Here is a 144179-nt window from a genome sequence, read left to right as displayed (position 1 = left end):
TACATTTAATGAGGGGCCCACATCAACTATGCAAGTACACAAACCACTCTCAGGGATTCTTCTGTGGACCAGGTCAAAAACTAGTGCAGGGGCTAGTGTGACTGGTCATAAGTCACGTTAGTTCCTGCTAAAATATACTTGCCTCCAAGTCAGCCTTTATACACTTATAAATAAGCCTCATCTCTGGTGGATAATGTGCACCCAGTATTTTTGTATATAGTAGCTTGTACCCTGTGGGCATGGTTGAGTACCTTACACAGATTTATTGATCTCAGGTTACAGTACATAAATTGAGTGTAGCAGATTGAATGTCTGTTTTTTCCTTTATGGTGCTGATACTGTAGATATTACATTACTAAAATGTAAACACTGGTTGTGCAAACTGTTAATTGAAACTAGTATTAATATTTTTGTAATGGAACCTGCCAACATAATTCCCGGAAATAAAGTACTGCAGTATAGTGTAGCCATAAAACACATTTAAGGGGTTTACAAAATATTAAACTTAAAACATTTCAACTCTCTTTATAACATCACAGGTATTTGACTATAAGTTGGGCCAATGCATCACAGTAGTATGAAGTACAATTTGGTTTTACTACATGGAGGAAAATGTAAGTATGGCACTGTGACGGGGTGCCCTCCCCTTGTGCCTAGTTATTTATTTATGTATATATTATTTGTTGTATTATTATTAGTATTATTATTTTGATTGTGTCTATCGTGTGTGTGCGGACGGACTAAAGTTGTCCGACAATATTAATTATTATTTAAAAAAAAGCCGGTCTCATAAAGGATAGCTGGCATGGATGGGGTTAAATCCCCATCCCGATAAAGCCCGTGGGAATGTGGCTGGAGCCTTAATAAGGTAATTGCTTAATGGGTAATTAAGTCTTCAGCCACAGTATAAAAGACCCACTACCGGGCTCAGACAAGGAGAGAATTGAGAGGAGAGTTAAGGAGAGTAAGAAAGAATGCTACCAGCCAGTGAACAAGGTACTCGTTATAAAATAGAATTATAGTTTTGTGTTTGTTTTACTGTGGCCCATGTGCCCTTTTGTTTCTTGTGTGTTTTTGTTTAAACTGTTTATTTTTGTTATTTAATAAAGAAATAGCTGGGGCCATTTTAGCCCTGTATCATTGCTGTTTACTACTGCTTCCTGAACCTGACGTTGTCACCCACACACACCACTCTAGCCATCTGTGACAGGCCCCAATTAAGCAACAGGACCCAAAGAAGAGGGCTCTACTGTCTGTGACAGAAAGCGAATGGATCCTAGTCAACAATCTCCCTCCCAAACTGTGAGGGCTCTGTATAACAGGAACATGTGTCAGTCATGGATTGGAAGAGACATGACTGAAGTAGTTATCAGAGGGGGCGTGAGTAAGGGTATTTTAGGGGATGTGACGATTCAATCTGTTCCTTTGTTTTGGTTATTATTATTTCTTTATTTAGCAGACACCTTTATCCAAGGCGACTTACAGAGACTAGGGTGTGTGAACTATGCATCAGCTGCAGAGTCACTTACAATTACGTCTCACCCGAAAGACGGAGCACAAGGAGGTTAAGTGACTTGCTCAGGGTCACACAATGAGTCAGTGGCTGAGGTGGGATTTGAACCGGGGACCTTCTGGTTACAAGCTCTTTTCTTTAACCACTGGACCACACAGCCTCCTTGGACCTGTAAAGGAAGGACATGTAAAGGAAACCATGTAAAACGAAACCGTGAGTGTTTGTATTTGTTTTGTTAACCACTGTTTATTTGTATTTAGTAGATGGCTAACAACCGGGAAATGTCGCTGTTCCAGCCAGCATTAAACCTGGATTCCAAATACTGCACTAGTCACTAATAACTGTGTATTCACCACCAGCACTGGAGCACTGCGAGAAAGGACACAGAGCCGTGCTTGTATTATTGTATTATTATTTTGGGACTGAACCCCTGTTTTGCTTAGCTGTGTAATTACACATTGCTGTGTAGTTGCCAGCATTATGTGATGGGCCAAACCGTGACAAGAACTGTGTGGACCGTGAACACTGTGTTATTGTCGTTGTTTGAGCACTGCATCACCGCTACACCTGCGCACTACTAACCACTTTGCCACACTGAGACATTATAATTATAGGACGCTAAGGTTGAAGTCTTTACATATTTTAAAAGACAACATATAAAAGGCTTGTAGCAGAATAAACATTCATATTTGTTGGTCCTCTATTAGCCAACAGCGACCTGCTGCTAACCAATCAGTTTATTCCTATTTGATTGAACATACTGAATAGAAAGTATAGAAATGTTTGGTATAATATCCGGAATATATGGCAAAGGATGCTTCTAAAAAGTTTAGAAATTGTATTCGTCATACCAATTCAGCACAACCAGTATCCATAATACACAAGTGAACTGGTGAATGTAGTAAATGTAAAGTAAACTATAGTGTGGCACCCACTATAGGCCAAAGACTATGACACCTCTAAATATTACCAGGAGCAAGAGGAGCCCCAAATACACAATTGGAATTCTCCCCAATTATAATTACTTACTCCCCAGGCACAAATCTTTATCAATTGAAAGATAAACCAAAGGAAACAGGTATAGTGTAAAAACAAATATTTTAAGTGCTCAAGCTCCAACCCTGGGCACCAACAGAAGAAAGAAAAAGAGTTTACAAATAGACTAAAACAGGTCGGCTGGGAGTCCTTGCTGTTAGAACAATTGGCCTATTTACAATTAATTAAGCACAAGATTGAATTGCAGGGTCTGAATTGTTCTGGCCAGCCCACTACAGTAGTATAATAGACATTTAGGGGTAGATGTAACTGTGCTCTATGTAAGCTTAAGGGCAATGCAAATTAGTCAACATGCACAAATAATGATCCGCAATTATGATAATGAGGGTCTCAATAAGCGCATCGGTCTATTTAGAGGCCACACTTGCAGAGTTAGGAGTACAGAGAGCAGTAGTTGCTGTATGACATTTGTGGAGCACGAAAATACAAACCAAAAAAAAAATGTCAGAGAATGGGCAGCAAAGTCCTCTTGGCGCACAGAAAAGAAAAGTTTTCTGAGAAGGAGCTGAGAGTCCTTATGGCTGATGTCACTCAGCATGAAACAGAGTTGTTTAGAAAAGCCTCAGCCAACATCAGTTATGCTAGTATCCTTAGGAAATTATATGTATTGGCCTGCCCTTTTCAGCATGAAATCCAGAAATTTGCCTAGCACGGGAAAATGTGGATTGGGCTATCCCTGCAGACATTCCAACTGTGGTCTGAAAGGAACCAGAGGCTAAGTAGTGCAGAGAACACAGCACTTTCACATGTGCAGAGATAGCACTCCCTAGATTGACGCTGGGGTCTAGCTCATCTGTCAATTCAGCTATTAGGTCTAGGATGACCTGCGGAGTGAGACGATAACGCTTTAGCACCGCATCCTAAACAAAGTTACCCTGGGACTGAATATAGTCTTCTTTGTCTTGCCCTCCTCCTCCGAATGTGTTCCTGCCTCTCCTCAACAAGAGCCGCATCAGGAAGTGTAGCACAGCAGTCATCCTGAAGCCAATGACAGGTCTCTGCAGGTGTGTGCTTTTATACAGCTCTTAATTACTCACTTCTACAATGGTTTGCACCTTGTAAGAAGAGGTGTAAAGATTTTGGAGGGTCAGCAATTGCCTAAGTGCAAGGCAAAATCCTTACATCAGATTATAATGTTTGCACCTGCTTAGTATCCAGCTCCTGTTCAATTCCATGCTCTTTTCTTCATTTGAATGCATTCCAATATAATTTTAATGGATTCATTTTTTAGCGGGTGCAGAACGCCAGGTGAACACCATTCTTTACATACGCTGCATTTTTAGCACCCGCTAAACTTTACGGCTACTAAACACAATTTACGGCCGCATTAAGGGGGTTTTGGATCCGCAAATCATTTTATGCGTATCCTTACATCTACCCCATAATTTCAGTTTGACTGCACTATAACCCCAATAAAGTTTTACCACAATAAATTTGAATAGCAATTTTGCAGTTTATCCATGTTTTTGCCATGGTTATAGAATGTATTTACCATAGTTTACCATGGTTTGCCATTTATTGAAATATGCGTTACCATGCCTTTCTGGGCTTTACAATGCTTACCTATGCTTTACTATGCTTTATTATACTTTGATATAGTTTTACTATACTACTGTATCCTTTTACACTATTCTGCTATTGTCTTCCACTTATTGCTGCGGTTCTCTATTGCATATCTGGCTCACAGTAGTTTCTCTTGTTTTAACTCACTGGATATGATACACAATTTAAATGTTACACTCCAGATACACATGCTGCAAATTTTATCAGAAAGCACCTTGAAGCTTCAGCAAAATAGCAGGATGGTTACATTAACGCTTTCTTAATCTCTGATCTGATGTCATGACCTTTATAGACCTTTAAAATGAAACCTTTATAGACCTTCAAAACTGAACAAGATGAATAAACCTCACACTTAATCACGAAGAAAGCCGTGAGAAAAATTTCTTTTCATATTAAAATAAATAATTTTGCCTAAACAAGTCAATATTTGGCCAAACAAATACAAACACATATTTAAAATGTTTTAAGAGGTTTAAACATATTTGAGCTGTATATATATATATATATATATATATATATATATATATATATATATATATATATATATATATATATACTGCTGTGCAAAAGTCTTAGACATGTTGCATTTTTCTACGCTGATGTATTATGAGCATCAACAATTTACTCAAAGCCTCCACTAGTGTTTTCTACTATTATAACAATCTTGACAGCTTTTTGGGTCTTCCAGTCCTGGGTTTGTCAATTGATGATGTTTATCTGTACTTGTTGATTATGCTTTGGATACCACACCTTGAAAATCAAGTGATGCAAGCTATTATGGGTAATCGGGATATGCAAATGTAAGCATTACGAGAGCCAATCAAATTGCGTGAAAGTCACCAAAAGGCTTCTGCATTCACAGTGTTTTAAAAGTCAAAGCACAGTATCTGCAGACATGTCTTACACTGGTTAAGACTCAGTAGTACAGTGTAGGGGAATGCCCTGTGTAAGCCTCTGTGTAAGCTTGTCATGTATGACCAGGATTCAAACCAGCATCAGTGCTTTTATTAGATGAGTCACTCTTTTATTGTTAGATTTTTAAAAAATAAATAATTAGTCATTTTTTGTTATCCCTTTGTGCAAACGTGTTATGATTGTGGATTGTGAATATCACATGGGGGGGGGGAGTTGTCATGCAAACCTCAAAAGACATATCATTACTTGTCATAACAATTAGCCATTTTTAAATAGACTTGATAGAGGTTTAAAAATGACTGTCTTGTAAAAGGATCACTGAACGTGAACAAATTAAATTTAGACTTATTACAACATCCTGAATATAATTGAACTTGCTTTTGAAAAGAGAATTCTTGCAACTGACCATGAAATTGAAAGCTTTGAAATGGAAATCTATTCCTTTAACTAGACCTTTGAGTGATCTGTAAGAATGTGCTTGTCTGAGTTTCATAATGAAAGCAGTCTGCAGAGAAAATATTGATTTTTGCTTTAGTTTTAGTACTGTGAATATACTGTTTTGCATTAAACATTATCAGAAAGATGAAGCCCAGGGTAATGTAGGGAATTAACAATTCATTCTATTGATTCTTTGCATTTGTAAAGCTGCTCAGGTATTGTAAATCTGTGTCTCTTTCACAGGTAATTCTTTGTAAAACACAGTTGTCAGCAAAGTTTTCTGCTGGATGAATAGCTGGGCCAGTTATTTTTCTGCTTTTTAATGGCTTTACTTATTATGGAAATGATTTGCCACTTTTTTACCAAAGGTAAAAAAAAAAGAATTATAGCTTCTCGTAATTACTAATTCAATTTTCAGCATAATTTGTCTTCAGTGGCTGATTTCTGCAGACTCCATTGCTATTATGTGCTGTATTGGTAAATGAAGAAAAAAATAATTTGACATAAATGACTTGGAAACATTTATAATACAATCTTAATTTTTATTGGGACATTTTAAGAAGCTTGCTCCAGCATTCTATTAATGTTTTATGCTTCCATTTAATCATACTCTAATGTCTCCAGGTAGCAATAAACATTAATTGAACATGTCTTTGCTGACAAATCACTAGTTATTTAATTGGCCAAGTTCCATCTCTACCTTAAGGGTTACATTCTCTGGTATCCTGCAATAACTGTACAAGAGATAATTGTATTTTTTCTACTACAATATACTCATTTTTTTTACTTTTCCAAATCATTTTCCTTTCACTGTTTGTTAAAAAAGAAGAATGTATGTCGTGAGATTGGTCTGCAAAGGCAATGCATTGGAATTACAATGACAAACCAATGGTCAGCCACAAAGTGTGCTGTGGGCGTGGGACACATAACACACATCTGACTAAAATACAAAATAAAATAACTCCCTCTCTATAATGCACATATAGTGAAGCAAAAATGTAATTTTCCATGAATTAACCATGCATAAAGCACCATGTAATCAACGCTAAATTTTTTACATAAAAAAGGTAACATTCCGTGACAGCGACAGATTGATTTTTGGTGATAAATCTCACTCCCAACCTGTGAGGGCGCTGTGTAAAGGGAACAGAGTGCCCAGGACTGGATGGCCAGACAATTTATTCCCAGGGTTAGGCAGAAGTCGGCCATCTAGAAAGGGGGTGGAGCTATGGTACACTAAATCACCGTCCCGGAAGGGAAACGGTGTGGCAGCCGCGGATTGGAGGACCGGTAGCAATCATTAAACATGGGGTCATGATTGACGGTATATAAGGGGATGCAGCAAAGTGATCTGTTCCTTTGTTTAACACTAACCAGAAGTAGAACTGTATTGTGAACCGTGAGTGTTTTGTTTGTTTTTGTTGTGTCTAATCATACTTGTTTGTTATTTAGACGGCTAACATAATCCGGAGCTAGCCAGCACAAAACCCGGACAACACTGCACTTGGTTCACGATAAATTGTATTTGCACCACGAGCACTACAGCACTCACTTTGGACTGGTGACCAAGTTTGTATATTGTGGGTGTATTAAAAACTGTGTTTATTGTTTCGGGACTGAACCCCTGGGTTAAACTGTGTAGTACACAGCCTTATGTACTACCATTCATTATTATTTACCGTTTGTCATCAGACTTTGGATTATAAATAAAAGACCATTGCACCTGGATTATCGTTGTCTGTCTGTTATTGATCACCGCATCACTCCTGCACCTGCACACTGTTAACACCTTGCCACATATTCCCACACGTGGATCATTTTAATTAAAGGGTTGTCGGGAGTTCAGTTCGAAGTGACAGATAAGCAAACCAAGTGTGAGAAGGAGAGTGGGTCGGGAGAGGGGAAGAGGGAATGAGCTCACCCTAGGTTCGGCTGCTGGAGCAGGGCTGAAGCATCTTGTCTCCCGGAGAAAGCCACAGCTCCTCTCGCAGCAAAAAAGTAAATACATTAGAAAAGATAACCACGTAATAGGCTTAATATTTATTTAGTTATAAAACGAATGCTGAATAAGATGTTTGTGTTATAAAGTGCGAGCGCAGTTTTTCTTCAGTTCAGATACTGTATCAAAAAGGAGAGACAGAAACAGAAGTTAGACTGAGAAGTTGTTTACAGTTTGAACACCGGTACTGAATTTACTGTAGAAATATTGCATGAATCACTAGTTTAGGGAATTGGGGGACATGCCGTAGGAGCGTTATATCCAAGGCGCGTTATAACCGCTGATATTTATTCAGCAGTTCTGTAGGAAAATGTGTATATATTGTGTATGCTGGTTAACGGCTTATTTTTCCACCTGAGATTGCCACCACTAACCTTCGACCAGATATTGTCTTGTGGTCTGGATCAGCATGCCTTGTTCACCTGGTAGAGTTAACAGTGCCATGGGAGAATGCTGTAGATGAAGCGTATGAGAGGAAGAAACTGCGGTATGCTCAACTAGCCACTGAAGCGGAACAGCGAGGATGGAGAGTCCGGGTTTACCCAGTGGAGGTGGGTTGTCGAGGATTTGTGGCACACTCTACAACCCGGTTTCTCAAAGATGTCGGATTCAGTGGCTAAGAGTTGCGTCACAGAGTGAAGAACTTATCTGAAGCAGCAGAAAGGAGCAGCAACTGCCTGTGGTTGAGACGGAAATATTCTGGCTGGGGATCTCAAGCACAATAGAAAGAAAGCAACGCTGATGTACAGGTAAGTAAGCTGGGCTGAGTTGAGTGGGGGACAGAGGGGGGTGATGCTGGGACGCCAGAATCACCGTTGAGCCCTCTTGAGGTGTCGTGGGCTATTCGACGAAACACAGAGGATGGAAGGTGCCCACTTGAAGACCCCAGAGATGTACCCTACTTAGCTCAATCCAGACGGTTGTCATGCTGATGCGCTGGGGAGACCGCACTGTGGTTGATCCCCGGAGCCAGCATCGCAGCCGTTGTGTGTGCTGATGCACTAGGGAGGCAAAATAAGAATGATCCCTGGAGCCAGCATTACACTTCAGCCATCAACACCTGACAGAAGGATATCTACATCATAATATGGAAGGAAGCGCAAATGGATGGAGACACCTATGGATCACATTAGTTTACTGTAAAGCCTTAGTTGGTGCTTATCTTGGCGAGAGCCGAGTTCAAATCAGCATGAAGTTTTAACATCTACTCTCGTGTAATGGAAATCGTACGTGTATATGTTACAGGCAAAGCCCAAATTGCGGGCAACTCGTTAATTGCCTGCTGACTTTGGGCAAAGCCCAAAAAAAAATGCAAATAAATATTTAGTTTGGCAATAGTCATCCAGATAACAAAGACTAAATCGGAGATAAATTAGTATGAATGCTATTTTTAGCTTTTTATTATTACTACACAGACATATTTGTAATGTTTAATGTAAAATGGTAAATTTGTTTATGTTATTGATTGATGGCACTGGTGAGCTCATAACTTCCTTAGATTTGAGAAGTGAGGGGGAGGTGCAGCTTGTCTTTTGCGTGAATGAGGAATGATAGAATGACTTACTGGTTGAAGGAAGAAGAAGGTACCTAATTTTGCTTGCAGACGATAGTGAAGGAGGACCAGCCAGTTGCACAAGAAAAGCAGGTTCCAACAGTAAATGCATAGAGAATCCAAGGAGCCATTTGTGGTGGAGAAGCATGTCCGAATAGACAACAGGGAGTAAAGAGCGAATAGGCGTTGCATATGTGAAGAAAACGGCATAGTTTGGTTTAGCGGAATGAAGAATTTAAGTTATTGCATAATTGTTTGACATCAGAGAATCAAATGCATCTGCTGAATGAATGTCTGACAACTGAAGTTGGCAAGACAGAACGGACAGGTATAACTGCAGGGAGACGGTTCCTAAAGGGAAGAGAAAATGGTCGATGATTTGGAAGAATTTGAGTGAGTGAGTGAGAGGGATAGATAGAGAGTGAGTGAGAGGGATAGATAGAGAGTGAGTGAGTGACTTGAGTAATAATGTAGATCCACGGCAAAAGCACAAAGTGACAAGGTGTAGCAGAGCATCAAATCAAATTACCCCCCCCCCCCCCCCAAAAAAAAAATATATATATATTGTATACACTGCTCTGCAAAAGTCTTAGACATGTTGCATTTTTCTACTCTGATGCATTATGAGCATCAATGTAGCGTCAGGATGGGTCATACTATCATTCTGTTTATGAAATCAACAGAAATGGAATATACAGGGGGGTCCTAAGCCTTTCTCTGTGTCTGCTTGGTTTCTTGTCACAAACTCCCTCACTGACAAATAATGATTTTAAAAGGAGTCTAACTAAATACTGAACAAGGGGTTTATCTTTACCATCGCTGAATAAATCCTTTAGTGCCAAGGGTGTCTTCCAAGAGGGTACAAACCAGACAGTTTTGAATGTTTTGACACCTCCGACAGGAAACAGTCTACCTCATAAATACAGCCGACAGGGGCAAAACAGCAGACCAATTGAGAACACTGGGCCATCTCGGAACGAGAACAGCCAATGGGAAAACACTCCACATGGACTCGGGCACTGCCCCAAATAAACAAACTATCCAATCACCAGGGTGAAGAGAGGAGTAAAAAGACAGCTCGACTTCCAGTTGGGGCTCCCTAACACACAGAACAAAGCTCTGAACTTTGACAATCTGAATACCTGCAGCCTGCAATCGGCTTGAACAGAGATGCTGTTTTCAGAAACTCTGATATGGGATAACGACCCCAGTGTTTGCCTTTGTGTGGGAGTACTTGGAATCAAATCTCTAACTTAGCCCCGATTGATCACCAAAGGAATAGTTGGACATATCACCAAAGGATACCAAAGGAATAGTTGGAATAGTTGGACATATCATTTGAAGTTGACAGAGATTGAAATATATTATTATTTGTTTAATTAGCAAACGCCTTTATCCAGTCTTTTATTACGCTAGCAGTGCCGGAGTTTGCGGTGGAATATCCCAGACATAACCGGATGAAGAGTGTACATATTGGTGGAGGAATTGCTGTTTCAGTGGAATACCTAAATAGTTAATGACTCTTTGTGGCAAAGTGGGTAAGTGTGTGCAGGTGAAGGCAATACAGCAGTGCAGAAGAAACAGACAGACAACGATATCCAGGTGCAATAGTGTTTATTGATTGTATTTTTCCAAAGCCTGACGGCAAATAAACAGTAAACAATAATGATGTAAAGTGATACAGTGGTGCGTATCACTTTATTTATAATCCCCGGGTTTGACCCGTAACCAATAGTCCCATTCTTTTTACACCCACGCGTAACACGTAACACAAAACACATACACAGGTTCTTTAGTGAGTGAATTAGTGCTTGTGGTGCAAATACAGTTCTCCGTGAAACAAGGGAAGTGCTGGTGTCCGGTTTGGTGTTGGCCTTTGACTACAGCTCCGGATCGAGTTAGTAGTCTAAACAACAAACAGTTTTTAAGAAGACAGTATGAAACAAACATAACACTCACATTTTTCACCTTTTTTCTTTTAGGTTTTCTCTAACCATTTACAAAGGAACAGATCACTTTACTACGCCCCCTTTTTATATGCTCACTCATGACCCCTTGGTTAACGAGCGCATCCGCTCCTCCAATCTGCGGCTGCCACGCCGTTTCCCATCCGGGTCATTGAGTTTGTGTACCGTAGCTCCGCCCCGTTTGTAGATGGCCGACTTCTAAGGCAAGCCATCAGGGTCATAAACGTATTGACACAACGCATAAGAAAGTTTGGCAACGCGTTGTGAAAGTGCCAATGAAATGGTAGCATTCTCATCACATGACTGTGTCACAACACGTATTTTAAAATGCAACATGTAGTGGATTTCTTAATAACGTGTAACCAATTTTACATTTTATGCCAAGAGGGCCATAACGCTTTGATTCAACGAGCTGGCATATAGCCAGTGTACTGTTTTTAAATCACGTGGTACTTTGCAACCCTGCCCACAATGCATTGTGGAATTTCAGCCACAGCCAATTCTGACTGCCCTTATAGGGCTGCATAATAAATGCTGAAAACACTTACCTGCTCAGAGTAAGAAGATTGACTTTATAAGCAGAAAATATATAATGTGCGTGTGCGTGTGTGTATATGCATCTTAACCGTTCGTATTTATAATTCTCATTCAATCAAGTCAGGTTAAGATTTTTTTAATGTATTTTTTTAATAATACAACAAAAATGTTTACATTACTGTGTCTTGCATGGTTTTTATTATAACTATAATTTTTAATAACATTGAACATAAGAAGAACATAAGAACATAAGAACGTTTACAAATGAGAGGAGGCCATTCGTGCTTGTATGTTTGTTAGTAGCTTATTGATCCCAGAATCTCATCAAGCAGCTTCTTGAAGGATCCCAGGGTGTCAGCTTCAACAACATTACTGGGGAGTTGGTTCCAGACCCTCACAATTCTCTGTGTAAAAAGTGCCTCCTATTTCAGCAGTGTGGAGTAGTGGTTAGGGCTCGGGACTCTTGACCGGAGGGTCGTGGGTTTAATCCCAGGTGTGGGACACTGCTGCTGTACCCTTGAGCAAGGTACTTTACCTTGATTTCTCCAGTAAAAACCCAACTGTATAAATGGGTAATTGTATGTAAAAATAATGTGTAAAAAATAATGTAATTGTACAGTATGTAAAAATAATGTAATATCTTGTAACAATTGTAAGCCGCCCTGGATAAGGGCGTCTGCTAAGAAATAAATAATAATAATAGTTTCTGTTCGGAATGCCCCTTTATCTAATCTCCATTTGTGACCCCTGGTCCTTGTTTCTTTTTTCAGGTCGAAAAAGTCCCCTGGGTCGACATTGTCAATGCCTTTTGGAATTTTGAATGCTTGAATCATATCACCGCGTAGTCTTCTTTGTTCAAGACTGTCTTTTAGCCTGTCTGCATACGACATGCCTTTTAAACCCATGATAATTCTGGTCACTCTTCTTTGCACTCTTTCTGGAGCAGCAATATCCTTTTTGTAACAAGGTGACCAGAACTGAACACAATATTCTAGATGAGGTCTTACTAATGGATTGTAGAGTTTTAACATTACTTTCCTTGATTTAAATTCAACACTTTTCACAATATATCCAAGCATCTTGTTGGCCTTTTTTATAGCTTCTCCACATTGTCTAGATGAAGACATTTCTGAGTCAACATAAACTCCTAGGGCTTTTTCATAGATTCATAGATTGGGACTTTATGCTATCTTATTTAATGTTTGCCGTACGTGAGGTACCACAAACATCACTTGGTTTTTCACCTATTGAATTACTGTATGGTAGGCACCCCTGGGGAATTCTTGACATTGTACACTGGAATCCTGGGAACATGAAGCCACCCCCTTCAAAAGCGTAATTGAACATATCACCCAGATGCATGCTAGGATAGCGGCAGTAATTCCCATAGTGACGGAGCACCTAAGAAAGAAGACCTAAGGTTCACGTATAACAGGTCAGCCACTCTATGAATCTTCCAGCCAGGGGATAGGGTGTTAGTGTTAGTACCCACGGTGGAATGTAAACTACTAGCTACGTGGAAAGGCCTGTACGAGGTAATAGAAAGGGTTGGTGAAGTGAATTACAGAATAAGACAACCAGGTCACAGAAGGTTGGAACAAATATATCATGTCAATTTATTGAAAGCATGGCGAGATAGAGAAGTCTTAATATCAATTGTGGCAAGGACTGGGTGTCTCGTCACCGTGCGGGACCTTCTCAGATAAGAAAAATATTTTAAAAAAATGGTCAGGTGAAACAGGGCAGTGCCTGTGTGTTTATTTTCATTTACAAAAACAAACAAAACAAATGAACAAACAAAAACCTAACTCCTTCTAGGTGTACGAACTAAACTTTTCAATCCTTAACTGAGCTGGACAGCTAAGCTGTTTTCCAGGGTTTTTAAACAAATTTGTTTTATTAAATACCTTTTTGTCCTACAGGCTTCATCCTCTCTGATCCACAGCCACCAGAACAACCCTTTTCACCTGCTTATATTCCTGCCTACTAATTTCAACCAGGTGTACCTAATTAAATTGAGCCAGGTGATCCTAATCCTGGCTCCATAAAACACTGATACAATTAAACACAAACCAATTAAACTTTTTTATAGGGATTCTTAACCCCATATCATCATCTTGTCAACCTTCACAGGATACAAACTACGTGTGATTCTCGGACCCACACTAAAAAAGGCAGGAGCCTATGTCAATTCCTTCAGACATCCCACCTATCAATCCACCAGAATACCAATAACAAATTTAGTGAAAGCCTACTTTGGAGATTTGCAATTTAGTTTTTCAACTTCAGAATTTAGCACTACATGGCAATGCCTAGAAGTTGGAATAATGGTAGGATGCACCATTTCTCCACTGGCTTTTACCATGGCAATGGAAGTGATCATCCCGGCTCAGCCACTGACTCATTGTGTGACCCTGATCAAGTCACTTAACCTCCTTGTGCTCCGTCTTTCGGGTGAGACGCTGTTGTAAGTGACTACAGCTGATGCGTAGTTCACACACCCTAGTCTCTGTAAGCCACCTTGGATAAAGGCGTCTGCTAAATAAACAAATAATAATAATTAAAATGGGTAGTGGGAGGAGAGCTCTTGGCTTCTGGAATGCGACTACCACCAATTCGAGCATACTTCGAGCTGACTTTTAACCAACAGGATTCCAACATGCTATTTACACCAATGACAAACATCTTTCTTTTCTTTTAAATACAAGGGCAAGACCTAGTATCCCCATGTTAAGATAATGTATTACCAAAATTGCAGAGGGAACTATTGCAAGCCAGAATTAGAAGATGTTGTGAATTCATGCTGCCATAATTAATGAAGACAGAACAAACTGAGTCACGAGTAAGGGGCATGGCGGTAATGAAATATTTCAGTAAGCATGAATGTGTTGCTACTAATTGTGGAGCCTGAATGGGTCAGCGGGGCCGAGGTGGCAGGCTCGGGATTGCACAAACAAATAAGAGCACAACGAAACACACAGCAGGGCAGCGCATAAGCTGCAACGTGAAGCTGAGAGAGGTGTGGCAGAGACCCCCAAACAAAATGCATATAAAACAAACTAAGGCGAACGCTCCTATAAAAGTTTCTCACAACCAAAACACAGAAACATTTTATAATGTAAGTAAAAAGCCTGGCGACGCATAGGGAAGCACAGACGACAGAAGTGAAACCGACAAGTGGGCCTGCAGCACTGCGTGACAATACACAAGTGCAAAAAAGCAAGACAGAGAATGAGTGTTCGACCTAGGACTTAAATAGGGAGGTTAAGTGATAGATTGGCTGGATGAACTAGGGAGGAGCAAAGTGGTTACAATTAATCCCTCAATGCAGTTGAGTTCACTGCCATTGATTAATACTCAATTATATAAATAAGGGCAAATGATAAAAAGACAGCTTAACTTTTTCGTTAAATGAAACATTTTTAGAAGCCTTTTTTTCAGTTTAATTTTAGACAATCATACTTTTGTTGGTGCACTGCTGAACTGCGCATGATCTGGAGTTTTGCACTGACGTAATTTGATTGACTGTTGAAACGGGAGGAGTTATTTTATTATTCTAATAATGCTGCTTAAAAGGTTAAATACCCCTGTGACAAGCAGGCTGTAGTGGATGACGTCAGGCCAGAAAGAATCATAGACAGACAGTACGTGTGTAACTGAGTTGCGGCAGTGCTCAGTGTTTTAATAAACAAATAAATAAAAGGTTGAAACAGAAAACAGGACACGGCACTTGAGGCCAAAATAAATAGACAAACAAAACAGATTAACACTAAACAAACAGTGGACGGACAGACAAACAAAACACGGTGAGTCAAACAAACTTATATTTACTTTTTCCTTAGTTTTACTTTTTATTTTCTCCTTCTCCACACCCGTTCTCCACTCACCGAACACACAACCCCGAATGAGCAAAACGTGCATCTATATATACTGTTGTGCCAGGATTCATTTACTAATTAATTATTCACTTGAATCCCAGCACGTGAATTAATTATGTGCAACCCGGTGCTCACATATTAAATACTTTAAATGCACGTGAAGTGAAGTGCAATCCCCGTGCCTAAATACAATTATACATTTTAAACACTTGTGCTCATTACCCACATTATATCCCATGTACCAACTACAATACACCAACATTAACACATGCAACATACAACACAAGAATATACACAGGGGCGGGGCACATTGCCACAACCCCACAAATTAAAATGTAACACTCATATAACAAAATGTAATTATGCCTATGGTAGATGATCAATCCAGCAACAAGGTAAAATGACCTGCACCATCTTAGAATTTATTAATAAAATCTCCCATTGGAATGCATTGAAATTTTGACTTTTGGTCGTAATTATTGAAACACCATAGCACAAAAATAAGCAGTACAACCCTACTTTTTTTCATAGGCAAACCCAAAAGATCTTTCCCTGAAACTTAAAAAAATTCTGAATGTTAGAACTATAACTGACCAACTGCTCTTAATACCTACTGACACTGCAATAAAATCTAATCTTGGACTACCTTAACTAAAGTAACATTAGGTAATCCAAGATTATTGCTAATCTGGGTCTGTGAAAACTACCTCTATGCTATACATTGCAACTGCAATTTGACATCATTAGACCCATTTAAAACTGCAGTTATGGTGTGTAGCAGGGTAAAGGTGGGGTAAAACCTGGCCTCCCAACAGGTGGTGATGCTAGAGCAATCGACCAGCGTGTCCTCACCAAGATGGGACAAACCTTAAGTATAGAGTCGGCTTGCAGCAGCCATCTTGGGAAGGTCCATGGTATTTTTCCATGGATACAATCGGCTACCGATTGGTCATGGAGAATTGCTGGAGGTGTGGCTTGGAGCATAAAAGGGAACTGTGTTGATCAGTGGGGTAGTTGTGTTTGGGGAGACAGACGGGGGAAGGAATGCTGCCTGGAAGGACCTGCTGTGCTGTTTGTTTACACCAGACTTGCATTTCAACCCAGGGTTCCAGGGAGTAGGGGAGCGTGGACACTGGGGATGGATCTCCGAGGACGGAGTGGAGAACAGTGCCACGATGAGCCTGCCAGGGAATGGAGCACTAGCACCTAGCTGAGACAGCAGCAGGAGGCGGACGTTTCCTTCCTGCCAGGAGCAAACGTTGTGTGTGGGGGTGAGCGGGACTGTGGGGTACCTTGTGTTGTGTTGTCATGGATGCCAAGTAAAACTTTGTTGCACCAAATATAGTGACTTTGTATATTTGTATATGCACCACACCACACCCAGACACACAGTGTTATCAGCAGTTAAACTGCAGACAGCCTACAGTGTACTGTTCTTTAATGCCAAAATGCAAATTGTTATGCCATTGAGTTACTTTAAAAGCCTTCAGTGCAATAAACTACAAGCAAAATCCTGTTCTGTCCTATATAAAACAATGAAAGTAATTGGTTCAGAATATAATCCTGGCAAAGACATGTTTTTCTTTTTCTTTTAATTCCTTCTATTCTGCATGCAAACGGCATCAACTCTTATACAATCCTGCCAGACTCAAAATTAAATCAACTGAATTTTCATCAACACATTTGGTTTTCATTTCCAACGTCCCCATCTTGATGGAAATGTTCTGCCACAAGCAGCTCAAATGACTTTCTGTATCAGTTGTGATTGTACTTTAACAGAAAGAGAAGCAGGTAAGTCAGTCCACAATTTAATGATGCCCTTTGTTTGTTGTCATGAAATTCTCTTTCTAATCTTTTGTTGCTCTGAAGACTTGCCAAGGTGGATGTGTAAATCCCTGATTTCTTATTTTATCTTTACACAACTAAATCGATCCTTGGCGCCTTTGCACCTGCTCCCTCGCTTCAGCAGAAATAATGGTGCTATCCAACCTCTGTCTAATCAGACCATTTAAACCAAGCTATTTCAAAGGAAAATAAGTGCCTCTGCTGAGTGCTATTCTATGTGTAAAAGAAAAAAGCTAATACATTTCACAAACATGACACATTTAATTGAGAGTTCATGCCCTATTCCAAACAGAACCAACTGTTTTCTCTTCATTCTTGCTGAAGTTTGATTTCCCTGAGGATCCACATGAAAGAGTTGTTGTTTTTTTCATCCCCAACAAACAGCTAAACAAAATACTTTCACTCCATTGAACTTATGGGAAGACTGGCAAATGCCTTGAGAGGTCATCAGCTGCATGAAAAAAAATATTTTTACCTGCTGTCATATGAAATAATTTCAGGATTTTCAACATGCGATTAAACAAGGCAGAATAACCACTCTATTATTATTTTAAAAAATAGTATAATTTTAAATAATACAAAAATAACATTTTAAAATAAGCTGCACAGCCATCAGTCTTGTGGTCTGAAACACCTCACATTGTACTATTCTTACAATGGACTCCCAGACAGCTATGATCCTATTTTAATTATCTGTATTGAAATGGCTAAAGTGTCAACTCAGGACAAGAACATTATCAATAAAAATATTTTCAGCTGTAATAAAGCAAAATACCTCGTGCCTGGTTGGTTAATAATGTGTTTTACTGCTCTTGACCAAATTGTTTTTCAAATGTCAGGTGGGTTGGCTTGTCGTTAGTATTGAATCAGTTTTCAACTAATTGATGACTGATTCATTAAAAATTAAATCGGAGGTATAAAATGAATCTTACCAACACAGGTATTGCAGATGGCTGAAAACCGGTGGAGACGTATGATTCTAAAGCTCTGTGACACACATCTTCTACGTATGCTCCCAAGGCAGTCTGGATTGGGAACAGTGGATGTTTTCCCTTTGTTTCGGGGAGCTTGAACCTCCAAACATCCTCTACCAGCAAATCCTTATGCCTTGTTATTTAATGCCAATGGCTAGCGAAAGGACGGTTTGGACACATACTCGCCCATCTTGTTGATGGGAAGAGGTGGTGCTGCATCACTCTTTCACAGATCTGCAGTGGATAGAGCCCTTTCGTGTCACCAGGGCAACATTCAGCATTTTAGTGGAACTGGTAAAGGAATATATACAGCCAAAAAGGAATTACGTACAGTCTCCTGTGCCAGTGGAAAAAAGAGTGCCGATTGCTCCGTATAGGCTGGCATCCTCAGCTGAGTACAAGGTAGTTGGCAATGTGTTTGGGTGCATAAAACCACAGTTCATCGCTGTATTTACTCCCTTGTTCAGAGGCACTGCAACATGTACATAGCTATGCCAGATGTAACTGAAGCAAAAAGCATTGTTCTGTAGGACCGTCCTGCTTCTCCCGAACGGCACCTCCTTGCTCATTCCTGCAGGTAGGACTGTTTCACATTTTTTTAATTTGTCCCTAGCTTGTGGGACTGTGCACTCTATTCCTCTTTCTGAGAGGACATCAACCACTTGTTGGTAAACATGCTTCTTACGCTGTTTTGGGCGATCGAGGTGGCTCAACAGATCCAAGTCACTCGGGTTTCCTCCTCGCTCCAGCGATTTTGAGTAGAGAGCGGACATGCGTTATCTTTGGACATAACTGGGATCAAAAGCAAAGGAATTCAGTTACAGACATTTAGTAAGTAGCTCACTTGCTCTTCATGTTTAACTTTAGCGTAGTTTTTACAGCAAGAGTATTCTCAAACAGCTGCTTTAATGCTATAACAAGTGTACACAGCAGCTCATGGTAAGTGGTTTTATACAGAACTGTAAACCCACAAGAGGTATACAACATGACAGGTCAGACACAGCAAAAAACAATAATTAAAAAAAAGTCGCCTGCATTATGCTAACCATAAAACCCCCCATCAGACACTACTTTCTGCCATCTTGGAATCCACAGTAACAACTGACCTGCTCCCTTGCAATATTTATAGTGATGTCACTTAAGGATAAACACACTCATTAACATTTACATGTGAAATGCGGGTTTCCATGCGAAACTGGGCGTGGATTTTCCCTTGTGTTTCGTCATTTACACAAGTAAACATGATTTTAGTGTAGGGTATGTTGCCGTGTCTCCATGGATACAGGAGATCACCACCTGGCCTTGTGGCTGCCATGACACACCGCCCAAGAAAGCTGTCCAATATAAGGTCTGCGCACTTATGCATGGGTACTCACTTTACCGACAACCACCCCAACCACCCAATCTCTTACCCGCTTCCGATGCCAGATAACATGCCGCCATGATACACTTTATTGCTGAGGAACACAGCCGGGCGATATGTCCTGTGTGATGGCACCTGGAACAGATAGGAGGGGCAGAAGGCACTGGGGTTACATATCTGTCCTGTTGCTGATAAGGCAGCAGGTCAGGGGCATTGAATCTACCCCAGCTGGGGGCCATACGTCGCCTCCATGGTAGGGAGGTTAGGCAGCACATTGGGGTCGGGGATCTGGGAGGTCTGGATCCCAACGCGATGAGGGGTGGTGGTGGAGGTGGAGCCAGTCCCCTGCTGCTCGGTGGTGAAGGAGAGGTCAGTCGGCTGATCTGGGTGGATATCAGACAGTCCTTGACGTCCTCCGCCAGTTTGACCGTGGCTTCCAGGGTGGCCGGATTATGGCACCGTATCCACGCCTGGGTCTTGGTGCCGACCACATGGCAGAACTGTTCCAATGCTAAGGCTTCACCCATTTGTACCCCCGTTTTCCTGAGGGGGCAAAGCAGCAATCACTGGGCAACCACCCTGGGGCGGGTCTCTGGTGTCCGCTGGTACTTCCTGAAGCGCCCAATCTGTTTCCCCCGTGATGTTGAGTCACCGGAGGATGGCCTGCTTGACTAGGTCGTACTGGCTGGCTTCATCATCGGTCATGGCCTGGCAGGCTGCTTGGGCCACCTCAATTAAACAGGAGCCAGCTTGCTAGCCCAGTATTCCCGAGGCAATAACGTGGTGGTAGCCAACCGCTCGAAGGCGACCAGGTATCCCTCCGGGTCAACCTCTGTCATCATTTTCTGTGCCCTCACAATCCTCTCAATCAGAGCTGTGTACCTCTGATTTCACACAATAAAATAAACAAACAAAACAAAAACCTAACTCCAACTGGGAGTGCTAAACTAAACTGTTTTTTTTTTTCTTTCTGATGAATCCTAATCTAACACTACTTGGCAGCTAAGCGGTTTCCCATTCACACAGAATCCAATACAGGTCTCCACAGTACCTTTGCTGATTCTGACCAGACAGGTCTCCTCATGGCTGTACACAGCCTTCACCATAGCAGCCCTCACTACTGGGTTTCCCCTGCCTTTATGCAGGGCACCATTAAAACAAATTGGAGCCATGTGCTTTGTCTGACTCATCCCCCTATTCTGCCACACCAGTCTCAAAAAGCATTGCAGTTACAACAAACTCAAACTTTATACATTTTCTTGGCTTTCTAACCAATAGCTGTTTGCTACAGATCCCAGGGGCAGGTTTAGTCTGAATGTTTACAAATCAATGGCTCAGTAGGGTTGGAATAAGGAAATTCATAGAGATTGACAGCTAGTGTTAACAGAGAAGCAGTATATGTGTGACGTTTTTAGTCTGAAAGACGCTTACGTTTACATTCAAAGTGACTTAAATGTATTGAAAGTAACAAATTAAAACTTTTAATTAGAACAGTGGTTTTGTGTTAGATCCTGAAAAAATAATCAGGATGTTGACAGTTAAGTTTGTGTGAGCCATAATAACTGTGGCTGTAGTAATCCCATTGTGGCACTGGTACAGTAGTTTAATATTAGACATACCAGATACATCGCACCGGCGTATTAGTCACTCCCCCCTCAAAAATGCCTAGAAAATCGACTTACACAACGTTTTACACAACGTTTTTTACGGTATATATAATATGTGTATATGTTTCGTTCTTATCTTCTGATGCCAATGTAGCATTTCAGCCGGAGCAGTCAGAAAACAAACAGGAGAGACACTGGTTTCTTTTCAAGGCTTTATTCAGCACGGTTTTCTCTTCTCTCACAAACATAGAGTCCACAGCTCTGTCAACCATGGGAACCAGAACACAACAACAACCACAAGGTGTCGCAGCACCTCTTATAACCCCAGATCTGCCCTTTATTCCAATCTTACACATCCCATTGGCCCAAAGTTTATATCTGAGGGACCAATCACAGGGAAGACACAGACCATGCGCAGCAGGACTGACACAGACAGACAAAGGACCAATCACAACAAAGACACAGAACATGTTCACGTACAGCCCAGGATTACACAGACACAGACAAGAGGTAAACAGAACAAACGACAGGAAATACAGAGCGGGGAGGGAACACAATTACAATGGTATTTTACAGTACAACAACGGGAATTACAGTACAACACAAATGCACAGATCGTTACACTGTCTCTTTTTGTCCTCAAAAAGTCTGCAGGGTGCAATGCAACTCTTAGCTGCAATAGGCCACCTCCCACCTTAAAACACAGTCCCTCTCATATCTGTTTTTTCACCCCCGGATCCCTGTAGTTGGGTTAGCGGGCGGCGCTGTGATGGAGGCATCTTCTCTACTTCTGCCAGGCTGGTCCTGGGTCTTCAGTCCGGGGCGCCTGTTTAACCCCTGGGCTTTTGTAATCCCCAGGGTGGGGATAAGCTGGCAGTGCCCGTTTAACCCCCTTCCTACTCCCTAAACCTGAGTGATTTTTACCCTGTCAGGGCTCCTTTAGAAAGGGTAGCAATGCCGTGCTCTCCAACGGAAGCAATGCTCACAGTGGCGCGGTGCACTCCAGCAGGGACAATGCCGACAGTAGCAATGCTGGCGATGGCACGGGACCCTCCGGCACTTGCAGCGGGCAGCTCGGCAGCGGTGCTGGGCATACTGGCAGCATTGCTGGGCATTCTGGAGCTGCTGGCAGTAGCAACGCTGGTGGTGGTTTGGGACCCTCCGGCGCTTGTAGAGGTGCTGGGCACTCTGGTGCTGGCGATGGTGGCAGTACCAACGCTGGTGGTGGCGCGGGGACCTCTAGGTGGTTGGGCGGTGGCTCTGGGTGGTCAGGCAGCGGCTCTGGGCTGTCAGGCGGTGGCTCCAGGCAGTCAGGCTGTGGCAGGGCCGCTGGCGCTTGCTGGGATTCCAGGTGTGGGACCGACAGTAGTCGTTGCTCCCTTTCCCAACTGGCGCCCAGCCCCTGGTTTGCGCCCTTTGCAGGAGCCCTAGAAAGGGCTGGCGCTTACAGGGGGATGGGGTTGCACGGATCCACTAGTCCATCTCTCCTAACTCCTCCTGCTTGATGCTGTAGGTTTCGTTCTTATCCTGCTTCTGAACACACAGTGACTCACAGACTGGACCAATCAGAGGGAAGACACAGACCACGTGCAGCACGACTGACACGGACAGACAAAGGACCAATCACAGTGAAGACACAGAACATGTTCACGCACAGTCCAGGATTACACAGACACAAACATAGACAAGAGGTAAACAGAACATTAGGTTATGGATGTAACCTTGGTTCCCCGAAACAGAAGACGACCACCAACCAATACTTTTGGGATATGCCTGGCACAGGTCAGGTATTCACTGAGGATTTTATATCAAAGCTGCCAATAGGCCCCTCTGGGGAGTGACGTCCTCAGCCCCGCCTACTGAGGGAATACGTAGTCACTCCGTGGAGCTCAAATCCTCTTTTGCATCAAGCCCGCGAATGCGAGTGATGTGACCTGGCAAGGTTTAGTGGTTGTCTTCTCTTTCAGGGAACGAGGGTTACATTCGTAACCTAACATTCCCTTTCAATTCGAAGACGACCAACAACCAATACTTTTGGGAAAGTACACCAAAGACGTTGCAAGGGAGTGTGAGTGGACAAGGGATGTCTTGCTACTGCCAAACTAATGTTTGTGGTGCAAGCGTGCAACCTCAGGGACCCTTGTGCCTAATAAAGGCATAGAGGGATCTACCATGTTAAGTTGGTAGAACCTGGTGAATGTATGCGGAGTAGCCCAGCTAGCCGCAGTACAAATATCATTCAATGAGGCTCCTCTAAAGAGGGCATTATTATATGCCGTCGAGACTGTATCCACAATCCATTTTGCAGTTTCTTAGCCAAGCTACAAAAGATGACATGTCGTATGATAAGATAATACAATAAATAATTGTCAATTTGTGAATGTGTGGTGGAGTGTCCCGCCCCTATATTTATATGTGCACTGTTTATTATTATTTGTATTATTGTTTGTGGCGCGGATAAAAGCGCCGCGTATTTGTTATTGTTTTTATATTTTAAAAATCTTGTGATGATGCGTGGCTGATCAGCTTCTGATTTATTTAACTAGCTGTCAGTCACGCATCCTTACTAAACTTGTGCACACTGTGGCCGAGGGGTAATAAGATAATTAACAGCTAGTTAACCCCTCGGCCAGAGTATAAGAACCTGCAGATGTCCGTGCTGCGGAGAGTGTAAAAAGGAGAGTATGGGGAGCGGAGAGAGCAAGGAGAGAGAAAACAAATATTCCATCCATTGCCTTTTGTTTACTGTTACTTCCTGGTCCGTGACATCACTACCCACACGTCAGTGCAACAGTTGCTCGGTCACATATGGTGTCCTGCGTGGGATAAACAACGCCTCCAAGAGCCGGACCCGGAAAAAGGACGTTTTTTTTTGTTTTTTTCAAAAAGTGTTTTTTGGGGAAAAAAAAGAAATAATATGAATAAAAATGGAAGGCTGGAGCTGGAGAAGCGGCTGCGGGGAACTGGAGGACCTCCTCGGTGGTCTGGAGGACAAAGGCTGGTGCCTTGCTTGCGGGGTGTACGGGCACACCGTAGCGATCTGTCCCTTCCAGAATGAGGAGAAGGAACCGGCCCAGGAGAGGAAGGCAGGTAGAACGAGCAGGAAGAAAAGGGAGAGAGGTAAGCTGCAGCAACAGCAACCGCAGCAACAGCAGGAGGAGATTGGGGAGGATGGCTGGGAGGTTTATATTTTGAACCTCGTGGCAGAGTTGTGCCCTAGCTGTGGGGCATATGGGCACACGTTGGCCATATGCCCCACGCAGAACGAAGAGAGGGAGAAGTGGAGCTCCCGCTGCCGCCTCCATGGCCAGGGGCTCCCCTCCCGAATTCACCTCTGGAGGGTCCGCTGCTGCTGCCGTCGCCTCCCGAGGGTCTGCTGCTGCTGCCGTCGCCTCCCGAGGGTCCGCTGCTGCTGCCGTCGCCTCCCGAGGGTCCTGCTTCGCCTGGGGTCGCTACGGCTGTTTTGGTGGGAGGAGGACATCCCACCGTGGCCGCCACCTTTGGCCAGTTGCTGCCCCTGTTCCTGGGCCGGGACTGCTAGCCAGGACTTTGGGGACCAAGGGGGGAGGTGGCCGAAAAGGCCATGTGTGCTGCGCATAAGGGGGTCCGTGACATCACTACCCACACGTCACTGCAACAGCTGCTCGATCACAGAATGTTTTCCAGATTTTATTTTCATTAGCCAGTTTATCCTGTCTCCACACTATAAACTGCAATTCTAGAAAACTAAACGATAAATGCTTAGTGCAACATAAGAAAATATTTATGAATGCGTTTAGTGCAGCAAAGAGAAATGGCAGCAGGCACAGCTGGATAAACAGGGATTGAAGCAGCAGCATTGTCAGATGGAGGAGAAGCAGGACAGGCAGATTTCTTTGAATGGTTTTTCGGTGGATTATTTTTTGAAGGAAGACAGCCAGAAGGAGAGAGAATTTCTTCATCTGAGTCAGATGAAAACAAAAGCTGCCTTGGGTGAGTAGTCATTTTATACCGATTGAAAATAAAGGTTTTGTTTTAAGATTGGGTCTGCAAGTCTGTATGGTAACCGCAAACTGAAAAGCAAGACGAGAATGAGGAAGCTGGCTACGGTAATTAAAGGTTGACTGACAGATATTTTAGCGGGATGACTCATGGTTCTACTAAAGTTAGGCTACAGTTCCTGTTAAAATTGCATGCTTAGCGCTGAGCTCAGAGAATCCCCTCCTGGTTTTTTTAGGCCATGTCTTATACTTGCTCAGTGGGTAACTGGTTGCTAAGCAATGTAAAACATCAACTGAAGTTAAACATGGTCAATTCGTGATTAGTACAGGGTGCACACCAGCCTTTGATGTTATAGCTTATGATTAATGTCATTCATTTCTATTTGTCCAGAGCAAATAAAAGTCACCAATGTTACATATTAGCTGCAGAGATGTATGCATTTAGAAATTTTGAAGAAGCAGGCTCAAAATGTGTATGCTATTTTATGAGATTATGTGTTGTCACAACGGCTACTAATGACAGTGAATATACCAACCATAGATAATACATGGATGTTTTTTATGAGTCAAAGCTAATAAATCTAAATTGTCCTCAGTCAATCAAAAAGCAACATTTGAGGTCATTACTGTATCTACCAGTAAATGCACAGGGCTGTAAACAAAAAGCCGTATTACTTACAGCATGAGTCCACCTCATCTGTAAATGTATTTGAATCTCAAAGCAAGGATATTGGATGAGAAAATGAAACAGAGACATGGTGAAGTGTTTATTGTATTTAAACAAGACTTGATGATGTTGGCGATACCAGCCAGTTAAATCCACTCTATTAACATCATAGTTTAAATAATCAGTTAACCAGTTGGTCCCCAACATTCTATTTCAAAGCATGGAAGATTACACAGCATATAAAAAAAATGATTGTGATGTCACACAGTTGCTGCCTATAGAAATTGTTTGGCCCAACCCTAAGCTATTTAACCCATTATTGAGACAAAACACAAATAGTAAAGCTTGAAAAATAATTCTATAAAACATGAACAAATGTAAAAGTGACATTTGCCTCCTATGGCAGTCAATAAAATAAATCACCAGCATTACAAATATGTTTAGTTGCTTAATATTTTTGCTTACAAATAAACGAAATACAATATGTGACTTCTAACTCCTGCTCATTTTCTTTCTTTTTTTTGTTAAGAATGCACTGTTAATCTGATCTTTCAGTGTGGAATTCATAAAAACTCATTGCCAATGAAAATGTACAATTCATATGAGCTGACAGCAAATCATTCAAGCTCCCCCATCTCTTTTAATAACCGTAGCCCTGCTGGATAAATTGACTGTAGGAACAGAAGGTTTGAAGTGGATGATTTTCTTGAAGGCAAGCATAAGTAAATCTGTTGAAATAGATATGAAAACTAGCAATGTATCTATTCCCCTTTAAACATGTTAACTTGTCCACAGATAAACAAAGCAGAACAAGCTGTGGCATTTCCAAGAAGACTTAAAAATGTATTTCATTCAAAGAACATCACCTGTGACTTATCTTGCAATAGAAAAAAAAAAACATTGAAAGAGTGAAGATGTGTTACAGTTTCAAAATACGTGTACAATACTGTTGCTTTGCCAGATTTTGTGCTATGTGGTATCCTAATGGGATCTAATTTATTTCCATTAGTAATAAAATTACACTGTAAAGTAGCAGACACCAGGGTGGTTTACAATTGTTACACACATTATTTTTTTTTACACATTATTTTTACATACAATTACCCATTTATGAGTTGGACTTTTACTGGAACAATCTAGATAAAGTACCTTGCTCAAGGACACAGCAGCAGTGTCCCCCATCTAGGATTGAACCCACGACCCTCCGGTCAAGAGTCCAGAGCCCTAACCACTACTCCACACTGCTGCCCTAAGGAGGCTGTGTGGTCCAGTGGTTAAAGAAAAGGACTTGTAATCAGGCGCTCCCCGGTTCAAATCCTACCTCAGCCACTGACTCACTGTGTGACCCTGAGCAAGTCACTTAACCTCCTTGTGCTTCGTCTTTCGGGTGAGATGTAATTGTAAGTGACTCTGCAGCTGATGCATTGTTCACACACCCTAGTCTCTGTAAGTCGTCTTGGATAAAGGCGTCTGCTAAATAAACAAATAATAATAATAAAATAATGTAAAGTAGGGGTGGAATTCAATGCCGAATGATGCTGATGTAGATTTTTTACTACCAAAATAAATCTACATATATAAACTGTGCTTTTTGTCATTTTTATGGAATTTAAAGTATTAGAATGTAATATGACAAATTAACTCTCAAATGAAATGCCTAGTAACTAATTTTTGTTGGATCCTCTGACATATGTGCATGTGCTCCCAATCTGAAAAAATAGAAAAACAGTGCTGGTTTGAAAGCTATTTAAAATTCTCTAAAAGCATTGATTTTAAATTGAATGTTTACATTTTTATTATTAATATACCTGGGGATGGGGGGGAGGCTGCCTGATAACTTCACTCAGACTTGTTACTAAATACCTTGATATCCCTGAATAGATAATTGTCACCACCCTGTAATCTGGGGATATTTTGGACGTCGTTGAACATTGGACAGAAATGAAATACAACACTATGTTTTACTTTTTAAATATAAACAAAATATACATTGTTTTAAAGCCCTGGTTCTTGGCTTTCTAATGAACAGTTTAGTTTTATTCTATTCTTGGGTATATTAATAATAAAAATTATTGGGTTTACCTTCCGTTTTTGTATTATTTGTGAGAGGAGTGAAAATGAATATACAAATGTCGTGGTCAAACTTTCATCTGTACAACCCAGCCTGAAGCTCGCAGGCAGATCTGCTCTGTATTGTCAGAATCTGCACAAATCACTGATTTGGGGACATATTGTTTCTAATCTGTAGCCCTTTCCATGGCCAAGAAAATGACCTGTCCAGTGTTATCTCCAAGTAGTGTGACTTCTTTGGAGTAACTCTGGACAGAAATAGTTCTGCATATGATATATACTACGTTACTATACCGCATACTACTTTACCGCATATCAGGTGATTTTCATCTCATCACTGATCATGTGAGGGTGTTAACATTAAATCTCTCAATAAGAATTTCAGACTAGGAAATCCTCATCGCTGAAGGGCATTAGATTGCAGAGAGGGTAGAAATGGTTCAAACATGTAAAAGAAAACTTGGTGCTCGAAGCTACCATGATTATAGGGAACTCGCCGAAGAGGCGCTGGCCGGTTTGAAGAAGGCCTGTTGATGGACTCTGTGTTCAGTGAAACTTAAAAAAAAGAAAAAAAAGGACCCAAATAGTTGTTTGCAGGTTAACATTACTTAGTTTATATTTGTTCTCTACAGCTTTTTGAGTAATGAAAGCAAAAAAAAAAAAAAAAAAGTAGTTCAGGGGTTTAAAGTTCTGCCTGCACAGCAAAATTGTTTTGATTTTTTGGCCAGAAAGCACCATTTATTTTCTCCTGTGGACAAACTACACTATTTTTGTTTATTTCTTTTTTTAAAATAAAAAAAAAAAACATTCTCAGGTGTCCAATGTTGAAATGAAGAAGGTTTAAAGTGGTTAAGTCACAGTTTTGAAGGGGTGTTCAAAGACTCCACAAAGCCCTGGAACATTGGACACATTTTAAATAAAAAAAGGGTCTTTAAGTCACATGTTACAAAAATGTTTTGGTTCTATTATATAGCCCTAAAGTATACCTGTAAATATATCACAAACTGAGTTCTAAAAAATGAATTATAAAAAAAAATACTACAAAAAATGTGTCAAAACTGTCCAAAATAGCCCCAGATTACGGCACTTTAAAAGTATGCTAATGACTTAAACGAGCAATCCATCTCACAAATGCTGTGGTATCTTAAACATGCTTCATATGCTAACAATGCTGAATGACTGAGTGGAGCAGTTGTTCTCTATTTTACACAAGAAAATGAGTTTCATGAATGGTGACTACCATGACTGGTACAATATTAAATGTAGTGCAGTGCTTGGCAGGCCTTATAATGAGGCAAAACTGTCCTTTTGCATTGCTCGTAATTGGGTCATATTTGAAGGGTACCCCTGTATTTGTGGGACACACTGCTCATTCCAATCTTTTGCATATTTTTAAAGAGGAGATGATTAGCTATTTGGGGATACCAAGATTTTTAGTGAGCAAATACAGAACTGTGAGTCAGTTTATCAGGTAGCAAACTCCCCATCCCCAGTTCTACTACTTTCCAAGAAAAAGAAGAACATTATACTTGTGAGATGGCTTGTTCAATAAAATATTATGCTTTTTTTTTATTATTATTATTAAAGAGGTGACGATTATTCAGGTATATCTATAAATCTTTTGTTGTTTTCATAATTAGCGTTGGTACTGTATCTAGAACTCAGAAATACTAAAATAAACTACAAATAAATTGTATATATAAGTAGAAATGTTTTATATTACATTTATTAATTTAGCTATTTTCATGTTTATTTGCAAAATGATGTCAGTTATAGACTAAAAGTTAAAGAATTCAGAACGTGTGCACAATTCCCAGTACCACTCAAGGAAGCTATATTTTTTTTTTCTCATAAGATTTTAAAAATGTAATGTAAATTGTATTTTAACGTTCCACAGATACTCAAGTGATTGTAATTGTTGCTCTTTAAAAGCCAAATAGCTTATAATTTCAGCTTCCTGAATATACCAAAATGAGACAGGCTTTGATTAAAGCTACTCCTTGCTTATTTAATGACTTTCTATTTTCATCTCACTGTTTCACACTTAAAGTAAACATAACTTTTTCAGATCAAAAAATTAAAAAATATGTGTTCCTTTTAAGAACTTTGTGATATATGCCTAACATATCAGTTTAAGATGTTTTGGTAGAATTTATATTATAAGGTTAAATACTGCAAATAATTTCTTAATTGCTCTCCCATTGTTTTCCATGGACGCCAGCTGTTGTGTTATTACTCAATAACAGAACTGAAAATAAAGCACAGTTCAGATGACACTAACTAATGACACCTGTTGCCACAGACGCTCAAATGCTCTCCAAAAGTTAACTCTTTCAGTGGTCTACAATGATTATTTCAGACAAACAAAGCCTGGAGAGACAGCTGACAGGAGGAAAGAGACCCCATTGGGGCTGGCAAGGCTTAGCTACTCTTGTCGGCAGTATCCAGCTCTGTGTTTACAGGATGCTGGAGACACCCGCACAAGACTTCTAAGAAATTAAAGAGAAAAATACCCCTAGAGTCTGCGAGAGCAGGAGCGGAAGATGACTCAATGTTGTACAACACGGTTAATGACTTAGGAACGGAAACGGATATGAGTATGGAGAGTACTTCACAAAAGACTAGTTCAAGATCTGCAGTTAGCAAAGACATGGAACTCCAGGTTTGTGTCTGCGGCTGGAGCAAGGCAACAACGGTCGGGGTTTGAAGATTCATCAAGGGAGAATTAAATGCTTGAGGGAGAAGGGACAAGGGCCTCGCATTGATCAGTACTTCTTACAAAGTCAGTCAAGTCAGTCGAATGAAATCCAGCCACAGGAAGCAAACCACAGTTCGCAGGATATCAGCACCCCTGTCATAGACGTGAGGAGGACTTGCATGGATACAGTTAGTGATGAACCTAATGATCCTTGTGAACCCAGTCAGACAAACCAGCATAAGAGAGAAAAGAATCTCAACGGGCACAAGCCTGGAGTTAAATGGCCAAGAGCTTGTGAGAAAACTGCGTGGGACACAGTAAACACAGATCTCTGTGGGACATCATCTACGCATGGGGAAGCGAGAGGTTTGGAGTTGAAAAAAGGAAGGAAAAAGTACAAACTATTCCTGGAAAGTCTAGACGGCAGCAGGAGATTGAACGCTTAGTTAGAGAAAGGAGACAGCTGAGGAAGCAATGGAGAAGAGCAGAACAAAGTCAGAAGGAGGGACTCAATCTCTTACAAAGGGTCACAAAAGATAAGCTTGCAACATTGCACAGAGCTGAGCGCCTATGTAAACGCTACAAAAAGAAGGTGCATGCGAGAACTAACTTTTATAAAGACCCATTCAAATTTGTAAAGAAGTTATTCACCAGTGAGAAGAATGGCACACTAAAAGCATCTAAGTTTGAGCAGGAGAGATATTTGGAGGAAACACATAAAGATTAAAAAGGCAGGAGCCTATGTCAATTCCTTCAGATATCCCACCTAAATCCACCAGAATACCAAATGGAGGACTGTGCACCTAATTGGAAAGAAGTAGAGCAAGCTGTGAAGAAAGCAAGGGCTTCATCATCTCCAGGGCCTAATGGAGTTCCGTACAGAGTGTACAAGAGTGCTTCAGGACTTCTACAAATCCTGTGGAAATTGATGAAAGTGGCATGAGAAAAACCAAGAGCATGGCGCCGAGCAGGTGGAGTCTTTATACCTAAAGAAAAAGATTCTACAAGCATCAGTCAGTTTCGCCCTATTTCTCTATTAAACATAGAAGGCAAGATTTTCTTCAGCATTATTGCTCAGAGATTGTCAACTTACCTATTAAAGAACTGCTTCATTGACACTTCAGTACAAAAAGCAGGCATTCCAGGTTTCCCAGGATGCTTAGAACACATCAATGTGATTTGGCAACAAATTCAATAGGCTAAAAAGGAGAGGAAGGAGCTCAATGTGACATTCCTGGATTTGTCTAATGTATATGGTTCAGTGACACATGAACTTCTTTGGGCGGCATTTGATTTTTTCAGTGTACCGATGACAATAACAAATATAGTGAAAGCCTACTTTGGAGATTTGCAATTTAGTTTTTCAACTTTAGAATTCAGCACTACATGGCAATGCCTAGAGGTTGGAATAATGGCAGGATGCACCATTTCTCCACTGGCTTTTACCATGGCAATGGAAGTAATCATTAGGGCATCAAAATGGGTAGTGGGAGGAGAGCGCTTGGCTTCAGGAGTGCGACTACCACCAATTCGAGCATACATGGATGACATGACAACCATGACTACAACAGTAGCCTGCACTAATCGGTTATTGGGCAAATTAACCAATAACATTGAATGGGCACAAATGCAATTCAAGCCCACTAAATCAAGGAGCGTCTCTATAATTAAAGGTAAAGTAGTAGATAAAATGTTCTACATTAATGGTGAGGCAATACCAACAGTGTCTGAGAAGCCAGTGAAAAGTCTTGGGAGATGGTACGACGGGGATCTAAAGGACACTGTTTGTGTGGGAGAAGTTAGACAACAAGCAGTGGAAGGGTTGAAGAGCATAGACAGCAGCGCTTTACCAGGCAACTAAAACTCTGGTGCTTTCAGTTTGGTCTACTGCCGAGGCTGCTGTGGCCATTGACTGTGTACAAGTTTTCTTTGACAACAGTAGAGAAGCTGGAAACTTTAATCAGTTCATACATCAGGAAATGGTTGGGAGTTCCATGCTGCCTCAGCAGAGTGGGACTTTATGGTATAGGTATACTGCAGCTACCTGTCTCCGCTCTAACTAAGGAGTTTAAGTGTGCCAAGGTCCGACTCGAAATGACATTAGTAGAGTCACGTGACAAATGCGTAAGGGAGGCAGCACCTGTGTTGAAAACTGGAAGAAAGTGGGCGGCAAAGAAAGCTGTGGAAGATGCAAAGGCTGCCCTTCGAATTGGTGATATCATGGGGAAAGTTCAGCATGGAAGAGGGGGTCTTGGTCTCAGTTCAGCTCATTCTAAATGGCACAAGGCAGCTCCATCTCAAAGGAGGAAGCTGGTAGTCAAAGCAGGAGGAGAGGATGAGGTGCATAAAGGCAATTTCCCAGGCCAAGAAGGGAGAATGGATGAGATGGGAAAGTGTGCTCAACTGGCCGTTGAAGCGGAACAGCGAGGATGGAGAGTCCGGGTTTACCCAGTGGAGGTGGGTTGTCGAGGATTTGTGGCACAATCTACAACCCGGTTTCTCAGAGATGTTGGATTCAGTGGCCAAGAGTTGAGTCGCACAGTGAAGAACTTATCTGAAGCAGCAGAGAGGAGCAGCAACTAGCTGTGTTTGAGACAGAAAGATTCTGGTTGGGGATCTCAAGCACAATAGAAATAAAGAAACACTGATGTACAGGTAAGTAAGCTAGGCTGAGTTGAGTGGGGAACAGAGGGGGGTGATGCTGGGACGCAGTATCTTTTTCTACGCGATTCATTTCTCATGCAAAGTCATTTGCCACTGGTTAGTGAATATAGGAGGAGTACAAAGCATGCATTAACGGGGTTACTACGTGGTAAACTGGTTACCACTGTTTAGTGCATGAGGTCTAATGTTGCCCAATTTTGAAGCACGTGCTAAGAAAAAAAAATCAGAGAGGAACACAACTGTATAAAACTAGAAACAAACAATTTAAGTTAAGTTTCTTTTTATATTTATTATTTTCCTGCCATTTCATACCAAATTGTTTTATTCCTCTCTGAACATTTACTTTCCCTTTTGCTTCAAAATACATGCCACAACGTGCCAATAAATGAGGCAGTCTGACTGTGGGAGTACTACAATTATGATTTCCATTACGAGAGTAGATGCTAGAACTTTGACCCAGAAGGTTAATGGTGTGGCAACTGCGGATTGGAGGAGCGGGTGCGCTCGTTAACCAAGGGGTCATGGTTGACAGTATATAAAGGGGATGTAGTGAGGTGATCTGTTCCTTTGTGAATGGTTAAATCGAACAACCAAAAGAAGAACCTGTGTTGTGAAACGTGAGTGTTTTGCTTGTTTATTGTTTGTCGTTAATAATACTGTTTGTAATTATTTGGACGGCTAACACGATCCGGAGCTTTCGCCAAAGGCCAGCACTAAACCTGGATCAACAACACTGCACTTTTGTTTGCACTAAAGAACTGTATTCACCACGAGAACTGGAGCACGCACTGTGGACTGGTGTTTGTGTATGTGTTACGTGTGGGTGAACTAAAAACGGGACTGTTATTATTTCGGGGCCAACCAGCGGATTACAAATAAGCGATACACGCCGCTGTATTGCTTCATTACCATTGTTATTATATACTGTTGTTTTGCCATCAGGCCATTGGATTTAAAAAACATTAAACAACATTGCACCTGGATTATAATTGTCTGTCTGTTTATTGATCACCTGCACACTGCTAACCACTTTGCCACAGTAATTCATTTCAGTTTGGTTTATTTGGACTAGGGATAAATCTTTTATAAGCTTTCCAGGTGGATTGTTGTAGCATAGGCAAGCCTGATGTCCTGTTTTTTAGGACTGAGACACATTTGTGGAAGTTCCCAACATAATTAAAATAAATAAATAAGTACAAATAGGACCCTATTTAACGACAAATACAATAATGTTAACAGTATAAAACTGTCAAGGAATTACTCAGAACAACTGCTCTAGCTGCAACTTAGTTGTTTCTTACAGGTTTTATTCCTTTCAGAAAAATTGTGTTTGCCATTGCACTTGTTGCTAAACAGGGCCCCTAGCAACTAACTAGTTATATGTCAGAGATTATTATTTCCCATCAGTTTTTCTAACAAAATACACCGTGGATTGAAACCTACAATAGGTAGATAATAGTGAGCCTATGTAAAAAAAGTAACACTATCAAAAGAAGTCAGAAGAAGTTCCAGTTTAATGCTGCATGAAGAAGGAAATACAGAGATTGCTGATTTGGGTGATTAAGTCTAGAAAATCTAGCGGCCTTATGAAAAGGAACATCAAGTCTTTTCAAGGAGGTATAGTAAATCACTTCAGCATAGTCAAAGAATGTCATAATCATAGCACTGTAGTTACTTGCTGGAAATAATCTTTAAACCCTAGACAGAAATGAGCTATCCATAAAGCAGTGTTCCTGCTTCTGATTTTGTTTGCACACAGACTATGATTACAATAGTGAATCAAGTCTTAACCATGAATATTTAAAGCTAATGAACACTTCAACAGCTCTACCATATAGCGAAAAGGAGAATTATAGATTAGCTTCAGATTTTGATGAAAATAAAATACAGAATCTTTTATTCTCTTTCATTTTTGTCTAAGGCACATATTATCAAAATCTGAATATGCTTTTTAGAATAGGCAATCAGTAGATTAATAACATGATAAATTCACATTTTGGGGAATTTAAAATACAAAATTCACATAGATTAATGTGTGGACGAAATAAGATATCCCAGTGTCTTAGTATTAGATAGATAACATTACTTACTGGTACATCAAAACAAATTCCCTTGCTGCCTTGCTATCAGAATAAAGTTTGCTTTATTTTCAGAAACGTATCACTGCCAGTTGCGTTTGTAGTGTGAGCCTACAAAACTTCTGATAACAAGATATTGTAACACTAGGTTTCTGTAACACCTTTTATTGGTCTCTTGTGCCCGCTGCTAGATATTGACTGAATTACATACAATAAACCATCACAAAAATGTCAGCGATGTCTGTAAACTGGCGAAGATTGCTCAGTGAGAAAGAAGTATTAGAAATAATACTGAATTCAGATTCCGATTTAAATTCAAATACATACAATTCTTCCACTGAATCGGATGTCAGCGAGTGTGTCAGTGAAGACGTAAGTGAAGAATATTTGCCATCGACATCAAGTGACAGACGTCCAGCGAAGAGGCGGCGCCAAGCTCTGTGCGTTGCTCCATGCTTCAAGGAGTATCATGTGCTGAAGCATTAGATACTCTAACTCCCTCCACCTCCACCACCTGTTTACCCAGATATGTTTTATTCATGTCTCTCTCTCTGTCTCTCTCTCCCTCTCTCCCTCTAGTTCCGCCCTTTTTTTTGTTAGGACGTGTTGTTGTGGTTATTCCAACCCGTAGTTTATTGTCTACCTGTTATTTTTTAGTCAAAACCTTTCACTATGACAAAATAAAACATTATATTTATTTGTTTTTATTTACTGTAAAAAATATTTGTCTGTATTTTGTCAGTGTTCATTACATACGTACAAACATATATCTTTCATCTTGTTTGTACACTGTACACGTAATAATCAAGCGCATGCAGTAGACAGAAAAAAAAACTCACTCCCGTAGGACCGCAGTGCATTTTAGAACTCACTACTCAAAGAGTTAAATTGCACAGTTTAAAATAAATAATTAATGCTCTGAAGTTTTCTCCTCGAGGATTTTTACTAAAATGTAGTATTTTTTATTTGATTTTAACTGTATACCATTTCATGTACCTAGACAATCAATTATAATTTCTGGACTTTTTTCGTTCAAACACATTTTCATAACCAAGTAATTCGGCAAGATGTATTTGTTTTGCGTTAGTGAATCAGTGAATCAAACAAACAAATCTGTTGAAATGATTCACTACACTGACTTAATTAAACTAATTGAGTCAGTAAAAATAATCGAACTGCACATCACTAGTTTTCAGCCAGAAAAAGAGTTTTAAATAGTGCACCGATCAGTGGTTAAAGCCTGGTTTCCATACGCACTAATAAATGATCACTCATTTAAATACATCAGCATGCATTACCATACCAAAGTATCACATGCAATAATGAATAGAATTGCAATAGTAAAGAACATCATTAACGTGCCCACTAATTGCAATTATGGTGCACCATAATGTTTAGTGCCCTTTCGTAAATGAGACGCTTTGCTTCATAAAGTTGAATAAAACCTGCTGAATAATGTTACAGTAGCATATTGAATTACATACCGCTTTGCAGTTTCCTATATACTTAACGAACAAACAAAAATTGAAAAATGTGACAATTTGAAATCTAACATGAAATACTGTGCTACTATTATGGCTTCCTGTAGACTTTTGCGATATCATTTTGTACTTTCCTTGATTGCATGATGTTAAATAAAATATCTAAATTATGTTCATATTTCTTTTATTTATTTATTTATTTATATTTATATAGCGCCTTTGACCAAGGCGCTTTACAATTATTAGACTAAGCGGTACAATCACAAGAAATGGCGGAAGGAAAAAGGTACGTTTATTGGGCAAGGGTAAGGAAATAAAAAGTGGTGCTACTGTGAGAACAGAGGCTAGGGCAGGGTTGGGCAAACAAGCAGGGTCCTGACCGGGGGTTAGGGGCTAGGGCACGCAGTGGGATAGGCTAGGGTGAAAATATGTGTTTTAAGGGAGGAGCGAAAACTGCGTAGTGTAGGTGACTGTTTTATATGGAGTGGGAGTTTATTCCAATGAAGGCGAGCCAGGAGGGAGAAGGAACGGAAACGGGATTGGGCACAGGGCGAGGGTGGGACAGAGAGGGACAACAGAGTTTGAGAGCGTAAGGGACAGGGGGAGCATAGTAAGAGATAAGTGCAGCCAGGTAGGGTGGGGAGAGACCGTTGAGGGATTTATAGACTAAGGAATTTGAATAAGCAGCGATAGTAAACAGGGAGCCAGTGTAGCTGAAGGAGAAGATGGGAGGTATGAGAGGAGAGGGGGAGGTTGAAAATGATGCGGGCAGAGGCATTTTGAATTTGCTGTAGTTACTTATAGTTTTAAGTATGTCTCAATCATAAATTCTAATGATGCAAAACTTTTGGCCATAGCTGTATATAATGGAACATGTTTACTGTATGATTCAAACAGGTTTACTGTATTTAAACCAAGCTGAACCTATATCTTCTTCAGCTGATGTTTCCTTAGCATGGAAAACAAACTAGAAGGATGTTTACAGGGCAAATTCTGTCAATGTGCACTCGCTGGATTAAGAGGGGGCTCTTTTCAAAGGACTTGTCCCGGGCCCCCTCCTCCATCCTTCTCACTCATAACCCTTGCTGGAAACAGTATTTACTTTGTAAGCAGTAAAAGCTTATTTAATTGTATTTTTCATGGAAAGATCCCAGGAGATATTTTTATTATATTCTGTTACTGTGCACAATGTTTGCAATACACCAACTGTTACCAACGTGTGCCAGTTAGAGTTCATATACCACCAGTATGTTGCCTCATTACTCCTACATCCCGGAGGCAGCTGCTGCATATTGCAGGTTTGAGTGAAGGAGCCTGATTTTGTACTAGAATTATGTTTATTTTCTATTTTTAGGGCCTACACTTTGGTGACTAATAGCAGATTATCTTCTCAGTGTGCTTTTTATTGATGTATTTCTACACTAGTTTATGACCAGTTGATTCTACTATACACCTGGAGGACAAATCTGTGCTTAAAATAAATATGAGCGAATTCATCCCAAAATAACAAGCTATATTTCAAGTCCTTGAATTCAATATCCGGGGACTTGAAAAATAAGCAAAGTATTGCCTGGGTGCTTGAAAAAACAATCACATTTTTTGGTATCACATTCCTTATGCCAGAAGCCTTTCGGATATAGTCTCTCCCTTGACATTGATTACAATGGGTTTTCTTTTGCAAGAAAAGAAGAACATTGAGGATATCCTGCCAAGAGAACTGGCAGCAGGCCCTGAAACTCTGAAGTTACATCAGGTTGTTAGCTTTTTTTTATGCAAAGTTAAAGTGTAACGTGTGAAAATATGTATGCATCATGGGCCATATCCATAGAGGCAAACATACAACATATGGTTATTTATATGTATAATGAAGATGACTGGACATTATTCGTTTGTTAGTAAAATTCACTACATCCACCGCTATAGCTGTAAATATAACATTACAGCAAGCAGTATCAAGAACTAACAGATCATCCATTGGTAAAGACCTATAGGTACTCTCAGGAACTTGTGGTAAAGGTAGTTGTAAGTTTTATCGGTTCTGTAGATAGAAGAAAACATCAAGATGTGACATACAGTACCTATGTACTCACAAACTCAGAGACAAGCATCTTCTTTCAGATACTGATGTTCTAACCATATTTCATTTACATACATACAGTATACAGTTCACGGGTGCCTCCACTACATTAGACTGAACACAAGGCAACTGTGGGTCAGTTGTTCAATTGAAGTACATGGTGCTTCACAAAATAATTGCAGTAAATCTTACCTAATATATGTTGCCATAATTCTGTAAATCTCAGATACATGAAGGTATTATTATTATTATTATTATTATTATTATTATTATTTATTATTATTTATTTCTTAGGTGACGCCCTTATCCAGGGCGACTTACAAGCGTAAGCAAATACATTTCAAGTGTTACAATACAAGTAATACAATAAGAGCAAGAATACAATAACTTTTGTTCAAGCAAAGTACAAGTGTGACAAACCACAATTCAATAATACAGCAGATAATAGTGATAGTGACATCAGGATATGATTAAATAGTGATAGTTACATCAGGATATGATTAAATACAAAGTACTACAGGTTAAACACTTGGCAGATTACAGTATTCTGAAGTACAGGATTAAATGCAGTAAAATAGGGGGCAGATAAGAGCAAAATAAAGCACATTTACATGAAGGGTGATAGTGTCCCAGGATACAAACAGAGGAGTTCTACAGGTGCTGTTTGAAGAGGTGAGTCTTAAGGAGGCCCCGGAATGTGGTCAGGGACTGGGCAGTGTATTATACATACATGTTTCTCAACATGTATTTTAATAATAGTTAATTATGAAATCAAAGCATTCAGTGTAGATTATTCTTAACATTAGTTTAATTTTATTTTCAGAATTCAAACAACGTGCTAATAGTGTGTGCAGAAAAGTAATTTGACTTCATAGTTAAGAGCATTCCAACTGGCTGTAATAGCAGCAATAACAGTATCTAGCCACACAGGGTAGTATGCTCCCTGGTAAAATTCCATTACAATTCAAAGGGTACTCATTACACCAACACAATAAAGGGGAATTAATTTAAACATATTTTTGTACAAAACTTTAAAATGATATAAAAAATATTTGAGGAGTTTGCAGGTGGTTTGAAATTCAATGTTTTGAACAATAGGTTGTAATTGACAGTTGCAGAAACTAAACTTAAACTTACAAAATAATAATAATAATAATAATAATAATAATAATAATAATAATAATAATAATAATAATAATAATAATAACATGGCCTTCAAGCCAGTAGTCTGTGACACCTGCATGATGACATGGTTTATTTAGATTTCCAGAAAGCTTTCGACAAAGTCCTGCATAAAAGATTCATTCTCAAACTGAACGCAGTAGGGATTCAAGGAAATGCATGCACATGGATTAGGGAGTGGTTAACATGTAGAAAACAGAAAGTACTGATTAGAAACCTCAAAATGGAGCAAGGTAACCAGTGGTGTACCACAGGGATCAGTATTAGGTCCTCTGCTATTCCTAATCATTAATGATTTAGATTCTGGTATAGTAAGCAAACTTGTTAAATTTGCAGACGACACAAAATCGGAGGAGTGGCAAACACCGTTGCAGCAGCAAAGGTCATTCAAAATGAACCAGACAGCATTCAGAACTGGACAGACACATGGCAAATGAAAAAAGTGTAAGGTACTGCACGCAGGCAATAAAAATGTGCATTATAAATATCATATGGGAGATACTGAAATTATGAATCTATGAAAAAGACCTAGGAGTTTATGTTGACTCAGAAATGACTCAGACCAGGGCTTCTCAATCTCGGTCCTGGGGAGCCCCAGTGCCTGCTGGTTTTTATTCCAACTGAGCTCTCAATCAACTATACCCTTAATTGAACTGATAATTCAGTTAATTAGACATTTTTACTTGTTTTCAGCGCTTAAACAGTTGCAAATTTCAAGTTAGCTATAACATTGTATCTGCAGCTGTTGAAGAGCTGAAAATAATCCAAAAAGACCTAATTAAGCAAATTATTAGTTCAATTAAGGGTTTAGTTAAGTGATTGAGAGCTCAGTTGGAATAAAAACCAGAAAACACAGGGGGTCGCCAGGACCAGGTTTGAGAACCCCTGATCTAGACAATGTGGGGAAGCTATAAAAAAGGCCAACAAAATGCTCAGATATATAGTGAAAAGTGTTGAATTTAAATCAAGGGAATGTTAAAAATACAATGCATTAGTAAGACCTCATCTAGAATATTGTGTTCAGTTCTGGTCACCTCGCTACAAAAAGGATATTGCTGCTCTAGAAAGAGTGCAAAGAAGAGCAGCCAGAATTATTCTGGGTTTAAAAGGCATGTCATATGCAAACAGGGTTAAAGAATTGAATCTATTCAGAACAAAAAAGACTACGCAGCGATCTGATTCAAGCATTCCAAATTTTAAAAGATATTGACAGTGTTGACCCAAGGGACTTTTTCTACCTGAAAAAAGAAACAAGGACCAGGGGTCACAAATGAAGATTAGATAAAGGGGCATTCAGAACAGAAAATAGGAGGCACTTTTTTACACAGAGAATTGTGAGGGTCTGGAACCATCTCCCCAGTAATGTTGTTGAAGCTGACACCCAGGGATCCTTCAAGAAGCTGCTTGATGAGATTCTGGGATCAATAAGCTACTAACAACCAAACGAGCAAGATGGGCCGAATGGCCTCCTCTCGTTTGTAAACTTTCTTATGTTCTTATGTTCTTCCTTTTAGTGTCTAACTTTCTACTGTGATATTTATGGAATGGGATTATTCAAAGGTTTATGTACTGCAATAAAAATGTACATGTATTATTACAAATTAGCTGTCAAGAAACACAGTACTTATTCCTGAAAATAATTAGTAGTTTAAAGACTTTTCTGAACTTGATTTAGACAAAGATGTGCAGATTTTTTTTTTTTACTCGATCCTTAATGGTGTGACATTTTCAAATAGAATGTGACAACATAAAAATTACAACATGAAATGAACCCCTGATTCATATTTATGTTACAGCCATTCTTGTTACTAGAACACACACACACACAAAATGTTATACACTTGTGTGACTGTGTCCATAAATAATCACTGTACACAACCTGAATTAGTAAAGTCTGTAAAATCAAGTAAGCATTATTATTTGTTTATTTAGCAGACGCATTTATCCAAGGCGACTTACAGAGACTAGGGTGTGTGAACTATGCATCAGCTGCAGAGTCACTTACAATTACGTCTCACCCGAAAGACGGAGCACAAGGAGGTTAAGTGACTTGCTCAGGGTCACACAATGAGTCAGTGGCTGAGGTGGGATTTGAACCAGGGATCTCCTGGTTACAAGCCCTTTTCTTTAACCACTGGACCACACAGCCTCCATGAGTCATGACTTATCCACTGAAATGGTGCAGCATATCTGATAGTGAATAATGTGTTGCACCTGGGGCATGATGATATTAGAGTATATCACACACACTGTCATGCCTTATTGCTTACATAATCAACTTGTTATTCAGTTTCTGTGCCATTCAAGAAAATGTGGTGTCTATTTTCACGCTAAGTGAAACCATAACAAGATCTTGGATGCAGGAAAGGCAAAGTTAGTTTGATAGTCAATATAGGAGGCAGTGTGGTCCAGTGGTTAAAGTCCAGGGCTTGTAACCAGAAGATCACTGGTTCAAAATCCCACCTCTGCCACTGACTGACTCACTGTGTGACCCTGAACAAGTCACTTAACCTCCTTGTGCTCCATCCTGCGGATGAGATGTTAAATCAATGTATGTGACTCTGCATATAATGCACAGTTCACCGCCTACCTCTGTAAAGTGCTTTGTGATGGTGGTCCAATATGAAAGGCTCTATATAAAGATGTTATTATTATAATTATTCTGTAAATAAGTGCTTTACCTGGAATATTAATGACGAGATGGACCAATATGAGGAAATGTGTTGCCCATTTTTCCTTCTCTTTGATACAAATTGGGTATTGAACTGATTTAAACTATAGTTGCTGAGTTTTTTTTTGTTGTTTTGTTTTGTTTTTGTTTGTTTTTTTGTTTTTGTTTTTGTTTTTTTGAGGGGGTGGGCGGTGAATACAACATATGCATTTGCATACATACCAACTGTCCCTATATGGTCGGGACAGTCCCGATTTCCAAGCAAATGTCCCGCATCCTGATGCATAGGAAGAAAGTCCCGATATTTACCCATTGAAAAAAATAATAATTTATTCTGCCCAGTTGATTTAGTGAAAACCACACGCTGTGCTCTTTGTGCAGCTGACACATATGCTGCTCACGAACTTTTACAAAGGTAAGAACACTTCATTATGTCTATTTTTACTGTCATGATGGTCGTGTCCTGTGAGTTAGGGGATGGGGGATGTTACGTCTATTATATGATAATGAGTGTTTTTTGCGTATGACTCCTCCCATGTGTATGATGCGTATGACCCCCACCTCCCGGAGACAAGCGTCCAGCTGAACAGTTTCCAAATGTTGACAAGTATGCATTTGGTATAAAGTGGTGTAAAAACTGTAGAAACTGAATCCATATGTAACATTTCGGTATATTAATAAAAACACATTTTAGCTAAATATTTTAATTTTTTATGGAAAGGCATAACAGAGTGGAGCTGAATTGAAATCTGAACCAGGTGTAATGGGGTGACCCACGCCACTTTATTTAGGCACGTTTGATTTTGTTATTGTAGTATATTCACATTTGATTTAATGTTAGTTCGTTTTATTTTAACACGTTTATAAAGCACGTTTATTTTTTAACGTTACTTTGTTGTAGATTTGCACAGATCTCGCTGGCACGTTGATGCGCTCCTGTTCTCAGCCCCCATAGGTGCTAGATAACTGATTAATTTGAAGAAGCTGGGCACCTGGTATAAGAGTTCCTGATTTCTTTCGTTCGAGAGACTGGGTTTGGTCGTTGTGATGTGAACTCGGTTTTGTCTGGAGTGGCGGTTGGACGCACAGCCAGCAGGAGCAAAGAAGGAATTTGACTTGTTTGTGTTCGCCGGTGGGTTGGGTGAAAAATGAAACAGCCGCCGACATTTAAGAGTGGCACCTGCTGTGCTTCCTGTCTCCCTCCGTGTGTGTGTGTGTTTTTAACTGTTTTAGAAATGAGTATTTTAAAGGCATTGGGGATTTTGGAGGAGTGCTGGAGACAGGGAGTTTTTAAAGTATTGGTTTTATTATTGTTTTTAGTAAGCCCTGTCTCCGCGATTGTCTCGAGCAGCACTGCACTTTGTTTTTAATTATAATTAACCATGTCTTGTTTTTATTGAACAGTGCAAACCCCATGTCATGACTGTGTATTCTAGACTTGTCCTATTTGTTAAATATAGTTAACCACCTGTATTTAATAAAAACAATGTTCATGCCCTGCATTGTTGTGGTCTTTATTTTTTTCTGGTGTTTTGCTTGACTGATCCCATCCCGATCAAAAAGAACGAGTGGCCCTCCCGGGTACTACATAAGCACCCTGTAATGTATTTTACTCAAATCAATTACCAGTATTTTCTTTTACTATAATCAAACGCTTTTATGAAAAGAAGCCCAAACTCACACACACGTTTATAAGCATACCTTAATTTGTTGCCCTTAAAATATCCAAGCTAATGCTTTGGTTAAAGAACCTTGCATCCCCCCCAGGCAAGTAGGCCCTATACCAGTTCAGATGTATTATATTGCTTTCATTTGGAAAGTGAAACGCCTTTTGTTTTTTGGTTACGTTTTAGAGAAATGTATCAATCTTTATTGGACTATTTAGCCATATCAGTGATACTAAAGCAATAGCCAATACACAATATAGGTAACAGGAGTCAGTCATTTCCCCTTAGTCTGTGAATATGAAACCTATAATGCTGAAAATAAATCAATGTGCTTACATTAGGAATGGTACGGTTACAAACCTGTCTGTGGTTGCATTTATTTGTTTAATTTGTTTCATGTTCACGTTTGTTTCAGGGTTTATTGCAATAATTGATCTTCATATTGATTACCATGTATGATGTGTAACTGCATTTGTCAATGTCAAAGGAATATAGACACTTTATAAATGGTATGTACAATCAATATTTGACCATTGTGAACATCAAAAGATGTTTAAAAACAGTATATAGACATATATTTTCAAGTCTGATCAACTCTTTGGGAACACTGAATATTTATGTGGTGGTTTAGTCTTTTTTTTTTTTTTTTTTTTTTTTTTTTTTTTTACATTTGGCTCCATCTCATTAACATCCATAGTGTCTAAACTAGAATAGCAGTTCTGTGTGTGCAGTGACTATCAAGAAGATCTTGAATACCTTCAAAGATCTGACCTCTCAAACATGTCCACTTTTCAGTGCTCAATTTCATCCGTCACAAGTATGCCCCTATAATAGGTCCATAACTTAAAAAAAATAATCAGAGGTGAGAGCTAATATTTCAGGATTCTTCCAAAAACACTTGCAGGTACATCTGTTTATGATATTGAAACAATCTAAGATGACCTGAAAGCATCCTGTTTTGTTTAGAATTGGCTGTAAAATAGTCAGATTAATAAAGAAAAATCTGTAAACAAATTTTACCAGAGATCAAACATAATTTATATTGGAATAATTAGGCAGGTAAGAGAGTGCAAAAACATACCAGCAAATCATATTTAATTGTTCTGGGATCCAAACATGCCTTGATTAATTATATTATGAAGTATGTCTAAAATGTATAAAGAAAAGTTATTTAGGGTGAAATATATTCAAGTTGCACACAATGAGAAGTAGGCAAGCACTGCTAGAAGGCAAAATAAATATATTTGTTTGCATCCATAAAGCAACAATGGAGGCTTGCAGAAGTCCGTGTATTGTATGCAAAGCTGAATAGTATCTCGTTAATACGTTCGTATTCGTAATTCCAGACCAAGCATATCGTACAAAAAAACTTGACTTTTAACATATAGATAGATAGATAGATAGATAGATAGATAGATAGATAGATAGATAGATAGATAGAGAACTATATGTATCTTCGACCGGGCTATGTTCATGCATTCGCTACCTGAATTTTAATGTCCCAATTTATAGCGAAGATAAAGTAGGCTCGCGTTAGATCTGTGCTGTTCTCGCCAGCGGGTTGGTTCTTATCAAGCGTGAAGTTTGGTGCATTGCAAACCTATTCAAGTGATAATCTGAGAAGGACCTCTTGAGCCATCTCCTTCTCTGCAGTCTGCTGATAAGACAGCTGTTCCTATGGCTGCCGTCTCTCTGCGGACCACATTCTGCTTTTGATACAAACTGAAGCTTTGTTATTATGCCACTTTCGAATTTTTTTAAAACGTCAGAAAAAAATAACGATTTCTGACTGTTAGCAAAAATAATAAAGTGTGTGCAAAACAAGAACCGAGAAAAATAAATATCCATTATGAAAACGGCCTGTAACGTTTCCTTTCTAGGTGAAGGATAATCTAGCCGTGTTGCTGCCTTCGACTCATTTGAATCTGTAAATTATTACTTAAGCAAAAATAAATAAAAAAATTAAAAAAGCAAACTAATTGGATTGACTGGTGTCCTGCAGTAGGCTAATGTAACAGAACCTTCATTGTAGCAAAAGTTCGCTGTATCGCATTTAATTTATAAATCTTGTTTCAATATGTTTAGTGGCATCTGGTCTTTAAAAAATGTATATTAGTAACTGTTTACGTTTATTAATAAACACATTTGTTTTCTAAATGTAGTAAATCAGTTTATACAGTTAGCACCCCAACCATAGCCCCAACTTCTAAATTATCATTACTGCAAATACATCAAAATACTTTTAATAACATAACATTTTAATTCACTGTAATGTTTTATAACCTGAATTGTATTACAACAAAACAAATGTGTATGCTATTCAGTATTACTGTTCACCTAATATATGTTACTGTTATTGAGCATTGTTTGATATGAAGTGTTTGAAATATTTGTACGTATAATATTAACAGGTGTGATGTATGCATGTTGGCTGCTTGACCTGTTGGATGTTATCAATTAGTACATTTTTTCGAGAGGAAGGGTTCATGTTTGAAAACGTTTACCGAAAAGAATAAATCAGTGATCAAATATCTAAATTCCCTCGGTGTATTGTTGAAAAGCAATAACTAATGCCCAATGCAACACTGTATGTAGCTGTCTGTGGTCCTGAATGTTGATGGAACTGTTCGGCTCACATGCAGCTCGTTTCTGTCGAGGCTGAAAAGGTTTTTGAATATGTGCCTCACTTTTAGTTAGATGGCACTCATGGTATCGTATAACTAATACATGTAAAATGGTCTATAACTATATACATACAATATCTAAACTTGGAGGCATTTATATTTAATTATGTGATCTCCAGGACCTGCATCTACACCGGGTGACTGTAAAGGAGGTTATTGATGAGACAACTTAATTAATGGACTAGACTTATATTTTGACATCAGAAGGGAGTCCTTTGTGGTGACGATCTACTTCTCGTGTGAAATGCAAGTCTGTCAAATGTTCATCCAAGCTTTTAGATGTCCACCAATGGCGCTGGCTGGGTAAAAATACCTGTACTCCCAGCATCACAACGTTCAATTTTACATGTAATCGGTATGCATGTTACTGCTAGATATTTGATTATGACATTATTTTGCTTTTCTAATATTCATTCTAGTAAATTAAGATTACTGCTTACGTTGTCAAAAAAAAAATCTTATAATAAACTCGAACATTACTATGTAGTTGATTTATTAACAGTGTTGCAGTTCCATACAGAAATGCATTTTCGTCGGTGGTCATCAGCTATTTATATATTAAAACAATTTAGCGAAGACAGTTGGGCAAACAAGTTCCCTTCAATGAAATCTTATTTTCAGCAACCCGCGCACTGAATAATTGATACACATCATCAGTCAAGGACACTTTCAAGATACCCGATTTGAATCCCTGAGTATTTTTAAATCATTCATTTGCTTCATTTTCTACCAGAGGTGGGCAAGGCAGTATCAAATAACCATCTACTATATGCTGTAGAATTCCCTAAATGACCCAGCTGCCTTTATTCTTAGATGACCTTTGGAGAAAAAAAAAAATGTTCATTGTTAAAATGACTATAGCCCACTGCAAACATCTCATAGACTCAGCAATGTTAACTTGGTTAATTTAAACCGAAACTCATAGTTAAGAATTAAAAACATATTATTTCGATTATCCTTATTTAAACGAGCAAGCACATTTACAACGCGAATTGCAGAGGTTTCTAGTGTCTAGCTTCTCACTCGGATAAGGACACGCCCTTCAGTAGCTCCTGACAGATCACTTAGTTACATTAAGACAATCACTTTATTTTCATGGAAATAATTTCCTCAGCGTTGTTTTGGTGATATGTCTTTCTTCCTTTTTTTTTAGTGCAGATGCAGAAAAAAAACCAATATTCAATCTTATAGGTGCTGATAATCTTGCCCTTCTGTCTTAGAACCCACTGACCGCATCACCATATTATTGTTTATCCTTTCTGTATCAGCTGAGAAACAACGATATCTCCTGACTTCAACCTCGCTCTCACAGATCCTCTCTTCACTTGGAAAGCTTTGTTTCACACTTCAGCCTAGTTGGACGTGATTCTCAAGATCTATGTGATTGACAAAACAACCAAACCAATCGCATTTCGGGACTGTTGGAGAAAGACGAATCCAGAAGTCACCATACAACCAATCGAAGAGTCCCTCATATCAGCATGCTAGATAAATCGATCCCTAGGCGTATACTTCCGCGTACATGTGTGTTCTCAACATTTGTAATAGACTGAAAGGATGCTGCACCGTTAGTGCGGAGAGGTATAGCTCTGCTGTGATACGGCCCTATAAATCTACCGGCAGGACCACCTTCCATTTAAAGACAACCTCCTCCTTACTTCAGTTCTCACTAGTGATGTCGCCTGTTTGTGTTGTGAACCTGTAAAGAGAGAGGCAGAAGCCGGCTCTTTTTTTTACCTTCTTTGATTCTTCTTTTGTTTCTTCAGTTGTTACCTTTCCCTTTTTATTTTAGTATTGTTGTTATTAAGACACACTAGTGTTTTATTATTACTGAACCTTTTTTTTTCTTATACTTTTTATTTATTTTTTTTGTTTGCGACAATAATATCAAGTTTACGGGGTTGATCTTGCAAAGGCTGGCTGCAAGTAGTATTTTTCAGTTGTGTAAGAGATATAGTGACAATTTTGGCTTTAGCTCTCCTAGTAAGGACGTCTTTAACTTTATATATAAACGGTAAGGACATCTCATTAATTGTTTCTTTGCTTTTATTGCTAGTTAGACATCTACTTTATAATAAGTTGACAATGACTTAAATCTGTATATGTATTATATATTTGGCATGTTTAAATTAAACAATGATTACATATATGTGTTTTGTTGTAATGCTGTCTAATACTTCTAGATGAAATAGTTACTCTTAATATGGTATGTAGAAATGCCACACCAAAGTACAGTATGCATGCATTAACACTGGTTAGTATAATTTTCACTGCGTGAAAAGTACCCATATAACAATAGAAACGAGTTTAGGATGCTATAGGTAGTTTTTAGTGATGTTGCATGTGCTGGGAATTGAACTAGTAAGATCAACGGATGGCTTTATTTGAGGCTTAGCTTCATACACACTATATTGGGGATTATTACAGCGATAGCTTTAAAGAGATAGCATTATTGGACATGATTAGATTAATATAATTCTACATAGAGACTGCAGTAATTGTATTAGCTTGGTAATATTCTTAGTGACCGGCAACTTTCTCTGCTGTTTCAGAGCAGTAGCTATTGAAGGAATGGAATGGACATTAGAATAGGTGCATGTGTTTGTGCGATACCTTGCAGAAAACAATACGTGCGTTCTTAACTGAATGCAAACACAATGGAAGGACTAAGGTGCGGAGCCAGTATCAACATATAGTAACATTGTATGAAACGTCATTTTATGGTTTACTATAGGAATTAGGTTTGAATTCCAGCCAAACAAAAATCTGAGAAAAAATAAGATGCACTTGTGTTATTAAAGCGCTATTGGTGTGGTTACAGATATATATATATATATATATATATATATATATATATATATATATATATATATATATATATATATATATAGTGCGAATTAGGCAGTGGATAAGATTATTAAAGTAACTGCCATGGTTTGTCTTTCTATTAACCACAGTTTAAATAAGTAAGTACATAAATAAATCTGGCCTGGTGCACGAATGTTTTTGCTAGTACAGTTACCTCAGTGACACGTCAGTTTTGTGAAAGGTGCAGCACCATTACTAGAGCTACTGTACCCACCTACAGCAGGACAATAAATCAAAGTTGCAAATAATAACATTAAATCAAGTAATATGTATATACATTGTATGCCCTTTACTGTAATAAATAAATAAATAAATAAATATCGGTGTTAATCTGTGTATGGAGGGTGTACCTTTGTAGTGACAAGTGTGTGTGTGTGTGTGTTTGTGTGTGCATGCACTGCGTGAACAGGGACTGTGGGTCATTCATTTCTAAACAACCATCGACTAGATAAAAAGTCCAGAGACTTTAAAAGTTGTTTTTGTACATTGGTCGTTTTGTGACGAGTTTCAATTTGCAACTTAATTTAAACTCCAAGAAAACAATTAGAACGACATTAATTATTTTAGCAATCCATGCATTGTTAGGACAAAATTCAACAAAGCGCCTCTGAATCGCCTCTGAATCGTCTAGAAATATATTTTCTTTTTTATATACCGGTAGACGGCAACCCATGCACTTAAAAAAATTTACCAGGACTATTTGAAAGCGGATTTAAAGCTTGAAGATGTTTGAAAAAATTGTAACTATTTTGAGACAGCATTACTACAATACATTTACTTATCTTCAAGTTAGCAGAAACGTTCGGATCATTTCCTTACCTCTCGTAATATGTGTATGGGTGTGGGTGTGTTTTAAAACGCCAACACATGCATATTGTTAAGTTCAACGATTGGTGTGTTAGAAATTGCAAATTTCCATTTGGAATGCTCTCGATTCTAGCTGATGATTGGCTGGCGAGAATGTCAATTAATACAGCTAATTTCCCGCTCGTGGGCTCCCAGGTTCAGTGTAGCTTTAGGGTTCGCGTTAGATTTGGAAGAACAGAGCTGGTTCACAGGTAGTTTTAAGAAACTACAGTAACTAAATGAAAGCACTACAAAGCTGCATTTATCAGTTAAGGTATGTAACGTTATTAGTTGTAATAATGGACGACGTGTATAGCATACGCCAGACTTACATAGGTTTGCTTAGCTGTTGCGTATAATTGAAACGCATTTTTTGTAAATGTAAAACGAACTTAACGTTAAAACTTGTCTAAATGTATGCGGAAATACGATGTAATAATGTACAGCGTGAAACGTAATTCGTTAGTGTGCAAGTGGTGCATGCGGTTAAAAAAAGGGGGACCTATATTTCATCATTCAGCCATTTTTGGAAAGGACTGGCCAGTAAGTGAAACAGAGTAAGTCTTACTTTTGAAAGGCATGCTACCGACGTAAAATATTGAATTGCCTGTTTACTGTAGTTAATAATAAAATGCCTTGTGCGTAGTTTGAATTTTACCGCTTGTTTCGGCAAACCACATTAATCAAGAACGTGTTTTAAATAAGTGTAGGATATTCCATATGCATTTAGATAAGTATTTATACCATTAGCCATCATAATTGGTCTGGTGTTTTTGTTCAGCAAAGTTCTTTCAATTCTTTATTCAGTATGACGCTTCAATTTTATTTTTCTTACCAGTGTGAATGCGTGGCTTGCTTGTTTAGCACGTGTGTGTTCTGAATGTGTGCGTCAGTACTGATTGATTTGATACTGTGATTAATACTACTCTCTACTGGGTGTTCTACAGGGTGCATGTGCAGTAAAAGCCCGTTATATACACGTTTAAAATAAATACTACAAAACTCTACATTTAAACGCAAGTGTCTAGTTCAGAGGTACTGTACCTGTACTTGGGGTAGCCATTAGAGAGTTTAACAATCGCGTAATTAGGGTGTGTGCGTTTACTTTCTCTCTTGTTATATGCCGATACTTGACTTTGTGCTTATGACTTGCCCTCAATAACAAATTAAGCCACCCACGACTATAGTTTCTAAGTAGTGGTACATTAGTCTTCCCTAACGTTGTGCTTGACTGCAAAACAGTGTCGTTATCATTAGTTCTTTGAAAACAGGTGGGGACTGTCGTGCCGAATTCTGGCATTTGCTGAATTATGCGCATGCGTCAGTGGTTATTTAACTTTTGTCCGTGTGCTTTATTTAAGTAGCTATTACTTAAGGTATAACAAATTAAATGTATATTTTAGATATCATATATACAGTTGTCAATTATCCAACCCAATTGGGACTGATACTAATTAGCATAATCGATTTGTATGGATAATCGAACAGAATTACTGTACCTTTATTGTATAGAATAGTTAACGTACACAAGTACCTACTGATGATGATATAGCTAGATAGATAGATAGAGAGATAGTAACTTCTACCACATTAAGCGTACAAAATTACAAAGCTTAACAAATGTTAAATGAAATATTGTAATTAAACATACCATATACCGAACTTTGAAAATAAGAATACAATTCTGTACCACTTTGACACATTACAGAATTTAAGGAATCATTACACTTCAAAAAATCAGTAAACTGTTTCTATAATTTGATACTTGCTGTTAGGCATTGTAGTAACATTCAGTTGAATTTAATAAAAGTTCTCGATAAGACTTGATCTCCAGCTCTTACTAATGAAATAGAAGAAAAATCAAGAACGAGGTGACTTTTTTTTTTTTTTAATCTGCTTAACTGCAACAATTTAAAGCCTGGCATTCTAATGTGTCTGAAAAAATAAAATAAAAATAAGGTTGCGGACTGAGATCCTGGTAACTTTTGAAATTTACAAAAACAGTTTTTCTTTAAAACGCTTCCCTTAACACCTGAATTTAAATATTTTTTACCCTGTTAGTCACCATCACACAACAAGGGGATTAAGCAGGCAAAGTGAAAACAGAAACGAGTGCAGGTTTTTATTTTATTTGACGTTTAATCAAGAAACCGCATTTGTTCAAATACAGTCAAATGAACAAAAATAACTGAAAACGATGGTTAATTCTGTGCAGTTTTCATAAAACAAATAACAAGCACATTCCAGTTAAGTGTAGAACTGAAGGTATATACTCTCCTTTGTCACAGTCAATTTTATTTTTTTCCATTTCTATGCCGTGTTGAGCTGAGTAGCTGCAGACGGGTTGTATCGTTCAAGCGAATTTCAAATCTCATCGTTTTAATTAAAGACGGGTTGGTTGCCTAGTTAGTAAGTACGGGATTGCAACCACTAAGTACACCACACGTAATTCATCACGTGATTACAGGTCGTTCGGTTGATTAGATCAGGGGTTCCCGAACTTTTTTTTTTACCCGACGCCCACCTGTTCAGCTGCATTAGGCACTGCCGTCCACTATTGGCACTCCTTGAGTGTCAAATTTAAAAAACATTTTATATGTTTAAACCTGTAACATTAAATAAACCTAATTTAAACTGTCCTTTATTCATTTAAATAAATATTGTGAAAGATGGAAATCGCATAGAATATGCACGTCCCGTCCCTGCCTATTGGCTGAGCGTCGCAGAGAAAGCAGGGGCGGCACATTCAAATTTCAAACTACACAGACAGACACGGAGCATTTAGCGTATTTGTTTTTAAGTTACTAACTGTCTCTGTTGAACCGAATTCTGTTTTGTTTTTAGCCATATTTTTATTTTCATCGGCAGACGCGCGCTTTGGATCCAAGTATAGTGCTGACATGTAATTTCCTATAATTAAGCAAGGTTTTGGGTAAATATATAAATATTTAAATATTTTTTTTAATTGATCTATTAAACCATTTTGGCCATTTTGTTTTAGATTTTTGTCTACTTTTGGGATGTAATTGTTTTGCGCCTAGTACTACATTTTTAAAAAACAGCCATCCTTTTTCTGTGGATGTTTTCTCTATTTTACTCCAATCTACTTCTGTTAGTCTGTTTCATACCTTCATAGTTTGCTTTTCTAAAATTGAAAACCTTAGCTTTAGTCATTACTTTTGGGGTTTTAAAAAATACTTCAAATGAGACCATGTTGTGGTCTGAGTTTGCTAATGGCTCTCTGACCTCTGTTTTAGTTATTCTGTCTTCGTTATTTGAAAAGACTAAATCAAGGCATGCCTCCCGTCTAGTCGGTGCCTTGACAAATTGCGTTAGGAAGCAGTCATTTGTCATTTCCACCATTTCAATTTCGTCTGTCGTGCTCCCCACCGGGTTTCTCGTTTTATATGGGGGAAGTTGAAATCCCCCATTAGTATGGCGTCTCCTTTTCTACACGCATTTTGAATGTCATTGTATAACAGATTATTTTGCTCAGCGTCTGAATTTGGCGGTCTATAGCGTGCTATATAGGGCAGCAGTGTGGAGTAGTTGTTAGGGCTCTGGACTCTTGACCGGAGGGTCGTGGGTTCAATCCCAGGTGAGGGACACTGCTGCTGTACCCTTGAGCAAGGTACTTTACCTAGATTGCTCCAGTAAAAAAAAACAACTGTATAAATGGGTAATTATATGTAAAAATAATGTAATATCTGGTAACAATTGTAAGTCGCCCTGGATAAGGGCGTCGGCTAATAAATAAATAATAATAATAATAATGCTCCTATTATGCCCTTTTGAATTTTTGTCCATTATTCTGACCCATATTGATTTGGCGTTGTTTTCTTTGTCCAGATTTAACACCTGGGCTTCAAGACTATTTCTTATGTATAGTGCTACCCCTCCGCCTCTTCTGTCCTGCCTGTCTTTCCTATACAGTGTGTACCCACTAATATTATATTAGTCTCCATCACTCTCAGACAACAGTTTCTGTAACACCTATCACATCGTAGTTACTTGTTAGTGCAGTAGCTTCAAGTTCTAACCTTTTGTTTCTGAGACTTGTAGCATTAAGATAAATACATTTAATAGTGGTCTTACCTGAGTTGTTGCCCTTGTTTTGATGTGGTCTCCCTTCTGTTTTTTTGTTTCCTCCCCCCTTCGTTTCTAGTTTAAATGCTTCTGGACCTCCTCAAGGATCCTTTCTCTGAGTAGACTGGTTCCCTTTCTGTTTAAGTGCAGTTCGTCCCACAGTCAGTAAACCTCCAGGCTGTGTTTTTAACACTCACGTCTTTGATATTTAACAAGTTTTGGTTTGCCTTCCATTGACACTTCAACACACAAATCTTAATTCATGCAAGCAAACTGAGAATTGATAATTGCAGGAAGTGTCAAAATAAGTGGAAGTACTCTCCCATATGGATTATTAACAGCATTATACTACTTCATTGGTAATTTACGCTATTCACATTGTATAATCGTTAGTAATCGTTAGTTACACAAATCAATCAACCTATTTATTTTTTAGGTTGTAATATACCATGGTCAGTGTTGTACAGCCAGGGCCTGTACCTCAGGTCCTTTACCCATTCCAGGGCTCTACGTTTAGATTTTTAACTACTGTCACCTTGGGCCACTGAGCTAGTGTTTCTACTGGCTGGCCTGGATGCAATTTTATCTGGCCCAATATATTTATATATTTTTTTCATGATGATTTTTATTTTCAGTATGTTTCTAACTGTGTATGGTAACCAAGAAAGTGGCTAAACGAAGCCTTTCAATATATGTTACTTCAGCCATTTAACATGCACACGTGTGTGCTTGTCAGAAAATGAAAATACAGTGTTCAAGATTTGAAAATGTATGTTTACAAATGATAGTCAATCATTTTTTCACACGCAAAGCCGCAACCAAGCTGTTACCATATGGTCACAGCAACGCTGAAACTGAATTATAATAATCCTAATTAGAGATGGGTCAGTGTAGTCAAATACACGATTACACACAAAAAAAAACTTTTCGAATAGCATATTACATATTGGAGTACACAAAAAAACTTTATACATTAGCTACTATTAGACGCAAACGCATCTTTATAATTTTTTTAATGCTGACGCTTAACATGTTATGTCAGTCTTAAACCCGTTATTTGCATATTAAACGTAAGGACCCTAATTAATTATGCAGTGCTTGTAATGGCAACATTCTACAGTAATCGTATTCTGTTTGAAAATGTTGCCAATTTTATTGCCTTGTTTTTAGCTGATGTTAACAGATCCCTGCATGTGTTCTGCTGTAATGACTGTACGCAGCAGCTTCTGCAGCTGTTGCTAGCCAGTCGTGAAACGGCTTCTGGGAGCATGGCACTGGTGAACTGAAATAATAATGTATATAGCAAGTGCTAAAAGAAGTAATCCAAATTTGGGTAACATTGAAATTTATTATTTATTTCTTAGCAGACGCCCTTGGGCGACTTACAATTGTTACAAGATGTCACATTATTTTTTACGTACAATTACGTTCTTTTTTACATACAATTACCCATTTATACAGTTGGGTTTTTACTGGTGAAGTACCTTGCTCAAGGGTAGAGCAGTGTCCCCCACCTGGGATTGAACACATGACCCTCCGGTCAAGAGTCCACAGCCCTAACCACTACTCCACACTGCTAGAAAGGTAATTTAACGTTCTGATGAATATAAAGACACATTAAATGTTAAGCAGAACGCAGTGACTAATATGAAAAGGCAAGATACTTGGAGTTGGAAAGGAGTTCTTAACTCTGGACTGCAGTTCAATGTAAAACATCTGCTGTTGACTTTCTGTAAATGGATGGAGTAACGTCAACATTTGCACTGACCATTAAAAGTACAACCAGGTATCCTTGTTTTGAATTATTTACAGGTTATTAAATAAACAAAGTAACTTGACTTGGCTTCATCTGATGTCAGTACTTGATGGCTAGTTGTGTTGGTAATGTTAAATTATTGTAATGTTGGAATGTGTTTTCTATTTTGGCCAGGTTACAATATTTACACTTAAGATTATTTTATAAATATTTGTTAGAATTAAACAGATGTAGAATATTTAGGTTGCTATATGATGGTGGTTGTTTTATTCTGAATACACCACAGCAAAAATTATTTGGTGGTTTGTGCAATATTATGCTACTGTTGCTTTTAATTGGAAGAGCTGTGATGTTGCTGCTCATTGAATTCTGTATTTTAATTCAGTAAACAAAAGTAAAAACTTGTGCCTAAGGAAATAGGGTATTGAATGAAGAAATCTCGTCTTGGACATTGTTTGTACACCTTTGCGAACCTGGCTAAACTTTACTGGCTTACACTGTTATGCTGTCTGCTTGTACACACGCATTTGCCTTCTATTCTTGGGAGCGTAAGGGACCAGAGTTCGGGTAATCGAATACACAAAAATAGTGCACCCTGTGTATTCAAATAGGAAACTATTAGAAATTCCCATCCCTAATTCTAATAAACACTATTAAAACAATATTCATAATACAAAATAACAACAATCCTTCTCAGAGCGTTGTCGCTTGTGTAGCGCCTCTCAAGTCAGGGCCTAAACACATCGGATCCCAGATCCGAGTGTTAGGCAGTTCGATCATATCTGGGTATCCATCGGGACATCTTACTGTGACACTGGATATGATGTAAACAATATTGAATTCACAACAAATAAAGCTGCTGTTTTATCTGCAAGTCCGGTAAACTGACGCCAAACAAGTCAGAACCTTACTTTTTTTTTTTTCCCCACTGTCATGAAATGTCCACTCTAAATGTTCGTCTTTATTTTCTTTTTATTTTCTTTTTTTTCTTTCCATAGTTTCTTTGATTTATTGATTTCAGCGCTTTCCTTTTGACTTATTGGTTGCTTAGTTCTAGAAAACCAGATTTGTGAAAGATGTGCCATGTCGCGGAAACGAGTATACAGCACTAAGGTATGCAGTCTCAGATTCTGACTGTACAACAAATATGATATGTGGTGGGAAAGTTAGGATTAGTTTGTAATTTATGTTTTTAAAAAAATGGTTTGTAAGTTTAATTCAGCTTTTTGGCACACTGGCCCATTTTCATGAAACAGAAGCCATGTGCACTATATATACAGTACTGTGTAGATTTTTCTTCTGTTCACTCACTTTGCATTTAGTTAATTGATAAATATAATCTATTAGCATGTCTATTTTTGAAAGCATTCTTACTTTACAGCATTTTTTCACACCTGCCTAAAACGTTTGCACAGTACTGTATATTATACTAGCTAAATGTAACCGGCCCTGAATGCGAAGGGTATGAAAGCAAGACGAGCATGAATTACTTTCAGACCGTCGGGCCTAATTCCGATTAAATGTCAACATGTAATAATTTCGATAACAATCATTTCTCTGTGTATGTGATGTAGCTTCAACATTTCCCCAAATATTAGTAACTTAGCTAGCTAGCTACCTATTGGTGATGATAGTAATAACATTTTATACTAATTCGCTCACGATAACTAACTTAACACGTGCAATTTATTTATTTATTTTTGTTCCAATTTTGTAAGCCTAGTGGCTGCCTTTTTTGACCAGCTGGGCGCTCTATAACTGGGGAAGACATGTCTTCAGAATACCATTTCAGTGCAGTATGTGTTTTTATTTATTTATTTTTTTTACATCTTCGCTCCATTTTTGGGCCACAAAATTGGGGGCAAGTGCCACTCGCGCTTGCACTCACTTTTGCGCTGTGATCAGAACACAATAATACAAAAATTTTTTTTTCTGTTAACAGAAATCGTTTGACAAGGTGTTAATACTATAAATCGCACATTAAATGTCACTTGCATGCAAAATTCGATCTTTTGATTTGTATAATGCATATTACTCGAATTGATACTACTACTAGCGAGCTCAATTGTGTTGTGGGGATTTGGGTTTTATGTATTAAAAAATGAATACAATATTGTTCCCATTTAAAAAATACGTAGCCCGGTGATTGACACCTCCGAGGCAGAGCAGCATTTTTATCCCGAAAAATAAGAGAAATGCTGTGCCCGGCAAGGTGTGGAACCTCAAAATTGAGGAAAGGATAGTGGAGATATGGCAGGAACACCCGTGTGTCTTTGACATAAGTGACATTTCCTATCGTGATCACTCATTGAAAGAGCAAAGATGGAGGGAAATTCCTTTGGAACTTCAGGTACCCAAGTAAATAATTGTTATAACTTGTTAACGCCGAAGCAGATAGGCCTACTGTGTGTGGTAGTGTGTGCTCTCATTAGAATCAATTTCTACAGTCACTCGTATTCGATATCCCTTTCAAACCCCTACTGTATGCTTGTATGTCTAATTTAATCAAATACGAGGAGGAGGGGTGCGCTTCTGTGTGTGACATATAGAATGTAGGTGACGTTGTTGCATATTTAAACCTATAACAAACTTGTAGTAGCTATTAAAGTTTTATTTTAGTCTGTTCAAAAGTGCAGCACTCGCTCATAGTACAAAATATTTATAAAAGTCTTCAAATTATTCATCTGACGACCGCTTGACGGCCAATCTCCCACGCCAATCTTTTAATCTAATAAATATTTTGTACTAGTAGGAGCGAGTGTTGCGCTTTTTTGAACAGATTTGATTTTATTATTTTGGATGCACCTCGAGTTGGTTCAGAGCACAGACGTCAATGAAATAAATATTGACATTGCTATAGACTAATGTTATAAACTTTTTTTTTATCGCAATATTGAACATTTGTGCAGTCTATGTCCCTGAAGTATAAGTTCTCATGCTGGAATTTGCAGAGTATGACATTAGCAATATCCACGGTCCTATTATACACACATAGTACTTACATATTCAAAATGCATTACTTCATGCTTCAATTACATAGATACTAATAATGATACTGTAATATGTATTTATAATTGTTTGGTCAGTGGTAGAAGTCCAAACACAGAAAGCTGCTGAAACCTCGTCACAGTGGGAGTGGGGCAAAAGACCTCACTTCCAGGCAGAAATTGATTTTAAAGAAAGTTTGGAAGCAAGTTTAAAAAAAAAAAAAAAAAAAAAAAAAAAAAAAAAAAAAAAATTTGAGTATTTTTCTAGTATTTAATATTTTTCATATCAGAGAAATATTAATAGCAAAATCTACATAAGCCAATTGCGCACCCAAATGGATCTTCTCTGCGTTTTATTTTTATCTTTGCAAAACAACGCACAGACAACAGCGATCGCATCCTCGCTTGAGTCCATGATTCTCCCGAATGATGTCTACGATTCTGCAATGAAAATAGGCGCGGTCTGCGACGAGATATCTCGTATAGTGTGTGTAGCCGATCTACAGTGAGAAGTCGTAGCTTAATCGGTACGTGTGCGTGGCGCTGCGTCTCCCGATTGAAAACCATGTGTATTGTAAACCTGGATGGGAATTGGATCAGAGTCCCCATTGAATCAGTTCTTTTGATTCACCCTATGAACAAACTGCGTGGCGCACAGGAGTCGAGTTACCAGCCTATCGCGTGGCTGATTTGTTCGTTGTAACAAGGAAACCGGGTTGTCTCTCAACTCGTTGAGTGTTATGAAACTGAAGACCGTATGTGACATGTTGGATCCAAATTCCCGCTTACTTAGTGCATGATAAGAACTCTGTGAGCCAAAATGGCGTCAGTTACATCCTCCAGACCATAGCTATATATCGCCGATACAGACGGTGTGTACTTTCTAGAGAGCTGCTTCACGCTGTCAGAAAATCAGTTTGTGCACCATAATTTTTTTTTTTACAGTTCTTAGTTTACTATGTACGTAACCTTGTGTAAGTCTGCCAAACAAAATAAATAAATAAAATGAATCGCTACTAGTTGTAGCCTATGTGTGTTGCTGAATAAACAACGGATTAGTTCCACAAATACCACTCGTTCGAGCCTCTCTTTGTTGTAAAAAACAATGAGTGATTCCAAATGTATAGAAAACAAACAAGAAATGCAATGGACTATTTATTTATTTATTTATTTATTTTTTTAAAGATTAAATTTGATACTGATGGCTAAACAATGCTAATGGTTCAAACAGTTATCTCCAGGATTCTAAATATATATTAGTCAAACTATATTTAATTTTTATAACGTGTCAGAACGTAGGTCAAGTGAGTGCTGTTTTTTTCAGCTTTGACAGCTCTTAATGTCATTTAAGATTTCATACATATATAATTGAGTTGTTTGTTGATCAGCTGGAATGAACTGGTGCTCTATTGATTAAAGAAAGATTGAACAATAACCCTTGTCATCAACTGTTTTCATTGCATTGGTACTGTATGTATTGTACTAGCATCAACATGTTTGATTATTTTACAATTCATACAACTTGAATAAATAATTGTTAGATGGTATTTGAACAAGTCACAATTTTAGTGTTTACGTTTGGTATACTTGATGTGAAAATGGTCTTAAAGTCTTAAAGGTTTTAAATTTGCTCAGCTAAGAGCTGCAGGAACCATGTCACTCCATGTCTGCTGAAACTCAATATGGCGGCTGCACCAATGAAGAAAAAAAAAAGCAATGTTGCAGTAAGACAGAGCTAAAAGAAATCAGATTATCTAATGAGGATGGTGCAATCGTATTAAAGTTGTGCTGTAATTCGCGTGATCATGTACGAGTAAATATCATAATGCCAGTTGTAAACACAGAGAATAAGAAAGCAAGTAAGGCGGCAGCAATGGCAAAGCAATGCATTCTTCTATGCTGCAAACGAAGAGCTAAGATACCGCGCTCAAGACTGAGCTTTCCCGAAGTAAGCTAAATTAATTGCGTATTTCATTATTGTTTGTTTTATTTCTTTCCACACTACCTGCCTTTTAATGAAGTTATAATTAGCAATTTTAAACCGTGGCTGTTTCTTAATTTGAATTTTCCGATGACAACGAAATGAGCTTGACTATTTTTCTAGCTAGTCAATCCTTAAAGGAAATGGATCACTTTACTGTGTAAAGGATGTAGTCCCTACACTACACACCGTTGGTTTCATAAAGACACCCTGTATGGAGACACGACTCTTTTTAAATCTTGCAAATAACACTGCAGAATTAGGAAAAAAACAATTGAGGATTAATTATGCATTTACATAAGGGGGTGCTATTTAAATTACAATCGGGTAATAGCAGTGAACCTGTTTTAGAGCAATGAGTCAATCAACATGCCTTTCAGTGTTTCATATTTTATCCTGGTTATTATAATGCCAGTAAAACACTAAACTTGATTACTCTCGCATGACATTTCTGGACTGTTACTAAACTGTTTCATATTTTTTTATTATTGTAAATGCCAGCAATAAGCTAAACAGGTCTTTTCAAACACCTTTATTTGTAGACTGAACTACTGTGTTAGTGGAAGATTGTAAATATGATTCTCACAACCGTGCGGGACATTTGGTTTTCTGAACCGTTGTAATATAATTCTTGGGGGGTTGTGGTAATATTTATTAACTTTACTACTTTTAACTAGCAACATTATATTTATATTCAAATGCTGTATTTAATTAACACGTTGATAAAGTGGGAACAAATGGAATTGGCCATTTTTTGAAAAATGGAATTTGGTATTTCCAAAAATGGAGCAATTGGTAGTCCTAAAGATGGTTACAATTGAAGGCAGTGCAGACACCAGTGTTATGCAGTAGTATAGCAATTTTATGTAGGCCACCAGTTAAGCATGCAGTCTATATCTATGATAACTGACAGGGCTGCATAGGATCAGGGGGTGATTCAAAATCTGAGACAGAGCCACAATAAGTATCTTGTTTAAATTTAAAGTAAATTGTAAAATTGAGATACTTGTGTTGGAATATTGTTTCAAAATTGTACAATGCAACAAAAATATATTAAAAGGGTTAATGCGTGGCCAAAGGTTTCTCACTGAATTTTATTCTGTGAAAATGGCAAGTTTCTCAGTATCTAAAAAGCTTAGAGGGAACACTGGTGGTGATATGATTGTGGAACAGAAGACAAACAACAAAGTTCACAGTCCAAAGTGGTTTTATTTCCCTTTATAATCCTGGTCTTGTGACCACAAAGAATAACCCAGGAACTACACACCTATGTGTCTTGCGCTGGCAAAACAACGGGTAGCAGTCCCGAAAATAATACACAGGTTGTAGTGATGAAGACAGTAAGACACACAAAGACACACGATCACAAGTTCTAAGTGATTGCTATAGTGCTTGTGGTGAAATACAATTTATTGTGAACAAAATTGCAGTGTTGTCCGGATTTAGTGCTGGCCTATATCGATCGCTCCGGATCGTGTTAGCCGTCTAATAATAGCAAACAAGTAGAATTTAGACACTATAAAACAAACACTCACGATACGTTCACAACACTCCTTTCCGGTGTCTGTGTTAACCATAACAAAAGGAACAGATCACCTCGCTATGTCCCCTTATGTACCGTCAATCACGCCCCCTTGGTAAACTCCTCCAATCTGCGACTGCCATATTGCTTCCTTCCGGGTTGATGATTTCTAGATGTCCGACTTGTGTAACCTTGGGAAAGAATTGTCAGGCCATCCGGTCCAGGGCACTCTGTTCCCTTTACACAGCGCCCTCACAGGTCGGGAGGGAGATTTATAACCAAGATTCATTCTTTGTCACACATGGTTAAAGTGTTTGTTTTAGCTGTGCCATACTATGACCTTGTTTTTCCTTTTCTACAAATTAATATTTGCAATAGTTTAACTGCACACGTTGGTTGTCTCACAAATTCAGTGCCCTTTCTCTATTTGGACACTGGGAGGCTCGGATTTTGTAGTGTTTGTTGTCAAGATGCAGATTAGTGAACTGTTAACCAGCATGAAGCTTTGATAAATCGGCTGGTGACATATACCCAACAGAAAGATTTTTATTCAGGAGTTAGGGCTGCTCTTAAGTGATTAAGTTAAATTGTTGTGTGTGTGTTTTATGGACCCAGTGAAAACAGATTTTAAAAGTTCTTATGCTGATTTCAGTTTTATCAGACTTCAATCTATCATCTGTATCTGTTACTGAGAGGTTCATGGCTGTGCAGTCTTTAAGGTTATTTGCGTTTTTGGAATGGATTGAAATCCATGAGGCAAAACCCCTGATGGGGTAATTCTTTTAGTTTTGTAAGAATTTTCTTGCGTGTAGAAATTGTGCTGATTTTTTAATTTCTGACAGCGTCATTCAGTATTGTAGTAGGAGAAAGGCCTAGTGTTTACAATAACTGAACGTTGGTGTGATTTGCCGTGTTAGTCAATCATCCTTACAGTGAATCGTAAAAGTTCTGGCAACAGAAAATATCTAAATAGTATACAGTATTTCAGCAACTACTGAAATTATAGAGACTATCTATTTGTCCCTTTTTTATTTTTACTTTAGTAATAAAACAATGGCATGAAGTATGCTTGTATGTGATGTTTTTGCTTAATTGCAAGATTTGATCCAAAGCACTTAATAGGGATGTAATTCGGTTAACCATTTTAACCTTAAATAAATGTATACCGTTTTTACATAACAGTGAACGTATAATCCAAATTGATAAAATGTGTCTGGCATTTTGTACTTTTAAAGTAAATATCCAACAACATGTGCTCTTTACGCACTGCCTCCTGAACTCTGCAACTTGACTGAAAACTCATCTATCAAACCAGTCTCAAGCTGCTGATTTCTGCAGTATTGTTACCCTTGTGAAAGGGGCTCTAGTTTTGCAGAATATAAAAATAATCGGGATGGACTTTTAGAAAAAACTTCAGTATATTAACCCTTTTAGACGGCAGAATAATTCTAGAACCCTTCTATAGATTCCTTGGAGTTTTGGCAAACAATTTAGATATTCACGCACAAATGATAAATTGATGCTGTTTGCAATACTCCTACATATGCGGTAGTGTTGGGTGATAATGCAATTGTCTTATCGATTTTACCGGCTGTAAATTATCACAATAATCAGGATTTATTGGCTGAATAAATAACATGGATAACATGTCTTGTTGCTAACTCGCCAAAAAAATAGAGAACTTTCCAGTTCTAAATTGCTATTAAATATCAGCTGTCTGTTTCACAGTCCAAGCATAGATCGTATGTTACTGTAACCCCCGCTTGGGATCTTCATACACAGCTCTTGCTAATTTATTTTGAACCCAAAGTAGTGTTGCAACCTTTTATAAAAATGACTGATTTAATACTTGCAGGTTGTTTTATTTATTTTTTGCACTATGAAGGGTACCCCAGTATACCTTTCTAACATTAATTCCCCTGGTACTACCCTAGTATGTTCAAAATAAATGCTCTTTCTCCAAAACTAAACATAGCTCAATGAAATACTTCAAACTGGGTGAACATATTCTTACGAACTGTAGATAAATGAGGTTTCTCTCGTCTTTTGCTTCTTCTGAAACCCGTTTCTTGGACAATGTAGATGTGCCTGCCTCTGTGCTGTGACCTTTCAACTGTGTGGGCCTTTTTTTAAGGTGCAGTCCTGTAGCCTACTCGAACAACTATTCACAAGCTGAATGGCTTAATTGCCACATTGTATATTTTTCATACATATATCGGACAAAATTTACACCAGACGCCTACAGAGAAATAAATACAGTATTTGATTCCGCCCTTTCTTCGCAATATGATCGATGTGAAAGCATCCACCAAATATTAAGCTCGCTTTGATGAGAAGCGCTTGCTGTGAAATGACATTTACGCCTCACGCAGACAGTTCAGTGCCGTTTACTGCTTCAATGAAGAGCTACTGTGTTACCAACACTTCTATGTTGATAAGTCGCATACTTCTTGTTCAAATGCGCGTAAGCATGGTTCAGAAGGGAATACTTGCACATACACGAATGATAAATATAGGCCCTGGTCTTTTTCGTGAAGTAGTATTGAATTTAAATGAACTAGACATGTTTGTCTGACAAACAATACAATAAAATCACACTATATTGTGAGAAGTGTTGAATTTAAATCAAGGGAAGTACGGTTTAAACTTTACAATGCATTAGTAAGACCTCACCTAGAATATTGTGTTCAGTTCTCGTCACCTCGTTACAAAAAGGATATTGCTGCTCTAGAAGAAGAGCAACCAGAATCATCCTGGGTTTAAAAGGCATGTTGTATGCAGACAGGCTAAAAGAATTGAATCTATTAAGTCTTGAACAAAGAAGACTACGCGGTGATCTGATTCAAACATTCAAAATCCTAAAAGGTACAGACAATGTTGACCCAGGGGACTTTTTTGACCTGAAAAAAGAAACAAGGACCAGGGGTCACAAATGGAGATTAGATAAAGGGGCATTCGGAACAGGAAATAAGAGGCACTTTTTTACACAGAGAATTGTGAGGGTCTGGAACCAACTCCCCAGTAATGTTGTTGAAGCTGACACCCTGGGATCCTTCAAGAAGCTGCTTGATGAGATTCTGGGATCAATAAGCTACTAACAACCAAACGAGCAAGATGGGCTGAATGGCCTCCTCTCGTTTTGTAAACTTTGTTCAATTGGAAACCCTTTTGAAAAACCTTGATCAAGAGAAAGCCACTTCACTATCTGCAGTAAAAAGTTAAGTGGGTATCTGAATTTTTAAAGGGCTGGTCACATGTATGACTTATCAACTTATCGATGGCAACCTGGTCAACACCCTGGCGATGTGTCTCCTATTTTAGGACGATGGTCTATTTCAGGCAACGTGAGCAACATTTAATAACTAGCATATTAGATGGTAGCGTCACGTGATGAACGCATGATATGGAAATGAAGCTAATAGATTATTTTGCTTTTTTTGAACATTTTTTGTATTGATTTTGAGAGAATTGCATAAGAAAATTAGGTTCCCGTGGAGGCCATCTGCGTTTCCTTCATTTTTCAATTTTTTTATTTTTTATGTATTGTGTTGTGGAAGGTGGCCCAATGGTTTCTTGAAACTTTGGCTTGTTTTAGATATCTCCACTTTAAATGGTTGGGCATTTTTGATTAACTTGATGATTTTGTTTTGTTTGGATAATAACACGCACACATTACGGAAATAGCTAAATTGTTCAACCTATATTGAGGCAATGTATTGCCGTTTGGATAGGATAAATGTAAATAGTAGCCTAGTCTGTTGAAAGGGTTAAGATGTGAATCTGTGTAGCGTAGCTGGAGTGAAAGTATGACTAGTTAGGGTATAAAATAAATACCAGTACTGAGCTATATTGTAATTTTCCAACACGTGGAATATATTTGACTTTATTAATGATTCAGTGGCATCAACCAAAATTACACATTTCTCAAATTATAAATTTATTATAAATTATTGGCACCTTTGTTTTCAGTACTTTGTGCACCCTCCCCTTGCAAGGATAACGACACTGAGTATTTTTCTATAATGTTTAATGAGATTGGAGAACACATTGAGAGGGATCTTGGACCATTCCTCCATACAGAATCTTTCCAGATCCTTGATATCCTTTGGCCTGCGCTTATGGACTGCCCTCTTCAATTGAAACCACGGGTTTTCAATGGGGTTTAAGTCCGGAGACTGAGGTGGCCATTGCAAAATGTTGATTTTGTGGTCAATTAACCATTTCTTTGTGGATTCTGAATTACAAATGGTACATTGAAATTTTGTTCTGTTTGATATTTTATTTTAAAACACGAAAACTCAAAATCAATTAGGCCTATTGTAAGGTGACATTGGTTTTATGTTGGGAAATATTTTTAAGAAATAAACTGAAATATCTTGCTTGCATAAGTATTCAACCCCCACACATTAATATTTGGTAGAACCACCTTTCGCTGCAATAACAGCTTTGTCTTTTGGAGTAAGTATGTACCAGCTTTGCACACAGTTGGCCCATTCTTGGCAGATTTGCTCCAGGTTGTTCAGGTTGGTTGGACGACGCTTGTGGACTGCAATTTTCAAATAGTGCCACAGATTCTCAATGGGATTGAGATCAGGACTTTGACTGGGCCACTGCAAGACATTCACCTTTTTGTTCTTGAGCCACTCCAATGTTGCTTTGGCCTTGTGCTTGGGATCATTGTCCTGCTGAAAGGTGAATTTCCTCCCAAGCTTCAGTTTTTTAGCGGACTGAAGCAGGTTCTCTTGCAGTATTTCCCTGTATTTTTCTCCACGCATTCTATCTTCAATTTTAACAAGATGCCCAGTCCCTGCTGATGAGAAGCATCCCCACAGCATGATGCTGCCACCACCATACTTCACTGTAGGGATGGTGTGTCTTGAGGCATGGGCAGTGTTAGGTTTGCGCCACACATAGCGCTTTGAGTTTTGGCCAAAAAGCTCTATCTTGGTCTCATCTGACCACAAAACCTTTTCCCACATGGCAGCTGGGTCACTCTCATGCTTTCTGGCAAACTGGTACTTTTTGAGTAACGGCTTCTTTCTTGCCATTCTCCCATACAGGCCAGTGTTATTCAGAGCTCTTGATATGGTTGACTGGTGCACCATTACTCCACTCCCAGCCACTGAACTCTAACTCCTACAAAGTGATTGTTGGCCTCTCTGTGGCTTCTCTCACAAGTCTCCTTCTTGTTTGAGCGCTGAGTTTTGAGGGACGGCATTTTCTTGGCAGTGCCTGGGTGGTGTGATGCAGCTTCCACTTCCTGATTATTGATCCAACTGTGCTCACTGGGATATCCAAACACTTGGATATTATTTTGTACCCTTTCCCTAATCTATGCATTTGTATTACTTTATCTATAACTTCTGTAGAATGCTCTTTGGTCTTCATTTTCCTTCAGATTCACAGCCTGACCAATGATCCTTCAACAGTGGGGGTTTTTATCCAGAAAATGTGACGGCAACTTTAATGGTTCACAGGTGGAGGCCAATGGTAAGGTAATTGTGTCCTCGTTAGGGCAATTTCTTTCATCGGTGTAAACTGGGAGCTTCCACAGCACAGGGGTTGAATAATTATGCAAGCAAGATATTTCAATTTATTTCTTAAATATTTCCCAACATAAAACCAATGTCACCTTACAATAATTGATTTTGAGTTTCAGTGTTTTAAAATAAAATATCAAACAGAACGAAATTTCAGTGTACCATTTGTAATTCAGTAATATGAGAGAATTGGTCAGGGCTCAATACTTTTGCAAGGAACTGTATTCACCACTGCTACACCCCGTTACAGGGGTAGAAACTAACAATATTGTGCTACTAGTCCAAAGGACTAGTACCTTTTTGAAACTTGGTAGTCCCGATTGCACCTTGTTACTGAGTGTTTAATTGTACTGTGTGCTGAGAAACTGACGCTGACAGCACCAGACGGGATGATGGAGGAAAAACTTCTCAGCTGTGTCACCTTGCCGACCCCATGAAGTTCCGCCTGAAATTAACACATAAATAAAATGTTTATTTTGTTGTACGTTATATGTGTTGCTATTTACAAAAATGCTGATTAGTTGTAAATTACTATCTACTAATGCACTCGCGTACACATGCAGTCTTCACTAAAGTCCCAATTTAAAGACCGTACGTTTCACTGTAGCCCCCGGGATGAAATTGTTAGGTGGCTTTTTTTTTTTTTTTTTTTTTTAAATTAGCAGTGGGAGAACCGCTTCAGCAAGTACAGTAGAATCTTCCAGAACGGACTGATGCTGAATCTACTATAGATACTAATGAGAGCATAACAACTACAAAAGAAAAATGAGGGAAACTGATCTTTTCAAGAAAACTAGGAGACTCTGTATAAATGGATTTTATATTTTTAAACGCTGCAATAAGAGTTCTGCTTGTGAAGCATCCACACTATATATTGACAGAACAGGTGATTTATTTGCAGTATGCGGGACCTTTGTTTCCCCCATTGGTGCATGAGCCCCAGAGCGCTCACAGAATCCCCACCTGTGCACCTATTTTCAGTGATTTTTAAAGCCTGGTTTTCAAACGAACTGATTATTGCTCACCAGTACTAATATTGGTATAAGAAGTGTGTTTTTAAAAAGTAATTTCCTCTTCCAATCACATACAATATGCTGACGATAATGTAAACACCAAGCTACAGACAGCCAGTCCCAAGCTTTAAACTTGTTACTGTTTTATAGATAAGAACTCAACTTTTATGAATATATTATGTTTTAAGCAACATACTAGGATAATGTTCATTATGGTAATTGTTTTATTCGTTTTAAAATGTTTAGTAAAACGTGACCTATTTGACCTCGTTAGTACAACCGGCCCCCTTCGCTAATGACATCTTCAGTCCGGGTCGCAACCCAGTATAAATCTCCATTTTTGTAAAATTATTTTACATTTCCTTCAAAAGATGCAACATGTTTCAGTAAATTCAAACAATAAACTTCGCATCCCAGAGGGAGAACAGAAAAGTAAAATGTCTAAGTGGGGTTGGCATTGCAGGGGAGATGAAGGGAGTTTCAGTTGCGAGTGACTGTTTTTCTAAGCATTATTTGTGAATGCTTATTCACCACTGCTACACCCCGCTAGAAAATTGACTTCCCTGCATTTTAATGCAAGAATATGTGTACATTTTTAAGTACTCGCCCAGAGGACTACGGAGACACAGACATCAACTAGTTCTCATGAGATTTAATTCACCTCGGGCGAGCATGAGTTTCTAAACCTGATAAAATACCATGACCCCTGACTGGAATTCAGCTGTGGTCACATACTTATGAATTAAACTGTTAGTGACTAGTTTCAAAGTAATACAGTATTTTGTGTGGTGTGTGTGTTTTTTTTTTTTTTTTTTTTTTTTATAAATTTAGTCGTCGCCAATTATTTTACCCCGATTTTCACCCCAATTTAGCATGCCCAATTATTATCTGTATCCCCGGCTCACCGCTCACAACCCCCGCGCCGACGTCGGGAAACGGAGGCTGGAACACGCGTCCTCCGAAACGTGCTCCTGCCAAGCCGTCATTTTTCGCACTGAGTAATACAGTATTTTGAATAGACTGTATGCTACAGAAAAAATGTGTCTACCTTGAAATATCAAAATTAAAATAAATCTTGAGTTCAGTTGCGAAATCAACTTGCAATTGCATTAACTTCTCAAAACATTTAAATCTTGAATTGTAGAGAATTCATATTTTGTTGAGTTATGTTTTACATTTCTAAATTTCCTACATTTAATATTTAGGGTCTGCGCCTCTGTTGGTTTCATTTAAATTACTCAAAACCATGTACAGAATTTAATAAAGCATCTTGTATGATGCTCCATTTTATGAGTACCACATGGCCTTGCAGTTTAAATACCTACAGCTTCCCGCAGATGGCAGTAGCAGTTCATACTGAAACTGGGATGCATTAACTGTTGAAAATTAGCACTTAAAACTGTTGGCTTCACAGACCGTCATTATCATGAAGCTTCGTCTACCTGATATTGGGCAAGATGTTCCAAGGTAAGTGGTAATTGGGGTCTGAACTAGTCGTGGTTTTTTTTTTGTTTTTGTTTTAATTTAGTCGTTGCCATTAGTTTTTATTATTTTCTCCCCAATTTGAAATGCCCAATTATTTTTAGGCTCAGCTCACCGCTACCACCCCTGCACTGACTTGGGAGGGGCGAAGATGAACACACGCTGTCCTCCGAAGCGTGTGCCGTCAGCCGCCCGCTGCTTTACACTCTGCAGGCTCACCGTGCAGCCGCCTTAGAGCTACAGCGTCGGAGGACAACGCAGCTCTGGGCAGCTTACAGGCAAGCCCGCAGGCGCCCAGCCAGACTACAGGGGTCGCTGGTGCGCGGTGAGCCGAGGACACCCTGGCCGACCTAACCGTCCCTCCCCCGGACGACGCTCGGCCAATTGAGCTCCCGTCCACAGTCGGCTGTGGAATAGCCTGGACTCGAACCGGCGACGTCCAGGCTATAGAGTGCATCCTGCACTCTAGCGAGTGCTTTTACTGGATGCTCCACTCGGGAGCCCTGAACTAGTCTTAAGTTACATTTTTCAACATACCGAAACCGGAAATATCACCCACTACACTTAGGGAGGGGAAAGGCGAAGGTTGCAATCGTACTTCATTGAGTACAGCATGGTATAAACTGTCTCATACTGCAGTATAACTAGCGTTCCGCGTTTCCTGTTTATTCTGAATTGTACCGAAAAATTACAGGATTTTCGGTTTTTACTGATTTTATACCCTTTTTAAAAAATATATATTTTCCTGGTAATAATTTTCTAGACAATACACAATTTTGATTTAAAATGCTGTTTTATTTGAACTCTTACATTGTAATAAGTAGCCCTACACTGTATCCTAGGATACAGCAGATGTTTCAGCATCTGAGGATCATAACGTTCAAACATGGTCCTCTGTCAGTTCACAACCACATTATCACCTGATTGTTGTCCAATCAAAGTCTGATTTATTGTGGCAATTGCTGGGCGTGAATTACTAGCTTGATCAAAAACTAAATTTGAAAAACAAATACAATATTTTGAGTGGATGAGGAATGGGGAGAAAACATAAATCAGTTTGAATGCTTTCGAAGTAAACAAAAAGCAACAATAACAGAAGTGGGTCAGATGAGGCAGAGGATGCACAGCACTGCAAATACTGCTGCATTGAGGTACATGTTCGTGCTGACAATAAATCAACATACTGAAATACGCGACGCATAAACTAAAACAAAGTTAACTGAGACACGCAATCAGTTTATGAAACTTTTACACGTTCTTTATTAAAGAGCGCAGAATGACACTGAGTTTCAGAACGCTGTGCTTTGCTAGACAGCCACTGGACAGTTTATTGCAGAGAGGTATGAATTGGTCGCTTTGTGCTAACACTGCCAATCTTAATCGTAAATATTTGACATAAAATGGTAATGCTTTGGTAAACTTACGGAACGCATTGATGGAAATGTTGAGTGATTTGACGCATCTCCCGATGGCTTGAACCACCTACACGAGTAGCTTCATTCACTCATCTCATTCATAAAAACTACACGAGTCCTGTTTCAGAAAATGGGCATATATTTAAATGTATTTTTATTGACGACTTGATTATATAAAATATTTAATGATGTACAAGACTAATTTATTTTAAACAAGTGAGCTCTACAACTCTTCTTGGATCGCTTGTCATAAACTGTCAAACGTGAATCGACTAATCATCCCTCTCTGATTGGACAGTTCAGTACAACTTATTGGTTGTTATTACGTTCTTAATACTGTCGTTTTTTTTTTTTAAATGCACGTCAATAGGGTTTCTCGTATTCCATCTTCCGAAGGTCTGCCTGTCACTTGGAACAGGAATGAAAGAACAGGGAGTGATTCAGACTCTGCCCAAGAAGCAGTGGGCAGACCGTGGTTCGCCCACAGGCGAAGCCTGAAAAATAAGTAATTTTAAATTTATTTTGGGCTTTGCCCATGACACGCATGGTATGTGTGTGTAATACTGTATTGAAAAACCAGAACCTAATTTTAAATACATTGACTCATTTTGACACTTGACACACAACCGATTTAATATTCTTATTGGGGGAGCAACATACAGAAATGCACAGAATGCGCTTGACGTGCACTCTGGTGTGTGTTGCGCGTTCACGGGAAACGCGCCCAATTTGGGAAATAAATCATAAATATCACTCTGATGCATTCCGCGCACCCCTCTTGATGATCCTCTATGTAAGTAGGTGTGTGTTTTATACTACGGGACTTTCTACACTGTATATCTGGATGTAGTAAAGGTAGTGTGTACAGAACTGGAATGCCACTTAAGCAGCAGAAATAGCTAGGGGAGGGAATGAAGAAGTTCACAGCTTTTCAAACATTCTGATATCGCAGTTATATGTAGTTCATTTGTTTTAATGTAGGCAAGGTGCAAAATTGGCTTTGCTAAAAGCTTGCTTCAAAGCCCAATCTCATACATCTCCCCAGGCTCCCTGTCTGGCAGAATGCTAGATTTATTTATTTTATTTATTTTTTGTTGTGCAAGTCAGCTTACTGACTCCATATAACCACTGGGAATGTGCAAAGTAAGGATCACTGAACATTTGGTAAGCTACCAACTCTTACGTGAACAAAAAAACATGCGAATGCCATGCATGATTTTCTTAGGTCAATAATTTGAGACTTTTTGTACAAGTTGCTCTGATAGTGTTGTTGACCCAGGCTTTTTTTTTTGGGGGGGGGGGGGGTTCAGGTATTGTAGCTTAAATGTGTAACTACTTAGTTTTACAATGACATTTAAGGGTGTTGTGATATATATATATTCTAAAGATTTATTCTATCACCAATATTTATATCTGTAATTTATTTTTATGTATGATTTTGCCCACTGAGAGACGCATGAACTGGAAAGAATGCAGAAAAACTACAATAGGAATGTCCAGTAGATGATAACCCTTTCACCTTTTGATATAGCCACAAAAAACAGATAATCAAATATCTGGGATCATTTTGGTTTTAGTCCGGTTATTGAAGAGGGAGGGGCAATTTTGCAAATTGTGCCACGCTGTTGTATTTTCAAAGAGCAGCAACATGACATATGTTGACGCATTTAAGAGATCACCACAAAGCACTTTTATAAAGAAGCAACATCGGTAAAGAAAGTATTTATTAAAAACAGTGTTAAGTAAGATATAATTACATGTAGTAATAATCCTAATGCGTTAAGTATTCCCTTTTAATTAGAAACAAAAAATATATATTTAGCTACATAGCTTAAGGAGGATAAACATTTTAACACAAGGATATATACAGTTATTTGTGGTGTGGACTCGAACAGGAACTTCAGTATATTTAAAGGCAGCTCCCTAAACTCTCGGCGCACCCCACACTCGCTATATTCTTATGTCTGTTTTATAATTTAACTTAATTTTAGTGTTCAAACATTTAATTTAATTCAACGTTTTAACGTTTTGTTGATGTACAGTCACCACAAACAGTTTGCATTTTAAAACCCCCTGGTTCCTGACTCCTAGCGCTGTTATGGTCCTAAAATCTGTCAACGCAGTTAAATTGCAATATACGAGAAACATTTTAAAAAGCTGTAAGTAGAGGCTCACCATAGCTAGTCTGTTCATTTATTTATTCATTTTCATGTGCTCAATTACTGATACTGGAGTAAAATTTAGGGCAGGCTGACGTAACCAGCTACATTTAGAAATGTTTAAACCAATAAGTGTAGCTATTTGATTTGGGAATAAGAAATTTAATATTCTTAAATCACTGTTATGAGAAACACCCAAACTAATCTGGTATAAAACAAAACCTTAGGTATGTATTTTAAATAAGGACTAATCTTGATTTTATGTTTTAGAAACTGTTATGTATTAGTGTTTTGTAAATCTGTTATTGGGCATCTTATTTTTTCAAAGGTTTACAATGTTGTAAAACACATTTTAGCTTATTAAATAGTTAACATTTTAAATCTAGGAATTTTTTTGTAGTTCTTTGTAAAATATCGTGCTGTATCGCAATTGTCTTGAGAATACCCCACCAAATCTTGATAATTTCAGATCTCGACATCCCTAAATGTCTTCCTTCGGTAATGTGTTCCGAACCTTTGAAGGTCAAAATGTACACTTCATTACAGCCCTATGATAGACAAATGCTTAAGTGCATAGAGGTGTTGTATTAACACTAGCAGAATACGGTAACCCCAGTTTAGTTTATAAATAGGATGCATCTCTAGTAGTGTTACAAAATTTTAAAGGAGTGCTAACCAAGGTCTTAATCGATTCTGTAACTACTAATTAAAACTAGCTATATCTTTTCTTACTAGCTTTGGTTCTCTGTTTGTATATTATGCTTCAGTTAGGAAATATGCAGATATTTCAATGAAAATGAAGTTACGGATTCCTGATACCTAACTACTTTGTATAGTAGTTTTAGCTCGCCAGTAGGGTTCAAGCACATGTGACGGGCAGACCTTATTCAAAGGTACCAGGATGCAGTTTCTTTAGGGTTGAACTGTATTAAATATTTAGATAGCCTGAATTTATTTATTTTTTTTAAATCTGTGGCTAAGTTTAGGAAAGTGAACAATAAATTCTGTCTGCAGTGTAACTCGATTACTCTTTGAAATGTAAACCATTTCAAAGATTAATATTAAATAGTGAATTATTGGCATGCATAAACAATGTACCTCCTTAATATTTTTTATGTTAGCTGGTTCTATAAAACCTTCTCTAAGAAGATTGCTTTTAACTTTTTTTTTATGTGTTATTTTACATGCTGTATTTAATGTGGAAGTACTGAATTGGAATTGCCTTGTATTGAGTTAGCCAAACTGCATGGACGTGCTGTGAATATAATTACTGTAAATTTGATTGTTGCATTATTTTGTCAATCTAACATACGGTACTTTTTGTGTCCATATTGCAGACAGCAACTCCAAACTAACATGGCAGTCAGACTGTGTGATGTGGCCTCTCTGCTTAGAAGTGGTTCGTGGGCAGCAGAGCCTTGGACTGGGGTCTGTGGGATTTTTCTTAAATTCTCCTAGGCTCATTTTAGATCATAACTGAATAAGAATTCAGGCCATACTGAACATTTTTTATATTTAAGTGTGTGATTTGAATCAAAACAATAAACAAAATGACTGCATCATTGCCATTACCAGCATATACATGAACACTTACTCATCTTACATTTGATATGTAAATGAAGAGTTTGTTTAAACTAATGATGGGGCAACAAATCAATATGGCGTCCAATAAAGAAATTGCATCGGGGTGCCAAAATGGTGCCTTATTAATATTAATGCATTATATTTTTTATTGGTGTAGTGTTGGTATTCTATACAGTTATGTATAGCTTTCAATGTTTGAGAAGGTTGTTACTAGGGAAGGGGCACCAATAGCGATATTTTGATATCGTTCGATATAGATAATTTCCCTATTGTGGGATTAAAAGAATTCATGTACGCTTGCAGACATATTTTTATATTGATATACAGCAGACCCTATACATACCAGTCATGGTCAGTCTCGTAGCGAAACTCCAAACGCTAAAGTATTTAACCATTTTATATGCTGCTTGCACCAAGTGATGTCACATTTCAGGATACCGGTATCCTCAATTTCCAGCGAATGAGCAGTTTATTTGAAGTCCTGTTATACATCTTTTCCTTTGCTGTATTGAACGGTTTTAAAATAGTTGGTTTTTATTTATTTTCTTTAATTGAGAGAAGATGAATTGTAGTCCAGGCACAACTACAAAGTCATTTAAACTTTGACAAGAAGGAAAATGCAGTGATCACTGCTATGTCCCTTATGCTCGGCTTCAGCACGCTACAATTTAATAAGTTTTCATTTCCCGTGCATGAGCTGAGAAATTTGGCTGAAATATTCGAAGACATAATAAATTCACGGAAACGAAACTGTGTGTGTGATTTTATAATTATATATATATATATATATATATATATATATATATATATATATAAAATTAAATAAAATAAATAAATACATTTATTTAGTGGTTCAATCGGCACCCTTATCGTATTGGATAATTGTACAGGCATTTATCAGTGATAATCGATGCATTGACGTTTCTTTTTTCAAAAAAATAACACATTTGTGTTTAAGATCCAATAAGTAAAAACACTGTTGTTCATAATAGGTAAATAAAAAGGGACAACTTGTATTCAAATTCGAGCCCTTCAGATTATATAAAAAAAGAAATACAAAGGATTTGTGTTTAACAACTGAAAAGAATATGCATGCGTTCACATCTGATGTCCCTGCAACATTGCAATAATACAAATACATATTTTAACAGAAATAATTTTTATCTGAACTATGGTTGTTCATTACTGTTAACATTTTATGTCCAAAAGTAACATTTGAATTAATAGCACAGATCCTGACTGACTAATCTGTAGATTTAAGATTTAAAAAAAAAAAAAATACACATTGCCTTAATTTAAATCAAGAAAATGAATATAATAGGCCCACTTCTGATTTGGTTTGTCCAACGCATATGTAGAGGCCTGAAGTGTGTATCCTAGCAACACGCTAATCTACCGACCTAGCACTAAAAGAAGCACACAAGGTTTTAATGCAAACTGGCAACAGGAGACTTCAATCTGGGTTCTAATTTAATACATTGATTCACCAATATGTATCGAAGCTCTGGAGATTAAGGACAGATGATCAAATATCGATGCATTGAGTTAATTGTTGCACCCATAGTGTGTATGTACACACAATTATGATGACTTATTATGAAACAATTGTCACAAATCAATTGCGTATAACAGTTAGTGCTTAAACAGTTTTGTGATAAGAAAATGGTTTATTGCATATTACATGTATTAGTAGAAACATTAGACCTAATACTTAACTAACGATAACGATAACAAAAACAGAACTGGAACTCTGAACTTTACATCCTACTCTTAAACTATGCGGCTTTTCATTCTTCAAAGATCTGAAACAGCAGGCCCTTGTGCTGATTTCTGCTGTCACCTTATCTTTTTGACACTACAAACACATAGCAGGACAAATAATTGCACTAATGTAATTGTAATTTATAATGACACACAAAGAGTATATGCTAACTGAATGTTTAATGGAGCAATGCAAAAGTAAAATGGGTCCATCGTAATACTTTGTGCTGGGATGAACACAGGATTTTCATATTCAGATATTTGCTTATAATTTTAAATATTCGTTTGTATATTCGTTAGATTTTCAAAAAGCCCTTGCAGGCGTGTGACCCCCGTGTGCCTTTATTTTGCAGCAAGACCTTACAATACACAACACGTTTTTTAAAATAGAAAATTCCCAGGAGTAAAGAATAAGTTGTGTAGGACTTACTTTACCCCAGTGAATTAACTACAAAACAAAGGATGCCCAATAGCAGTTCAAGGTAAACATTGTTTTATTTATTCCCAAAATAAATAGTACATAAAGTTGGCACTATTTTATGTTTCTTTTGTTTCATTCCTTGCCGTTGCTGTTTCTTCACAGTAAACAGTGGCCATAGACATGTTTTCATAAAGTAACATGAGGTTTACTTGTGCCTTTTTGTAGCTGAACAAGCAAGCAAACAAACTGAAATTTAACTTTTAAACACTTCAAATAAAACAAACGTGGAAATGGCATTGTAAAGTTAAGGGGGGGGGGGGGGGGAGAAACAGTCACAACAAATATATATACAATCCTATATAAAAATCACTATCACTAATCAAACACACTACACAGGAAGTTGGGTACTATTTAAGCAAGGCATTTCAGAATGACATAGTTGCCTTTTTCTGTCCCATGAGATTCTGACTTGCTGTAAAGCAGCACAAAGTCTTTTCGTGATGGTTAATAAATGCAAATATTCGTCCGGATATTTTGTCCCAGCACTAAATGCTTTTGCATAAAATTTAACTCAAGTAGGGATGAAACAATTTTACGATAGTTTGATATATATATATATGAATATTCGTGAATCGTATCGTGAACATTTTTAAATTGTTCGATAAATCATATAAAACGAGTTACATACTCAACATGGCTGGAAGCAGAACAGATGCTTTTCTCTCCAAATAAGAGTAAAATCATCGGTGTGTACTAGGGCTGCTACGATTTAAATCAAATACATTTTTTCCATTGATTCCACTCCTCATTTCATATACATAGATTATAAACACTGGATAATCGATTCAATAATTAAATATTTGTAACGAGCATAATTAATGACGTTCTTTAAGTTAATCTGCGAAACTGCACCGAACGCCCTGCCCTGCTAGGTACAAGCAGTGGGGTTGCTTTTTTTTTTTTCCTTCTGCTCGGGTTAACTAGCAGCTGATTTGCTGGTCCCATCCTACCAGCAAATCGGATTTGAAAATGCTTTAAGTACGCCCCTCTATTCACTGTGTAAACAAAACAAAAAAGTGCACCACCTTGTATCCAGAGCTGGGCGACAGGCTTGTATTCCTGACAAACAGCCTGTAAGTAAATTGTGCACATTGAAGAAAGCTGACTGTATATAGTTTGCTCTGCTTTTTTTCCTCTTTCTCTTGATGCTACCAAGGCGTAATTACCCCTCGCATTCAATTGTTGTGCTCAAGCTTTTACTGAACTGCAATGATATTAAAATAACGCCACCCATCGATATTAAAACAATTTATATTTTATGTAACCAATTAATCGATTGCTATTTTGAGGCTTAACTGACAGCCCTATTGTGTACTTTCACTACAAAAATATATACCGGGGAAATACCATACAAATACATCCAATCCGCAGAATGTGGCAAAGGCATGCCCTTGAGTACCACCTGGTGGAGTTAAGATGTCCGCAGTCAACAAGCAAGTTCTCTTTTAATAGCGTACTTTTTTTTTTTCCCCAGTGCGGCGCCTTCCCTGTACTGTCCTGCATTCCACCCTCAATTATATATAATTTCAATACGTTCATTAAAATATACACTTTATGGCTATTATGCCACCAGAAAAACAGGCTACCTCTGGTAAAGTTGACAACAGTAATGAAATGTGTTTTCTTAAATTTATAAATGAAATAACACAAAAAGGAGTATGCATAACATCCTGCCCATACTGCTCAATTCCATATTCCCAAGCTGTATAGTACAAAATTTGTTTTGCAGACTATTTGAAAAATAGATAATAGTTAGCAGTATATGTGTATAAAGCAAGTACTTTAAATGTATTGAAAGAAATACAGATGCTTCATATTTTGTAATTATGTACTGTTTCTAAGTACTTTTAAATAAATATGTAAATAAAGCATAAGGAGAAAAGGTTGCAATCCCATTTTGACAGATGTAAAGGTATAATTTTTTTGCAGCTATTAATGATGAAAATATAAGGACAATTTCATTAAGTATTCCACCTGTGTGCTAGTATTTTTTTCATTCTTGCTAGAATCTTGCTCTTTAAAGTCTGTAGCTTTCTTGTGTTGACCCTATCCCACAGAGAAAAAAGACAGAACTTACTTTTAACTGAATAAAAAGAAAAAAAACAATTGGAAAAATAACCAGTACTATCATGATAATCGGTGCATCGTGAAATAGTGGGCTCAACTATTCATATCGTGGCACTGTACTATCGTTTCATCCCTACTCTCAAGGCAAAAAAATAAGACAAATACCAGTGGTAGTAACAACAAACACAGAACTTGCACTCACTGGAAATTGCTTATTCTATTAGTAACTTATTCCAAGCACTGTTAGCATGCTGTATAAGCACCATTAGCCATGCGTTTCGCATTATTTTGAGATGTACATGCGTCAGCGGTTCATTACTTGCGCTATTAATGTGTTTAAAATATGAACTTTTGGTATTTAGAAATTATGTACTTTTTTTTTTAAAGCATCAAATCACATCTCAAAATAATGCAAACTGCAGCATGACGCTGAACTTAATACTTTGATATGTTGAGGCACCATTTATATGAAGAGAAGCTGAAGTTTCAATTAAGTTTCAATTGGCTAGAAAGTCTGTGCACCGTGAAGTATAGAAATATTTCGGTTTTGAAGTGGCTGATTAAATAGTAAAACGATATACCAAGACCTTGTTTTTCTCCATGGATATGGTGAAGCAAAGCACCAGTTATTGCTTATCCTATGTAAATATCAGTTGATGTCTATTTTTTATATTGCAATTGCATTATTATAGTTCTATGTTTTTGGAAGATTTCAATATTGTAGCTCGAAATACGTGCACAATATCAATACACTATATTGATAATTTTCATATCATTGCCCACCCCTAGTTATTAAATGTTTGAAACATCAGCACTTTTTTTTTTGAAGGGGGAGGCAAAGAAATGGGAACATTGGTGCCTATTCACTGATTCGTCTACAATGTAGTATATTCACATTAGGAATCTATTCAGAACAGATGGTTCTCGAGATCGGAAATGCTGTAATTTACCAGCACATAGGCTACCACAGCTGTTCACTTGAATGTTGGCTGAGTATCATTTCTGCCACCTGGACTAGAAAGTAAATGTGCAATTAAGTTTTTTGATTGTTCTCTTTCCCTGATCCTGCTAATTTCCAAAAAAGAACAGTTTGTTAAACAGTTTTTGATGTCTGCTTTACTATGCTATCTAAACGGCACCCCTGCCAGCATTTAACATTTGGTGCTTTTCTATCCTTAAACTGCAGAGTACATACTTTTAATTTTGGTTATTGTGCTGTTTGCTGGAATTGTCTGACATACTAATGTAGGGCTGCAACAAAAGGTAATTTGACCTTTTCGAAGGTTTGGAACACATTACCGAAGGAAGGTTCGAACCTTTGATGGTACTAATTTGCATAGTTTACTGGTGATGTCACAATTGCTACTTGTTTATTTTAAAATCCTATTTTACAGGTAAGCCATATAAATGGAATAAAACATATTCATATGTAGTTTAAAAATGTTAGAACAGTAACAGTGCTCAGTTTTTTCAAAATTTAAATTTGTCGGTGTAATATTTTGTATGTTTCAACCATTCTACCACAGCACTTCTCTTACAATGTATTGTACACTAGGTATTCAGTACATATTTTACTGAAGCACTACAACCGCTATAGGTACCTCTCAGTGCTTTTGGCATAATATAACCTGCTTCATACATGACAGCGGTGCCATATAGAGTTGCTACATATAACGATTTGGTAGTGGATTTTAATACAACTTTTGTTCAAGTAATATGCATTATATTATTATTATTATTATTATTATTATTATTATTATTATTATTATTATTATTAATTATTTCTTAGCAGACACCCTTATCCAGGGCGACTTACCACTACTCCACACTGCTGCCCACACTTATACAAATCAAAAGATTGAATTTTGCATGCAAGTGACATTTTAATGTGTGATTTTTATAGTATTCACACAAAGGATTTCTGTTAACAGAAAAAAAAGTGCGTGAATGGCGTCAACTTTTGAAGGTTTAAAACAATCTTCGAATCCCTGGCTAGCGAACGAACCTTCTAATACAGCCCTATACTAATGTCTTTGTTTAATGTGCCACTGTTGTAAACACCTCTTAATGTTAACCCTTTTATATGAGAAGTGCAGCATATATTACATTTGCGTCAATGTATGTAAGCTACAGTGGAACAATAGTCTATACATGTATGCGTAGGGGTTTTTTAATATGAGTTGTTCCAGGACAGTTCTGTAAAATGTACGTGGTAGATCGAAAAGACATAAAAGAAAATAGTTGACACTAATTGCATGTTTTCAAACTGTAGTTCTGATCACTTTAGGGAAGATTTAATACTGTTGTGTAAACATTTAGCTTGAAATTAAGTAGGGCTGCAATGAAGGGTACATTTTGACCTTTGAAGGTTTGAACCTTCGATGGTACTAATTTGCATAATTTATTGGTGATGTCACCATAGCTATTTGTTTATTTGATTGAAAATCCTATTTTACATCCATGGAATACAACTCGCATGCAGTTTTAAAAACCCGTTATACAGAACAGTAATCCATGTTTTTATGATTAATACATGTTTATTTACACATAATTGAGCCTGCTTGTGATCTATCAAGTCAAGTGACCCCAGAGATTGGTTATGACTCCATGATACGAGTCGCTTGCACAGGTTTGCATTCAACTTTTTTTTGGTTGTCTGGGCATTTAACAAAAATCCCAAACGGCAGAGGGCTTTCTAGACATTTCTTTCAATACAGCTTACGCTTTGCTGTTGATGGCGAATTTAAGAAATTAAAGGTTTGGCTCTGGATAACACGAGCTGGAGTGGGGTGGGGCGGACGGTGCTCAGTTTTCGAAATTTAAAATTTAGTGTCAGCCTTTGATGGTACTAATTTGCATAGTTTACTGGTGATGTCACAATTGCTACTTGTTTATTTTAAAATCCTATTTTACAGGTAAGCCATATAAATGGAATAAAACATTCATATGTAGTTTAAAAATGTTAGAACAGTAATCATGGCTTTATTTAAAATACATGTTTATTTACACGTAATTTGATGCTGCTTGCGAGTAAGCTTGCATTGCAGCAGCACGAACTGCTGCGGACTTAGGCAAAACATACTGCGTTTAACGGTCACCATTCCTAGCAGGTTATCTGTCAGTCACATTTTACGACTATGACGACAACAATGAAGATGATGAACTTACGACTGTAAAGTGACCCCAGAGATTGGATGTGCCTCTAATATATCAGTCGCTTGCACAGTTTGTATTCAACTTTTTTTTTTGGTTCTATTACAGCTTTGTAAGTACAATCTACGCAGAAAACATGCTTTTCAGCTGTACCAGTGCATTTGCCACAGACTTGCCTTTTCACAATGGGCGCAGACATCAAATTCTGCTTTTATTGCATTTAGCAACCTGGCATGTCTTTTATTTCATGTGCCAGTGGGCGCAGTGCTGGCTGAAGGTTGAGGGGCATTTGCCAGCCGGCTTGTGTCTCTTATCAAAATGTTTGCTGTAGCTCCAGGGCTAGGTGCAAAATGATGTCCCTCCGAATGATTTAAAATGCAATAGTCTCTGCCTTTTGTTTAGCATCAGTCCCGATGGTCACTGATCTGTGCAGAGCTTAGAATACGCACATTTTATTTTTTGCACCATCACTCAGGGTGGCAGTTGTTCTACCTGAGAAATGTAGTGTAAATAATATGTGATGTGTAGAATGATTTTCTTTCACAATGACTTTGATTTTATTACAAAGCCCAGACTAAATTGTCGGCTATATTGTATTGATTTCAATATGCCACATAAACTGTGGGTCTGATGGTTGAAGAAGCAAGTGCTTATAACTTATTCATTTTTATGATTCTGCAGCTGAAACACCGTATGGGTATTTAATTCAAATATTTAGTAACACTTAAGAATTGACATGCACGAGATATTCACATACACAGAGATATTTAAATCTGAATTGCAAAAGCCGTTCAAAAACCGGCTATGGCGGTGCTAGTCTTTAAAGAAAATAATTGATTGGCTGTAATGCAGCAAAAAGCTTAATAATAATAATAATAATAATAATAATAATAATAATAATTATTATTTAGCAGACGCCCTTATCCAGGGCGACTTAGTCGTAAACAAATACATTTCAAGAATCAGAGTACAAATATTAATACAATTTAAGAGCAAGATCAAATACAATGAGAACAAAATTAAACAAAAAAAAAAAAGTGAAAAGGTGAACGTATCAAGCTTAAAGTTTTCTTTGAACTCCAATAAACCAACTTTGTCTTGCCAGTGAAATCGTAGTGTGCCTAAAATCGTAGTGTGCCTAGTTTTATCAACAGGAACTTTTATTTATTTTTTTGGTCTGTTGCATGTTTAGCAGCTGCAACTAACCCGGATGTAATGGATTTGGTTACATTGTTTACCGTTGGGAGTTTAAGGATGATTTAATTGCGCAGTAGATTCCTTAGAGCCATTGGCTGCTAAGGCAAAACATTTGTCTAGAGCCCCGAGAAGGTTGCTGGCAGCAGATTCATTAGTTATCTGGCAGACGGGGCTAGTTTATTTGGCCTGGTGCCTGCGCTCTTGAGTTTTCAATGAGCTTGTGTGTATTGCCACATCTTTGGCCCTGGCAGCCTGCATATTAGTACCCTAAACTGTCTCCATGACTCGCTTGAACACTGCATTTTAATAAGGATTTCCTTAAATGTTTCAAACAGGGAAATATTACTAACCCGACTTAAAACTTTAACCATAAGATCTAAAGGTATATTTTGACCAACTGCTGCAATATCCCTTTACCTGATTGTGCATGTTTTACGAGTGAGAACCAGTGCTTTATTTTAATTAGGCCTAGTAGGAGTTACACTTTTTATCAATACATTTGGTCCAGATCTTTCTGAACTACTGTTTTTCCTGATATTCTAGCAATATGTTACTGGGGAGATATTTTAATTGTAGCTTTTAATGTAGTGTAGAGCACCAACATCTTTATTGTAGGAATTACAAGACATCTGGCATTACACTGTAAGTCTGACTAATTATTTTTTTTGTTTTTAGCAGGTGATTGCTGCCATGGAAACACAGCTGTCCAATGGACCCAGCTGCAACACAACCAATGGTCCCAGTGCCATCACAAATAACTGCTCATCACCAGTGGAATCGGGAAGCATAGAGGACAGTAAAACTAACTTGATAGTCAACTACCTGCCTCAAAACATGACACAGGAGGAACTGAAGAGCTTGTTTGGGAGCATTGGTGAAATCGAGTCATGTAAACTAGTACGAGACAAAATAACAGGTACTTTTTCATTTGGGTTTATCTTTGTGTGGCTTTCATCTTGTATTTCTTAGCTTTCTGGCACATTTGTAATCCTTAACACTGTTTCTCTACTTTGTAAATGTATTTACACATGTGTTCTAAATACAAGGGGGATGTGGTCTTTTGACAGATTTGTCTAGGGATACCTTTTTGCCTGCTATGTATTTAACCCCACTTCGGCGGCAATAATTGAGCTTGCTCAGAAGGTACCCTACAAACACACAACTGGGATGGTTAAACTATTTATTGAAAAAGTCCTAAGCATGTTTTTAAATGGTTATTTAAAATAAATACTGTGCTCTCCACAGTAAATGGCCTTATAGTGAAAACAGGTGGTAATAAGTAGAGCTGTAAAGAATGCAATAATCCAAATAGTGCTGCAAACTTATGTATTATACATAGGACTTCCTGTTTTATTTTCATTGTATGCTTATTTTTAGGTATTTGAGTTTTTTATGCAACTTTTTTTTTTTCTGGGGCTTTTGCTTTTTGTATACTGTGTGAAATTTATTTGATTACTTTTTTTTTCCTGTCACTATGTATAGTAACTTGACAGTACCTTTTTCTTTGCTGTCTACCACAACAAAATCCTTGTGGTTACAGGCAATACCTGTTTTTGTGTGTAGGTATTTTTGTACATTTTTGACAATTTTTTGCAATTCTGTTACATTCCACAAGCGTGTGTATAGTACCTATAGTACTGTAATAAGCGTTCAATCTTGCGAGCAAGAACATCTTGTGTTAAATCTCACAAGCTTGTTACAATCCTTCAATAGAAATGTAGTTTGGGTGGGTTTTAAGTATTCAGAACGAATCAATGCGAGATACAAGTCAGGAAGGAGGGACATTTGCCCAACTGCATTGGGCAATTACTGTTTTTATGTTCATTTTATTTAATGGGGAAAGGGGTGAAGTCAACGTGGATTGAGTAACCACTTTTAAATGTTTTTCTGGTGTAAATTGGAGATGTACAGATTTCATTTTTTTTATCAGGATTATCGGTTAAAACCGAAAATCTGAAGCCCTAATTATACATATTGGAAAGATTGGAAATTGACTACATAGGTCTAAACAAAATGAATCTGTTGGCCTGAATCAATTTTTGAAATGGTACAGCTTTTATACATATACAGTGGTTTGCAGAATTATTCATCACCCCCCTGCAAAGTTTTCACATTTTGTTGGCACCTGAGCGTAGTCCACGAAACTTTCAAATTAGACTTTACATGTAGAATCTACACAAACTACTCCACGTTTTGATAGTTTTAAAAAAAATGCCTATAGAATATAAATACGTAAGATTTACAGAGAAACACAGATTAATCTCAGTTGCATAAGTATTCAACCGCTTTGCTACTGCAGCCCTAAATCCGCTCCAGTGCAAATGATTTGTTTGAAAGGTCACAATTAGTGAAATGGTTTTAGCCTGTGTGTAGTCAAAGTGGTTTAACTTGTAGATAATTTCCCTCAGGTATATAAAGACTTTCAAGCTGCAACTCGCATAGTGATCCAACAAAGCAACCATGAAGACCAAGGAGCTTTTGAAACAAGTCAGGGATAAAGTGGTAGAGAGGCACAGAGCAGGAGAAGGGTACAAGAAAATTTCAAAGGTGCTGATTATCCATCTCAGCACAGTGAAGTCCTTCATTAACCCTCTGCAGTCCATTTAAGTGCGTGTCAGGCGCGTCAGGTCCAATTTATTTTCACACGCGCAGTTAATTTTAGATGCGCTGTTTAAAAGTATTTTTTTCCAGTGTCAAACAGGTTTAAAAGGCCCTGCATCTCAACAAAGCACTCACTAGGCATCTCCAGCCCCGCCCCACCCTTTCGTTCGCTATAGCTTTCACATATGCTAATAAATAAATAAGTCGTACATACCGATCAATCATCTCCTGATCACTTGTTTTATCACCAAACGCCTCTAATGAGATCCAAGTCATTATTTTAATACTATAACATCTGAAAAAAGCTCTGCAAATGTCCGTGATATTCTCTGAGCGCTGATGCAGTCACAGGCAGCTTGTTTCCTTATGGCTGCCCCTATCTGATCCCAGGGGCAAGTATGACTATATTCATGTTACGCCCTTGTTGTTTTTTTTTTTTGTTTGTTTTTTCTCGGCTTGTTTCGGCTCCTGTCGCTCCCACTCGGCCATTGAATGGTTTTCTCTGCTTTTTCCGGAGGAAAAAAAAACTAGAAACACGTTTTTTGCGTCTTTTTTGATGATGACATTGGACCGGATAGGAATAATTACAATGTCGGACCAGGGCCGACATAGGACCGCTAAGGGTTAAGAAGTGGAAGATGCACCTTACCACCCAGACACTACCCAGATCAGGTTGCCCTCCCAAACTGAGCAGCCGGGCAAGCAGGAAACAGGTTTGGGATGTGAAGCCAACAATGACCTTGAGAGATCTGCTAAGTTCTGTGTCTGAGATGGGAGTCAGTGTTCACACATCAACAGTAAGCCGGTCCCTACACAAAGCTGCCTGTATGGACGGGTGGCAAGAAAGAAGCCATTACTCAAAAAGCCTAATCTTTAAAGCATGTATGGAGTTTGCAAAAAAGCACGTAGATGATACAAAAAAGGTTTTGTGGTCAGATGAGACAAAAATTGAACTTTTCGGTCTAAATTCCAAGCGTTGTGTCTAGCGCAAGCCCAACACTGCACATCACCCAGTCACAGTGACCTGAAGCACAAAGCCAAAGCCACACTGGAGTGTTTGAACAAGAAGAGAATTAATGTTCTTGAGTGGCCCAGTCAAAGTGCCGACTTGAATCCAATCGAAAATTTATGCCGAGACTTGAAGATTGCAGTCCATCGACAATCCCCAACAAACTTATCATAACTGGAGCAATTTTCCTGTGAAGAATGGGCAAAAACGTCACCATCCTACTTTTGCAGAGCTAGTAGAGACCTCTCCAAAACGACTCACAGCAGTAATTGCTGCCAAAGGTGCTTCTACTAAGTGCTGACTTAAGGGGCTGAATACTTAAGCAACCGGTAAATTTAATTTTGTACATTTTCATTGCAAGTTTGTTTGAAAAACTGTGACATTATTTGTAGGGGGTGAATACTTCTGCAAACAACTGTATCCCAGCTTCCCTGCAACTCAGGACACCTATTCTACAAATAAAAAGGAGCTACACATGGTAGCCTAAAGTATATGAAATTAGTAATGCACCGTTTCACCATTTCTAGATTTCCCACAGCTCTCCTTCAAATGTATTGTGTTATTTCTTAGCAGACACCCTTACAATTTTACTTAATTGTTATGATTGCAGTATGTGAAATATGCACAATGGGGTGTGTTTTTTTTTTTTTTTCTTTTTTTTTTTTTTGACCGGATATGTTCATTTTAAACATTCTGGGGTTTATTTGCACCCTTGTCGCTGAGGAAGGGTTAAGCTGCAGTGGCTGTAAAAAAATCTCTGGTAAAATTCATGTGTATTGACAAATAGTGTAGGCAGTTATCTGTTGATTTGCCATAGAAAGTAGTTATAGGTTTGTCATAGATTCTTCTGTTCATGGATGTCTTTTGACCTCCTTTTTTATGAGTTATGGAAGTCTTTCTACTTGCTTCAACTAAAAGAATCGGTAATCTCTAATCTGCTGGGAACAGCAACAAACTCAAATACAACACTTGAAAACATTTAATGTGTTTCTTTGCACATAAGGTTTGCAGGGCTGTATCGGTGTAATAAACCCAATTCCCTTGTAAAATAGATTACACATATTGCAGTACAGTTCAAGCACATCTGTGAAATCCTTTTCCAAAATGCATTCATGCAACCCCGCCCCCCCCCAGAATAAATGTATAAACAAAGCAACATTCTCCTGCATCGGTGTCCTGGGACTTGGACAAGTCTGTATAAAATAGGTAATTGTGTTTTACAGATGCATATTTTACCACAAAATGCATTCCCACATCAGAATCATTTTTATATCTGGAAGATATATATCCTGTGTTTTGGAATTTATTTAATTTTGGTGCTTCTAGACACAACTATTTATGTGAATCCAAGTTGCATTTGACAAATACATTTAAGGGGTGGCATTGCTCTGTGGAAACTTGCTTTTGTCTGACCTAAGGACAATTGCTATCACATTTAGAGTTTGCCTTCTAACCTTTTTAAAAGTAAAGTTTGATAGCTAAAATAAAAGGGCTGCTGCTAAGCTATTTCCCGCCGTGCCCGTTTTGTTAGTTAGAACGGGTGACTCAGTCAAATTGGTTACATGTTAAGTATCAACCAAACCAATAACTACCCCTGTAGGTGAAAATAATAATAAAAAAAGATCCTGCTTTTAAAGGGGCCGGTAATGGATAGGAACAAAAAAAAAGTTTGCAGCATTTGTTGTGTTTAGCCAAAGGTTAGGATTGACTTAAAATATAGTTCTATTGTACTAGTGTTCTGAGAAGTTAGTGAGGCAAAACCATTAGATTTTCTAGAGCAATATGCCCTAATTTTTTATATGCATATTTTAAAATTAAGGTTTTTTATAGTAGTACATACCCAGCAGCAAGACAGATTTTGACTTCTCCAACAAAACATTAAATTTGTTAAGTACTTATCACTAGCTTTTTTTTTTTTTTAAATCGGTTTGTTCTAAACCTATGTAAACACGGCTAGCTTCTACTTTTAAATAAATTGGTAGTCTATTGGAAAACCTGTGGCTTTTCTGTTCCCCTTTTATTCGATAACTTTCATTTTGGTGACGACTACTCTGGTGTAACACTGTTTGTTAGATGTATAAACTGGTTGTTAAAATTGCTAAGTCTGTTAGGTGAGCAGAACAACCTGAATAACAGAAGTAATATTGACAGGACCTTGTTTATATTGAATGGATTGCGAAATGTCATTGTTTTAGTTTAGTTAAGACCTAGACTAATTCTTCTTTTTTTTTTTTTAAATAAAAATAGTAATGGAGTCATTCAAAAGTTGTGGTTTCCTGATTTTAAGTTGTGTTTTTTGTAATTTGCATCAGTTTTGTTGAAAAAGCATCTGAGTTTTGTTGAAAAGAATACTCGTTCTCAAGCACATTTTTATGTTTTTACTTGATTTTTTAACTTTGCTATGACTTCTTTATTTTTGGATACTTGACTATCCAAGAATATTTTTGGCAATAACTGACAGAATTCCCAAAATAGCATTGAATAGTATCTTAGTAGTGCCCTGGTCTGAGGATTTGCCCAGGAAATATTACTTTTGGTTTGTGGCTTCACCAGTTTTTTCTAATGGTTTCATTCTTTTGCTTCTTGTCCTGAAGTTGTTAATGATTGGTAGCCAGGGGCTTGTCAAGTCTGCACAGCCTTTATATTGTGCATGAAAGTTTGATGGTGCTGGGACAAATATCCAAACAAACTTTGTTTTTTTTTGTTTTTTTTTTACATACCCCCAATGGAAATTTGATAATTTCTAGAAATGTATCAAACAAATTATAGGAAAAGTCTTGCTTTTGTGGGTGAGGAAAAAGTTACAAGAAACAGATGTCCTACAATTATATCTAGGGATGCACTGAATCCAAGTTTTTGAGATTCGGCCGAATACCGAATCCATCTCAAAAGATTCGGCCGAAAACCGAATCTACAAAAATTGTCAGGAAAACTGAAGGAAACTGTTGAATGAAAAGCAGACTGGCAGCTACTAACAAGGGACGCGCACAAGCTATAGTTTTTATAACCGAATGGAAATATATCCCTGAAATAAGATTTTAGTATGAAACTTGCACAATTGTACCGGTAGTCCCCTCCCGCCACAACAGAAACGTCAAAATACATAACCGTTTACTTCTCCTTAAGAAAGGAGAGCTGCATATTTTGGCATAACCCACTATTTTATTTTATGATATTTCAACCCGTGTCAACTGAACTGAGAGCTATGAGGAAAAAATTACCGTGAGCGACCTGAATCTCCCTGTGAAATACAACCCCCGTTGATTTAAATGCACTGTGTGTGTAACACATATCAAATGGGATACAAAATCGTTTTTAAATTAATAAAACACAGCAGTTCCCAAATGGTTAAGCTTGTATTGGCACATTGCAACAACGTAAATTGTCATTTTACTAAAGCATTTTTAACAACTTCTTGCACATCTGACAGTTGTAAAGTTACAAACTTACTTGCAGAGATTTATTTTTTTCTCTCTTCTCTAGAACACGTTTCACAGACAAAGCACAAGTCTTCAAGTCTGCCGTTACTATATATTACAAGTTTACTGCATAACTTTACTCCATGAAAAGTGTGCAGTGACTGTGCCGTGTTGCGGGTGGGGGGGGGGGGGGTATGTTTCCATTCAACAGCTACGTGACGTGTTTAGTGCATGCGCCACCAGTAATTTAGTGAGTTGAGAGCTGTGACCAGAGTTCATCAAACGTGTTCTTGTTCTTGAATACCTGTTATTAAATACAACAGTTATGTTCAATACCGGATTTGTGTCTTATTTAAAGAACTGCACACATTGGAGGGATGTATTAAAATGGGTGTGTGCTCAAAAAGTAGGTATTTGGGCCGAAACCAAATCCTGGATTCGGTGCATCCCTAATTTTATTTAAGCAAATTTTTAAAAAACAAAAATTATTTCAAAAGTATTCATACCCTGACAAGGAAAATGGTTAATAGCTAGTTGAGGCACCTTTAGCAATAATACCCTCTTTTAAATGATTAGGATATTTGTCTATCAGCTTCTGGTATGATTCTTTAGTGTGTGTGGGGGAGGTTGTGGTGGTTGTGTGTGTGGTTTTTTTTTTTTTTTTTGACCATTCAATGGAAAATTGTTCCAGTTCATTCAAATTCCTAGGACAACTTTGTGCAGAGCCTTCAACTCGTACCAAATATTCTCAATCGGATTTAGATCGGGTCTTTGACTAGGCCATTCCAGAACCTTGGTTTTTATTCTTCTTTAACCATTCTGAAGTAGATTTGGATCATTATGTTGGAATGTCCAGTTGCGCTTTTAAAACAAGTTTTGTAGTGGAGGGTTTCAGATGAGTGGCCAATATCTTTTGGTATGCTATGGAATTCATTTTACCATGTACTGGAACTAAATTTCCTGTGCCATTAGAGGAAAAACAGCCCCATTAGAATGATATTCCCATCTCCATGATTGACAGTAGGTATGGTGTTTTCTTTGTACGCCTCACTAGACTTTCTCCAAATGTAGTGACTATCAGCGTGACCAAATAGCTTTTGTTTGTTTCATCACTCCACAAAACCTTTGACCAGAACTCGTATCCATCATTCAAATGCAGTTTTGTAAACTTTAAACGTTTTCTTTGTCCTCATGTTTTCCCAAGAGTGGCTTTTTCCTTGGTCTGCGACTCATTGAGACCTTCACAATGCAATACTCGACCTATGGTTGAAATGGAAACTCCAGTTCCACTTGCAGCCAATTCACTTTTAATCTTTGGCAGTAAATCTCTGATTTGTTATTAACCTTCCTCACAATTCGTCCACTTGTTCTTGGTGAAATAAACGTTAGTAAAGTGTCCAATGTTTTTAATTTTGCTTAAGCGTTTAAACTTTGTCAGATGTGTAGGTCAAATATTAAGAAGCAGTGTCCAAGTAACGGCTTGCTTATTTATTTTTTATTTATTTTTTTGTAATATAAATTACTTCCAACCTTTTGTCATGTGGTATCATTGTCATTGGATATTCACCTCCCAATGTCCAGCATGCTTTTGGTCATGTGACTAGTCTGCTTCTACTGAAGCTGGATCTAGCGTGGAGGAGGTGGGGCCCAGACATGCAAGCGAAATGTTAGGAAATGCGATACCATTCAGGCTGAAAACATAACGCACTTGATTTTTATTGAGACGATCGCAAATGGCATGCAACCAATTTCAATTGTGAAGGATACTGGATTCAACTTCAATGTCTTTTGTTGAGCCAGACCACGGACCACAGAGCTATTGTTATAAGCTTTTCATAAACTCGTGTCTACTTTTTATAAAGCTTACGTTCCAAAGTACTGTAATCTATTTGGAATAAATATTTTAGTAACTACTGTAATATGTTAAACTTGCTTTAGGCTTGTTGCGACTGGTGTGGTGTTTTTTTTTCTTCTCTTGACGCTACCAAGGCGTAATTACCCCTCTCATTCAATTGTTGTGCTCAAGATTTTACTTAACTGCAGTGTTATTAAAATAACGCCACGGGAAGAGGAATGCACCGAAAATGTATGGTATGTGATATTTACTAGAACGATTTTATATTTTGTGTGCCCAATTGATTGTTTTGAGGCTTAACTGACAGCCCTAGTGACGTTATGAAGAGTAACTGTATTTAAATTAATAAAGATGAGTCTCTTTGGCATTTAAATTAGTTTTTTGTTTTTTGTTTTTTTTTTCCCCCCAAAAGCAAAACTTTTACGCAAAGATTTTTCCTAAAGTTCTTTTGTTTGAGAAATTTCTAGAAGTTACAATTTTCTGTTGGGGTATGTAAACTTTTTTAGTGTGTGTATTTTTTTTTTTATGACCATGATTTATTATGAAACAATCATCAAACATAAATAAATCAATTGTGTATAACACATTAGTGCTTAAACAGTTTTTTGATAAGTAAAACTACATTGTTTATTGGTGTGTGATTTAGATGTATTGGTAGAAGCGTTACACATACTTGTGGTAGTGCAATGAACAATAACAAAACGAGAACTGGAACTCTGAATTTTACACCCTACTCTTAAACTATGCGGTTCTAAAACAGTGGGCCCTTATGCGGATTTCTGTTGTCACCTTGTGTTTATTTGACACTACAAACACACAGCAGGAAAAATAATTGGATTAGTTTGGCGAATACTTTTATAAACTGACTGCTAATGTAATTGAGACACATACTGTATATGCGAACTGAAATGTTTTAATAGAGCAATGCTGAAACTAATTGCATGTTTTTTAAATAAATCTATTTTAAATGTAATAACTCCTTTTATAGTCGAAGAGATAGCCATGTTATTTGCATGCTGCATAAGCACCATTGGCCATCCGGTTTTGTAATATTTTGAGAGATGCACATGCTTCAGCGGTTCATTACTTCTGCTATTTAATATATTTCAGAGGTGAAATCTCAGCTGATTTTGGGGTTGTTCCTCTTACTCGGTCCCCCCCAGGGCTATTTGATGTGATAAATGCAGATCAGGGGGGGGGGGGTTCCCTGTGTGTGTGTGTGTGTGTGTTTATTTAATATATATATATATATATATATATATATATATATATATATATATATATATATATATATATATATATATATAATATATATGTGTGTGTGTACATTTGTGACTGAGGTTTTGTATTTTTTTATATACATAATGAAGAAATAAGGCAGTTTTTACATTCCACCCCGTTGGTGCTTGCAGACGGCTGTCTTGGCAAGTTGGTATTTCATTGGTCCACAAAAGTACTGTGAATTAAACACGGTGCAGTGCTACAGTTCACATTGGCAAATAGAATGGAAGGATGAACATATTGTCAGAACTTGAGAAAGAAAGAAGTTTAGGTGGGACTGATTTAGAAAGAAAAGTAGGTGTTCATTGAAAAGAAGAATGAAAAAGTAGAAGTGCCCACAGGAGAATGTTTTTGGAAAGTCGATGTACCGGGGAAAAGTGCTATGCACATTTTGTTCAGACTTAATACATTATGGATCAAGAGGATACAAGGCGGTGGAAAGCCACATTCTCTGCAGAAAACATGTAGATGGATTAAATTCTTCCGTCTACATGTTATTGCAGGGGTGGCCAGCCCTGGTCCTGGAGAGCCATCAAGCAGATTTTATAGGTAACCCTTAATCAGTTTCTAAAGACTTGAAACAATTTAATTGACTAGTTAAGCAGTAATTATTTCAATTTTAGTAATTTGTTCAATTAAGTATTTGAGATAATTTGGAACAAAAACCTGAACACCCTGCAGCTCTTTTGGACCAGAGCTGACCACTCCTGATTTAACTGATCAACAACTTGCATTCTTAAATAAATTTTATATGTAATATATATGAATTTACAGTGCATCTCCGCTTATTGAAAAACTAAGACTTGCATTGCAACTGAAAATAAGGAAGCCACAGATGCTTAAATGCAGTGGTAGTTGTGACAGTAAAATACTGTAATGTAATTAATACAAAGGCCATTACATGTAACACTGATAGTTTCTCAAGTATATTGTAGTAAAGCAGGGAGAGCAGATGATGCACCTGGGAAAGTAGCCCATGCAGGAAGCCGTCCTCACGGTCTTCCTTCTCCTCCGAAGAGTTGCCGTTCCAAGCGATCGTTGGACTCTGAGCAGATGGAGAAGCTCTGGGCAGCAGTTTCCCACCAAGGGATGTTAGGTGCCACCTGTCCTCTTGGGCTCCCAAGGGGCTACGAGCGTCGGAGGACGTGGAGTCAGACAGCACTTCCCCTGCAGTTAAGCTCTCCCAGTTGGCAGAGCTTCTACCACTGATCAAGGGCCACTGCAGTCTTGCAAGTGCCCTGGCCTAGAAAGGTGAGACAAGGCAGTCCATCTTTGACGAGCCTACCACCTCTCCCGTGTCCCACCCAGTGCACCCGGACTTTCTTTGAGATCTGGGTCTCCAGAGGTGATCCTTAAGCATGCCTATTCAGCCAGTGCATTCGCCGCACGATTGGGGAACTATAAGATTCTGGTAGCCTACCAGTCCTATTTGCTGCGGTCCCTCTCTGACAGCCACAGGCCCTCACTAGAACAACTGGATGAGCTGCGCCTGATTTAATAAAAACCTGCTCAGTGTGTCGAAGCTCAACGGGCAGGCTGTAGGTACGAATCTGGCTGCATTGGTAGTTGCATGCAGGCAGCTTTGGCTTTCCCAGGTGTTGGATTCCCCTATTACACCAGGGCATACCTTTCTGTCCCGCGGTGGAAGAGATGCTACAGCACTCTCACTGCGTGCAGGAATCCATGAAGGAACTGGTGCGCTTGCTTCCCAAACGGCCACCCCCACCCCCGTGCTCAAACGAGCGGCAAACTGCTGCCCTAGGCTCCAGCAGCCTCAAAGACCGGCACAGCTGGCTGTGCCTGCTGCCACAGGTGCTGTTCACAGCTGGCTCACCATGGAGGCTACAATAGGTTCCGCCGCACAGTTTAATGTCCTGGCATGTATAATGAAGCAGAATCTGCAAGTTGAAGCCACGTTTTCCCAAGTTAGCTGGTACTTTGTGAACGTTTGGGCAATCGCTGTGCTGACGGAAATAGTATCTGCAGAAGGTATGAACATGACATCAGCACAAAACAAGCCAGGTTTATTCGCCTTGAAATCATAAAAAGAGAAAATTGACAGAACTGGACGGTGCAAACCACCGGGAGACTCATCAAAAATCACACAGGACATTTCCATCAATGAGTTCCATAAGTTTACCAACTAAAGCATCACCATTTATTGGCAAATATTTACGATTTGTTTGGCGTTTTTAGCTGATGGACAGTACTGTCACAGTCACCAATACATACACCTCTCTGCAATAAAACAGTGGCTGTCCAGCAAAGCACAGCACTGTGACAGTCATTAACAGTAATTCTGTACTCCTTTTTGTTAAAGTGTGTGTAAAAGCTGCATAAATGGATTGCTTGTCTCTCTGTTCACTTTTGTTTGTTTTAATGTCGCTTATTTTTGTGTTCTTTTATTGAGAGCAAACATGTACCTCAATGCAGCAGTATTTGCAGCACTGTGTCCTCTGCTTCATCAGACCCACATCTGCTATTTTGCTTTTTGTATACTTTGAAACATTTTTCTTTTGAATATTATTCATAAACTGATTTATGTTCTCCATTCCTCATCCACTAAATTTTCATACAAGTATTTCAATTTTAGTTTTTGATCAAGCGAATAGTTACCATGCCAAGCAATTGCCACAATAATCCGACTTTGATTGGCCAACATAATCAGGTGTTTGTGAACAAAGCCACGTTTTGAATGTTATTTGATCCTTTGTCTAAACGTACCTGCTTCATCCTAGGACACAGTGTAAGGCTGTTTATTACAATGTCGGAATAAAATAAAACGGCATTTCAATCAAAATATTGTGCATTTCCTATAAAATAGTACCTGGAAAATACTGAATAGTAGACAATCGGGTAGAAAACCAGTAAAAACCGACGCTCAGTTAAACAATCTTGTAATCGCTATAAACCGGAAACGCGGAACACTGTGTACTGTATTGGGGTGTTTCATGTGCTACAGAAGGGAAATCTGAAAACAAACTTTTTTTTTCCCATGTTTGCATTAGTTACTGTGCTGCAACTCCCTCCCAGTGTTTATGCTGCTAGCTTTATAGTGTCATATAGGGTTTGGAAACCAACCAGGCTTTGCTAATGAGAACTCTGGTTACAACGGGCATGTTAAACGATTTGTTATGAAAGTTTAACCATGCTTAAAACGTGTCTGGTCTTGTAAAGAGGTGCACAACTTGTCTGAGTAAATCGCAGAAATAAGAGCTCTGCTTAAATGTAACCACATGCTGATATTGCATTTTGCAATAGAAGTAACCTACTTGCACAATAAGTCGGGTAAGTGTGTGTCATCTTGTGGAATGTTGGGAACTCTTGTATAAATTTCAGAGCTGTTCTCAAACATTGGTATTTGTGTGTTTATTCTGTCACTTTTTTCTTTTCTTTTGTGCACTGGAATTAAGATTCAGTACTTGCAGAACCTCCTGTTTCCAGAGCACTGCACAAGGCATGTCTAGGGCTACTGATTGTTCTGCATTGGGAATGATTTTTGCAACTCAGGTTTTTTGTGTGGGTTTTTATTTGCACTATACCTTGCCAAGTTGAGAATTAATCATGTGACTTCACTCGCGTGTCTGCTGAACTCAACATGGGGGCTTCACCAACGGAGAAAAAAAAAAAAATCAGTTTTTCAACAAAACACAGCTTAAACATTTCTGGTAACCTATATGAGGATGGAAGGATGGTATTCTGCAAATGTTGCTGTCATTTGATTTCATCATGTAGGAGTCAATACCATTAAGCTGATATTGCCAGTCGTAAACACGTAGAGAACAAGACGACAAATGCAAAGCACTGCATTCTTCTATGATAGAAAAACTTAGACCTCAGGTACTGCGCTCAAGGTGGGACTTTCCCAAAGTAAGCTACATTTAATTGCGTGTTTTATTTCTTTCCACTACCTGCATTTTAATAGAGCTATAATTAGCAACATTAAACCATGAGTTTCTTTAATTTTAAATATTATCTGACCAAGAAACAAGCTCAAAGCTAGTTTTCTAGTTATACATTCCATAAAGGAAATTTGAACACTTTACTGTGTAAAGGATGTAGGTCACTACAGTTTTGTTTTGTACATTGTCTGGATACACACCTCTTGTTAAATTTAACAAGTAAGGCAGAATTGGCAAATAAACAATTGGGAGGATTAATTATGTGTTTACATTAAAAGGGGCGCTATTTAAATTATAATCGGGTGATGCACAGCACTGAAGCCGTGTAGCAACAGTCTACAGTCAACACGCCTTTTTTAATTTTTTTTTTTTTGTGTTAATATTTTATCCTGGTTATTGTAATGCCAGTAACCGCTAAACCTTAATCTGTGGAGTACATGTAAATAGGATTACTCTCACATGACATTGCTGGACTGTTACTAAACTAACACTGTTTTTATTGTTACTGTAATGCAGCAATAAGCTAAACGGGTCCTTTTTCAAAACACCTTTTATTTGTAGGCTGAACTGTAGTGTCAGTGGAAGACTGTAAATATGATTCTCTCATGCTGGACATTTTGTTTTCTGATACATTTAAGTTTTCCATCTTATGTTAATGCTAAATTTTGAATCTTGGCTGTAATGTAAAAAAAAATATATTTATTGTAACAGCAGCGGGAATGTGAGACAGCAGGGAGGGGGTTAAAGCCTCCCTGAAGAGAAAGAAATGCACTTTTATTGTTTAATTGTATCTGTTAATTAGTTAATTGTTTTATTGTTTCATTTAACGGTTTTATTATTTAATTATCCCCTGCACCTGGGCAGTAATTAGTATTTGGGACCAGGGCAGGGTATAAGAGGATCAGTTAATCTGATCGGGGCTGCTGAGTAGAAGGAGGCAGATAAGGTGCTCTGCTTCCGTGCAGTCTAAAAAAAAAAAAAAAAAAAAAGTGCTGTGTTAAGCGTGTGTGTTTTGTTGGTGGTGACAGGTAAACGGCTTAGCCGTCCTGCAAGTTAGTCAGGGAACAACCTGTGTAGTCAGCGCTCCAGGACGGAGTTAGGTTTTTGTTTTGTATGTTTATTTTTGTGTTATTAAAAATAGTGCAACTGCGCTTAAAAAAAATAAATAAATAAAAATAAAAATCAATTTCTGTGTACTGGGTCGTAATTTTAAAGAGGCACGAACCCGTGTGTGGCGTGATCTTTTACAATTTATAGAGACTGGAACTACTTTATATAAGAATTCAGAACCACCTTTCATTAATTAGAAATAAAAAAATGAATGAACCAATAGTACAGCACTTCACCAGTCGGGGACATGACATAAATGATGTAAAGTTTGTAGTATTAGAACAGCTCAAATTAGACAATGCGACATATAGAAGAATAAAAGAAAGTAAATGGATAAATAGACTGAACACGATTATGCCAGCGGGACTCAACAGAAAAGAATGAACTAATTAACTTCAATAAATATATAACATTTAAATAAATAAACAAAATTCATTCAAAAGTTGTGCATACTGATGCGCTGAGGAGGCCAAATTTAGACTGATCCTCAGAGCCAGCATTGCTTGATATAATAATATAAGTTTATGTAAAGTGGTGTTAATTAGAATTAATACAGATTCAAAGATAGAAGTAAAAATGTTGTCACAATATATAGAACACCATTACATCATGTAAGAATAAATCATGGATTTGAATGTAAACAATAACAAGTAGTTGTCATGCCGTCAAAAACCTATAAATACCTCCAATGTTTTGATTCAAACACAGGCTCCCTTGAGAGATGTACAACATATCGAAACGTTGGGCAGCTGGCTCTTTGAGCTAATATATATATATATATATATATATATATATATATATATATATATATATATATATATATATATATATATATATATATATAATGGTAAATTGTATTACTTTAACCATCAACATATTTGTTCAAATGCCGTGTTTTATTAATAGATTAAGTGGGAAACAGAATTTGTATTCATCCCTACATGTCTATTCTCAATAGCCTGTCAAAGATCACCAAACCTGTTATACATGATGCCACTACTGCTGCTTGCATGCTCCATGCCTCTAGGTTTTAGATGCAATATTTTTAAAGATGCAAAGCTATTTTCTATTTGACATGTTGGGTCAAACTTAATGTGTGAACACTTAATCTCAATTGAATTTGAACAAGATTCAGTGTGGTGTGTGTGTTTTTTTTTTTTTTTTTTTTTTTTGTAAACAAACAAAAAAAACAAACGTGCAGCTTGAGCTATTGTGTAAAACTGACTAAAGTTGAGTTAAGTACTAAGTCTGTCTCCATGAATTGTAATTCATTTAATCTTGAAGGATTGCAGTTAAGTGGATTCAACTAATGCATGAACTTGCTGTGATTTAAGTTGCCTCTCCTTCAGCTACAGAGTTTGGTATTTGTTCCTTCTGTAAAGTGTATCTTGTTATACTTTGTTTAGCTATCAGGACATGGTTAAATAACAGGCTTATAAAATTTCACTAGACAAAGCTGGAAGGGGAGTGGCCAACAGAGATTGAGGCCTTATACAGAATCGGGCAGGTTCAATTAGTTTTTTATTAAATTTACATATGTTTTTCACAAATGTAGTATTAGAAATACCACATTGTCAGGTACCGAATGAGAACAAACCACTACAAGAAAAAAACTTGGTTTTGTAGTACATTGACACAAGCACTGGAGTGGGGCCGAAAAAGAAAAGCTAGCTAGCAGAATGTTACATACTGTAGTATAAAGTTGTATAATATACTGGTGAGACAACACTTGCATACTGCGTTTTAATGTTGGTGGACATAGCAGATCTACAGAATGAGCCGGACATCAGTTATTCAGGACAGATGAGTTGAAAACTGAGTGGACACGAGGGTAGGACACACTACGTTCTTTAACTTCATGTCAAGGCCTTGAAGTTGTTTACCCCTCCTTTTTCTTTTCTCATGACCATGGTATTGGTAGGTAGATGTTGAAAATAAGCATTACAGTAGCTTTTTGCTTTTGCCGAGATTTAAGTGGAACAATTGAAGGCTTTTTTTTTTTCCTTTTTGTGATGCTTTTGTTTCCTTTTCCTCATTTGCAGTGCATTTTGTGCTGAATAGGTAGCTTTTAATATAACAAGCATCTTCAGATGGGGACACCTGTTATGTATAATTCAACATTATTTTAGAAGCTGTTTATCACAATTTGGAATGAGAATATTCAGTCTTGTGTTGAATAGGAGTGTTTTGTTAGGCTTGCTTCATAAACAGATGTTGCATAGTCTGGTGCTAAATTACATTTGGACTTCCGTGGTGTTCTATACAAATGATAAATACGTTGATATACTGTATTTCAGGTAGTATTAAACTGTAGAAATGTGACATTTTGCCATCTCGGGTGCCAAAATGTCTGTTAAATGCTGTCATTCGATACCCTGGTAGTGCAAACAGCAGTTTCATTTGGGCAAATTGATATTGCCGATCACTTTGCCCATGCAGATATTGGTGATGGATGGCTTTTGGGAGATAGTGGGTAATAAAATAATAATGCATTTTAATGTGTAACTTATAACTATCTATTTTCATTATTGCTTGCTTAGATGGATAACAAACGCATTTACTTACGTTGGGTCAAAGGAAGCAGGAAGCTTCGCAATCTGCTTTTCTTTTTTTCCTTATTCCAGTCCCGAATACCAGCAACAACTACTTCAATTATATTTAGACAATTTCCCTCCTCATTTGAGGTATTTTTAATCTCCCTTTTCCCTTAATTTTGTTCTGCTCACTAGATCTATCCATTTCTTTCTACTGTTCTCCAGTCGCAAATATAGCAGAACGAATTTACTGCAATTGTTAAACTTCGTTTTTACTGAAACGGTAACATGTAACTGTAAGAGCTGTCTGTTACATGCTGTCAGATCAGGACTTCACCGACACTGAGCATGGGAGCTGCAACATGCTATTTCCCATAATACAACTGTACACAATGAAAGATGCGGTCACCAATTCTACACAACACTTCAAATATAAACATGCTGAGTTAATTGCAATCATCAGGTGCACAATTAACCATTCCGCAGAATGAGGCAACAAACAAGAGAGTACAAACAGCTGTTTTAAGATTGCACAGAGTTACTGGTACACCTGGTGGTCCCTGCTGGAAACGCTGGTACTTGAGATGAAAAGGTTGAAAACCACTGCAGTAGAGTAAATGGCTTGACATTCACAATACTGTACATTTAAGTGTTGGTAATTTAACATTTTTGGGGAGTTGTACAGGCAGCTATGAAGGAATGTGTATCTTAAGTTAAATGCTCTCCTTAACTAATTAGGGTTTAATTTGCTCATTCCTGGCACAGTCACTTTTTTATTAATTAATTGTTTTAAATCACTGGTCTAAACTAGAATTTGTTGAAGTATATATAAAAACAGGGTTGTTACTATCACCATTGTATTGTATGCCCCCAAAAGGTACTTTTGTGACTAGTCTTAATGTATCGCCTTGGTTGCATTCAGATTTATTTAAATAAAACATGCATTTAGTGACTTCCCTTGTGTTTTGGTTGGATATGGACAATGTACTGAGGTTTTTGGGGGAAGAAGTTTGTTAAAATAATAAATTGTCTTAAATAAAATTTGTTTCCACTGTAAAGTTGTGTCTTTCCACTGATTGCTCGTTGTAAGTGATTTAAAATAAAAACCCTGTTCAGTCACATTTGCTGGTAGTAAGTAAAATGTGTGTTCTAAAAATGATCAGGTTTATTAAGTTTTTTGTAGTTGGTTGAAATGTGGGCGATCTGTTGGAGTACACCTTTCTAGCAGAATAACTGTCATCACTTCAGAAACAAGATATTAGGTAATTTTAAACAAACCAACCAAAAAAAAAAAGTCTGGTCTAAAATGTTCCTTGTTTGTTTGCAGGGCAGAGCCTAGGGTATGGATTTGTGAACTATGTGGACCCAAAAGATGCTGAAAAAGCCATCAATACATTAAATGGCCTGAGACTTCAGACTAAAACAATAAAGGTAAGCAGTGTGTAGATCAGTAAGAAATTATATTCCATATTACTGAGGATGTGTACATGGACACGACCATGTGTCTACAGAAAATAAGATAGGTATTAAAGGAGGAGGGGGAGGGGGTTTCTTGGTTCTTATCCAAGTATCAGACTTGCAGAAAATGTCTTCCAAAGTTGTAGATACTGTACAGCAAACTCACCAGGCAAGTGGACATTTTGTAAAATAGTGTGTGTAAAAAAAATATATATATATACAGTACTGTGCAAAAGTTTTAGGCAGGTGTGAAAAAATGCTGTAAAGTAAGAATGCTTTCAAAAATAGACATGTTAATAGTTTATATTTATCAATTAACTAAATGCAAAGTGAGTGAACAGAAGAAAAATCTACATCAAATCAATATTTAGTGTGACCACCCTTTGCCTTCAAAACAGCATCAATTCTTCTAGGTACACTTGCACACAGTTTTTGAAGGAACTCGGCAGGTAGGTTGGCCCAAACATCTTGGAGAACTAGCCACAGTTCTTCTGTGGATTTAGGCAGCCTCAGTTGCTTCTCTCTCTTCATGTAATCCCAGACAGACTCGATGATGTTGAGATCAGGGCTCTGTGGGGGCCATACCATCACTTCCAGGACTCCTTGTTCTTCTTCACGCTGAAGATAGTTCTTAATGACTTTCGCTGTATGTTTGGGGTCGTTGTCATGCCGCAGAATAAATTTGGGGCCAATCAGATGCCTCCCTGATGGTATTGCATGATGGATAAGTATCTGCCTGTACTTCTCAGCATTGAGGAGACCATTAATTCTGACCAAATCCCCAACTCCATTTGCAGAAATGCAGCCCCAAACTTGCAAGGAACCTCCACCATGCTTCACTGTTGCCTGCAGACACTCATTCGTGTACCGCTCTCCAGCCCTTCGGTGAACAAACTGCCTTCTGCTACAGCCAGATATTTCAAATTTTGACTCATCAGTCCAGAGCACCTGCTGCCATTTTTCTGCACCCCAGTTCCTGTGTTTTCGTGCATAGTTGAGTCGCTTGGCCTTGTTTCCACGTCGGAGGTATGGCTTTTTGGCTGCAAGTCTTCCATGAAGGCCACTTCTGACCAGACTTCTCCGGACAGTAGATGGGTGTACCAGGGTCCCACTGTTTTCTGCCAATTCTGAGCCGATGGCACTGCTGGACATCTTCCGATTGCGAAGGGAAGTAAGCATGATGTGTCTTTCATCTGCTGCAGTAAGTTTCCTTGGCCGACCACTGCGTCTACGGTCCTCAACGTTGCCCGTTTCTTTGTGCTTCTTCAAAAGAGCTTGGACAGCACATCTGGAAACCCCTGTCTGCCTTGAAATTTCTGCCTGGGAGAGACCTTGCTGATGCAGTATAACTACCTTGTGTCTTGTTGCTGTGCTCAGTCTTGCCATGGTGTATGACTTTTGACAGTAAACTGTCTTCAGCAACCTCACCTTGTTAGCTGAGTTTGGCTGTTCCTCACCCAGTTTTATTCCTCCTACACAGCTGTTTCTGTTTCAGTTGATGATTGTGTTTCAACCTACATATTGAATTGATGATCATTAGCACCTGTTTGGTATAATTGTTTAATCATACACCTGACTATATGCCTACAAAATCCCTGACTTTGTGCAAGTGTACCTAGAAGAATTGATGCTGTTTTGAAGGCCAAGGGTGGTCACACCAAATATGGATTTGATGTAGATTTTTCTTCTGTTCACTCACTTTGCATTTAGTTAATTGATAAATATAATCTATTAACATGTCTATTTTTGAAAGCATTCTTACTTTACAGCATTTTTTCACACCTGCCTAAAACTTTTGCACAGTACTGTGTGTGTGTGTATATGTATGTATGTATGTATGTATATATATATATATATATATATATATATATATATATATATAAAAATAAAAATAAATATATATATAAATAATATGAATTTTGGTAAATTGGTAAAACTGCGTTTTTAGATGGCACCAGAAAGGTAAGGGGCTTATTTTCTTCCCTCAACTTTCCTGCACATTTTATTTGTGGAACTTTCTAAGTTTCCCTTTTGCATTACTGTACTGAACATGCCATGTCATTGGGGGGGGGGGGGGGGGGGACGGACTCAATTTTGTTTAGTGAATGGACAGTAACCTTTTGGCTGTGGGATGTTATGGTGTTGGTGGTGTGTGGTTTTTTTTTTTTTTGTATAGAAATGGTGTATTAAATGTGAGTTGTTGGGATAATATTGCATACTTATTTCTTAAGTGCAGCAGGCACTGTTGGTCGTCCCTTTTTTATTTTTTTATATTTAAGCATGTTATGACAAAGTATTTGGAATTACCTGTCTTATTCAGTTCTTGGAAGGATATATATATAATATATATATATATATATATATATATATATATATATATATATATATATATATATATATATATATATATATATAAAAAAATTAGGGCTGTCGAGCGATTAAAAAAAAAAAAAAATTAATCGCAATTTTAAAAAAAAAAAGTAAAATAATAATCTTGGTTAATCTCTGTTTTAATCGCATATTAAATTGTTACAATTACTACATCCATTGAATTTAAATTTGTTTTATTACTGATGCTATTGTTTTTATTATCCTTAACTGTAAATTAAAATTGTTTAAAATGTATTTATTTAACCAGGAAATTTACCCATTGAGACCGTGACCAAAATGTACTAGGGGCAATAATTTATAAATTACAAGTACAACCAACACAATAAAATGTGCAGTTTAAGCTTGATCAGCAGCATAGAGAGATCAGAAAACATAATTACATAGGATATCTATTTTTAAATGTGACTTGTGAACTGAATTTTTTTTTTTTTTGTAGCTATAGTAAGCACTTCTAGGAAATGAACCATTAATTGTGAAGAGAACATACAAAAAAAAAACTGTCATCATATCCAAAAACTGCAAACTAACAATTGTTAGGCTTTACATACTATGCGCAAAAAAAAAAGAGCAACGCAGCCTAACTCATTTATTATCATGATCATACTTAGCTTGATATGGGCCTACAGCAATCCTGCATTTCTGTCGATACTGGTGGGTTTAATTTGTTATTGTCTGTAGCAAAAGAGCTGCTATTGTATTTTGAGAGATGAAGGCGTGTTCAGCACGCAGCAGACTAGATGTACTCGTGTTTGATACTGGAACTCACTTTGACAGTAGACAAGTAAGCGTCTTTCTGTCCAGTGAGCCCGTCCAAAAAAAAAAAAAAAAATCCCATTCATTTTTAGTGCTTTGCTCCATTTAAGCGGTTCAGTGATTTAATTTTCTTTTTAAAGAATAACTGCACTCGGACACTAAATACAATGTTGCCGCGGCCGGGATTTGAAGTACGGTGTGCCGAAAGGCTCAAGACACAACAATGCGATTTTAATGTGCATTAAAAAAAATGAATCTCTAAAAACATTTACACGTTAATCGCCGAAGTTAACTGATTTGACAGCCCTAATATATATATATATATATATATATATATATACATACAGTGCCTTGAAAAAGTCTTCATACCCTTGAACATTTTTTCACATTCTGCTGCCTAAAAAATACAATTCAAAATGCATTAAAGTAGGAGTTTGTTTCGCTGATCTACACAGCATCTACACTTTCAACGTGAAAGAACAATTATAGAAATATTCAAAAAGTAATTTAAATAAAAAACCAAAAAGTCTTGATTTGCATAACTCTTCATACCTTTTGTCATAGCAAACCCAAATTAGCTCAGGTACAACAAATTGCCTTAAGGCACATAATAAGTTAAATAGAGCCCACCTGTGTCCAATCATAGTAGTTCAACTGATTCGAATACTCCTGGATGAAGAATCAAGCTGTTTCTGTTTGTATGGAGCAAATTTGAAGCAAATGGCAACACATGCTGAACAAGGAGCTGCCAAAACAACTCTGGGGAAGTTATTGAAAGGTACAGATTGGGGGAAGGCTATAAAACTTTCAATGTCTTTGAATATCCCTTGGGGCACTGTCAGGTCCATCATTGTAAAGTGGAAACAGTTTGGCACCACCAAGACACTGCCTCGATCAGGCCGTCCCTCCAAAGTCAGTAGCCGTGGCTTAAGGAAACTGGCTTAAGGTCTCTGGCTGAGATTGCGGAAAATGTTGACTGTACTCCACAAACATGGCCTGTATGGGAGGGTGGCAAGAAGGAAGCCAATGCTGAAAAAAGTCTTATGATGTGCCGCATAGCTTTTGCAAAGAAACACTCAGGGGACACTGCACGCATGTGGGAGAAGGTTTTGTGGTCTGATGAGACCAAAGTGGAACTTTTTTGTCTCGAACCTAAGCGATATGTGTGGCGTAAACCAAACACGGCACATCACCCTGCTAACACCATCCCTACAGTAAAGCATGGTGGTGGCAGCATTATGTTTTGGGGATGCTTTACAGCAGCGGAGACGGGGAGGTTTGTGAAGATAGAGGGAAAGATGGATGGTGCAAAGTACAGACAGATCCTAGAGGAAAACCTGTTTCCAGTCTGCCAGAGACCTGGGACTGGGGAGAAGTCACCTTTCAGCAGGACAATGATCCTAAGCACCAAGCAAAAGCAACAATAGAGTGGCTCAGCAAGAAGTGAATGTCCTCGAGTGGCCTAGTCAAAGCCCAGACCTGAATCCTACAGAAAATCTGTGGCAACACTTGAAGACTGCAGTCCACAGACGACCCCAGCCAACTTGAAAGAGCTTGAGCTACTCTGCCAAGAAGAATGGGCAAAAACTGCACCATCCCGCTGTGCTAAATTGGTAGACACTTGCCCAAAACGACTCGGTTCAAACCTTTATTTAACCAGGTAAAGACATTGACAACAAGTTCTCATTTAAAATGCCAACCTGGCTAAGAGGCAACATAAATACAACAAACAACAATACATAGACAGAGACATTACAGCAATACGAAATAAATAATAAAAAAAAAAAACTTAATAAAATCAGCGTCTGCTTTGACAAGCACATGAAACAGGGAAAAGAGCTTCAAGAAAAGGAAAGCACCCTCTGAGATAACCACGGAGTTTAAGCCTTGATTGTAACTCATTCCAATCGTGAGCAGCTGCATATTGGAATGAGTTATGCCCAACAGCAGTAAAAACACTAGGGACAATTAAATTAATCAAATTGCTGAATCGAATGTTATAATAGGAGACCGATTTACAGTCAACAATTTGCTTAAAGGGTTGATTTCCCGATTTTTAGGGTTTTATAAATGAGTCTGTACCAATGACATAGCCGACATGTTTGAAGTGAGGGCCAGCCAGCCAAAGTGTAGAGATCACAGTGATGAGAGTGATGGGGAGCACCAGTGACAAATCTTATTGCAGAGTGATATAAAGCATAAAGCTTCCTAAGGGCAACATTAGAAGCAGCTTTATGAATGACATCTCCATAATCTAAAATGGGTAGTACAGACATCCTTACCAATAAGTAGTTAGCTGGCCGAGAAGCATGATTTATTTCGGTGAAGAAAGCAGAGTCTAGCTCAAACTTTTGATTGTAGTTTAGCGATATGTGGTTTAAAAGCAAGTGCACTGTCTAGCCAAATACCCAGATATTTTACAAACTTCCACTTGCTCAAGGTCAACCTTACAAAAGGTACCAATTTTGCAGCCTTGCTCGAGAATTGCAGGATTGGTTACATTTACACGTCCCCTTTTAAATAACATACATTTAGTTTTTATCAATATTAAGCAATAAACGTAGATCACAAAAATATTTTTGAATCTGATTGAAACTTGTTTGCAAGACTGATAGCACTGAATATAAAGTAGGGCCAGTTGAATATAAAATGGTGTCATCAGCATAGAGATGGATATATGAATGATCTATTCCCTTAGCAAGATTTAATATAAATGGGGGGGGAAAAGAGAAGGGCCCAATATCGAACCTTGTGGCACACTCTTAGTAACCAAGCAAGGCTGTGATATAAATCCATCCAATTTTACACATGGTGTTCTATTTAAAAGGTAGTTCTGAAACCAAGCAGCAGAAACCCTGTCACAGCCTATGCTCCGTAGGTAGTTCAAAAGAATAGAATGATCCACAGTATCAAAAGCCTTTAGATAAATCAATAAAAATAGCAGCACAGGTGATTTTTATCAAGGCCCATAGTAATATCATTCAGGACTTTTAAAACTGCTGTAACACACCCATGTCGAGCACGAAAACCTGATTGCGTATCAGATAAGATTGTTACTCTCCAAAAAGAGACTTGGTTGCTTATTTACAGGTTGAAGCGAGGTGGCTGTGCTAGTTCGTTTTAATACTGATTTAACTTGCAGACAGGAATACTTCTTGTCTGGGCTGACTTTCCAGTTTGGTTTCTGAAAGCTATTTGTTTTACGTTCTGTTCAGCAGCCTCTGTAGTAGCCTTTTGTTTAATGTGTGATTCTGAAGCTAAATAGCGATCGATCGTATTTTCTCCAAATACACATTAAGATATGGAAAACAATTACCTCAGTCTGCATGTAGTTTATTTGGGAAATCGCTTGAAACGATCATCAGCCGAAATATAGTTTGCTTTCTTTGTCGTCCATTTCTACTATTTTACCTCCAATGCTGAAAACTAGATTTTAGCAACCTAAATCAAAACAATGCAGCACCAACTTTGTCCCACCCCCTACTGCACAGTACAGATCACATAAAAGCAGTAAAGACGCACTGATAGGCTGATTAAAACTTTGTCATTTGAATAGTAAACAAGAACGTTAACTGCTTTGGAGAATTTATTTTGTCAATGTTACTTGTGGACATTTTCTGTTTGTTTTTTGCTTAAGTGCAATGCACACAGGACAGCGAAGGAATAAAAAAATGGGCCATCTACAGAAGGAAGTTACGTAGTTTGCGTCACTTGCGTTGTGCAGTAGTTCATTTAAACAAGTTTGTTTTTTTTTTTTTTTTTTTTTTTTCCCTCACAACAATATGGCTAATTAGCCCAAGTAGTTACCGTTTAGATGATATGTAGATTAGCACTCTTGGGATTGTAAAACCGGAGATACAGAGCTTCGAATCTGCTGTGCACTCAGTCATAATGGCACCGGCAAAGACTCGGCCTTGTAATCAAAATATTATATGTCCCGCCCACCCTAGCTCTAAACCAATGGTATCATGACAAGCCCTGTAGCCATGGCTATGACCCACACTTTAAAAAAACAAAATTGCTGGTTGGACGGCTGAGATATGACGTGTTTTGTCATCGTAACAAAAGTTACGAAATTACAGCGCGTCGGCAGCTAAGGGTTAAGCAGAGATTGTATGCTTTTTGCAACCTGAGGTTTTATAAAAAAATATATGAATTGGGCATAGGGCAGCAGTGTGGAGTAGTGGTTAGGGCTCTGGACTCTTAACCGGAGGGTCATGGGTTCAATCCCAGGTGGGGGACGCTGCTGCCGTACCCTAGAGCCAGGTACTTTACCTAGATTGCTCCAGTAAAAACCCAACTGTATAAATGGGTAATTGTATGTAAAAGTAATGTGTAAAAAATAATGTAATTGTATGTAAAAATAATGTGATAAGTCGCCCTGGATAAGGGCGTCTGCTAAGAAATAAATAATAGATGTAAAAGGTCTGAGTAACATTTAAAAAACTAACTAGCCTCGTGTACTTTATCAGGTTGATCCATCTGAGTGGAGCTAATTTTTAAAAAATATTTAATACGATCGGCTAGTAGTAGAGATTTTAAATGACGTTTTTTTCTTTTTCTCTATCTAGCTATATTTGGGGGGGGGGGGGGATATAAAATAAAATACTGATACCGAACATCAGAACTACCATTGATTAATAAGCAATCCATATACCAGGACTTCCCAACCCCATGTCTGCTGGTTTTCATTCCAATTGAGCTCAATTACTTAACTAAACCCTTAATTAAACTAATTTGCTTTAATTATACCTTTACTTGTTTTCAGCTCTTAAACAGTTGCAGATTTTAAGTTAGCTATAACATTTTATAAGTAAAACTCTGCAACTTAAGTGCTGAGAACAATTACAGAGGTCTAATTTAGCAAATTATTAGTTCAATTAAGGGTCTAGTTCAGTAATTGAGAGCTCAGTTGGAATGAAAACCAGAAGGCACATGGGGTCCCCAGGACCAGGGTTGGGAAGCCTAGAAGGAGATAGTTTAATATGTTAAAATATTTCCAGACCACTAGAGAAAGCTACCACACTGAATGTCCTTATGTATAAACTCAATCTGTGGAGAGTGGTAGAGATATCCTGTGTGTGAATGAGAGCACGAGAGTCAGTCGGCACAGGCAGTAGGTAAAGGACAAACACTTGCAGGTTTGGGTCAGGTTGCAGGTCTTATTAAAGCAGGTCAGGTCGCAGGTAAGCTGTGTTGCAGCGGGTTGGGGTTAGAAGTGGGGTCGGAAAAATCGGACCTGCACAGGACTCTACTATAAACAAGCTACCTGGGTGTAAAACACGGCTTCAGAATATGTAAAACAGAAACTCAGTGTTACAAATGTGAGAATTGGAGGGAAGAACAATTGGAGGCAGCAAACATGAATGGCTATAAACATATACCCAACCCTTGTTCCTCATGGATATGCGTGAGAAACACTGGTTAGTGCTTTTTCTGTGGGGGAAGAATAAAGCACTACAGAACTGAATAAACAAATAAACCATTTTACATTTAACTGCATCAATGTATACGAACCACTGTTTACATTTATACTCTGCCCAAGCTGGAACACTTTGCAAACATTAGCAGCAAATTAAAGTTGAGAAAATAAAATCCTTCACCTTGGCTCTTCCCTCCAGCACTGAGAGGGGGGTATCTATTGATCTGGGGGCAGCAAACCAATCCTGTTTTGAAGTTTAATTAAAGCAAGTGCATTTTATTGATACTGTCAAACGGAAGAGATGGTTGATACGGCACCTGCACAGAACCATTCAACAGTCTTGACAGTGTAATGAAGTACCTCGCCACTGCATTTTCCAGATAGAGGAAGCTGCTGTTGTGCCATGAATTCTGTAGAACAGTTTGCAAGGAATCTTCAGTATGTCCATTCAATTTGACATCGCAAAATGCAGAGGCTTGTTGGGTTTAGTACCGAAAAAGTTTTTGGACAAAATGTAACATACATTTATTTCAAATTGAACCAACTAGTATCGTAACAAAACAGTAGGTTCCCGTTCAGTACGAAATGTAGCCATTACATAACGGGTTAACTTTGTTTACCTGAGTTCTAAGACTTACCAAAGTTGTCACACAGTGACCGGCAATGTCATCATGTCAGACTCCTCCCCTCCTGGAAGGCACTAGACTCCATGATGACAGTTGAACAGCGCCATTTTCTTTTCAGCCTGTTTCGAGCAAGCTGCAGAGATTCATAGTTTTCAAACGGTTTCACCTTTCGGGTGAGATGTAGTTGTAAGTGACTCTGCAGCTGATGCATAGTTCACACACCCTAGTCTCTGTCGCCAAAAAAATAAAAAAAATAAAAATAAAAACAAAAAAAATAATAATTTGATATCTTGTAACAGTTGTAAGTTGTCCTGGATAAGGGCGTCGGCTAAGAAATAAAAAATAATTACTGTTCGTCTGAACGATTTATTTATTTAACACAGCTTGTTATGGTGTAATAATAATAAAGATGGTGCAGTGGTGTTGGTTGTTACAGAGCTGTGTATCCGGGGCGCACCCAGGATCTAGTCTCATCCGTCAATGGGGGGGGGGGGGAAGTTCAGCGACGTTCAATCTCGTCTCCGTGTTGCATACCTTACACGGACCAAACTGAAGAACATGCTTTTACAACCAACCCATTGAAGAGTATTGAGAGCTGAAACATGTATTTTAAGCAAACCAATTTCTCACAAAGGAATAATTAACAATGTTTCACAGGATTATTATTATTTTATGGCCGTTGTGCAAACTGAAAACACAACGTAACGGCCTGAAATACAGCATAATTTTTCCAGGTAACAACGGAACAGCCCATTATGCTCAACAGCGATGGCGAGAACCCTGATATGATTTCTTTTTATTTTTTTTTAAATTTATTTCTTAGATGACGCTCTTACCCAGGGTTACTTAGTTGTATACAAAATACATATCAAGAATTACAGTACAATTAAGAGCAATATACAAAATACAGTGACTTCAGTCCAAATAAGAGCAAATACAAAACACAGTGCAATTTGATATTGGGGCAGTTAAAGAGCAGATAAGTGATAGTTACATCGGGGTTAGATAAGAGTGCAAGTGAAATACAAGATACCACAGATTGGGTTAAGTGCAGGATTAAATACAGTAGAATAGGGTGCAAGTTAAAGTGCATTAAAGGCAGATTGCTATATTGTCCGGAAGAGAAGAGTTGAGTTTTAGAGGCGTTGTCTGAAGAGGTGCGTCTTGAGGTGCTGGAAGGTGGTCAGGGACTGGGCAGTCCTGACATCCATAGGTAGGTCGTTCCACCACTGCGGGGTGAGGGTGGAGAAGGAGTGGGCTGTGGAGGCAGGGGAGTGTAGAGGAGGTACAGCTAGTCTTGTAGTGCAGGCAGGTGGGGGTGTAGGGGAGAGATGTGGGTCTGGAGGTAGCTAGGTGCAGTTTGGTCAAGACATCGGTAGGTGAGTAAGAGTCTTTAACTGGATGCGAGCGGTGATCGGGAACCAGTGGAGTGAGCGGAGCAGTGGAGAAGTGAGGCAGAGAGAACACCAGGATACTGAGCATCATCAATATAGAAACCATAGGATGTAATGAGGGGTGTAGAGAGAGAACAGGAGAGGACCCAAGACTGATATATACAGTGCCGTGAAAGTATTTTGCCCCCTGTCTGATTTTCTGCATTTTTGCACATTTCACATTGTATTTGGTCAGATTTTTTTGTGGGTTGTAGAGGGAGTCTGAGAGAAAAAATGACACCAATGTTTGGTGCTTCTTTCATTTGTTTGGTGTGCAAGGTAATCAAACATGCAATCTTCAGGTGTGAAAATTATTGCCCCCCCAGTTAACTCAACCAAGCTAAGGTCAGTGTTCATGACTCCACCATCAGAAAGACATTGGGCAAAAATGGGATTTATGGCAGAGTAGCAAGGCGGAAACCATTGCTCACTAAGAACATGAATGCTCATCTCAAGTTTGCCAAAAAGTACCTGGATGATCCTCAAGAGTTCTGGAACAATGTTCTATGGACAGATGAGTCAAAAGTGGAACTTTTTGGCCGACATGGGCCCCGTTATGTCTGGCGAAAACCAAACACTGCATTCCACAGTAAGAACCTCATACCAACGGTCAAGCATGGTGGTGGTAGTGTCATGGTTTGGGGATGCTTTGCTGCATCAGGACCTGGACGCCTTGCCACCATTGAAGGAACCATGAATTCTGCTCTGTATCGGAGAATGTCAGGCCATCCGTCCGTGAGCTGAAGCTGAAGCGCAGCTGGGTCATGCAGCAAGACAATGATCCGAAACACACAAGCAAGTCTACATCAGAATGGTTGAAGAACAAGAAATGTAAAGTTTTGGAATGGCCTAGTCAAAGTCCAGACCTAAATTCCATTGAGATGTGGCAGGACCTGAAACGAGCAGTTCATGCTCAAACCCACAAATGTCACTGAGTTGAAGCAGTTCTGCATAGAGGAGTGGGCCAAAATTCCTCCATGGCGCTGTGAGAGACTAATCAATAACTAGAGGAAGCATTTGGTTGCAGTTATTGCTGCTAAAGGTGGCATAACCAGTTATCGAGTCTAAGGGGGCAATTTACTTTTTCACACTGGGCCATTGGGTGTTGCATAACTTTATTAAATAAATGAAATATGTATGATATTTTTGTGTTTTGTTCACTCAGGGTAATATTAGGTTTTGGTTGAAGATCTGATAACATTGTGTCAAAAAAATGCAGAAAATCAGACTGGGCAAATTACTTTTTCACGGCACTGTGTGTGTGTGTGTGTGTGTATAATATAATTGACTCACTGTAAATGGATGTTAAAACTTCTACTGTTTTCAAATCAGTTTAGTCCAGCTCTTGGTGTTAAATTGGAGACTAAATTATACTGGTCGCCAGTTGAACTTCTTCCACTGGCATAAAATGCCCCCAGAATGCTGTTGAGGTTTTCTGGACTTCTGTTTCCTTAAATGTCCATATTTTTTCTCTGAGCCTTCTAATACATTAACAGTTCATTTTGTAGTGCTTTTTTCATCTTTGTTTTCTTGTATTTCATTTAGCTGTGCCTCATTTACTCTTGTCTACTGTTGACAGTTGCTGTAGAGCTTAGCTTTTCCCTCTGGACTACTGTCATCACTGGGAAAGTTGGTGCTATTCAAGTTCCCTATAGTTTCATCTCAGTTTCAAAACTGACAAATACATGTACAGTGTGTGTGATTTTTATTTATTTGTTAGTGCAGTCAGTTTTATAAGAGTCAGCTGCATTTAGTGATCAAAACCACTGGGACCAAATCATTCCTATACTAACCAATGTAAAATAATCTGCTTGTAAGAATCAAGCAATCCGCTTATAAGAACATTTCGGGGCAAACTGACTACGTGTAATATGGTACTTCATCAAGTGCAACGACGTGTACCGCCAGTAAAAGCAGTTTTTTTTAATTTGAATTCATTTGAATTACAGCATGGATAGTGCAATGATGCAGGCAACACTGTTTGTAACGAAACATGACTGCCACTGCATTGTGCAGGTATGTTTTTTTGTGTTCGTGAAAATGTGTTTCAATAAAGTGAATACACATTCATTGAATACATGCTGAGTACAGCAGTGTTATTGCGTGATATGCATGTAGAGGGAGTGGGATTGTCGCGGGGGGGGGGGGGGGGGAATTGCAGAGCTTTTCGTCTCCGCTTAATGAAAAACCTGAGATTTGCATCTCAACAGAAAACAAGTAAGCCACAGATGCTTTAAATGCAGTGGTAGTCCTGACAGTAAAATACTGCACTGTAATGTCATTTTAATTCAAAGACCATTACATGTAACACCGCACGGCAGTTAAACTAGGCACCCTCACAAGACGATCGCTAGGATTCTGCAGCCTTGAGTACACAATCATGATCATATAACAAGCTGCTTACCCACGAGGACTTGTTTTGATGTATTGTCCTCAGTGACTGAGCACCATTGACATCTGTATACTGTATTTTTAAACTGCCAATAGCACGCATTTGCTAATTGTAATGCAACAGAGTGGCCAAGGACAGTGTAAATTCAGGCTGGAGTCTTGATTTACAGTTTTAAACCGGTGTTGGTTTTATTTCTTACACTGCGGTGGCGAAACAACCGCTAATAAAACAAAATAAACTTAGCTCTCAGCTGGAGCATTGACTAACAGTACTTCGTGTGAAACACTAGATCTCTTACTTGAGTTTTGGTTTCTTTTTGTTATTTCTGTTTCCTTACGCCTCTATACCCCCATCACAAAGCTATCGGCTAAGCGATTTCTATCGGTGTCATTAACTTTAACAAGCAGTAGCAGTTAACCAATTGACTATTGTCCATAATTCATTAAGGAAAAGCAGCTGTGAATTTTACATGGGCTTGCCTGCATGTGGGAACTCGTGACATCTAGTGGTCAACCTGTTACACTGCAGCCAGGGAACAAGCTCTTATTCTCATACTAAGTTTGATTCTGCACCACAGTAATCATATCGGTCCGCTTTTAAGAATCAACCCCCTGGACGGATGTGATTTCTTAAGCGTTTTGCACTGTATAGTGCATACATATAATTTTCTTATCGCACAGAGCTCTTTCATTTTGCATTTTTTTTAAACTGTTGCACAAATTCTGGTGACGGTAAGTGCAAGGTATCTGTCATTTTGTAGCGAATACGAACATCTGATTTTTGTATCGGAATGTTGAAATATTCCGATATTTGTCCCAGCATACTTCTATCTCCTGTCTTTCTGTCCAGGGCTCGTAATGGAATGTGAAACGGGCAATGTGATTGGTCGAGCATGGTTCCAGCTGTCCGTATATTGGATGGATATGGACGGTTGGAGCCTTGTCACATTTTAAAACCACTGCGCTGCCTCACTGAATTTAAACTAAGTATTGGTAGCCATCTAAGATGTACAGCTGTAACTGTGAAACTGAGTTACCAATTACCTGCAAAAAAATCCCCAGCGGCCGCTGTAGTCTGGCCGGGCGACTGCAGACTTGCCTGTAAGCTGCCTGGAGCTGCATTGTCCTCCGATGCTGTAACTCTGAGGTGGCTGTATGGTGAGCCTGCAGTGTGTAAAAGAAGTGGTCGGCTAACGGCACATGCTTCGGAGGACAGTGTGTGTTCGTCTTCGCCCTCCCGAGTCAGCGCAGGGGTGGTAGTGGTGAGCTGAGCCTAAAAATAATTGGCTATTCCAAATTGGGGAGAAAAATAAAATAATTGTTGACCTACTACTAAATTTAAGTAAAATATATTTATTTTTTTAATGGCCAATTGTGTTACTAATAACAGTAGTTATTAAATAAGTTATAAGTGAAACAAAGATTAATGGTTGCCTTTTAAATGTAGAAGTTTTAATATCAAACAAACGTATTACGGTTGTTTACGCTTACTAATTTATTAGTGAATTGTTGTCTTTTTCAGTCAAGGTACTAGCTCGTCAAATATTGATCCAGGATCATATTTATTTTGGCATAAGCATTTGGGTTTTACATATTGTGAAGCTGTATTTAGGGGAGTTTCAGTAAGTGTTAATAATTAAGTAAACCAAGTTGTTTGAAGTTTTACAGTATGGTCTTTGTTTTTCATTTAAGAAAGAAGGGGAGGGCGTGTACATCGGTCTAGGGTTAGGGAATACTTGCGGCTTCTGTTGGTTTTTCTATTTTTTGGTGCTTTTATTTAGCTCTGTTTTTTTTGTGTAAATGTCTTTCGGGGCTTTTGCTTTTTATATACTGTGTGAAATTATTGTTTTTGGTTACTTTCCAAAATGCGTTTTTTTTTTTTTTTTTGTCAATTGTAGTAACTCAACAATACTTGCTCACTTAGCTGTACCTTTTCTTTCCTTTGTCTTCCACAACAAAATCCTTATGGTCACGGGCACATTCTTGGAAAAGGGGTGAAGTCAACGTGAATTGAGTAACCACTTCCAGTATTTATTGGCTACACAGATTTTTTTTTTTGTATCTTTTTTTTGTCCTAGGTATACTTATTAGTTTAGTGCATATATTGGTGCTAATAAAGATGCACAATCAGACATATGTGGCGATCAACTTTTTGGTTTTGCTTTTTGTTTTTGCAGGTTTCCTTTGCCCGTCCAAGCTCAGCTTCCATTAGAGATGCAAATCTGTATGTGAGTGGACTTCCAAAAACCATGACTCAGAAAGAACTGGAGCAGCTCTTTTCTCAGTATGGACGCATCATTACCTCTCGTATTCTGGTGGACCAAGTTACTGGTGAGTAGGCACATTTACACTGTCTTCGTTTTCTGGATTGGCAGCCAGTAAAATAGTCTGCCTTCAAATGCAGCGCTGTTGCCTCCAATACATATCAAAGGTGGGGTGATATGTGGGCCTGAAAATGCAATTTTCTGCTGGAACTGTTCATAAATATGCATAGACAAAAATAGATTGCAGAGTGCAGGAAGCCAGACTTGGTAATTTTCACCCCGAAGCTGCAGGTTTAATGCCTGTTTCATGGCTAGTAATAAAATACATTTACAGCTGCTGTAATCTCCATTTTCAAGCTGCTATGTGAAAATAGTCTTAGCTCTCCTTATAAAAAGCTAATAAACAGAATCTATAGAAAGTATTTTTTTTCTGAAATGCAGTATATTCTGAGGCAAGGATTATGGACAAGGCTCTGACTGGTAATTTGCTGCTCAGGCAATTTTCAGGTTGTTTTTATATAGAGGCATGCCTGAAGGCTTAGTTACTTGATGTTCAGTAGGTTACTGGAAAAAATATGGAGTTTGTATTTCTGAAACAAATATATACATTTGGGCATGTAAACATATTGGGTGGGTGGGGGTGCGGGGGTAAAAAGGGGATATGTTCCTGAGGAGTAAAGCTTAATTTTGAAGGAAAGCATAGTAAATGTCTTGTGCAAAGATGTTGCATTTTAGGAATTTGTTATGGGCAAAATGTGTTATTGTTATCATCATTCCACTTAGGGGTGTCCAGGGGTGTTGGTTTCATCCGGTTCGATCGAAGAATTGAAGCAGAAGAAGCCATTAAAGGCCTTAATGGTCAGAAGCCTCCTGGTGCCACAGAACCAATTACGGTGAAGTTTGCAAATAACCCAAGCCAGAAAACCAGCCAGGCGCTGCTGTCACAATTGTACCAATCTCCAAACAGAAGGTACCCAGGACCCCTTGCTCAACAAGCTCAGAGGTTCAGGTGAATATACAGTAGTTAGTCTTACATACTGTTGTATAATAATCATGTGTTTCACCTTTTATGGCAGGTCTGCATTGCTGCTGTATCATGTTTGATTGTAGCCAACAGCTGTTTTTAAGAATTGGTAAACTTTATTATTTGGTCCAGTAAATGACCGACTAATGGGTTTGCTCCAGTTATCTTGTTGGATTGCAAAGGAAGTGTTATATTAGTTAATATTGCCACAACTTGGAAGATGGATTGAAGGATGCTTTTAGAAAAAATAAAGCTTAACATAGGGTTTCCAACCCTACACTAGCCAAGGGGCTGCAGATAAACTATTTTGAAGGTAGCTTTCAGCCAATGTTTTTGTAATTCACACCAGATGTCAAAAATTAACTTTCCTATAAATTAACTTTTATCTAAATAGTTAACACTAGAAGCGCCAAACCGGTCATTTTAACCAGTAGCTTTTTAAACAGCTGTAATATGATAATGAAAGACAAATGATCGTGTACAACTCAAGCTTTATTTATGAACATCAAATCAAACATTTGCATAGCAGAAACACCATATTTTAATTGGAAAACAAAACACAGTATTTCAAAAGGAGCAGGACAAAACAAGAAAGTTAAATAAAACAATCATTTCATTAGTAACTATTTTGTAACTGGTCTCTGTACATACAAAATTGTATAAACCATTATTTGTTTGTAAAAATAAAAGGTTCTTTTTTTTCGAAAATAGTATAATACACTACTTCAAAACATAAATAACCTATAAACTATTTACATAACATCTATTTAGCCTACATACTTTGCAGCTTTCTAACCTGTACAGTCCACAAACAATACACCCTTCTCCACTTAACCTGAGCATTTACCGCACACTGCCCTTCCACAACCAGCACAGACATCCAAAGTTTCGTTATCGTTGCATTTTGCATCCTGGTGTTTCGTCTTACATGTGGGTGCAGCGGCTGCAGCACTGCCAGAAGGGGCATCTGTCTCTGCCCTTTTCTGATCCATATGTGCTTGCCGAAGCTCCATGGCTAACTAAAAGATGAAGTCCCTCCTGTTGCAGTTTGATGGCTGCCATGTCCAAAATGTTATAAAATACAGCCACAGGCCACAGACGAGTTCCGCCTGTGACTGAATACTGTCATGCCATCTGGTCCAGCACATCCACACCGAACTTTGTGACATTGTAGTGTTCCACTGTCTCCAGGCTTTTTTTTTGCCATTCGGTTCCCATCACCACTCTCTTGTGCATAGAGCTGAGAATAATCACTGTTTTGTTATTATTATTATTATTATTATTATTATTATTATTTATTTCTCAGCAGACGCCCTTATCCAGGGCGACTTACAATTGTTACAAGATATCACATTATTTTTACATACAATTACCCATTTATACAGTTGGGTTTTTACTGAAGCAATCTAGGTAAAGTACCTTGCTCAAGGGTACAACAGCAGTGTCCCCCACTGGGGATTGAACCCACAACCCTCCGGTCAAGAGTCCAGAGCCCTAACCACTACTCCACACTGCTGCCCATGCACTTGTAAATGCTGATGGTGGCACAGTCGCTGTGCCTGAACAGTGTAGTCGAGGGTGCTCGCAATCCTGGAGCTGAAGGGGGTACTTCGCTTCTCGCTGTATTTACAGTTCCTACCAGGTTGTTTATTTTATTTGTATTTTATTTATTTATTTATTTATTTATTTATTTATTTACTTACTTACCTACCTACCTTCAATTCTCTGGCCAAATGAAGTAATGTGAAAAAATGTGTCCGTGGTCACAATCCTCCCTTTGTCGAGGTACGGCTCTGTCAGCCTCAGCACCACGCTGTCTCCTAGTCTCTGGCCAGCAGGGCGAGTGTCATCCCTGCCCAGGTAGGGGAAACAGTTGGTGAGATATTTTGAAACAACGTCCGCTGCCAGGCAGAACTTGATGCCAAACTTGTCAGGTTTGTTAGCCATGTACTGGGTGAATGACAGTAGGAAACAGCTGCTCATCTACCATGATTTTATGGCTTGGTTTGGCTTGTAACAGGCAATACTGTTTGTAATGAAACCGTTCTAAATGTCCGATGCCAGGGCAAATTTATCAGTCAGAAGGCATGTGACTCTTGTTGCTCTCACATCAAAACAAATGTATCACATTATTTTTTCTCTGAACTAATTGCTTGCCATTGTCTGAGGGGGAACAAAAGAAAATCCCCACTGCTTGGACCGCAAGCTCTCCAGATGAACACTTGCCCCCGTATGTGCCACGAACTTACAACAAGTGCTTGCAATTCCTCCACAGATAATGTCCACAAATCATTTTTGTATGCGATGTGCTTGCATTACTGTACATTGTACTATGTGCAGTAGCATTTGCATGTCGATCAGCACATAAAAGCACTCAGTACAGTGTCAGTGTTGCGTCTGGTGTGTGGTGCTGGACCTGGTGTTTTCAGTCACTGTTTTCCGAAGAATGTAGATAGGTAGACGTCACTTGATCACAGGACTGATTTGTATTGAAAAGGTCTATAGGCTGTATTTGATAAATATGTATTGAAATAACTGGTTAAAATGACTGGTTTGGGCGCTTCTAGGTAAACATGCTTATAATTATAAATTTCTTGCAAATATGTGTCTCAAACACCGTCAGTATATCTAATGTATATATTTAGGAAAAGTCGCAAATGGGCATGCGCATTACATTTCGGAGTAATTTTAAATTAAAACCCCAAAAAACTGTCAAATTGACCAGCTTGGCGCTTTTAGTGTTTTACAAAAAAAAAAAAAAATCATATGTAGCTGTTGAAGTATTCTCTAGAATTCAATGTTTGTTTAAAATTAATAGAAATGGTTTACCTTTTGAAAGCTTTTTTGTAATTCTAGTTTTTGCAGATTTGTTCTTGTAGTTTGGTAAAATATATAGCAAAATGCATGGTCCTAGAGAAAAGGGACAGTGAAAGATATAACTCATTATAAACAAAAGCATTTAACTATGAAAGGAACAAAAAACTAATATTGAATTGAAAATATAATTGATTAGGGAGATGAAACTATCCTGTAAAATCTTGGAGTGGGTGTGTAAATATTGCAAACCTCAAACCCTAACGCATGTCAAGCCCAAATGGCTAATTTTATTTTCTGTTGTCAGTATAGATGCTAGTATTAAGGGTGTTTTTGTTTTGTCTTGTATGTTAAAGTAAGTTCCGTGCTACTTTTTTCTCTAGAATTTAACCTGGTGTTTTTACTTTCATTATTCTTTTGCATTCTAAAAACCATGCAGCAACCGAACTGGCCTTGATTGGGGCAGCAACTTTTATTCCCCACCTGAAAACTTCACATGGGGACTGGTTTTAAAGGCATTTATTTACTTTAATTTATAGAAAACCAAAAATCTGGCATACCCATGGACTGAAATGCAATTTTTCTAAATATTTAAATGCTTATCGCCTCCTTTTTTCACCTCCATGTCAGTCAAAAAATAGGATCTTATTGTGGGGCCCTGACCTTTATGTAATACTTTTATAAACATAAAACATGCTAAGTTCAAGTGTTCAATATGTTATTCTCATAATGTTAGCATGTATGAAACAGTATACAACTACATGTAATAAGCTTTTTCTACTCCCCTACTTGAATTGAATTTTGGGTGCATCCTTACTTCCAATACTACACTCTTTTTAATCACAAGCTAACAAGTTTAATCACTAGTCCCTCCAGGATTTGGCAGACAGCCACAGAACCCCCCCCCCCCCCCAATCAAAATACAAGTATTTTAATTAGCTTTAGTTTTGTTTTATTTTGGTACACTGCAGTACCCGTTAACAGCTTCCGCTTAAACTACAGATGAAACATGCACACAGATTATATAACTGCAAAAGACACCCCCAAAACCTTCCATGATGAACACAGTAGGACACTGTTTTGCAATATTGAGAGACCACTAGGCTGAAGTACAAGTGGTACATAAAACGCTGCCTTATACCAGCCTCCATGCAAAGACAGTTACGAGGGAAGAAAAGTTAGGAAGCCAGTTAATTCAACTTTTGTTTTTAATAAAACAATTAAGAGAATAGCAGTACCTGCTGAAACAAGGGAGAATAAAAACTTAATTTCTGGCACTGGTAGCTACAGTGATATGAATATTAAGGTAAATTCTGCAAATATGAATGTGAAAGATATATATTTTTTCCCCAAAACTTTCTGGGCCCTCTGAGTGCGTGGGCCCCTGTGCAATTGCCCAGGCTGCACTTACTATTCCTCTGCCACTGTCTTTTTGGGGTTCAATAACATTACTCCCAGCTTGTGAACTGCATTTTTTTTTTTTTTTTTCTTTGTAGGTTGGACAATCTTCTTAACATGGCTTATGGTGTAAAGAGGTAACAATTTGTTAATATGCATGTGACACTTACTTATATATATGTATATTTATATATATATATATTTTTTTATTAGTATTATTTATTTAGCAGACGCCTTTATCCAGGGCGACTTACAGAGACTAGGGTGTGTGAACTATGCATCAGCTGCAGAGTCACTTACAATTATGTCTCATCCGAAAGACGGAGCACAAGGAAGTTAAGTGACTTGCTCAAGGTCACACAATGAGTCAGTGGCTGAGGTGGGATTTAAACCGGTTACAAGACCATTTCTTTAACCACTGGACCACACAGCCTAGATATATAGATATATAGATTGATAAGTATTCAGACCCCTAACCAATTCTCTCATATTACTGAATTACAGAAATTTCTTTGTTTGATATTTTATTTTAAAACACTGAAACTCAAAATCAATTATTGTAAGGTGACATTGGTTTTATGTTGGGAAATATTTAAGAAAAATAAAAAACTGAAATATCTTGCTTGCATAAGTATTCAACCCCTGTGCTGTGGAAGCTCCCAGTTTACACCGATGAAAGAAATTGCCCTAACGAGGACACAATTACATTACCATTGGCCTCCACCTGTGAACCATTAAAGTTGCTGTCACATTTTCTGGATAAAAAACCCCACTGTTGAAGGATCATTGGTCAGGCTGTGAATCTGAAGGAAAATGAAGACCAAAGAGCATTCTACAGAAGTTAGAGATAAAGTAATACAAATGCATAGATTAGGGAAACGGTACAAAATAATATCCAAGTGTTTGGATATCCCAGTGAGCACAGTTGGATCAATAATCAGGAAGTGGAAGCTGCATCACACCACCCAGGCACTGCCAAGAAAAGGCCGTCCCTCAAAACTCAGCGCTCAAACAAGAAGGGGACTTGTGAGAGAAGCCACAGAGAGGCCAACAATCACTTTGAAGGAGCTACAGAGTTCAGTGGCTGGTGCACCAGTCAACCATATCAAGAGCTCTGCATAACACTGGCCTGTATGGGAGGGTGGCAAGAAAGAAGCTGTTACTAAAAAAGTACCATCTGAAAGCACATCTGGAGTTTGCCAGAAAGCATGAGAGTGACCCAGCTGCCATGTGGGAAAATGTTTTGTGGTCAGATGAGACCAAGATAGAGCTTTTTGGCCAAAACTCAAAGCGCTATGTGTGGTGCAAACCTAACACTGCCTATGCCTCAAGACACACCATCCCTACAGTGAAGTATGGTGGTGGCAGCATCATGCTGTGGGGATGCTTCTCATCAGCAGGGACTGGGCATCTTGTTAAAACTGAAGGAAGAATGGGTGGAGAAAAATACAGGGAAATACTGCAAGAGAACCTGCTTCAGTCCGCTAAAAAACTGAAGCTTGGGAGGAAATTCACCTTTCAGCAGGACAATGATCCCAAGCACAAGGCCAAAGCAACATTGGAGTGGCTCAAGAACAAAAGGTAAATGTCCTACAGTGGCCCAGTCAAAGTCCCGATCTCAATCCCATTGAGAATCTGTGACACTATTTGAAAATTGCGGTCCACAAGCGTCGTCCAACCAACCTGAACAACCTGGAGCAAATCTGCCAAGAAGAATGGGCCAAAATCACTCTGACACTGTGTGCAAAGCTGGTACATACTTACCCCAAAAGACTTAAAGCTGTTATTGCAGCGAAAGGTGGCTCTACCAAATATTAATGTGTGGGGGTTGAATACTTATGCAAGCAAGATATTTCAGTTTTTTTATTTTTCTTAAATATTTCCCAACATAAAACCAATGTCACCTTACAATAATTGAGTTTGAGTTTTAGTGTTTTAAAATTAAAATATCAAACAGAACGAAATTTCAATGTACCATTTGTAATTCAGTAATATGAGAGAATTGGTCAGGGGTCTCTGTAAGTCGCCTTGGATAAAGGCGTCTGCTAAATAAACAAATAATAATAAACAAATAAATAAACAAATAATAATACTTTTGCAAGGCACTGTATATCTATATAATCTCTCGATGGATAGATAGATCTCTCGCTCAGACTTGTAGTCAAATCGGTGTCACAAGTCCTTGACTTCGAGTCTCAAGTCGGAGTCCTTGAAATAAACTCAAATCAATTGTCATTCAACTAGTGGTAGTTGTCCGATATCCCTCCGGTAAAATGCACAAATAATAAATCAAATAATTTTAGTATTTTTATTTATTTTTTCTAGCTAGATTATTCTATTTGCATGCGTTTTTCAACTTGTCTGTCACTATCTTCTTTTCTTTTGGAATTGGAATACTGTTTGAATATACTTAGTTTATAGATAAGTTTGTGGATGTTGTTTTTTCACTTTGATGGAAGCCGTGATCTGGCCTATAGAGCCGGTGTAGTGTTAGAAAGTGGTATGCATACCAAAACTTGACTCATGTAATGGCAGAACGTGGTACGATGTCAGATTGCAAGTTGTGCACTGTCATATTTTGGTACAAGTGCAATCAATTGCTATCTGGTGGGTGTTTTCCTATTGTCTAAAGAGGTACATTTACCATAAATTATACATAATATTTTTGCAAATTTAAACTGGCAACAGACAATTTCTCTAAAAATAAACAATTCACGAAGTCCACCGCAAAGTTGCACAAGTAAAATAAAAAAATAAAAAAGACCCAATGTACTGCATATGATAAATATTTGCATACTAATTTCTTAATGGTGTAAAAATACATTAAAAACATAAGTCTTCAATATGATAAATTCAATTAAAGATGTAAATGACCGAAAACAGCATAACGTACCATATTTGAATGGGTGCTTCCATGCTTTCTTAGTGGAAGTTGTTTAGGCATGTGCGAGCAAGTGCAGTGTGCAGAGTACCACTTTTAACGCGTACCTGAAAATAACACTACACAGGTAAGAAATTAGTTACTTTCACCTCTGGCTATAGCCTCTACTTTGACTTAAATTCAGGTAAAATCTGCCAATCTGATTTAGACATTGCCAGAACTCTGTGTGTCATATAATTACACAGTACTGTGCAAAAGTTTTAGGCAGGTGTGAAAAAAATGCTGTAAAGTAAGGATGCTTTCAAAAATAGACATGTTAATAGTTTATATTTATCAATTAACAAAATGCAAAGTGAGTGAACAGAAGAAAAATCTACATCAAATCAATATTTGGTGTGACCACCCTTTGCCTTCAAAACAGCATCAATTCTTCTAGGTACACTTGCACACAGTTTTTGAAGGAACTCGGCAGGTAGGTTGGCCCAAACATCTTGGAGAACTAACCACAGTTCTTCTGTGGATTTAGGCAGCCTCAGTTGCTTCTCTCTCTTCATGTAATCCCAGACAGACTCGATGATGTTGAGATCAGGGCTCTGTGGGGGCCATACCATCACTTCCAGGACTCCTTGTTCTTTACGCTGAAGATAGTTCTTAATGACTTTCGCTGTATGTTTGGGGTCGTTGTCATGCTACAGAATAAATCTGGGGCCAATCAGATGCCTCCATGATGGTATTGCATGATGGATAAGTATCTGCCTGTACTTCTCCGCATTGAGGAGACCATTAATTCTGAGCAGCCCCAAACTTGCAGGGAACCTCCACCATGCTTCACTGTTGCCTGCAGACACTCATTCGTGTACCGCTCTCCAGCCCTTCGGCGAACAAACTGCCTTCTGCTATAGCCAAATATTTCAAATTTTGACTCATCAGTCCAGAGCACCTGCTGCCATTTTTCTGCACCCCAGTTCCTGTGTTTTCATGCATAGTTGAGTCGCTTGGCCTTGTTTCCACGTCGGAGGTATGGCTTTTTGGCCGCAAGTCTTCCATGAAGACCACTTCTGACCAGACTTCTCCGGACAGTAGATGGGTGTACCAGGGTCCCACTGTTTTCTGCCAATTCTGAGCTGATGGCACTGCTGGACATCTTCCGTTTGCGAAGGGAAGTAAGCATGATGTGTCTTTCATCTGCTGCAGTAAGTTTCCTTGGCCGACCACTGCGTCTACGGTCCTCAACGTTGCCCGTTTCTTTGTGCTTCTTCAAAAGAGCTTGGACAGCACATCTGGAAACCCCTGTCTGCCTTGAAATTTCTGCCTGGGAGAGACCTTGCTGATGCAGTATAACTACCTTGTGTCTTGTTGCTGTGCTCAGTCTTGCCATGGTGTGTGACTTTTGACAGTAAACTGTCTTCAGCAACCTCACCTTGTTAGCTGAGTTTGGCTGTTCCTCACCCAGTTTTATTCCTCCTACACAGCTGTTTCTGTTTCAGTTAATGATTGTGTTTCAACCTACATATTGAATTGATGATCATTAGCACCTGTTTGGTATAATTGTTTAATCATACACCTGACTATATGCCTACAAAATCCCTGACTTTGTGCAAGTGTACCTAGAATTGATGCTGTTTTGAAGGCAAAGGGTGGTCACACCAAATATGGATTTGATTTAGATTTTTCTTCTGTTCACTCACTTAGTTAATTGATAAATATAATCTATTAACATGTCTATTTTTGAAAGCATTCTTACTTTACAGCATTTTTTCACACCTGCCTAAAACTTTTGCACAGTACTGTATGTATGTGTGTGTGATTATATATAATCTCACACACACACTGTTCTTAAGTAGTGTGTTTTTTTTCCTTTTCTCTTTTACACAAAAAACATTGCTTATGCATTTCCCAGTGGCGGCTGATAGCCAAAAAGGTGAGGGGGGTGGGGTCCTGGGGCCAACCTCAGTGGTAGAAGCACAGTCCAGCCTGATGCTGCTATCAACAAGATTAAAATAATATTTAATATTATATAAATAATACAATACAAATATACTGTGGTATATTTAATAACAGATTACCCCAAACAGGCTGTAGAAGTTGGTAAATTAACAAAAAAGTTATTGCCGAACGCTGCAAGATGCTACAGAGCTTAAGTTAAAGCAGTGTGAAAAGAACGAAATTGAACAAAGAAAAAATAAAATTATTTTAAAGTTAGACAAAGAATTAGACTTGTGAATTATTTTAATATTTAAACAGCTTAACCGTTTTCCCTCTTTCCTCAAACTAACACACTGCAAGTCTGAGAAGAGCCGAAGTCGTGCTGCTCATATTTATAAGCTTTGTTGTCTTGGTACATGCGCGCTGATCGCCTGATCACTGTGTTTGCTAACTGACTGCGCTCCAGCCAGACATTTTCTAAGCCAATCCTAACCAGTCCTGCCTGACAGCTGGCTGCTACTGCGCATGTGCACAGCTGATTTGGGTGTTCATATTTGAGCGAGCACAGCCCGGCTTCCAGCCCATTAAACAGTTGGGATGAACAGTGTTGTTGATGTGCCAGTGTCACGCGAGAGGGGAATGAAACGCACATCACCCAGAAGGAGGGGAAGCACAATTCATTAATAAGAGACTGGGGGATCAGCGAGCAAATGAACACTGTTAACCGGTCACCCCTGGTATTTCCCCTTTTTGTAGTAATTATTATTATTATTATTATTATTATTATTATTATTATTATTATTATTATTATTATTTTCTTAGCAGACGCCCTTATCCAGGGCGACTTACAATTGTTACAAGATATCACATTATTTTTACATACAATTACCCATTAATACAGTTGGGTTTTAGTGGTATTTAAAGTTATTCTGTTAAATTTTTATTGGTGTAATTAATCAGTCCTGTCCTATCAGTCTGATATACCTGCCTGTTCGACAGTAGGCAATTTGACCAAAATTGCCAGGTGAATTCATTGACGTTGCTTGCAAACAGTGATGGTGTGTGCTGGGAACAAGTGGAGATTAGAAGCAAAACACGGAATATTTAATCACACAGCGACTTTTTGATATGATTTCCATTACATGAGAGTAGATGCTAAAACTTCATGCTGATTTGAACTCGGCTCTCGCCAAGATAAGCACCAACTAAGACGTAGCTTTACAGTAAACTAATGTGATCCATCTGTCTCAATCCATTTGCGTTTCCTTCCATATGATGATGTAGATATCTTTCTGCCTGGTGTTGATGGCTGAAGTGTAATGCTGGCTCCAGGGATCAGCTTATTTTGCCTCCCTAGCGCATCAGCACACACTACGGCTGCAATGCTGGCTCCGGGGATCAACCACAGTGCGGTCTCCCTAGCGCATCAGCATGACAACCGTCTGGATTGAGCTAAGTAGGGTACATCTCTGGGGTTTTCAAGTGGGCACCTTCCATCCTGTTTCGTCGACTAGGCCACGACGCCTCAAGAGGGCTCGACGGTGATTCTGGCGTCCCAGCATCACCCCCCTCCGTCCCCCACTCAACTCAGCCCAGCTTACTTACCCGTACATCAGCATTTCATTCTTTCTATTGTGCTTGAGGTCCCCAACCAGAAACTGTGCGACGCAACTCTTGGCCACTGAATCCGACGTCTCTGAGAAACCAAGTTGCAGTATGCCACAAATCCTCGACAACCCACCTCCACTGGGTAAACCCGGACTCTCCAATCTCATTGTTCCGCTTCAGCGGCTAGTTGAGCATACCAGTTTCTTCCTCTCATATGCCTCATCTACAGCATCCTCCCATGGCACTGTTAACTACCAGGTGAACAAGGCGTGCTGAAGAGAAGACAATATCTGGTCGAAGGTTAGTGGTGGCAATCTCGGGTGGAAAAGTAAGGCGTTGACCAACATCTGCCAGCATTTTCCAGTCTCTAGCAGCTTCCAGTTGTCCTGGGCGAGGATTGGTTTTAACACCTTTTCTTGGTGGTTGCTTTCCTGGGCGGAGGAATATTGTCTTTTGTGCGTAATGTTTTGATGGAACTGGTGGCAACTTATTGGTCATGTTATGCTCGTCTTCCAATGCTAAGGCCAAACATCGCAGCACCTGGTCATGTCGCCAAGTAAACCGTCCTTAGCTAAGAGCCACCTTGCATCCTGTCAAAATGTGCCTTAATGTTGCAGGTGATGAACACAAAGGACATGAGGGATCCTCTCCTACCCAGAGGTTTAGGTTCTGTGGTGATGGGAGAACATGTGTTGACCTGATGAGGAACCTGATCCTGCTCTGTCCCATTGACCATAGGTCTTGCCAGCCAATCTTGCGTTGTTCCGCACTCTCCCATCTCCCTGCTTGGCCTGGGAAACAGCCTTTACGCGCCTCATCCTCTCCTCCTGTTTTTGCACCTCGTTGACTACCAGCTTCCTCCGTTGAGCTGGGGCTGCCTTGTGCCATGTAGGAGGAGCTGAACTGAGACCAAGACCCCCTCTTCCATGCTGAACTTGCCCCATGATATCACCAGTTCGATTTGAATTAAGAAGCTCTAAATGTATGATAACATGATTTATTATTTTTCATTTGTTTGTTTTCAGTAAACTCAAAATTAAATTACATATTTTTCAAGAATGCAGTTTTAGAAATGTATTACTACAGTGCTTAAACTTAGAACACAGTTTAAAGTAGTAAAGAGAAATAAATACTACTTTACCATGCTGACATCATATTACTTATAGAACTTAATGCAAAAAAGGAAAAAAACTTGGTCTGCAATAGCTGGAGGTTTTGTGTGGGGGTGTCTTTTACAGCCAGTTGAATTTGAGTGTGTGTACGCTGCAACCTACCTTGCTTCCAATTTCTTTTTCTTACTATGATTGGCTGCAAAGACAACAGTGATTGGATAATGTTTTGTTGGGTGGGTTTTCATTGTGCACAGGTTTCCTAGTAACTGTAATATTGTTTGTGTAATAGAAAATAAAGGGCTCGTTGTTAATATCTCCGAGTCACGGATCCCAGATGTTCGCGTCCGAGTCTTTTGCGGCCGTAACTCGAGTCAGAGTCACGAAAAATGCGACTAGAGTCCTACAAGTCTGATATATCCATCGGGAGTCAGATATGCTAATGCACTGTAATACACAAATGTGTCTAACACTTTTTAAATTCTTAGATCACATAAAGTATTAGCAAGTTAAAGGTTATTTAGACTTAAATAATGCCTTGGCCACCCCAGATTTCCCCTTTGTGCAAATACCTGTCTAATTTTATTTACTATGGCAAGGGGATTTCACTCCCCACCCCCACCCCCCACCCCCAATACGAATTATTCCCCTTTGATTACTCAGACACTTTTTCGTAACTCCTCCGTTCTGCTCCCGAGTTCAATGAAAATAAACATTTACCAGGGGAGAAAAAGAAAGAACGTGTGTACATTACAGTGGTTTCTGGGATAGTCATCCAGCACAGTGTTTTTTTCAACAGCTGGGTTAAACTAACCCAGTTTCATTATGGCAGTCGGCACACTAACACTGTTGGGCTAGGGTTCAGGTAAATCGGTTTAATTTTTTACTCTAATGTGGACAGGGACTAATTGTCTTGCAAGCCAGAAGTACTAATCACTGATCAAAGCACATGTTGTTGCGCACGCTTACTGGTAACCACAATAGTGGGTGGGATATGTAGTTTTAGAGCCGTGCTAGCAATAGAAATGATACAATGGACTACAATCCCAGGGCAATACTCGCTTGAGTTAAAATCTGCAAAACCTTGTGTTTTTTTGTTTTTTAGATGAGTTTGTTTTGTAGTTCACTTATTTTCAGTTTCTGAGGTTGTAATGAAATAAAATTGATAGTCACACCAGCAACTTTTTAGGTGCACTTTGGTGAAATTACAGAATGTGTTGTGTACAGTGCCTTTTCTTTGAAGTATGAAAGTATTAGCAACTGAGGGGCTGTTCTCCATGGATGTATTTTTTTACATAGCAAGCTGTAGTATCACGTATGCACACCTTTCCTGTAAAACTGGAATTATCCATCTTGTGGTTAACCTTGGTATATGTTGACCCTCCAACACAGTGTTTTGTATTACATTAACAGTAATTTGACATGGACTGTTTTTTGTATTTTAGCAGGTTTTCCCCTATGACCATTGATGGAGTAACAAGTTTGGCTGGAATCAACATCCCGGGGCATGCTGGAACCGGATGGTGCATCTTTGTGTACAACCTTGCCCCTGACGCGGATGAGAGCATCTTATGGCAAATGTTTGGACCATTTGGCGCTGTAACCAATGTCAAAGTCATCCGTGACTTCAACACAAACAAGTGCAAAGGTTTTGGATTCGTCACCATGACAAACTATGATGAGGCAGCAATGGCAATAGCCAGTCTGAATGGATATCGTCTAGGGGACCGAGTATTGCAAGTTTCATTTAAAACCAACAAAACGCACAAAGCCTAATGTCTCCTCAGTTTCTTTATATAAAACTATACAAAAAGGCAAGTTAACGTAAACTTTATACATAGGTCAAAGTCTTTGTAAGTCTGTGTTTTATGAAGGGAAACAAACATGAATGTTTAGCGTCCTACAAATCTTTTTTTTTTTATTGCTAGTCTGACTTGAAAATTCTTAAATATCTTTTATGTTTAAATGTAGGAAAAAGCAGGTTTGTTACCTGTCCATGTTGCATTCTATTACCTTCTTTGAAGAAGGTGGACCTTTTAATGTTTCAGCTAAGGTAAACCTTTTTTTTTTTTTTTTTTTTTCTGTTGCATAACTGCTTTGAAAGACTAAGGCTTTGTGTTGTGATTTTATTTATTTATTTTGTTTTCTCAGTAAGTGTTTTGTTTGGTCTTTTTGGTGCATTGGCCTTTCAGTGATTTTGTTGAAAGATTTGAGTTTTAGCTCATTTTATGTTTACATATTTTATTTAGTGAAATTGTATTTTGGGTTATGGATGGGCTATTGCTTATTGTAAGATTACTGGAAAACCATTTTTCGTAAAGCAGTACCTTGCCAAAGAGCTAAGAACCTCTTTGATGTGGGTTTAAAAAAAAAAAAAGCATCTATTTTTATATTAAAAAAAAAAAAAGAAACATTTGGAGAAACTTTTTACTGGACCTGGAACAAATATTTTGACTTGGATACTGAGAAATATCTTCATATGACACCTAGTGAGCTTTTGAACCTTACCAGGAAATTTGCAATGATTGGAATTTCTGGAAAGATTTATGATGTAAAAGATACCTTTTAAGAGCTTTGTAGAATCAATGACACTGTTGGTTTCATTTGTAGAATCATCAATGGAATGGCTAATCATCCTGGTTATTATATGTGACTAGCAGCTCACATTTACTTTATTTTATTTTATTTTTTTTTGGGGGGGGGGGGGGGGGATGATTATATATATATATATATATATATATATATATATATATATATATATATATATATATATATATATATATATATATATATATATATATATATATATATATATATATATTATATATATATATATAAATAAATAAAAAAAAATTACACATACACACACTAATACAGGCTAAGGAGCATTCAGATTATAATGTAAAGAAAATAGTTACATTGACAGGGAAAATCCGTTCTGCCTAAAGAATTCCCTTCTGATAGAGCTCAGTGTTTAATGATGTACTATATAAAGACCTATATTGTCTTAGTATTAAATAAATTACAAGGGTTTGTAGCTGCCTTGTGTGAACACTGACAAAGCAGCATAATAAGGAAATTGGTATGTTGAAGGTAAAATGAATGAAGTGTTGAAGGATTACACCTGAGCTAAGAGCTGTGTAAATATAAGTCCTTTTTGTTTTATTTTGAAGAATTTTCTGCAGTTTTGTTTTTTGGACTACATGCCAAGTGCTAAAGTTTTTTTTGTTTTTTGTTTTGGTTTACGTTTTTTAGGCTTTTTGTAGGTTGCATTTACATTTGTTAGTTGAAGTGTAGTTGATTTGTTGTCCTAAGGGCCAGATTTACAGTGCATCACATTTGTTGGTTATATAAAAATGTACTTCCATATGTGAAGGTATGGATATAAACCACGGTTTTGAACATTTTTTTTTTCATACTGGAACTTAATACATGTACGCTTTGTGTAATGCTTAAACCACTATAGGGAGGGGATAAAGCAGTTTCTTGATCATATCAAGAATCAATATAAAGTATTTTCTGAATAACATCTTGCTTATAATTTCATTTTAAGGCTAAGGGATTGGAAAACCCTCTGCCTGGATGCACTGACTGTAGTTACATCTTGCTTTGTATAAACTGATTTTAATACTCATATGCTTCCCCTTAGAACAAGCAGTGTGCTATGCATAAACATAATTGTATATTTATCTTTGCAACTGCTTTTTTTGAAATCTGTAAAAATGTAGTCCGTGTAGTTGATAGAGTACATATACTGTGAAGCACGTGCTGCAGAGATCAAGCACATTTTCATTCTACTCCACTCAATGCGGTTTGCAGACATGTTGCCTTTGTGTTGGCAAAAAGTGCATTCCTTTTACAAGAATGCCTTGAGGTGGCGGACTTATATACTGCAGGGAAAACCAACACAATTTAAAATAACGAATGTAAGGATGTCTTATGCAGCACTTCAAGAAAGCATTGGTGGCAAGGCATAAAAATGTGACTTAACTCAACCGTGTTTGTCAGAACAATTTAATGTAAGGTTGATATTTATTTGAAGTTGTACAGTATGACTTGGTTCACATCTGTTGGGATAGAATTTTCTGTTGTATTTAAGAGGATGTACATGTTCTTTTCTTTGTGTTTGGATACTTTGTATTTTTTCATGTTCAGTACATCAATAAACAAGTTGAAGGGAAATGTGGTTAACCTAAGGGGTTGTTTTTTTCCCCCCCAAGCTCCCCCCCCCCCCCCCCCCCTCCCTCTGCCAGATAGTGATTTTAACAATTAGAAAGTATGTGTTGGTATTAAATTGGATCCATTTAATGATTACTGTGTGAACTCCTATATTCACCCACTGCCCTTTTGTGTGAAGTTTTGGATGTTACTGCACTGCTGATGAAGATGACTAAACAGCACATGACCTAAACAACTACTTCTATGATCAAAAATCAATCTGCCATTTATGTTGGCAATTTTATATTTGCTATGAAAATTGACCTGTGACCCAAGATGGCTGACATGCACGTGTATTGTCATGTGACTGCTTTCCAGATCAAAAGGATCCTATGCTTTTGAAATGAATCAAGTTGATCTAGGTATTGAACCAGGAACCATCTTTCATCTCTACACATTTACCCCCCCATCCCAGTTATGTTCCATTACAGGGGTTCAGTAAAATTGTATTGTTTCTCTGTCATTTGGCCATATTGGAGATCCAAGTCACAAGTTCAGCAAATTGATTTTAATTTTAGTGTTTAGGCAATGCTGGACTTCTCAAGAATGATATAGAAAATATTTGTGTTGCAAACCACTGTATGTTTGTTTAGAACTAGTCCTTATTATTTTGAGATGTGTGTTTTTAAGCAGAACTGCAGTACAGGAATTGAAAATGGTAGCAGCCAGGTTCATGGGAACACATGTAATATTTAACAAGGGACTTGGCAAACAATTCTGTTTGGCACTGAAGCACAATTACATGCTATTTAATTAACTAAGTAAGAGTGAACCAAACCCATTTTAAAGCAATATTTCTCCATGCATTAACCATTGATCTCTTTGCTGGCCCAGGAGAATGAACCTGAGTTTCCCGGAAGCGGAAGCTGTTGTACAGTATTGCATCCGGGTAGACAACTGCAACCGGGCTCTGCCATACTTTCCTATCTCCATCTCTCTCAACTGAGAAACATACTTTTTTTTTTTTGTGAGGATTGCTCTGGTCCTTTTTCTCCCTCTTGCACGAAGAAAAAATCCTTAATATATGCCATGCCTACTAAAGGGCAAGTGCTATTCCCATGCAGGAACCAACCCCTGCCCAGGCAACCCCCACGGGCACAAAACGAAGACCTCCAGCCCACACAGGCCACTGTAAACACAGGTCAAAATCTGGGCAAAAAACAGCACTACTGCCACCCTCTGCCTTCTACTGCAGCGATACTAGTCTGCTTTTCGTGCAGTGGATAAAGGACATTTTTCTAGTTCCTCATGGATAAAGGGATGCAGTCAAAGCAGCGGAACCACCTTGAGCTATTCCTCAGCCATCGGCAATGGTACTCTCAGGTCTCTGACACCTTGGATGAAGACCTTGATTCCCCTTTGAATACCCCCTTGCCTGTCTACAGGAATGCTGATGCATTATTGAAGTGAATGGCAGTGGCTCTGGAAGTGCCCCCAACCCCCAAACAGCCTGCTAAAGGTTTCTTTTCAATCATCCGCACCTCAGAAGGCGATTTGCTTTTAAAAGTTTTCCCTTTCACCCATGTCTGGAAAACTGAAAACCATATGGCAAAAATTCTCAAGAATGAACTGATTCTATAAGGTTCCCTCTGGTCCCAAGGACTGCAACCATTGACCCAATAATTTCTACCAGAACAACCTCATCAGGCAGTCTATCCAATGGCTCTGAAGGCCTTCATCTTCCACCCTAACTGAGGGTGAACAACTACCAAATACACAGCGGAAATATCGGCACAGCTTATGGTGTGAGCTCTCTTGGCAGCCCTGACCCCCACGGGAAACAACCTGGAGACCGCACAAAGACTGGCAGATGAGGGCCACAGCACAACAAGGCTACAACTTCAGGCAGCCTGTGACAGCCGAGACTCTAGTGCACAAGCAGCTGCCTCAATAATAACAGCAAGGTGAATTACCCACCTACAAATCATCAATATTGAAGATCATTTAGACCTGCCCTTCCAAGGTGATCTGCTCTTTTAGGTCTGACCTGGAGTCAGAGCTGGCACACATAAAGGAAACCTTTTACACCTTGTGCTCCAACCCAAACAGCAGGGTTTACAGGGGTTACCACAACTGGGCTATTTACAGAGCCTCATTACCTTTTGGTTGCCAGAGGGTGTCTTATTTCACCAAGCCCTCTGCTTCCCAGGTAAAACCAGGGAAGCAGACCAGCAAATCACCCTGACATAACACTATCTTGCTAGCATCATTGGAGGAAAAATAACATACATATGGGTCTTGGCCAGAGCTAATCCTATGCTCCCTTAGGAATCCCCAGCGACGACAGCTGACTTCACACAGCCAGGATGCGAACCTGCGCTCCACGGACTATGACCTGCCCTGCACACCACACGGCTGTGCTTTCACCCGGTAAGCCACTCTTGGACCCAAGATTCCTTTTTGTGATGTGACATTCTAATAAAAAGTTACAATTTAGATACACTTAAGAGACAAGTTTGGTTGTGGAATGTCTAATCTTAGTCCATTGCAACTTTTAAGAAGCTGTGTTTGTACCTCCTTTTTAATAGTTCTGTTTTTAAGAGGGCCTTTCCCCTTTGTTAGAGGGCAAATAGTCTCACTATGCTCTGTTACATGCAGGTCGTAAAATCCTATTCGTTCAATGTGGTGCAAGTAAACTTTTTGATTTACATTTTTGTTTAGAGTTTACATGTTGGTTTGGTAAAAAGTGAATGTATTGTATTTAAAATCTGTAACTAATTCCATTGACTACATTTCTATGTGCTCCCAATATTTTGATCACTAGTATTCAAAGCATCTTCACACCAAAGAATAAGTAACATTTAACAATAAGATTTTTTTTTTTTAAATAGACAACCAAGACAATTGCCTCAAAGTTTGGGCTGAGACATTTTCTGTTTTATATTTAATTAATTTAGAACAATTTGTAGATTTTATTTTTCACTTTGACATTATGGACTTTTTTGTGTTGATCAGTGGCAAAAACTCCTAATTTAAATCAATTTTGATTCCATGTTGTAACACAATAAAATGTGGAAAAGTCCAAGGGGGGTGAATACTTTTGAGAGCCACTGTATACACGCACACACCCCTTATTATATTGCCCCTCGCTATCTGCGTATTCGGATATATCGCGGTCCTGGAGTTGGCTCCCTATTTTTAGTCTCACTGCGTATGCCTTAGCTGCACTATACATAGACAATTTCACTTATAATTACTGTTAGTTTTATTTCGTACTGCACATCACAAACAAATATACAAAAGAATTAAAAACAAAAGAATTAATATTGTACTGTTATCATATACACACACGTTGCACAATAACACAAAGCAAATTTAAATATCTACAGTACTTGCTGAAGTGTTTTTTTTTTTTTTAAGCAATGCTCTAACATTCTCACAGTGTCACAGGGCGGTGACATCATCACCACCCTAGAAACAAGCCTCCCGTGTTGGGAATGGATTATTTCAATGCAGCGAGTTTGGGAATTTGAGAAAGAAGATTCATGAAATTAATTGGAGACTTAAGTTGATGAGAACCAATTACCGTCCGCAGTACGAATTAAGACGGTGTGCTGCTTTTTTATATGAAAAAATGAGAAAAAGCGGGTTGCATAGAGTATTTATAGTGGTTTCTGACAACCCCGATAAAACGAGGGAGTGATTTGTACAGTATTTGTTATTAGCCTATTTGTTTTTTTATGGGTCTCTCGCTATATCGCGGCCCTCGATTTTATATAGCGGATATGTATTGGACCCTGACACCCGCGATTTATATAGTGTGTGTGTGTGTATATATATATATATAAATTTTAGCTCAGAGCCAGCTGCCCTATATATATATATATATATATATATATATATATATATATATATATATATATATATAAATAAAAATATGAAGGAGGCAAGTGTGCTGCTTTACCAGCCAGTGGGGCACTTGCAGCATGGTGCTACTCAGACTGTGACAAATAATACAATAAACTATGCAACAGCCACTAAGTGCAGTCTCTGGTTCCTTGTTTCTGTAGTCCCGTTTCTCGTTTGCTCTCCTTGGCTGTTTCTGTTGTGCTCTTTCCCTCACTCCAGCTTGTCTCTCCATCTCAGCAGCAGCAGCCCGCTACTTCTCCCTGCATCCAGGGCACGCCCCCGGTACACCAGCCACCAATCCCAAGCAGACAAGGCTTCCCACTCTCCATCCCCTGATGGTTGCAACATCTCGCCCCTTGGTTTGTGCCAACAATGTTACAACTGGTTCAAGCCAAGCCTGATTGGTGGCAATTCTCCAGTCTGATGTTCCTGAACAACTGCTGCAATTAAACTGTTGACCCTGGGTCACAGAACCTTCCCAAACGCAGTTCCAGCAGACCCAGGGTCATTACACAGCTCCCTTTTAAAGTCCCTTGTCCCCAAGGGGACCAACAAAGTTCTGAAAATTAGGTGGGGGTTTTGGTTGCCCAGGTGACCCAGGGCTCCCAGAATCCGCAGGTGTCAGTCTGTCGAGTCCAGGTGGAGGGGGACTATCCGACAGGGCCAGGGCTGAAGGGTGGCGGAGCAGGACTGTCAGGTAAGGGGAGGCAGGTGCTGCCAGGCTGGGCTGTACAGGGTCCCTTTCCCGGCAGGGGGCGAGCCGATCGTCCTCTGGGTAGTAACTGAATCCGGTATACTACCTCCCCGATTTTGCGCCAGGACCTGGCAAGGGGCAGTAGTCCCGCTTCTCAATTTTTATATAATTTATAAAAAGAAGAAAACTTTTACATGATAGCACAATCTGCTTATCAGTTTTTGGTATGGGAGGTGTGGTTTGGTTACACTACAATAAATACTATGCTGTCAATGGAAGCTTTTATCAATGGAACCTGTAGAGTAAAACACAGTATATATGGAATTGGGATCTTAAATAGTCAATGTCCAAGAGATTACACTTGTCATCTATTACTCAAGACTTTGGTTTTAAATTTGTACGTGTATAATACAATTACAAATTAGATCTTAGTACTTTGCAAGAGGATCCATCTGTGTATTATACAGTCTGTACCTTCTGTATACCTTATTTCAGAGTGGCCCATCTAGAGATCAAGACATTCAACACAATGCAACTGATGCATTAAAGAGGAAAGGAACTGAATGAAATGTGTGTGTATCATCCATCTGCTTTATAAAACAAGAGCTTTTGAAAACTACTTGACTGTGGTGGTGTTAATTTAATTTCTCCAATATTAAAATAACACAAACTTCACAATATGCATTTAGATTAATATGTGCCCATCTGCTGCTGCCACTGCAAAAAAAAAAAAAAATCATTACTTGGGGCCTATGACCTGCCAATCTCCTTCACCCTGGCTCATTATAGCCTTGACTGTATATGCAAAACAGATTAGGGTTGTAAATCTAATTGCACCCCAAGGCAAGGCAAAAAAAAAAAAGAAATAAATACAAAACCCAATGTTTGCGGAGTACAGTCTCTACCTCCTCCTGTTTGATATTGTTACGTGTCTGAACAACGTTAAACACTGTTTCTAGTACAAGGGTAGAGAACAACATAAATGGCTTTATACGGTCTTAAGGCAAAGACAGCTTTCTTCAAATGAATAAAACAATTGTAATCCTTTAATTTAACAACAAACATCTTGCTTGCAGGAAGCAGCATTAGTGCCCAAAATAACATGAAATGTATGTTTTAGTTTATTTATTTTAATTTCATTGATTTGTCATTTCACACTAGATTTTTTTTCTAATACCTATTTTCTTAAACTTTAGGTTGTGCATTTATTTTCTGTGCTTTGTCTCAGTTTATCAAATGTGCTGAATTGTATTGGCTATTTTTTTCTTTATCATTTCACCCAAAACTAAAACAATAACCACTATTAACAGGGGTCTAGCTTAAAAATCAAGTGAGATGTTGACTATTTGCATATTTAAGTTTTATTTTATTAGATTTTCTTTCATGGAAACTTCAATACAATATGGTACCTTGTGACAGGAATGGCTGAGGGGTCTGACGTCACGGCAGAAGAAGGGACAACCAAAAACAAACGGTACGGTGCAGTGGCGCGGGCGCCGTTTTATTTAAAGCAATCCAAAAATAAATAAAATATTTAAACAGAAAACACTCGCTCACAGAGCTAAATAAAAGGTTTGAAACAAAAACAAATCACGAACACTACCACCCGTCAGGCTGGGCAATCGCCTTCACTGACGCTATCCTTGGTTAGTTTCGTTTTTAAATAAACTTTCTCTCGCTCTCTACTCACTCTCTCCTCTTTAACAACCCACCCCGAGCTAGAGAGCTGCAGGCTTTTTATAACAGGTGACCATCTCCCGATTAGCAACAAATTAAATCACCCAATTAATTCGGGAGATGGCCACCTTCTGCATGAGTTTTAATTATTACTCCTGGCAGAGGACGAGCACCGAGCTCGCCTCTGCCAGGACACGTTTTAAAAATAAACAAAACAATAACACGGCGCTACGCAGTCATAAATATAATACAATACAAATAAATAAACAATACAAAACAATCTGCACAGGGGCGGAGGGGGAGACCCCGTTCTAAAAATAAACACAACAATGTACAGGGCTGCTCTCCCTGTTACATACCTACATAATTGTAAAAAAAAAAAAAAAAAGTTAAATAACAGAAATATATACATCTGCAGCAACACAATGTGACCACTCTACTCGTTTTTTGGCTGGCCACTGCTATTTTAAAGGCCATCATAGCATATCCTCTCTACAGCAAGTTTCCAAAGATTGCTGTCATACAAGGCAAGTTTATAGAACATAATAGGGCTACACCATATTTTAATTAATTAGCACATGCTGGTAAAACACTTGTTTATAATTTCAGATCTCATTTTTGTTTGGCTAATGTTTGGCAAAGTAAAAACAGCCTTTGGGGGACAGGCTATATTTACCTTCTGCTAATATCTCCACCGACAACTTCAAATAACTGACAACCCTGCTTGAAGTGCTGCAATAATGCTTCATTCTATAAATATTGACAACAGTGATATTAAAAAGTTACAGGAGCTTGTGGAAGAACAATATAATAATGCACCTACTCAAATATTTATTATTATTCACTGTGTTTCCATTGTGTATTATTGGTAAGATAGGAGAGAGAAACTGATAAGGAATGATTTAATGTCCATTTTCTAGTATTGAGGTGTCCTGATAGTTGTCGCCATGCAGGCTAGAATGGAATTAACTACTGAATATGGTAACTGAAATGTATGATTGTTTCACTATGACTGGATAAGCAATTATTTTGCAGTATAATTGCAGAATTGATATTGATCTACAATGTAATGAAACGCACATGAGACTGATTTGCATTTGTTTTTTCATCAAAACATTTTTCACCAAAGGACAATTTGGGGAACCACGGAGGACACTATCAAAGCAGAGGCAACTTGATGAAAGTGTAGTGAAGCAGGCTAATTAATGCAGCTTTACAAGCCGTAGGGTTATGCTGAATACCAACGGTATTGAAGAATACCTGAGACAGCTGTGAGACAGATTAACCAGAGTTTTGTAAAAGCTATCAGTGTTAGAATCGTGAAGATGAGAAGTGAAATGGTGGCAGGATAGCACATTCCTAGAATCTAAAGAATGTTCAACTCCACAGCCATTCCTAATGTATTTGGGTCTTTCATCCCAGAAACCTTGCTGTCTGTTAAGTGCTTTGCTCTTTTCTATGAATGTCCCTTGATTTTGCCTTTGGTTCAAAGGGAAACCCAGCCTGCC

At 38.3% G+C, this 144179-nt stretch overlaps 1 protein-coding gene across 10 annotated transcripts; it reads left to right on the top strand.

Annotated features, from left to right (window-relative positions):
* Positions 1-48701: 48701 nt before the first annotated feature.
* Positions 48702-134644, top strand: LOC117408719 (ELAV-like protein 2). 10 transcript variants are annotated; one of them, XM_034013971.3, is made up of 8 exons: positions 48702-49140; positions 76119-76209; positions 85703-85940; positions 104063-104166; positions 119387-119540; positions 120257-120482; positions 124808-124846; positions 133679-134644. In XM_034013971.3, the coding sequence occupies exons 2-8, from the start codon at positions 76138-76140 to the stop codon at positions 134007-134009; spliced, it is 1164 nt and encodes a 387-aa protein (XP_033869862.1). In that variant the 5' UTR covers positions 48702-49140; positions 76119-76137; the 3' UTR covers positions 134010-134644. The 10 variants fall into 10 exon arrangements, with proteins under 10 accessions (XP_033869862.1, XP_033869861.1, XP_033869863.1 ...); XM_034013970.3 differs by having other exon boundaries at positions 48703-49140; positions 85700-85940; XM_059001611.1 differs by lacking the exon at positions 48702-49140 and adding an exon at positions 50996-51114 and having other exon boundaries at positions 133682-134644.
* The last annotated feature ends 9535 nt before the right edge of the window (positions 134645-144179 follow it).

Source organism: Acipenser ruthenus, chromosome 2, assembly GCF_902713425.1.
Source record: "Acipenser ruthenus chromosome 2, fAciRut3.2 maternal haplotype, whole genome shotgun sequence".
NCBI classification, from domain to species: Eukaryota; Metazoa; Chordata; class Actinopteri; order Acipenseriformes; family Acipenseridae; genus Acipenser; species Acipenser ruthenus.
Note: the sequence above shows the minus strand (reverse complement) of the source record. Positions and strands in the feature narration are given on the sequence as shown.

Bases quoted from the DNA above. Each gene is read 5' to 3' on its own strand.
- LOC117408719 (XM_059001584.1), top strand. From the start codon at position 51,080: ATGAAAGCACTACAAAGCTGCATTTATCAGTTAAG. The intron at 85,941-104,062 runs GTACTTTTTCAT...GTTTGTTTGCAG, and splicing joins AGTACGAGACAAAATAACAG to GGCAGAGCCTAGGGTATGGA. The intron at 119,541-120,256 runs GTGAGTAGGCAC...CATTCCACTTAG, and splicing joins TCTGGTGGACCAAGTTACTG to GGGTGTCCAGGGGTGTTGGT.